General features: G+C 43.4%; 2 protein-coding genes across 2 annotated transcripts in view; both read right to left on the bottom strand.

Moving 5' to 3' along the window:
• Window positions 1–26,340: 26,340 nt before the first annotated feature.
• LOC122817067 (sorting nexin-21-like) lies at window positions 26,341–123,429 on the bottom strand. The gene is made up of 3 exons (XM_044090220.1): window positions 123,109–123,429; window positions 87,397–87,551; window positions 26,341–28,887 (listed from the first exon to the last, which is right to left on the bottom strand). The coding sequence occupies exons 1-3, from the start codon at window positions 123,383–123,385 to the stop codon at window positions 28,216–28,218; spliced, it is 1,104 nt and encodes a 367-aa protein (XP_043946155.1). The 5' UTR covers window positions 123,386–123,429; the 3' UTR covers window positions 26,341–28,215.
• Window positions 123,430–129,719: 6,290 nt separating this feature from the next.
• LOC122816268 (sorting nexin-21-like) overlaps window positions 129,720–144,179 on the bottom strand; it is a 48,912-nt gene continuing 34,452 nt past the window's right edge. Inside the window, exon 2 of the mRNA XM_044089005.1 lies at window positions 129,720–130,025. Within this exon, the coding sequence (XP_043944940.1) occupies window positions 129,720–130,025 (306 nt within the window). The remainder of the gene's footprint in view (window positions 130,026–144,179) is intronic.

The raw sequence follows: 144,179 nt of genomic DNA, 5'->3' as shown, positions 1-144,179 counted from the left end.
ACCACAGCTTAGCTGGGGGAGGAGGAATGCTCTAGGAAAAAGATGGTGTGGCAATCAAACCCTGCAGGACTGCCGAAGCAAAGCCTGCTCTGGATCTGGAGTATAGAGGGAGATTGTAGTGTTTGGAGAATGTATGCACGGAGCTCCATGTAGCAGCTTCTAGAATGTCTTTAGTAGGCACACCTCTTAAGAATGCTGTAGAGGTGGCTGTAGCTCTGGTGGAATGTGGTCTGACATTGGCTGGAACAGTCTTTCCATGAAAGGAATAGCAGAATCTGATGCAATGTCCAATCCATTTTGAAATAGTCTGTTTTGAAATTGCTTTTCCTTGGACTGCAGGGGCGTAAGCTACAAAAGGTTGTTCAGACTTCCTACTGGCCTTGGTTCTGTCCAGGTAGTATCGACGTTGTCTGTGAATGTCCAAGGTATGCAACAGTCTTTCCCCCTTATTCTCAGGATTGGGGAAGAAAGCAGGCAGATGAATGGCTTGATTTAAAGAAACCCTAGATACCACCTTTGGCATAAAAGTAGGGTTGGTCCTTAATGAAACCCTGTCTCTGTGAAAAATAATGAAGGGTGGTATTGCCATTAGGGTCTGTAGCTCCGAAACCCTTCTTGCTGAGGTAATTGCCAACAGGAAAGCTGTCTTCCATGAGAGAAATTGCAAGTCAACTGAAGCTGCTGGCTCAAATGGAGGTAGAGTCAGTTTTTCTAGGACAAAATTGAGGTCCCAGGCTGGCACTGGGGCCTTTCTTGGTGGCTTAATGTTCTTGATTCCCCTGAGGAATTGCCTTAGTAAAAGGTGTGAAAAAACAGGAGGATCAGTGTTGTATCTAGCTGAAATGGCAGATGCATGTATCTTTATGGAAGAATATGAGAGGCCATTCTTTAACATATCTGCCAAATATTCCAAGATGAGTGGGATGTTCAACAATGATGCATCATGTCCCTTGCTGGTATTCCAATTCCTGAATCTTTTCCACTTTGCTAAGTAAACCTTTCTGGTGGATGGTCTTCGAGCCTCTGTTAGTATCCGCTGAACTTCTTTGGAGAGAGATAGGCTGAAGTTATTTATGGGATCTCCCAGGCTGTAAGCTGCAGTGTCTGAAGATTTGGATGCACTGTTTCGAAATTGTGTTGTCAAAAGTAGAGGCCATTGGGGAAGGGCCCACCGCCTGATGTGACATATGCTCCATAGTAGTGGGTACCAGTGTTGTCTTGGCCAGTCCGGAGCTATTATGATTCCCTTGGGTCTCTCTGCTTTGATCTTTAGTAATACTGAGGTCATCAGTGGCAGAGGTGGGAACGCATAGATTGTTAGGGAGCTCCAGTTGAATGAGAGGGCATCTATTTTCCAAGCTTTTGGATGGTATGTCCTTGTGCAGAATTTTGGTAGAAGATGGTTGAGGTGAGAGGCAAATAGGTCCACTTCTGGCTTGCCCCATGTCGAAGTGAGTTGTCTGAAGGCCTTCGGATGTAACCTCCACTCGTGTGGATCTGTGAAATTCCTGCTTAGGCTGTCCGCCAACACATCGTCTTTTCCTGGAACAAACTGGGATTGTAACTGGATGTTTAGGCTCAGTGATTTCTCCCAAAGCTGCATGGTCAGTCTGCAAAGGGGGTAAGAGTGGGTGCCCCCCTGCTTGTTTATGTACCACATCACAGTGGTGTTGTCTGTCCGTATCATTAAATGGCCTTGCTGGAGTTGGTGTTGAAAGGCCTCGATGGCATGCATTACTGCCAGCATTTCCTTTTGGTTTATATGCAGATGTGTTTGTGCGCCCCCCATCCAAGGTCTGAGGCGTCTGTAGTCATGGTCTGTGTTATCTGTGTTTTTTTTTAATGACATACCTGTGTTTGGCTCACCGAGGCCCACCATAGGAATTCTTTTTGTAGGCATGGAATGATTGGTATGATTGTCTCCAAGTTGTTGCTGTGTTGAGACCAAATGCTTTTTAGGTACCATTGAAGCTTTCTCATGTGTAGTCTTGCTAATGGAACCAGGAGAATGCAGGATGCCATGTAACCCAGGGCCTGTAGGAATCTCCTTGCAGTCATCTGGGTGAGTTTTGCTAAACCTTTGAAGTAATGAGTTAACTTCTCTTGCTTGTCTTCTGTCAAGTAAGCCATCTGAGAGGCTGTGTCTAGTTTGGCTCCTAAGAAGATTATTTGCTGGGATGGCTGCAGTCTTGACTTTTGGAAGTTGACTGTGTATCCCAGAGCTTGAAGTAATCGTATGACATAATCCAGGTTTTTGTCAACATCAATTTGTCGTCCGCTTGTATGAGGCAGTCGTCCAGGTATGGGTAAATTTGTATACCCTGGAGCCTGCAATGAGCAATTACTGAAGCCAGGCATTTTGTAAATACTCTGGGCGCAGTAGATAAGCCAAATGGCAATGCTGAGAATTGATAATGCTCTGGCCCTGCAAGAAATCTGAGGTATCTTTTGCAGCTGTGTCTGATAGGGACATGCAGGTATGCCTCCTTGAGGTCCAGAGTAATCAGCCACGACCCCTTGCCCAGCATGGGAAGGAGTTGCTACAGAGTCAGCATTTTGAACTTTGGTACTATGAGAAAGGTGTTTAATGCGGACAAGTCCAGTATTGGTCTCCACTGAGATTCTTTTCTTGGAACAAGGAACAGTCTTGAGTAAAACCCCTAGTCTTGTTCTTGTTGTGGAACTCTTTCTATTGCTTTCATTCGAGTCAGCAGAGTGATTTGCTTGATAGCCTCTGCCCTCTGATTTTGTGGTAGGTTTGGCATGCCTTGTTTTCTTGGTAAGGTATGAAAATGAAACCTGTACCCTCGGTCTATAATGTCCAAAATCCATTTGTCTTTTGTCAGTCTGTGCCAGTTTCAAACAGAGATAATTTCCCGCCCAAGGGAGCTTCTAGTTGTTCCCTGGTAGGCGGTAGTAGAGGAAAGTCATTGAGATTGTGGTTGTGGGGCAGGTGAAACCCCTGCGTCACTTCTTTGGTTTCCTGGCTGCCATTGTCGTCCCCTGTAAGGGCCTCTGTATTGGCCTCTTCCTCGGCCACGTCTGTTCTTACCCCTTTGAAACTTTTCTGGATTAGGAAAGGACCAGTTTTTTGAAGGCCAATTCCTACTGAATCTGGGGGGTTGAACCTGAAGGAAATCCTTCACAGTCTGAACTGATTTTGCTTTTTCTTCGATGGTCTTTAACGCATCCTTGGCATTAGCACCAAAAAGCTTGTTCTTTTCCAAAGGTGCATCCAGAAGTTTTGCTTTTACTTGATCTGGTAGAGGTTGATCTTTTAACCAAGCATGTCTACGAATGACTGCCCCTGTCATAGCTGCCCCACATGAAGCTTCCAGTGCATCATATCCACACTGCAGGAAGTGATTGCTTACTTGCTGAGTGTTATGTACAGCTTCCTACAAAGTCTTCCTGTCTAAAGGATCAGGAGTGGCTAATGTTTTTTGTAAATCTTCTAACAAATAATCCTGATATTGTAACATATGTAAAAGGCAATTTAAAGCTCTCATAGACAAGGTAGTGGATGTGTAAACCTTTTTGCCCCATCTCTCTAATGACCTAGCTTCCCTGTTGGGAGGGCAAGGGTTTTTTTGAGGTGGAGGCTGAAACTCCTTTAGGCCCCTGTGAAATAGTTTCCAAATCAGCAGTATGGGCCCTGAATAAATGGGAATGAGTTTCTGGGACCCTGTAATACCTGTCTGGCTTGGCTGGAGCAGGAGGAAGAGAATCAGGGGTAGCACTAGAATCAGCATATAAATCATCCAGAACATCAAGTACAGGAGGAATAGCTAAGGGCCTGTACTGAGGCTTCTTAAGGAAAGTCCTAAGGCGTTTCCTAGAATCAGAATATTCCTGACCTTGCCACTTGAAATGTTCCCTCATGGTGTGTAGAACTTCCCCAAAAGAAATATCCTCAGGAGGGGAGGCAGAGGGGATGGAATCCTCTGCATCCGAGTCCTCATAGGTCTGGAAGAGCTCTTCCTGGCTTGAGTGGACAGAGCCCTCAGAATCTTCATCTGAAGGAGTAGGGTCAGAGGGTTCAACCAGAGGCCTTTTATCAGGAGGAGGCTGGGATCCTCTCTCAGGATGGGCCTGTGAACCTCTGATCATGGAAATCAAATCAGCAGCCATGGACATAATTTGTGTCTCTGGAGTTGGCTGAGGTAAGGATTTAGAAGTAATATGCTTTGTTTTGCTGGCTGCCTTAGCCCTAGTGTATGCCTTAATAGACATGGCCATAGGGGGCCTGGCAGCTCCACGTGCAGGAGTGACCTTGGCTACAGCAATGGACTCGGGCATTTCCTCGGTTTCAGTATCCGGAGGAAAATCTATAACTGGCGTCGGAGTAATGTCTGGAATCGGAGTAGTCGGTAATGCGGTGTCTTCGGTTCGGAGCGGTGGAGAGACCATCTCAGAGGGAACCGGAGCACTCGTGCTAGGTTTTGGCGTGGAGTCGGTGGTATAGACGCGGGCCGAGGATGTCGGTCCCGGTCTTTTCGCTTTTTGGGAGTTTGCAATGTCGGAAGATCCGACGGCATGGTGTAAGCAAAAATATCGCCGAAAAAATCTTCAGCGAACTCCGCCCGGCATCTGAGTGTGCGCTTGTTGAAGCGAGCACAGGCTACACAGGCCGAGACGTCGTGGTCTCGGCCCAGGCAAGGGAGGCGGTAAGAGTGGAAATCCTTGAGGTATTTGTTTACCACAAGAAATACAACTGTTTCGGCTGAGGCAAGAAAAGGTCCCCAACGGGGTACTTAGCTTTTTGATGACTTCGGTATCGTAGAATACAGGAGCTGACTGACTGGCACTTGCGAACTGCTTCGGGCACCGTGCGGCAAGAAAGACTGAAGAAAATGGCGTCGGCTGATGCTTATGTACTCCAGCCGCTCTGACGTCAGCCGACGTCGGACCCAGACTTCGGAATCCGGCCGACCAAGGGCTGCCTGAGGCAGGACAACCCACATGTTATGACTGCAGTTGCATTCTTGAAGGACATCTGCATCGAAGTCGGCAGTAATCTGGACCTCCCCTTCTGGGTTCTGGTAGGTCCTCTTTCAAATTTAAATTACTCCAACGTTTCTACGGCTTCTAACACAGCTACTTTCTTTGGCAATGCAGAAAGCATCCACGGTAGTAGTGATAACAGTACTATTATTGAAAATGAGACGGCTAATGCTGAGGGGGGAGCCACAAACATTATACCAAATTTACAAGACTGGCTCAACACCCCAGATTTCTTTAGCAGCAGTGAATCAGCTTAGCAGAGCACCGCTAAATAATGACAACGGCACTGTGAATAAGCTAAAATATTTTGATTTGAGCCTTTTGAAATACAGGAAACCAACTTGAGGTTGCTTATTTTCAAGAATGCTTGCAAAGACACCACATCCCCAAGGGCTTGAGACAGTAGCAATACCCTAGTGAAAGACTCAGCATTTCACTGTGATTTATTGGGATTATTTGACAAGCAGGGGTTAGGAGTTTTTGGAAACCCTTATTAAACATTATACAGCACAGACGGACAATCTAAGAAATTATTTGAACAAAATGGAGGTTGATATCAAGTCTAACATTAACTTTCCTCAATATAAATTTGAATTTAACCGCATTTTGTGCGGCATAGACAGTACGATTCAGAAATAGAGGGAAGCAAAAATTAAACTCGAGAGGGAACGGAAAGAATATTTAAATGGTACAGCTTATCCACCTGCCCCACCTTCTCAAACCTGGCGTAATACAGAATCTATAAGAGCCACTGAACACAATAACTTTACAAGTGAAAACCCTGAGAGTTTCCAAATACAGAAAAATGAAGCAGATGATGAAAATGGAGGGACAGCAAACTGGAATGGCCGGTTGAGAGAACAGGAAGTAAATTCTAACCCCAATCAATCAACACAGAATCAGGGTTTTCACAATGGCCAGGGCTAGCAACAAACTCGAGCACAGGGAACAAAAAGGAATCGATTGAAAAAACAACCTCGGAGATGGAGATAACAGCACTGGAAGGTTCGGCAGCCTACATGAATGAAGGTGGAGGGTTGCCATTCATACAAACAAAGAAGGTGACTTCAAAATTTATAATTTCACTGCTAAACCTGCAAGACCTGAATTAATAGTAGAGGTTTTAGCACATGGGCTCTCTTTTGTACCTATAAAAAGGGCAGACATTTCTAGGAAACTAATCTATTTAAAAGTATATTTGCAGAAACTGAACTTGCACCTTTTAATGGGTAGTAACTCATTAACAAGTGAACCTAGATTTTCTGGTTTATTCAACCCCCACTGCATGCAACTTTGGGCATCTTTGAGAAGCTCTGTGAAATGGATTTTAGAAATGTATTATCTAGATCAGTTAAACAATATGATGCCAATTTGCAATATTCTCAAATGCAAGATCTTACTGAATTAAAATTGCTTAATATATGGGTCATACGACCCGATAAAGGTGGGAGTTTGATTTTCATGGAAGAAGGTGACTATAATTCCAGGAAATCTTCCATGTTAGATAGTGAAGCTTATGAAAGAGTTACTATTAATGAATTGAATAGGGCACATCTGAAAATTAAGAATATTATCAACGACATGTTCTTAGAGGGTAGAATCAACCTTGACACATGTAATTACTTATCAATGGCTGCCCCTTTAACACCCGTAATATTTGGAATCCCAAAATCCACAAGGATTTGGGAAAAAAAACCCCACTCAGACTCATTGCGGATGGCAGGAACAGCATCACATATGCTTGTGCCAAAATGGTAGATGGGATGTTAAAGAAACACCTGGTTACTGAATCCCAGATATGTAAGGATTCCTGAGGCTTCCTACAAGCATTAAATGAGGTAGAATACAACTTCCTGACAATAGATATCAAAGATCTATATATCGCTATCCCACAATCTTTGAGCATTAGCTGGGTCTTGTTGGACAAAGATGTCGATGGTAATGAACTGAATCTAATACAAGATTTGTTAGAATTAATTTTGGAAAATAATTTATTTTTATTCAACAAGAACTACTATTTACAGAAGAGCGAAGTTGCTATGGGGTCACCATATGGGGGCAGCTTCGCAAACAGTGTCATGGCTTTTTGGGAAAAGAAATTTGCTCCCCAACATCACTTAAGAACAATGTGAGATGGTACACACGATATCTAGATGATAGTTTTTTGTTAATAAAAGGGGAACTAGAGATACTAAATAAATTGTTAGAGGAAATGTCCAATATGACATCCATACCTCTCAACTGTACAGATTTTCGCAGAATGTCCAGATTTTGGCTCATATTTTTGGTCTGTTCATCAAAATGTTTTTCTGACAAATTACTAGGATTATCTGAGGATTGAAATCACTAAATAATGACATGCATTTGAGTTTCAGACTTCAAATCCTTCAAAAACGTATGAACAAATCCTGTTACTCTAGCAACTTTCTAAACTTATAAGAGTAATATTTAATATGTCCTTATTTTTGGGCCTTTGTCCCCCCATTTTGTCAGTCTTTGTCCAGATTTCTTACACAGAGGTTGAGAGGTATGATGACATCATTTTTGCAATTTACTTTTCATTTTGACAAGCAAGAGATGGCCTACTTAGATGTGAAGCTGAATAAAGATAACATTAATAGTAGGTATATAGCCCGAATTTATAGAAAACCTACATATGCCAACGATTTTTTTCATTTTACCAGCAACCACCCTATATACCAAAAGAGGGCTGTGGTGAAGGGGCAGCTCGTAAGAGCTGCCAGAATGAATTCACTTAACCAGGATTTTGACAGTGAATGTCAAACACTGAGGAATATGTTTATTAAGCGGGGGTACCCACCCAACTTCTTGGATGACATCTTAATGGAAGTAGAGAGGAAGAGGATGACAGGATACTTCAAACCTATTTTGAATAGGAATATTTTTGAAATTAACATTGATCTGGACAGCAGCATAATAAACTTAAACCCAAGGTTGAAGAATGAATTTAATGTTAGCTTTATAACTGCTTTCTCCAAGGATGCAAGTGCTTTAAGAAGCATTTTAAACAAAAATTGGGCTCTAATTAATGAAGACGTTAACCCTTAAGTCTAAACTAATGGCTAAACCTAAAATAACATATGAAGAGAGCCCAATATAAAATCTATCCTGGAAAGGAATTTAAAACCCTACATACCCAATAAAGGCATGAAAAAATGTGGTAGATGCCCCTACTGTAAATTCATCCTGACAACAACCTTTACCATCTTGAACAGTAAACTTTAGAAAGTAGATATGATCGTAATACTAAGGGGGTAGTCTACCTAGCGCAGTGCCAATCATGCATTTGTTTTTATGTAAGGAAAACAGAAAGACACTTCAAAGAATATAGGAGAATCAATACAGTATAAACAAAGTAGCACAAATGCCCTGGCTAGGCGCATTTTAGATGAACCTAACTATCAGTTTAAATATTTGATCATTGAGCAGGTGGTATCCAATATTAGGGGGGGGGGGGGTCCGTGGACTTAGAAATTAGAAGAACATGAGCTCTATGGCAACTAAGACTCAATGCACATTCATATCCCGGACTAAATGACTACTGCTCCCTGAAATGGATCTTAAAATTGAAATCATTACGGAGATATATAGAATACAGAATAAAATATATGTATACTAATAAACACCATTATATATATTTATATATTTTTATACTTTTGTATTCTTGTAAAATATATTAGTTTACTATATATTGGTGTTTTAATGACAAAATCACATGGTACTATTTTATAAGGTGGGTCTGTGATGTAATTTACTGAAAATTGTATTTAAGTGTTCACCTTGCATACCTTTTATTGTCTGATGAAGTTCATTTAATATATGTGAACAAAAGTGCTCACATTAAAAGGTTTTATTTACTTATTACCTACAGTTTATTGAATTTATTGATTGCTACAAGGTATCTTGCACTCCTGAAAAGGATTAGTTTGGACAGAAAACTGATCCTTATGAAACACTAAGTATGGAAGTTTACAAGAGAGCACCTGTAACTCCAAAATTCATCTAGCGGAGGTGGCAGTGGCTAAAAATTTTTTCCAACACAAAACTGTAATATCTGCAAAAGCCACAGGTTCAAAGGGAGGTTGAGTTAGGGCCTGGAGCATAATAGTAATATCCCATGGAGGCTCTGGATCCCTGATTGGGAGAGCAGTAGAAAGGTTACCAGAGGAATAGACTTTGAAATTTATAAAGAAGCCACAGAAGTATCATTTTGTCTAGTATGACAATTGGAAATTGCTGCCATCTGAACTTTGATGGTGGAATAGTAGCTAGGTCCTTTTTGAAAAAGTAGGTAATTCCAAGACTTATGGTATAGGGGCAGAGAAAGGGTCCAAACCCTTGTCCACCAACCAAAATGAAAACTTTTTCCTATTTTCTGTTGTAGTTCTTCTTTGTAGAAGGTTTCTGGGTGGCTGCTATTATAACATTATTGGGAAGCCTGGCATCTCTAGCTATAGTAAAACTTGGAGGAACCAGCTGGTTAGTTTCATGGTAGACTGATCCAGAAGAACCATTCTGGACAGGTGAGAAAGAAGGTATTGCTATTGATTCAACATCAATGGTGGATGTACTAGAAGAGGCCACAGATTATTGTGGCCTTGCACAGTCTAGCTTTCGGAATAAACTTGTTCGTGAGAGATAACACAGGAAAAGCATACAGGAGTCTGGGGGGCCAGTTGTGGACTACAGCATCCTTTGGTAATCGACACAGTGGAAAGTTCAGGTTGGATGCAAATAGATTGCAGCAAGGTTGGCCCCAGTCAGATTGAGGACCACTCGTGAGGAGTTAGAATAGTCCTGCTTAACACTGGAACAGCCCAAAATGTGTGTTGCCATCAGAAATATAACCGCAGGGCATTTATTATACCTGATAAACTAGCCAAATTCAATACACTTGACAAATCCATTTGTTGGAGATGTTCTTTAAACTGTAAAGCTGATTGGTCTCATATTTTTTGACTGTATTATTAAATAATTCTGGGAAGGAATTGCTATTTTTCTCTAAGCTATAGTCACAGACACCTTTATTTTAACCAAATCTTTAGTCCTCTTAAATGTTAATGATACTATTGGCATGAATAAAAAAGATCTATACCTACTTTGGTCCATACTAGCTGTGGCAAGGAAATGTAGAACTACAAAGTGGAAGTCTTCACAAGAACCTACTCTGGAAGAATTCTAGAGATTGATGGGAGAAACAGCAACATTAGAAATCAAGGTGAAGGAACCGAGAATTTCACCTAAAACATGGACAAACAATCCTTGGGAAAAAGATTTAACTCTTATTGAGACATTAAAAATGAACCTTAAATAATGTGTAACTTTATTAATTGAATATTATAATTTTTTGTTACTAATTTCACATATTTTATTAATTTTCCCCCTCCTTGATTCAGGTCAATTGTACATAGTTTATATAAAGGTTTATAATACTTGTTTATTGATGATTGTATTGTTAAACATAATATTATTTGGAAAATAAAAAATTATTTGAAGAAAAAAAAAGAAAACTGTGTGTAGACATTGACCACTGCCAAACCCTCATGGCTTCTCAACACAGGGGATAAGAACCGGTTCCTCCTGGTTTGTTAATTTACCACACTACAACCATATTGTCTGATTGTATAGTTAAGCACATGCTTGGGAAGGGCATCCTGAAAAGCCTGCAATGTTAGGATGACTGCCCCGATTTCCAAGACAACGATGTGAAGATTGACATCAGACTCTGACCATGTCATGTGCCTTGGATCATGCAACCCCCCCAAAAGGGAGGCATCCATGGCCACTACTGCCATCAATGTGACTGGGTGAAAGGGAAGCCCTTGCATTATTGATGGTGAAGAAATCTACCATGTGATGTGCTATCTGCAAATGTGCATGAGACAAATTCTAGCATGCAAAGGATGAAACTTTTGAGACAACTAATTTGTAAAAGTACACTGAAGAATGTGCATGTGGCATAGAGCCACTGGGACCATTAATATGGCAGCTGCTGAGCCCTAGCAGACATAGCATCAATTGTGCAAGGGGGGTAGGGGGCATGATGTAGCAACTGTGAGGCCATTAGTTGTGGAAGAATGACAATTTGAAAAGGAAGACTGAGGCGGCATCCAATAAATTCTACCTGTTGTGTTGAAAGTAACACACTTGGAAAAATTTCACGGATATGCCTAGATCCAGTAAGCATTACAGAAGGGTCCAGGTGATGAACTAGAAGATCCCTAGATGTAGCAGTAAGGAACCAATCATCTAAGTAAGGGAAAACTTGGATCCCCAGCATATGCAAGTGGTGTAGTAAGACTGAATGGCAGGACTCTGAACTGGAAATGGACTCCCAACCAGAAATGGAGTAATCTCCTGGATTGTTCCTCCATCTTCACATGATAGTAGGCATCCTGGAGATGTATCAAGCACCTCCAGCTGTCCTTCCTCAGAAGATGTAGTATGGACTGTATTGTGACCATCTGGAATTTTGTTTTATAAATTGGATGAGATTACCTAAGTCCAAGATTGGTCTTGGATCCCTTGTTTTCTTTGGAACTAAAAAGAGCCTTTAGTAGATTCTGGATTCTAGTTGGCCTCTGGGGGCCAGTAGAATGATTTTTCCTAGCAGCTTGGAAATTTCCAGTGCTGCTAGCTCTGCTGACTGATTGGAATGTCAGGAATCATCTTTTTCTTTATAGGAGGTCATGAAAAGGGAATAGAATAGCCTCTGAAAATTATGTTTTGCACCCACTTGTCTCTTAATTTTAGCCAGGCTTCGGGGTGTAGAGAAGCATCCTCAGGCTGTCTCCAAACTGCATCAGTCAGGCAAACCTTCAAGGATACAGATAGGGCCTCTCAGTAAAGGTACTGTGAAAACACAGTGTGCGGCCCACCTCTGCCTCTTTGGCAACATCCATTAGCATTACCTCCACCTTTGCCATGTGGGGGCCTATCGCCAGGATGATCCTGATAAAAGCTCTGCGACTTGTGAAACCGTATCTTTTTTCCTGCACTCTGGAGTAGGACCGCGGAGGGGTAAAAAAATGAATGCCTACTGCAGTGAGTCTTACCATCCTGTTCACTCCTGGTCAAGCTTTTAACTTGGGGCCCAAAAAGTGTGGCGCCATAAGGGGCACTAATGACGTATGTCAAAGCCCTCCCCAAAATCACAAAGATTCATCCAGGCCTGACTGCAAGATCTGTGCCTGCTGCTCTGGCTAGCCATCAGCTGCATTAAAAATGACATGCACGGCTACACTTGAGATTGACTGCAGAGTTGATGGCTGGGAGTCCACAATAGACATCCACTGGCAAAACTCCAGAAACAGTTTTGGAAATGTCTTTGGTCAAGTCCCTCTGAAATCTGATAACATGAGCAAGGTAGTTCAATGACCAGAGTGTGAAGGCCGCTAACGAATATATCCATTTCCCAAATCTGTCTAATGCCATAGACTCACTGTTAGAGGGATGGACAAAGGAACTCTCATCAGATAATTCCTTCTTTGTGGCTGCTGGTACAAGCATGGCATCCACCGGAGTACCTTTAATCCAATGCCTTCTGCCCTTGTCAACTTGTAAAGTTCTGTTGGAATGGGCTCCACTATGTTAGGGTCCTTCCAAACCCTTTGTACCATAAGCAAAAACAGTGGATCAATGGGTGGTACCACTCAAGACCAAGTTCAGCCAGAACCAAAGGCTTCAAGAAATACTGATTCATCAGGAGAGGGACCCTCACTGGACCAATTTGCTCTCTATTTCATAAGTTGTAGAATCTCACCGAAGGTGACATCTTTTGAGGAAACTTAACACTCACCTTCATCCAAATCTGTAACTTCCATGACAGACTAAGGGGAAGAGTCTATGTGCTTTCACTTGCAAGTCTGTTTCTTGTGAACGGATTCTGTTGGGGAGAGAAAAGGTTCAGAATCACAGTGAGATATGACATAGCAATTGGTCCCAGAAGCCTGTGCTGCAACTGTCAGTCTGGCAGAATGTGTGAAAAATGGAGTCACAGGATCCAGTTGGGGTTTGGGTAGAACAGAGTGCTGAGAAACTGTGTTCTGTTTGGTTAAGACCAAAACCCTTTCTACTACCTCAAAAGTAGAAGCTGAAATACGAGCACAGGATCCCCCCCAGATCTGAGGAAATGAGAGAAACCCAGACTCCTTGGCATCCCCACCCAGAGGAAGATCGCTGAAGCAACCTGTATAGTGCCAAGGCTCCCAACGGAAAAGAATACTCAAAAACCTCTGTCAACCCCCCCCCCCAAGAATGGCACCAATACTGCAGCTCTGAGTCCCTTCCCAACCTGAAGGCACTGGAGTCGAGAGGGATAGTGAGGCTGTCAGTGAAGTTTAAGGAACTGCCAGTAACCAAAGGAGGCAATTCGGAATGAGATGGATCCATTCCTCTCAACCTCACAGCAAAAATAAATCTGGACAAAGCCCCAAAAATAGGGACAAATTTTGAATATTGCTCTTATAAACTTAGAATATTGTTAGAACACAAGATCTTGTGTTACCATACATTTTCTGAAGGATATAAAGTCTGAAACTCAAATGACAGTCATTTAGTAAAATTCAGTCCTCACTGGATTTGCCTCAAACCCAGAAAAACCACAAATTTTATGAACAGACCAAAAATATGAGGTGAAAATCTGGATAGTTTAGAGAGAGGTTGGATCCAGAACTGTTGGGAGTCCCAGAATGGACCACAACAAGTGAAATGACTGGAGGGGCAGGATAGCCAATGTACTGACAAAACTCCCAACCTGAATCTGCATCCTTAAACTTTATCATCCTGTTGATGATGTACTTCAAGCTCAGAGATTATCTAATAAACAAAGCCACTAAAGGTGGTCTTAATTTTTTTCTCCTATAAGATTGGGGAAGACAGCCGGGACAGAGAAGCTGTCAATTCTGATCTCCTAGCCGATTTTGGTGCAGGTCTAACTGGAACAGATGGATCCAAGGAACTTTAGAAACAGACTTGTCTTGGTCCTTTTCTTTAAGTTTAGGCTTTGCTTTATCTTTGTCTGAAGCCGTGTCCAAAGATCAAGCCCAGTCTTGTTTCTTAGCAGGGGAAGAAAACAGGAGGGTCTAGAAGAAGTATTCCCTGTCTTTGGAGGGAGAAGTCCCTTCATCACCAATCTGTCTTGACAAGCTCGTAAAAGCTCTAGCATGAAAGGATGCATATGAAATGCACTGTGTAGCCAAATGGGCAGCGCCCAGGCAATAAACACCAAGTGTAAGGATCCTGAGGGGGCAATTATTACTCACATTCTGAACATCTAATTCAGCCACGATGAAACCTGTAGTCTAGACAGAAAAACATCAGCCAAAAATATTACCATGCATTATCAAAAATTACAATATTAAAACATCTTAAAGCTCTATAAAGCAATAATACAATTTAAGTAAGCTATAGCAAACACTAGTCAAAAAGAACATGCTAAGCTAAGAATAACTATTAACATACCACTAAGCTATGACTGTAAGACTAACACTAAAACTGGAGGAAGACAAGTCTCCTAGTAGAGGAGGGGGTAAAGTATTCAACTATTTAAGTACACAACTACAAGAATATCCAACTATGTAAGTAACTAGTTTTTGAAATTTCAAAAGTCTAACATAAATGATATGAACCCTTGAGAACATGTCTGGATACTTCAGGTAGCAAACGAGATCTGAAGCATTGGAGTACAGTGCAGACAATTATGGGAAGGGAAGAAGTCAGTGCCCTGGAACCAAGGAAGCTTAAAATTTGGTGCCGAAGTTGATCCAATAAGATCAGGCATTCCCATATGTCGAATTGGATAAAAAAAACAGACAAACACTGGATCTACTGTTATGGCAAGTTTACATAAACAACCATACGATGTTCATCATATTGATCACTGCTGCATTAGCCTTTGCCATATGGTTAGATTACCCTAGCTTCTAACATTTGGGAGGATGAACAGGAAGGGTCCCGGAGCCCCTAGAGAATGGCCCATGCAAAACCTGATCTAAGCTTAGAGAAGGAATCCAGCTTGTAATGCTCTGTAAACTTATGTGCAGAGGACTAAAGTGCTGCTTCTAAAATGCTTCTAGCATCCAACCCTTTACAAAAAGCCACAGATGAAGCCAAGGCCATGGTAGAGTGAGCCTTGACCCTGCCTGGAATAGTTCTGATGCGTCAATAATGACAAAATGTAACCGCCTGTGACAAACATTTGGAAATGGTCCATTTAGAGACAGGTTTGTCCCTTCTTATATTCACAAGAAATGAACTGATCTGAAAGATTTAATTCTGTCAAGACAGTACCAGAGTTGGCTGTGGACATTAAGGTATGGAGTAAACTTTGTCCCTCATTTTTGGGAAGTGGAAAATGAAAATGAGTCCACTTGCTATAAGAGCTTGCAACTCAGATAATCTTCTTGCAGAGGTCAGAACAATCAGTAAAACAGCATTCCATATTGAGAACCTCAAGTCAGCCTGATGAATGGGTTCAGATGAAGCAACTGTTAAGTTTCTCTAGCCCAAACTTAAGATTCCAATGATCTCCTATGTAAGCCCCTTTCAGCAGAATGCATTGAAAGAGGGGCTCCATGGGCAGAAGTGCTGAAATGGCTGACAAATGAACCCTGATGGAGGTGTAAGAAAGGTCTTAGGATAGTAACTTGCACAAATATTGTAAAACAAGAGAAACACTCACACTGAAAGCATGCTGATTATGCTGTTGGCACCAACTAGAAAACCTTTTTCCATTTGCTAACACAAGATTTACTAGTAGCAGGTCTTCTTTCCTCCATTAATACCTGCTATAGTTCCTCAGTAAGCAGGTGCATAAAAGGTACTTAAAAAAACCCATCATCCAGGTAGCCATTTGAAGATAACTGCTACACCCCCACCCACTCCAAACATCCCTGTTCTTGTTTGACTAGATCCATTCTGTGAGGAAGCTTGTGTTTTTTTCCCCTGGCCATTTCCAAAAGAGGGGAGAACTGCAGCTACCCAAGTCAGAAGGGAGTCACTACAACTATCCTTGTGGATTCCTTCTGAATCTTCAGTGGTCCCTGCACATCAGTGGGAAAGGTGGAAATGCATACAAGAACATTCATCTCCAAGGAAACAGGCATCTGTCTTCCATGCCTTCTTGCATGGAGGCCTGGAGCAGAAGTTTGACACCTGGCTGTTTTCAGAGGAGGCAAAGAGGTCTACTTGAACTCCCCACAGTAAGATCAAATCTTGTAAGACCCCCTGGTTTATATTTGTGAGGGTCTGTCTTTGTCTTGCGCAATTTGTCTGCCACACAATTCTGTTCTGACAGGATGTAGCAGCATACCTCTCAACCTCTCAGTGCAAGAAATGTGGACAAAGCTAAAAAGAATGGGGGAACAATGGTCCAAAAATAGGGACAGATTTTAAATATTGTTTTTATAAACTTAGAAAGTTGCTAGAAGGGCACATTTTGCCTGATTATATATTTTTTGAAGGATATGAAGTCTGAAACACAAATGCCTGTCATTACTTACTATTTAATGACCTCACTCCTCAGTGGTTTGACAGAAAATCACAATTTGAGGAACAGACTAAAAATAAGACACAAAAATCTGGACAGCTGAAAGATATAGGTTGCAGGAAGCCTATAGACTGAGATTTTACTGTAAAGCTATACCTCAAGCTAACGTAGCTAGTCTGTAAAAGGGACAAGACCAGCTTCACCCTTGCTTGTTAATGTACTACATAGCGTCATTGTCTGTAAAAACTTGAAGAGGTCCAAGGGACCTAAGATGATTCAGAGTTGTGTGTCTTGATTAGAACAAGTGTCTTATGTTTCTGTGCTTCCATCTGTACTATATGTCTCAACCACCTTGCACTTTTACCCCTCTTGCCACTGTTCTCCAAGGAAAGTCTGAAGTGCGTGTGATAACAGACTGTTTTGCAGTAGGGAGGGAGAATGGGGAGACCTGGATTTACGGATATTTGCCCTCTCAAAAAAGTGACTTCTCTGACAAATCCCAAAACTGGGATTTCAAAAGATAATTGGTGATGGTGCTGGTACCCGAGAGGCTTCAGATACCATTGTATCTTTCTCAGTGTGGAGTCTTGCCAGGGACATCATAAAAAACATGGATGCCACGAAACCTAAAATCCTGATGTACTCCTTTGCAAAGCTGATGGGAAAACCCTAGAAATAGATTTAGATTTAGTTTTAGTTACAGATCTACTTTTCCTGTGGAGGTTCTTTTGAAAGGAGATGTCTAGCAGACAACCCAGGAACACAATACTATGCGATGGACTTTTCAATGCTCTCTTGGAATCCCAGCATGTGTAAGAGATCTATCACCTAAATGAGAGATTCCCGACACTTTGAAAAAGACTGCAAAGATAAGCACGTTGTCTAAATATGGACAAAAAATGTGAAAAGCCTGCAACCTGTGATAAGCTACAACCAACTGCAGGTAAACACTTTGTGAACACTCTTGGTGCAGTGGATAGTCCAAACAGTAAGGCAGAGAACTGACGGTGTGTTCAAGATGCAAAACCTTAAGCAACACCTGAAATCTGGATGAACAGGGATGTGCTGAGCATCTTTTAAGTCTAGTTACTAGAAATCTTAAATAAAGAAGAGGAGGCAACAAATTTGTGAACTGACAGCATTCTGAACTTGGGCACCATCATAAATGGTTTTAAGAAGGAAAGATCTAGAAGTGGTCGGGCATTTTCTATCTTTGGCACCAAAAACATCCTAGAATAAAAACCTTTTTCAAACTGGGAGGGGAAAACTTCTCTATTATTCCTTTTGACAACATACATTGAAGGACTGGGGAAACAGAGAAGTCTGGTCTATTTGATGAAGAGTTACTCCTTTAAAAGGAGGAATTTCTTCTCACTGACATTTGTAACCTTGATGAATCATTTTCAGAATCCAGTTATCTGAAATTATTTGTTGCCTCGGAGAAAAATGAAGATTCAGACTTTTTTAAAAGGCAGCGTCACGATGGGAGGGGAGACTAGATCCTTTAAATAGTCAGTCTGATTTTTCTCTCAAAAACAAACTGCAGACAAAACATTCCTCATACTTCCACAATTAGAATAAACTAACATATGCGCCTGACGATTCATAACTCTGAAAATCAAAATTGCAGAAGCATACACTTTTTCCCATACTTAATTATTTTCTCAGGCTTGTCAGAAAGTGAAGGATTGAAAGCAATTAAATGTTTGGTAGCAATACAATTAACTAAAGCTATACATGCTGGATCAGGCTTGGGATGAGTGCATAAAAACGTAAAAGACTGAGGAACTTTACACAATCTTCCGTTTTACAGGCAGTAGGCCATTAGGAAAACTGCAGGCAATGACACATCCTCAAACATTGAAAGCACAGGAGGGCTGGGGTAAGGTTCTAGAAATTCCATTAACAACAACCCATAGTATTTTCGAGGGACAGAAAAACCTTAGTGTTCTCCCACTGAAAACAGCACATTCTGAAAACAGTCTGAGAAAGAAATCCTGAGAAGGAAAATCAGGTGCTGTGCTTTCCTCTGAATCAGAAATGGGACAAGAAAACTCTGCATCTGTCTCTTCCTGTCCAGATTCAGGATCTTTAATCCCTTCAGGAAAAGAGACATCCTTTTACCAGAAACCATCTTATATGAAGGATCAATTGCCTGAATTAGACCACGAGTCAAATGTAATAAATTACTCATGTCCAGGGAAATTTGAGCAGAAGCAGATTAGTTTTTCCTTTTCTTTTTGACAGAAACAATGGGGCTAACAGGGTTCTTAATGGCGAAAGCAACAGCTTCCCCAGTGATGGGCACATCATTCTGACTAAACAGGAAGACTTTCCTGCTCCCCCTTCCAGGGCCAACAAGAGCGACTTTGTTGTCCACAAAAGGAACTCCAACAGCTGCAGAGGACAAGGCTAAAACGTTGCTCATAGTGCAGTACGTGCTACACCAGAAGATGTGGTGTAAACAATGAGCGGTTTAAAGGAAACAGCTTTGGACACAGAAGAGTCAGCCACCTGCAGCTGAGACAAGTGCTAGCCAGTTCTGGTGGCAAATGCGGTTTCTTTTTGTGGCTGGAAGGACGGACCATGAGACTGGTAGTTTTGTTCCATGGTCATGCTGAAAAGGGTACCCACTTCCCTTGAAAAACATGCACCACAAGCCAGTACAAATTTTAAGTTGTAAAGTCACTTTTCTCCCCGATACAAAAGCATTTTAGTACAATATGCCTGCCTCAAAGAGTAAAATAAAGACACACTTTCCATAGAAAAATAGTTTTAAATGTTTACATTTTTAAACTGACAAGAAAATGTGCACTCCTGCTTAAAAGGGCAGTTAAGCCTTGCGACAGTCTGTTAAAACACAAATTCCAAGAACAATAACTTCCCTAACCAGAAAAGTTCATTTACACAACAAAATTTTAAATCTGGAAGGTTTATCCCAAAGAGAACTTATCTGTCCAGCAATGGAACATCACAAGACAACCATTGATCCTCGAAAGTCCACACAGAAACACTATTTGGCATCAGGAAAGCTCTGAAGGGCTTGGTGCACAAACCTGTCCTTTTAGGCAGCTTAGCTTGAGCTGCCTAATGGTTTGAGGGTGTGGAAGGTGCCCTGAAACTTTGTAAGTTGGCTAGTTACACTCTTGGCAAGATATAACCCATATAGCCACAGCTACTGCAGCAGTGATTAATATGATAGACATCTATACTGCTGCAGTAGCTGTGGCTACTGCAGCAGTGATGAACATGATAGACATCTATACTGATCAGGGTGGAAGGATAGCTGTGAATTAATTACAGCAGCAAAGTGAAATACATTACCGTGACCACTATTTCTTCATGTACCCAAGTCTCTGTTGTAAGAATTTTTTTGACAAATTTCTTAACTTGTACATTAATATCCAAGTAGGATAAAGTGATAGCAGTGAAAAGCCTTGCCATGCACAGAAGGATGAAATGACAACAAAATAACATCACAATGCACAAGCCAGAGTGAATGGTGCCCAAACCAGTGTGTGTGACAATCAAGACTACTGACGCACAAACTACTCAAAAAAAAAAAAAAAGAAAAAAAAGTAGTCCCTGAATGTGCAGTAGCACACCAGAAAGTCCTTTTAATGTCTATGTGCAATGACTTGTTCTCAATTACATATTTAACAGTGCCACAGCAAGTACACATTTCAAACAAATGTCAAAGAAAGCATGGTGAAGAAAGAATACCAGGCAGCAATTTTCAGGCTGGTACTGCACAAGCTTAAAAATAACATCAGATACACAGACAGCCTGGAGGACACTATCTGAAAATCTACGGTGTAAACCAATGGGAAAAAGTTAAAATGTAAATACTTTGTAAAAGCAGTTATAGAGGCTAAATCAACAAGAAATGTAATAGCTTTTGCAAGAGTGCGCAGAAAGAACCGAGTGGGATCCAGTTCAGAACACTACTTGTTTTGTGAATTGGGGCAAGTACACCATTTATATATACAGACAATTCATTGTAGTCAATCAGCTTGGATACTTTTTAGAGGTGGGAGGTAACAGGAGGACACAAGAACTGGTAAAATTACACCCAGTTAATAAAAGTGGACTGAATCAGGAGCCTTGAAGCTCTGGGGTTTATCACTAATCACCCTAGCTTATTGTCAGTATGCACAAGTCAAAGATTTCTAATCAATATAAATTTGGAACTGAATAAAACTAACCAAGCTGACCTAAACAAGTGGTAAACCCAGATACCCTTAAAGCGGATGACAAAAGAACTGACAAGATAGATTACTTTACCTGTCACGGCTTGTGTTATCTAAAGAGAAGTGACTAAATCATGTCACAGGAAATAGAGCCAGTCAAAAAGTCAAACAGAAGGCAAAAAAGGCAGCATACTACTGTGCTACTTGGCCAGTCCTCTCCAGAATATGCACCTCTGCCTCTCAGCTCAAAGGATACAAGTTATAAGACTGGATTCTAAGCACTGTTTGGGGAGTTTATATTATGTTCCACCCTATGGCTGCATGGAAAAAAATAAAGAATTCTCCTTATCTTTTGATGTATAGCCTTTTCATTACCTAAAAATGTTCCGACACATTAATATTAACCCAGTTAACAAGTTAACAAATGAAATAAATACTACAATGCATGAAAAGCAGGATGACCCACATCAACAAGGTACAGTACAATGGTAAAATACAATACTGAACTGTAAAACCAGGCATTCCATCCCAAGAAGCAAAGACTGGGTGTTTGTCCCAAAGGAAGATAGGATGAATTAGTGTGTCAGGTCTGTTGCGCTGGAAATCTATCATGATACAGAGATTAAAAATGCAGTATGATCCTGTAGGTTACAAAATTGCCCTTTAAAAGGAGAATCTCACCTCCTTGAAAATACAGCTCAAGTCAAAAACTCTGCTAGTACAAACACAAGCAACAAAACAAAGTAAACAGATAGATGACAACACGGGGACTTGTGTAGCAATAAAATGAAAAAAATGAAGGTCATGAAAACAAAGACAGGAAATTCCAGCACCTACGTATAGGATGACAGGATGCACATCCCTTGATAAAGACATGTTAGGCATGAAGAGTCTGGATGGCACACTAGGCAAGTATCCTGAAAGTGCCAACAATAGTTGTGCCTATGACTGATGGATTTGGCTCCACAAAAGAATTCCCAAGGGATCAGATCTTTCTAACCACCTTCAGCTTTTAAATTGTGGCTGACTTTTTCCAAAGTACCATCCAACATGCCCTGCAGGTGGAACCCAGCCCTGTGGTACAGAAGAATAAAGCCTTGACTACGCCTCATGTGACTAGAGCTCAAAGAGAGGTAGAGGACAGGGAAGATGGGAATGAGCAGCCAATGAAAAAAGACAAAAGGAAAAACTGTTGCAAAACACGAAGATGTCAAACAGGAACAAAAGGATGAGCCACTCCACAGTAAAAAATGCACCTATTCAGGCCAAACTCAATAAAAACAATTCTGGACTTTATTGAAGAAAATAAAACAAATAAGCACTTTCATCCTGACCATTTCAGAACTTCATCAGATCTGATGAAGTTCTGAAGTGGTCAGGATGAAAGCGCTTATCATTTGTGTTATTTTCTTCAATAAAGTCCAGAATTGGTTTTATTGAATTTGGCCCGAATAGGTGCATTTTTATTGTGGAGTGGCTCATCCTAATGAGCAGCCAATGCCAACTCACCCAACATTAGGGGAGGGGAAGGTGGCTAGCACTGTTGACCTATACTGGTGAAGTAGGTCAATATCAAGATGCAGCCACAGGAGGCATGCTGTCATATACCACCACAGGGAGTTTCTCTTGAGGCTATGCAGAGACATGCAAGTAGTGCCTCTCTAGATAGATGGACATGCTACAGAGACTGGCTGCCATGAAGAAAAGTGCACAGGCAGGCAGACTCTCACCTTAAACATAATGATGGCCTGCCTCCACATTCAACTTTTGCTTTAACAGAGAATGGCTACATAATCTATCCCTCTCGACTCATGGAATGAATGGATTTCAGGATTATTGCCAACAGCACTAGAATGAACAGACTGGCTCTTGTCTTTTGGGAATAATTGGAACACTATAGTGCGGGGGAAGGGACTTTATGATCATCTCGCTTTGGCTGGGGAAAACATGTCTTAGAGGCAACTGCGAGACATATACTAAAGTCGAAACTTCTGAAAACAGGAGCCAGTGCTGGTGGTGAGGAGGGCCAGAGCCTTAACCTTGGTCCAGAAAATCCAAGCTTGATTCGGGACTCCCGAGCTTGAAGAAGTGGCACAAATAGCTCACTGACCCACTATTCCACTTGTGTGCTGACCTACATGACTAGTGCAGTCAAGGGCAGACCTTCAGCCTGTCAGAAATAAAGTAATCTACCAGACCTGTATGACAAACAAATAACAGTTCTTATAAGGCACAAGGTTATGTGTACAGAAGCATGCACTCACAGGCAGAAGGTGGTGTGGGTCCCTGCAGTGGCACGGATAGCTCACTGACCCACTCAAGGTGTGATCAGGGCAGAAAAAAGCCCACATTTGCCAGCACAGGCATAAGCAACCCTCATGGCTGTTTGCAGGACAGCTCTTCTGGATGATTCTCATTCTAGTATTATACTAGGGTAATTCTCTAGTATGAGGGAACAAAATAGGCACAGACGTATTGTGGGAGGCTTGACTGTCAACAGGCACACTGGCAAAAAATACCCAGAGAAAAAAATAAAACAAACTTACCACTGTCAGGCTAGAACAGGTCATAAACGTACAGAGCAGAACAGCTGACTGCTGTCTTAGCAACTACATCTACAGAAGAAATGAGAAACATGATAGACAAAAGCACATATGGTAAAAATTTACAGACATGCATGCACACACACACACACACACACACACACACACACACACACACACACACACACACACACACACACACACACACACACACACACACACACACACACACACACACACACACACACACACGATACAACACTCGTTTTCAACATTCCAGCAAAAATGTTGGTTAACAAAATGAAAACCAGAAAGGGTTGTCATCACTGTGAGCAGTACTACTTGTAAGAAACGCAGTGAAGGAAAAACAAGTCAATGGTGTCCCCAATGTTCCTCTCAGCTTCATAGGACAAAACCTCTACAGAAATCCATAAATAATTCGGCAAAAAGGCACAAAAATATGGACAATTTTAACTACTGCTCTTATAAACTTAGAAAGTTAATAGAATAACATGTTTTGTATTAGCATGAATCTTCTAAAGGGTATTCATTTTGAAACTTAAATGTCATTATTTTCTAACTTCAATCATCAATGATTTGCCAGAAAAACAAAAACTATGAGGAACAGACCAAACATACAAGGCAAAAGTCCGCATAACAACACACATGCATATTAAACCCAATGCTAAGGGGACTTTCTAACTTAGCCGCACTTTAAATGTGTTCTACTGGTGGACTGTACTAAATACTTTTAAGGATGTGCATAACATACCCACAAAAGGAGGGTAATCACTTGTATATGTATGCCAGAAGAGCAACTTTCTTTCAGTCCGGTTACATTTGGGGGAATATGCAAAAATATTTACATCTGTCCTACCCAAAGGTCAGGAATGTGTGCCATTTTTTTTTTCACCACTGCAAGCAATCTCCCTTGCTAAAGATAACAATATGGAAAGCCAAGCCACTCTAAATGTCCCTTTTTGTGGTTAATTACCTGCACACTAATACTTGCCAACTGTGAAAAGACTTATTGTGCAGACGGCATTCTTCTACTAAGTAAACAAATTGCTATTAGCATTTCCATCTGTAAGACAGACAAACTGATTTAGCACTGAACAGCTGCTACAACACTGTAAAACAGTAGATATTTTCCAGAATACATTACAATTTGTGTTTTAAGTGATTTTAAGCAAACCATCCGTCACAAAAAGCAGTTGTGTTAAAATATGCAACCAATGTTAGACATACAAAAAGCAGCATTTCAAAGAAAAGAGTAAGGTCCTATAGCTGCATAATTCCAAATCTCAAGGCACAGGGATGAAATTAATCCACAACTAGCAATCTTTAATCTGGCAATATTTTACTTCACTGGCTCACCAGATGCGCAGTAGCAAGCACTGCCCAAACCCCACCCGTGGTGTTTGACGTCACGGTTAAGCATTGAATATTCAAGCAGACTGTCTGCAACAGTAATAAATAATTCTTATGCATTGTAATTACACTGTCAGAACCACGTTGTTCAGTTCTGATGCCATGTTAAATTGTTGGGAAGAATACTGTGAATTATATTTTGTTCATTTCAATACACAATATTCATCTAATACTCATGCCTGATAAAAGTATTGCAAGAGTAAAAAAGTACATGTTCGCAGGAAACATTTTTCTGTTGTTAATATTATAAAATATAATACAAAACAAATCCAAAAGCAAACTGAGCAATGAGGCACGGATGGAGAAATAATTATTGAAGAAATGTATCTTTAATATGACCATCACCATCAAACAAATATCCACACAAGAGAAATCCAACAAGATTCGATTTCCGAAAACAATAGCCGAAAAACACGTTTACACCTTTTTACTGTCCAGAATGGTAATTCTCCTTGCCAGACTCACTGTCCAGCCGGTTCCTTTTTCTTTCCATTTCCAGATCTGAATCTTCATTGTCAGAGTCCCTCTCCAACCAGTCCCTTTTTCCAGCAGGTCTCACAGCTGACTTCACCAATGCCATCAGCAGGACCTTTTGGATGATCAGCTTCTGGAATTCTGATATGTGATACATTAAGTTCACAAATAAATTATCAAAGTCATTGCTGTATCTGCTCCTCCTCCACATAAACTTGTCCAAGTAACTGGGCACCATATGTGGCTGGGTGCCATTCATGGCCCTAAGGTAATGCTTGCAGTTGGCCCACACGGCCTCCATGGCATTAGTGTGGGCACCGGTCATCAGATTCACAAAATTTTGCGAATGATTTACTGACAGGTGCCTGTAATGCATACCAGGGTATGCCTTCTATTCCCTGGTATGCAGCCCACTCATCAGAAATACTAATACTCCCTAGCAACACGTTACTGCATTATTGGCAGTAAGGTGCCAGCATCACTACTGTCTACAAATGTAAAGTAACCCATTTTTTGTAAACAGCCGAAGATGCCAACACCCACCTGTTCAGTTCGGCCAGATTTCTGCCCCAGTTGTACTTGGTACATACCAACAGGCACGCCTCTATTTGGACTTCCTTTCCAGGACCTCCCGAACCATGGGGTCCTGGAGAAGTTTCCATGAGCAGACATCACGTAAAAACTGATACCAGTCCACATAGATTTCCCTGTGACACCTAGGTGGTCAACAGCTGTCAAAGGTAACCTCCAACGCCAGCAGTAGACTATTTTCAGTAGGGTTGGCAGAGGCAAATGACTTTTCTCAAAAAAGGTTCCTGCCAGCATCCCTCTTCTACACCTACACTTTTTGGCTCTACACCTCCAAACAAAGGTAAATTTCCACACCTGTGACAGGTTCTCTCCTTTGGCAGGACACTAAAGCACTGCAAGAAGGCAATCACATTCCGCGTTGAAGAGGTGATTTCCTGCATGAACCTTTCATTGTATTTGGACATTTTGGACAGATTCTCCCAGACAGCAGTAGACTAGCAGAACACCCACAATAGTTTGGTGAGTCTTGGAAAGTAGGACAACTAGAGTGATAGCTTGCCATTTTTATACAACAACGTACTGTTTTGAAGTGTGAGGTGAAATATGAGGTGATAAATGAACTGAACTGAAAATTCTGCAACTTAAACGTCTTTGAATTGAACTGAAAATTCTGCAACTTAAACGTCTTTTGAATGATTTGGACTTGACTTAAACATGTTATTATGTTTCTAAACAACTGCAATTGCGAGGTGATCATGCCACTTTACATGTTTTTTAAATGCATGTTTTTTAATGCCTGGGGATTGTGAGGTGGTAAAACGTGTTTTCTTTGTATTTATAGAAAGGTGGCATTGTGAGGTGATTATGGCTTTTACTCTGTATCTGGAGTTAGATTAATGGGTTGTGTTTGTAAAACAGTGGCATTGTAAAGGGTTTTGGGTTTAACATTATATTGCTTTTCCGTAGTCATAGCATAGGTTAACACATGCATTGTATGCATGCTGTCGCTGGCTAATATGAATGGCATGTCAGTCATGCCTCATTTCATATGCAGGTCTGCTCATCAATCATCCGCACCACGCCCACTCCTGCGCGAAACTCCGGGTGAGCCAGTGAAGTAAAATATCGCCTTTAATCTTTGGTACAGTCACTCTTTGGTAAAGTTACTCAGGGATATTGCTGGTTAGGTGAGTAACCAGGTTCTGATTACAGTCCACTATTTCACTTGTGTGCTGACCTACATGACTAGTACAGTCAAGGGCAGACCTTCAGCCTGCCAGAAATAATAAAGTAATCTGCCAGATTTATAAGAACTTATTTATCATACAAGGCACAAGGTTAAAACAGGATGATGTACTTTGACCAACATACTTTCAATGGGTTTGTTGCCTACTTTATGAATTTGTGATTCAAAACCATTAGCCGTCAGTGGCATCTGCTAGTTCATTAGAAACCAAGGATGCTGTTGGTTTTAGGCATATATAAACACTGCAGACACAGCAACTTTTAGTTAAAATGATAAATCTCCGATATAAAAAAAAATCTTCAATTTTTAAATTAAAACTAATACTAGCTCCCTTACAGGAAACACTTTTCTGCTCCATTTTTTAATAAAAGCCCAACTATATCCCTTACAGAAGTCCTTCTGAAATGCACATTACTGTATTTAAAAGTGGGTGAAAATAGGATAACTGCCATGATTCCAAATGTGAATTTTTTGAAGAATGCCGTTCAAATAAGCTGTGAGCGTTATCATCTCATTCTGCCACAGATAAGTTCTAATTTATGTAATGCAGAATGCCCAAAAGCACCAAAACTCAATAAAGAGACATGGCAGATTAGATCTACACATGGGCTTACTGGTGTTAATTACTATTTTTTAAGGAACTGCTTAAGCAGCACAGTTGCAGTTTGAAATGTACTCATGCTCAGGGTAATGTTGGTGACTTACCATGAGTAGAATGTGATTCAGCCAGAAACCAAAGAAAAACATTTCATCTATGAATATGTGAACGGTACTATTAAGCATCTTAAATTAGGACAGCAAGATATACTGCACAATAATACTTTTTTTTTTTTCTTACACACTAGGAAAGTACATTAAGCAGCTCAGAAATGGCTCTTAGCTCACAAACAAAACAAACATGTCTGACTTCCTCATTTAAACAGTATTTGTAAACTGCAGTAATACAGAGAGAGATGGCAAATTAACAACTTTGGAATACCCCTAACCCCAGGCTGTGGCACATTACAATTTTTTCAAGCCTTCTGCTGAACATGCTCCGCAGTCCTTTCCCAAAAAGAGGACGTCAAATGACCCACAGGGAATCAAACCCCTGCTGTTTTCAAACCAAAAGTGATAGACTACAGTAAAAAGAACTATAAATGGGATTCTGCATCAGTTACATTACTTTTAAATGGAGCGTATGTTGAGAAGTGTGTATGTGCAATTAAACAAATTGTCACCAGCCCCGAATCCCACTTCATACAATAAATAATTTGATATCAATCGTGCTTCTGTTAGACGCAATGCTCATACAAACTGTTCCTTTATTAGCAGCTCCTTCAAGCTAGGCAAGTTGGAGATCTCCAAACCATTATCCTGTAGTTGCTGCAGCCAGGCCTCAGACTGGCGCTTGTCCTTAGTTATCTTCCAACAAAGTCTAATATTTGACTGCAACAAGGGCCCCAAAAAGGGATGCTGGTCATGTTTTTCCAGTAGCTGTAAAGCCCGTTCACAGTACTCTTGGGCCTCTTTAAGTCTGTCTAGTTCTTGACTACACACAGTCAAAGCAGCAAGCGTCACAATCTGATGGTCTAAGTCACGGCCACCCAGCTTGTCCTGTAGATGGAAGGCATTAGACCAATTACCCATGGCCTCCTTATAATGGCCCGACCTCAGCAACTCCTGTCCTGTCGTCAGATCTGGTAAGTAAAAAAATTGCAGGAATACAGGTGAACAGCGGATTTCAGGGACAGAGTACAGATGTGACAGATACTGTTCAAATGCCCTGCTGCGTCCAGCAATAGTGTCAGAAGCAAAGTTCTTGTGCAGCTTTTTTCTTGGGAAAGTGATGTCTGCCATATGTGATTTGAAGAGCTTCCTCAGCAGTCTGTTCAGTTTTTCAAAGTCTGAATACCGTCGTGTGATGCTGCCTGGGTTTCTATCAAACCGCCCAGACTTTATCAGGTGGACAGTGTACAGCTGGAATAAAATTAAATGAAACAATATTAAACAATTTTCAACATGGTTGACCTACTACATTTAAAACGTTATTAATAAAACCAAACGGGAAAAGTGCTAAAGTCCCAGTTGTCAAAATTGCTTCATTTATGGCATGCCTACACACAATGAATACAGCTGTTAGCCATAAAAGGACAGTCTAAAACTTTGAAGTTATCAAAAACAATTGTAAACATGTAACAGCATAACTGTAATTCTACACAGTACACCAAGAGAAACAAATGTAGAAAAAGGCACGAAGAGGCAACTTATTCCACCGCATGAAGTTTAATCAACAGAGACAAGTAAAGTGAAGCGCTTTTTGTCCAGTTCGATGATCGGACTTCTTCAGACAAAATTCAAAACTAAAACAAGAAATGTACTCGCCATAACGTTCGATGTATGTAGTCCATCTCGCCTCACATTCTTACCCGTGGGTTCGGAGCTGAATGTTGGCTCCGACTCTGCCATACTTTAGCTCGAAGTCTTTCTATTGGCTGGGCTAAGATGGTATCCCATGCTGCACTGCTCTCTATCCCCAGATCTAGTTTGCTGCGAGCACCAGCAGTCACTCCCCATGCATAACACCACCTAAGGAAGGAAGAACAAACCAAGAATGAAGGGAACTCTGAAATCAGGCCTAACCTTCAGGGGAAGGTGGTGGGGGGGGGGGGGGTAAGTAAGAATGTGAGGCGAGATGGACTACATACATCGAACGTTATGGTGAGTACATAACTTCTTGATGTTATGTAGTCCAATCTCACCTACATTCTTACCCGTGGGACAGTGTCCCCAGCACCTAAATCCTGGGAGGCTCAGTGGAAAATACTCCTGAGCACTGTGGAACCAAAGGAAGACCTGCCTCTAGATACCACACCTAACTTGCAATGAGTAACAAAGGTGTGAGGAGATGCCCAAGTAGCCGCAGCACAAATATCATCCATAGACAATCTGGCCTGAAAAGCTGTAGATGTAGATACAGACCAGGTAGAGTGAGCCTTCACTCGGAACGGTAAATCTCTTCCCCCTGAAGTATAAATGAAAGAAATACAACTGGAAATCCACCTGGACAACGTGACTTTGGAAACAGGAGACCCAATTCTGTTTTCCGAAAATGAAACAACTAATCAGATTTTCTGAGGTCCTACATTCTGTGCAAATAAAATCGTAATTGTCTGTGCACAACCAACTGATGAAATTTGAATTCTGCCTTGTTTGAGAACTCAGGAAAAAACTCTGGTAATTCAATGGATTGGTTAAGGTTACTAACCGACACTACTTTGGGAAGAAAGGAAGGATTCGGTCGGAGAGAAACACTGTCCTTATGAAAAATCAAATAAGGTGGTTTGATTGATAAAGCTTGAAGCTCCGAAACACGTCTGGCTGACATAATGGCTACCAAAAAGACAGTCTTCCAAGTTAAGAATTTTAAATCACAAGTGGCTGCAGGCTCAAAGGGGGGGTGAAGTAAGACCCTGTAGAACAAAGTTCAAGTCCCAAGGCATAACAGGTTCAGAGACAGGAGGACAAAGCAATAAAGTGCCCTTCAGGAAAGCCTTACAGAGTCTATTGCCATTAGACTAGGTTTGTCTGCGACATGAAAGGTAGAAATCGCCGCCAACTGGACTTTAATGGTTGCGGCAGCTGATCCTTGGTTGAAAAGCAAAGAAAGAAACTCCAATACTGACGAGACTGGAGCGGTGTAATCTGGGCATGTGCCCAGATGGAAAATCTCTTCCATTTGCTGTAATAAATCTTCCTGGTCGAAGGCTTATGAGGAAGATAGAATATGAACCACCTCCAGCGAAAAATGGTGAAGCCTAACTAATGACGGAAGTGGAGTAGTCAAGCTGTCAACCGGAGGGTCCGAAGAGAAGGATGGAGCTGCCCTTACATGCGAGTCAGTAAGTCTGGTTACGGGTCCAGAATCCAAGGAGTGTCCATGAGATAGGAATGGAGAAAGGGAAACCAAATTTGACGAGGCCAGTGTGGAGCAATCAGAATCATTTTGCTTCCCAAGGATTGCGCTTTCTGAATAACCTTTGACAGCAAAGGAACTGGAGGGAAGGCATATAGTAGACCGGAGGGCCAATCGTGGACTAGAGTGTCCCTAGGTGACACCCCCTGAGGGGGGATAAGGGTGAAGTAGCTGCTGCATTTGGCATTGAGGAGGCTGGCAAAAAGGTTGCAGCAAGGCTGACCACACCTGCGGAAAATCTGCTCCGCAACTTGACAGTACAGGGACCACTCGTGAGGCATCAGAATAGCTCTGCTTAGCCTGTCTGCGATCATGTTGGACTTCCCCAGAATGTGCATTGCTACCAGAAAACGTTGGGAAGACATTGCCCACTGCCACACTCGCATGGCCTCTCTGCAAAGGGGGGTACGACTTGGTTCTTCCCAGTTTGTTCAGATACCATACCACCGACATATTGTCTGAGTGGATTGCACTAGTCCCAAGAGGAAGAAAGCTCTGAAGTGCTTGCAATGCTAGTAACACTGCTCTCATCTCCAGGACACGGATATGCAGATGCATCTCGTGCTCTTGCCACGTGCCTTGGACTGTCCTGCCTAGATAATGCCCCCCCCCCAATCTGGGATGCATCCGTGGTCACCGTGGCAACTGGAGGCGAAGGAACAAAGGGCTTTCCCGCACTGAGGTTATCGGTATGAAGCCACCAACTGAGATCCTGTTTGCACCTGTCTGTGAGTAGAATAGGGTGAGAAAGTGGAAGACTGAGACCACTGGGCGAAGAGAAGCCACTGAAGGAGCCTCATATGTAACCTTGCCAGGGGGACCAACAATCGTAGCAGCCATCGTCCCCAACAATTGGAGAACCAATCTTGCCTTCACTCTTCTCAGAGGGAGCAAGGCATAAACCTGTTGTTGGACTCAGATTCTTTCCTGTGGTAGAAACACCCGCATGAGGACGGTGTCTAATTCGGCGCCTATAAATGTGACATGCTGCGAGGACAAGGCAGATTTTTCCCAGTTCAAGGTGATGCCCAACTGTTGACATAGGTTGATAGTAGCTTCTCTGGTCTGAAGTAGCAGATGCCTGGTGGTGGCAGTAAGGAGCCAGTCATCCAGGTATGGAAACACTTGGAATCCCTGACATCTCAAGTGAGCAGTCACCACTGCCATGCATTTGGTAAACACCCTGAGGGCTGTGTTGAGACCAAAGGGCAGGGCTCGAAACTGAAAGTGTCTGGCTCCCAGCCGGAAGCATAGGTGACTTCTGGATGCCCTGTCCATCTTTATGTAGTAGTAAGCATCCTTGAGGTTGATGGAGCACATCCACACTTCTTTTCCCAACAATGGGAGAATAGACTGCAACGTGACCATTCGGAACTTGGCCTTTTGCACATGGGTGTTCAATTGGCTGAGATCCAAAATGGGTCTCAGGTCCCCTGTCCTTTTCGGCACCAAAAAGAATCTGGAGTAAGTCCCTAATCCGATCTGTTCTGAGGGGACATGTTGGATGGCTCCTTTTTCTAGCAGCTTTGAAACTTCTGAAGCTGCAGAATCCATTTGACTGGGTGGAACATCCAGGATTTTCTTGATTGGAGGGGGAGTTGACGAGAAGGGAATGACATATCCTCCGGAAATTCGTAGAACCCATTGGTCCTGAGTTATATCTTGCCAGGCCTCCGGGTATAGTGAGATTCGACCCCCGACTGGCTCCGGAAACGCACAGTCGGCCCTCCCATCAGGAGCGGCAGTAGGGAGAACCACGAAAGGAATCGCGGTCTCCCGAGTTGCGAGAGCCTCCTCTGCCCCTAGGGCGGCATCTACCTGAATAACCACCCCTTCCCCTGCCCCTGAAGGGGGGCTCACCTTGTGCATCGGGAAAAAACCTCAGATTTCTTGAACCACATCTTTCCACCCCTCTGGGCTTTGGGATAAGGCCTAGAGTGAAGGGAAAAACTGACTCCTACGGCAGACAGTTTTTCCCTCTTGCTCACACCTAGTGAGAGTGTCTTTCACCTTGGTTCCGAACAAAGAGGAACCATCAAACGGGGCGTTTGTGAATGTAGACTTGAAGGCCTCCGCGAAATGACAAAAGGCGCATCTAGGCATGTCTCCTAAGAGCGACTCCTGAACTTGCTGCCCTACTCGCTCCCTCTGCTGCATGAGAGATCAGCCTCATGGAGGAGTTTGCAATAGAATTGAGGGTAGACGTCTGAGCGTTGACCTTCTGAGCCACCGCCTCAGAAACGTTACCCGTTAGAGTATCTCCAAGATCCTTTAGGAGATCTCTCTGGAGCCACGTAAAGTGTGATCAGCAATTCAGTGACTGCAAAGTAAAGGCCGCTGAAGAAAACGTATGCTTCTCATACCGGTCCATAGTCCTAGACACCTTGTTAGGGGGATGGACGGTGGAAGAAGTCTCAGCCAATTCCTTCTTGGTGGCCACTGCCACCACCATGGCATCCACAGGGACTCCCTTGGATAGAAATTCCTTAGGAGGAGCAGACAAACATTTATTGGGTCTCCTGGGGACTGGTTCCACAGAGTCAGGGGTTTCCCACACCCTTCGACAAACCAGATCCAGAAGCTCGAAGGGTGGAGACACCCAGGAGGTGGAGGGCTAAGCACCAAAGGCCTTCAGGAACGCAGACTCCTCTTCGGAGGGGGTTTGGATGGCCATTCACCTCTTTGTTTCAAAATCTCTAGGATGTCAGAGAAAGAAACATCCTCAGAGGATGACTTAGGGGACCCCCTCAAATTCCTAGAGGTCGGTGTCTGACGTGAAAGACTCATCTTGGGAATCTATGTGCTTCCTCTTGCACGTTCTCTTTCTGGGGGGCTCCTCAGGCAAAAACTCTGAGGGGCCCTCAGAAATATGGGGACCACTCATGGGGGTACCCAGAGGCCTTGGGGCTCCGCTGTCAAGAGCTACAGGGTGATCAGAGACCTGAACCAGTGCTGTAGGAGACAGAGTGACCGAACAGTACAGTTGTGTACACTTACCATAAATGTGTCTTCACTGTTGCAGTCATCACTGTAGGGTTCTTCCTGCTGGCAGGCAGCCCTTGGTCGGCCAGAATCCCAAAGTCTGGGTCCGGTGTCTGCTGTGTACTCACCCTCCCTGACGTCAGAGCGCCAGGGGTACAAAGCTCCCAGCCGACACCATGTTCTCCAGTTTTTCTTGCCCCAGATGTCAAGTGCCCAAAAGTGAAGGCTAAAAGTAAAACAAAAATGTAACATACAACAAACCCCATACCCTGTAGCAAATACACCTCAGAAGAAGGGTGAAGTAGGGAATCATATCAATAAAAGTATAAGAGGGGACAGGAGGGTGGGTAACCCAAACTGCAACAGTGAAGACACTCTAACATCTACATTTATGGTAAGTGTACACAACTGTACTATGTTCATCGTGTTTCGCTGTTGCAGTCATCACTGTAGGGTTGAATCCCAAAGCTGAGATAAAGGGTGGTGGTTATTGAGTAGAAGGGGAGGGTAGAAGGCCTTGCAAGACTGCAGAAGCAAAGCCTGCCCTAGACTTAGAATAAAGAGGGAGATTATAGTGCTTAGAGAGAAAGTATGCACTGAACTCCAAGTTGCAGCTTCCAACATATCTTTGGTAGGTACTCCCCTGAGAAAGGCAGCTGAAGTAGCAGCAGCTCTGGTAGAGTGAGTCCTAATTTTTCCTGGGATTTGCTTTCCATGATGCGAGTAACAAAATCTGATTCCATGAGCAGTCCATTTAGAAATGGTCTGTTTTGAAATAGCTTTGCCTTGGGAATTTGCTGCATAAGAAACAAACAGTTGTTCTGTTTTCCTGATATCCTTGGTTCTGTCCAAGTAAAAGCGAAGCTACCTGTGCACGTCCAAAGAATGCAAGATCCTCTCCCCCTTATTTTGTGGATTAGGGAAAAAAGTTGGCAGGTGAACAGTTTGGTTCAAAGCCACTTTAGAAACCACTTTAGGCATGAAAGTAGGGTTTGCCCTCAAAGAAACCCTGTCTTGATGAAAAATAATGTAAGGTTCCGCAGCCATGAGCGCTTGCAACTCCGAGACTCTCCTGGCTGAAGTTAAAGCCAGTAGGATAACAGTCTTCCATGATAAATACTTTATATCTGATATGGCAGCAGGCTCAAAAGGAGGCATTGTAAGTTTTTCCAGGACATAATTGAGGTCCCAGGCAGGAATGGGTGGTGTCCCAGGGGGCCTTAAATTCTTTGCTCCTCTGAGATATTGTTTCAGAAGTGGATGTGAAAAAATTGGAGGGTCTGTATTATAATGTGCAGAGATAGCGGAGGCATGTATTTTTATGGAGGAAAAAGATAAACCCTTATGCAACATATCTGTTATGTAATGTAGAATCAATGGAATATTTGGATGTGAGGATCTGATTCTTGAGCATGCATCCAGGTGCAAAATCTCTTCCATTTACCTTCATAAGATTTCCTAGTGCTATAAGATTTCCTAGTGCTAGGCCTTCTGGCTTAAGATAACATCCATTACATGTTTGGAAAGGGTAGGATTAATCAGAGGCCCTGAATACGCCAGGCTGAGAGTTTTGATATGAGAGTGCAGGACCTGGTCCTGATGTTGAGACAAAAGATTTGGAATCTGAGGTAGAATCCAAGGAGGTTCCTGGGATAGAGTTATCAGTGTTGAGTACCAAAATTGTCGAGGCCAATTCGGGGCTAGTAAGATCAGCTTTGGTTTGTCCTGTTTTATTTTTAATAACACCCTTGGTAGAAGAGGTAAATGGTGGAAAGGCATACCCAGAGAGGTTCCTCCAACTGAATGAGAGAGCATCCACTTTCCATGCTAGCTTGTGATATGTCCTTGTGCAAAAAGTCTAACTGGTAGTTGTGGGGAGATGCAAATAGATCTATGTCCGGGCTGCCCCAGGCTTCTGTAATCATCTTGAATATTTGGGTGTCTAGCATCCACTCGTGTGGGTTTGACAGGTTCCTACTCGGGCTGTCTGCCAGGGTGTTTTGTTTCCCTGGCAGGAATTGAGCTTGTAGGTCCACTTTGCAAGCTAGTGCTGTGTTCCATAGAGTCATGGCTAATCTGCAAAGGGGGTAGGTGTGTGAACCCCCTTGTTTGTTTATGTACCACATTACTGTGGTGTTGTCTGTCCGTATCAGTAGCTGCCCTGGCTGTAAAAGATCCCTGAAAGCCAAGAAGGCATTCTGCACAGCTAACATCTCTTTTAAATTGATATGTAGATGCTTCTGATCCTCTGTCCAAAAACCTTGCAGGCCTTTCTCTTGCAAGTGGGCTCCCCGTGCATAATCAGAGGCGTCCGTGGTTATCGCTTGGTAGGCTGGAGGTAGACTGAAGGCTTTCCCTTTATGAAGACACGCCATGGCCCACCAATGGAATTCCTTTTGCAGGCAAGGCAAGACAGCAATCACGGTTTCCAGACTGTGACAATGCTGGGACCATACACTTTTTAGGTACCATTGTATCTTCCTCATATGCAGTCTTGCATATGGTACGAGTAGGATGCAGGAAGCCATGTAACCCAAAGCCTGCAGGAATTTCCTTGCAGTTAGCCGAGACATCAACGCCAGGCTTTTGAAAGTTGAAGCCAGCTGTAGTTGTTTTTCTGATGTCAGGAATGCCATCTGGGTTATTGTGTTTAAAAGAGCACCCAGGAAAGTTATCTGTTGAGTGGGTGTCAAATTTGACTTTTTTACGTTCAGTGAATCCCAGGTACTTGAGTAGATTCTGAACAAATTCCAGGTGCTGGAGTAAAATGTCCTTGCTGTCTGCTTGAATAAGGCAGTCGTCCAGATAAGGGTAAATTTGAATTCCCTTTAGTCTGCAGTAAGCTACTACTGGTGCCAGGCACTTAGTAAAGACCCTGGGCGCAGTAGACAAGCCAAAGGGCAGCGCAGAGAATTGGTAATGTTTTGAGCCTGCCTTGAACCTGAGGTATCTTCTGCACTCCTGTCTGATAGGAATGTGTAGGTAAGCCTCCTTTAAATCCAATGTCACCATCCATGCATTTTTGCTCAACATTGGCAGGAGCTGCTGCAGAGTAAGTATCTTGAACTTTGGTATATCCAGGAAAGTACTTAAGACTGACAGATCCAGGATGGGTCTCCACTTTCTGGGAACTAGAAAGAGTCTTGAATAAAAGCCTTGTCCCGTCTCTGAATTTGGAACCAGTTCTATGGCCCTCATAGCCATGATGGACCTCACCTGTTTTAATGCCTCTGCCCATTGATATTTTGGTAGGCCTGGCCATCCGTTTGGTTTTGGTAAGGTGTGAAAGTGGAATTTGTAACCTCTTAAAACTACATCCAGAACCCACTTGTCCTGGGTTATGCAAGTCCAATTTCGGTGAAAAAGAGAAAGTTTTCCTCCCAGAGGAGCTTCCAGGAGAGAGGTTCCTGGAGCCATGCAGGGGGAGTCATTGACACAGTTTCCTGTTAGGTTGAGACCTATCTTCTCCACCCCTGGGGGGTGGAAGCACTCCACTGTCTAGGTCTATAAGAGGTCTGTGCTTGGGCCCTCCCTCTGGGGCGCCTATATCTACCCCTCTGAGGCCTGTCCAAGCTGGGAAAGGACCAATTTTTAGCTGGCCGATTTCTGCTAAATCTAGGAGGCTAAACTTGTAAGAAATCCTTAACAGTTTGCGTGGATTTTGCCTTATCCTCCCATTTTCTTTATAACCTCTTCAGCCTTAGACCCAAACAAAACATTATGTTGAACAGGAGCATCCAGTAACTTTGCTTTCACTTGATCAGGAAAATTTTGTTCCTTTAACCAAGCATGCCTTCTAATGACCATGCCAGTGGCAGCTGCCCTGCAAGAGGCCTCCAAAGCATCAAAACCAGTGTAAGGTACGTTTTCCCACCTGCTCAGTAGCATGCATCAAATCATGCAATTCCTTATTGTCTGCACATGCAGAAATGGTACTCATTTTTTGTTTTCATAACAGACAAAAGGTATTGCTGATATTTCAACATATGAAATTGACAATTTAAAGCCCTAATAGATAAAGTAGCAGAAGTGTACACTTTTTTGCCCCATCTCTCCAAAGCTCTAGAATCCTTATCTGATGGAATAGGGTTCTTAGCAGTGGCCGCCTTAACACCCGTAGGACCCTGAGAAATGGTTTCTGGATCAGCAGTAGGATTTTTATAAAGAAACTGGTGGGAATCAGGGACTCTGTAATATCTATCAGGCTTAGCAGAGGCCAGAGGAAAGGAGTCAGGAGTTAAATTAGACTCAGAAAAGACATCATCCACAATATCCAAAATAGGAGGAATAGCCAGTGGTCTGTGTTGGGGAAGAAGGAAATCCCTAAGCCTTCTCTTAGATTCAGAGAACTCCTGCCCTTCCCAGTGAAAATGTTCCCTCATGTCATGTAAAGTTTCCCCAAAAGAATAATCCTCAGGAGGAGAAGCTGAAGGAATGGATTCCTCAGCATCAGAATCCTCATAAGGGGGGAAAAGTATAATCCTGTTCAGAAGAAGACACTGAAGAGATAGATGCCTGATCAGAGGATTCATAATCCAATTCTTGTCTTGGCCTTTTGTCAGGAGGGGGATGTGAACCCCTAATCATAGTTAACAAGTCCTCCGCCATTTTAAGCATTTGTTTTTGAGATTTCGGTCCTGGATCAGAGGAGGCCTGGGCTTAAGTCTTTGTTTTAGAAGGAGTCTTTGCCTTTGTCTTTACCTGAAGCTGCGCAGGCCTGAAAACCCCCTCGGAAGCCGGTACCTGCACAGCGGCTCCGGACCCATCCGAGGGAGCATTATCCGAAGGTCCTGCACCTGAAGTATTCGAAGGCCTAGTTGGCTCCTCGTGGGAGTCCGTTTCAGCAAGCAGTTCTGTAATGGCCGACAAGGGCTGCGAAAGCGCCTCACTGACGACGGCCGAACCAGCAGCTGGCTCTGATTGTAAACGGTAGTCTGATTTGGACCTCTGAGACCTATCCTTATCCTTGCGCCTTTTGTGAACTCCAGTAGTCGGAAGCGTGTCCGATGACATGTTAGAATGAAATCGCCTCCCAAAGTAATGAAAGGCAAAATCGTATCTGCGTTTAATAGTACGTTGATTAAATCTAGCACAAAACTGACAACTAGCTACATCGTGGTCAGGGCCTAGACAAGGAATACAGTAAGAGTGAAAATCCTTATGAGGTATTTGCTTCCCACATGAAATACAATTATTATTAACTTTTTCTGACATCGGTCTGGAGCAAGAAAAAAAAAAAAGTTTCCCCAATGGGGTACTTAGCTTTGAAAAGAATATCTTCGGTATGAAGCACCAAAAATAACAGGAGTCAGCCGACCACATTTGCGAACTGCTTCCACCGCGCGGCAAGAAAGACTGGAGAACATGGCGTCGGCTGGGAGCTTTGTACCCCTGGCGCTCTGACATCAGGGAGGGCGAGTACACAGCCGATGCCGGACCCAGACTTTGGGATTCTGGCCGACCGAGGGCTGCCTGCTGGCAGGAAGAACCCTACAGTGATGACTGCAACAGTGAAACACGATGAACATCGTATGATGCCGCCTACAACCTGGCCAGTGCGCTCCACATGCCTAGAAAGCTGGCCCTCCCGGGTCCGAAGATAGACCAGCCTCCGAAGCAGAGACAGGAGTCAGGCTTCCCCGCGCAGAAGCAGAGAGAGGGAGACTAGGAGCCGAGAGATGTCCCGAAGACTCTCTGTTTTAATAGTTTTTAATAGAATATGTTATGCACATAGAATATAATTTACTTTGTGCTGTTATTAACTTGCTATAACTGGAAACACAAGTTTTAACATGGTTAAACTAGCAGCCTTACTGTAGTACATTTAATGAATTTTAACAAGTGACTCTTGAAACTAATGAATTGGCAGGAATTGGTTAATTAATGTTGGTGTAATTAACTGTTTGTATTTAAAAGTTATGTTTTAGTTTTGAATTTTGTCTGAAGAAGTCCGGTCATAGAACCGGACAAAAAGCACTTCACTTTGTCTGTGCTGATTAAACTTCGTGCGGTGGAATAAGTTAGCTCTTAGTGCCTTTTTCTATGGTTGTTTCTCTTGGTGTTCTGTGTGGAATTGTGTTTGGATGGCCACTGGAGGTATACTTGACTCATCTGCAGATTTGTTGTTTCAACCTTTGGAGACATGCTCGACGAACTTACAAGACACAGGAAATTTGACAGCCTTATTACAAGTCATGAACGAGAGACTGGACAACTTAGCAGGGAGAGTGGACGTTCTCAGCTGGGAGCAGAAGTGCTACAACCTACTTGTTCAGCAGGTGTATCAAACAATATTTCCAGTGCTGTGAATGAGAGACATCACAATACTCCAGCTGAACCTGAAGTTGGGTCTAACATGTCAGCTTTAAGTACTCCATCAGGACTTATTGGGGTTCCGAATATTTCCTGCTGGATAAAAGAAGTACCTAGCCTTACTCAAACTATCAATGAGGCACCACAGGGACAACTGGTTGGAGAAAATCCAGCACCAACATCATTAACCATGAAACTGACTGATTTGGACATTAAACTAATGAAAATTAAACTCGAACTAGAAATGAACTATTTCAATGAATGCACAAAAGAAGGAATTGTACCCAAGGGGCTCCGCTCTTGGCAATATCCTAACGGCCTTGAAGTGGGGACAATGTTTCATAGTGAACTGGTTCAGTTGTTTAACAAGCGTGGCTTGGAACTGGTTGCTTTAATGTCAAAACACTATCAGCTGATCATAGTTGACTTGGCGACTGAAACAGCAAAACTGGATGAAGAAGTGCAGAAACATAGGGATTTTATGAGGTATCGGTATGATTATAAATGTATATTTAGTTCCACTGACCAACAAATGAACCGAAATGTGGCTACAAAAATTAATTACTACAAAAAAGGAGTTGCTCATCCCAAACCCCCTTTGGTATACAGTAAGAACCCTATTGACTAGCAGTCTAACCTTGTAACCAAATCAGGATTCCCGTTTGAGGACGAGTATAAATGAAATGATGTCATCCGCACAACAAACGGTTGATTACAATACAGAAGCAAGGGAGGACTTCACGGGAAACAGAGTAAATGAAAGAAGGACCAGTAAACATACCAATGGTAAGGATATACATGTTCAAGATAACGAATATGATTTTTTTTTTTTCCCCAACAGAAACAAGGTCAGAATCACCGGTGACATTAGAACACCAGGACAGCTTACAGGAATGTTTCGAACAATGCAACGAAGAGGAAGAGGTAACGCAAGTATCTATGGAGACTTAACGAACAATATGGTACTTGTAAGATTTTATCTAATGCTAGTGGTGACTAAGATCTATAATTATACAAACTACAAAGTGAATCCTATACTTACTGAGTTGTTTGCTAAGGGTTTCACCTTCCTACCTGACCCCCGTTTCAATTTGCCTGACACATTGTTAGATGTACTCTGTACAGTCCACAAGCTTATTTTCAAACCTAATATATGTCCAGCACTTGCTAACATCTTACCTTCATACACCCCTCTCTCAGACCCCAAGATCTGCCCTCCAAAACCTAATCTCCGTGTATAAACCAAATTGCCCTGCTGGGCAGCTACTTCTATCCTTTACCTTAGCAAAAGAATGGAACTCTCTCCCTCCATCTCTAAGAATCTCTGAAAACTTTGAACTCTTCAAAATCCAACTCCATTCTCACCTCTCTCATAATTGGAAGTGCAGTTGCACTCTACCTACCCAACTTATCACACCCAAAGTCCCATTCTTTCCCTTACTTACCAGGGATCTATCCCCCAATAACTATTCTCAGATCACTATCTAATATTTCTAACCTATGAACAAATTCTACCCTCCACAACTGTTCTCAACCTACAAACACGTAAATATGTAAGATACACTGTATATATGTTGCAGTTCAACTGTTCTTACTTGCCATTTTACACCCACAAGGTGTTTACTGCACCTTTTAGCAACTATGTATTGAATTTTGTTGACTTTGAACTATGTTGCTTTTACTTTGTACTATGTATTCTGAATTATGTAGTTTATACTTTGTACTATGGAGCTTTTCTCCCCGGGCTTCCACTGAAAACGGGTTCTTTGAGCCCAGTAGACCTCCCCAGTCACCAAATTGGACATCAATAAATTTAAAGAGGTTTATACGAAAATTAAACCTAGCATTAATAATGGGTAATAATCAAATTGAACGTGATGCTTCAAGAGTTGCTAGCACTTTTACTCCTCCTAGTCATACCTTACTTGCACAGTGTACGAGAACTTATGTGAGTTTGAACTTAGGAAACTTAGTAAACAAGTAGTGAATAGGGAGAACTGTAATGTCAGTAAAGTAGAAATGGAAGCTTAAAAAGACCCAAGAACACTCCCTATAAGAGTACTAAAACCGGACAAGGGAGGAGGATTGGTAGTAATTGAGGTAACAGATTACAAGGACAGGATGAGGAGTGTTAAATAAATAGTGACATCTATAGTAAAGTAAGCTTGAATTAAATTAATGTGGCCTACAGGAACATTAGGTCATTCTTAAATGATTTGTTGGGATTAATTGATGTACAAAACTTAAACTACTTAATCTTGGCCCCTAGGATCCCTTCCCTGTCTGGTGTCCCTAAAATCCACAAGAGTATCTGCGATCCACCTATGAGGGCATTAGTGGATGGTGCTAGGTCGTCTATTAATTATTCCTCTGCAAAATTTGTGGACAATATGCAGAGATTCCTGGGCTTTTCTAGCAGACATGAACAAGATTCATTTTAATAAATACTTTAACTTTTTGACCATTGATGTAACAGAGCTATACTTTTCAATTCCACATGACAGAGGAACTGAATGGATAGTGGACAGAATGCGATACGACAAAATCTCCAGATTTGGAAATTAGAGTCATAGAGGAACCGTTGAACATCATATTGTCTAACAACTTCGTTATGTTTGATAATGAATTTTTTTTTTTTTTTTTTTTTACTGCAAGCTGGCATAGCAATGGGCTGACCTTGTGGAGCCAGCTGTGCTAACTTGATGGCACAGCGGGAAGCCCAGTATGTGTTTGGAACGGGAAACTTGTGTCTTCCTTTTGTTATTACACAAGGCTCTTGGACGACATCTTTATTTTAGTAAAAGGGGATGAAATAAAAGCCTATGATGTTTCATATTTGAACAATACTACCAACTTTCTGAAATTTACAAGTTCGTTCAATGAGGAACAAATTCCTTATCTAGATGTGCACATATTTAAAGAAACCATAAAGGAGAGATATTCTACAAGAATATTTCGTAAGGAGATGTACTCTAATTCATTGCTGCACTTTACCAGCTCTCATCCCTTCCATCAAAAGAAATCAGTAGTGAAGGGTCAGCTGGTACGTGCAGCAAGAATGACATCAGAAGATAATACCTTTATTGAGGAATGTACAGTATTGAAGTGTGTTTTTGAAAAGAGGGTACCCCGAAAAGTTAATTAAGGAACTAACTGATGAAGTCCAACATAAAAGAATGGTAGGAATGTACAAACCAATTTTAGGGAACCTTGTGAATGAGGAAGAAGTAAATGAACCATGTATAAGTGGAATTTATACCAGTAACATTACCCAGGTTACAGTTAAGATTAGAGATACACATCTGACTAGCTTTACAACACCTTTCAGTATGGATGTCAACAGTATTAAGGACATCTTAAAACAATACTGGAGGTTACTTACTACTGATAACGAAATAGGTAAGTGGGTGAAAAAAACAGGGATAATTTATAAATGAGGTAGAAATTTAAAAGCCCTTTTGGAAGCACCGAGAGTTGTTTCAGTAAGAACACCTGGGATGTATGTGAAGCCTGTAATGTATGTAGATACATGGCTTCTGGGTCTACGTTTGAAATCAATAATAAAACGTATAAAGTGAATGGGAGGTTTAATTACAATTCCAAATCAATTTTATACCTTGCACAGTGCCAGGTGTGTCCAGTCTATTATATTGGGAAAACCGATAGAAAATTAAAAAGTAAGAGTATGAACACATAAATAGCATTAATAGAGGAAAGGATGAGAACGCACTGGCAAGACACTACAACAACCACCCAGGCCATACACTTACTTTCAGGGTAATTGACCAGGTTTATACCTAGCATAACAGAGGGGGTCTTTTTCACTACTTTTAGAAAGACAGAAGGTCCTTTGGCAGTTGCATTTAGACGCAGGTAGAACACCAGGGTTGAATGAGGTAACCTCTATAGCATGTACTAAAATCTTCAGAGATGACTGAATAAGCATTAGAACACAAAACGTTTATTTGCACAATACATTTTATTTATTTATATGTATAATTATTAACCTTTGTATAGCTGAACATAGAAATGCATATTTTAAGAAGTTGTTTAACATAGAAAGTGTATGACACTAATAGGAATTATAATTATTTTATTTATGATAGCAACTATCTACACATTTTAACATTGAATACAGTTTTAATAGAATATGTTATGCACATAGAATATAATTTACTTTTTGCTGTTTATTAACTTGTTACAACTGGAAACAAGTTTTAGTATGGCTAAACTAGCAGCCCTATTGTAGTACATTTAATGAATTTTAACACGCAACTCTTTAGAATGAAACTAATGAATTGGTAGGGATTGGTTAATTAATGTTGGTGCAATTAACAGTTTGTATTTAAAAGTTATGTTTTAGTTTTGAATTTTGTCTGAAGAAGTCCAGTCATCGAACCGGATGAAAAGTGCTTCACTTTACTTGGCTCTGTTGATTAAACTTCATGCTGTGGATTGCCTCTTAGTGCCTTTTCTACATTTTAAAACTGTAATTCTAGCAGGTTTACCAAGTTTGTATAGTACTGTAGATGTAAAAAACACTAAGAGGCAAGCACATTTACAACAAAATCGTAATAGTGGATGACTGGGTATTAAAAAAAATTGACCTCTTAGGAAATTTGAAATTTATGTCAGTTAATTGCTGCTGTTATCACACACAGTACACGGACTTCAAATGCTATAGCAGTGGTAATTGTACAGTTTAATTCACCTGTTAAGCTTGTTCTCATTACCCAATGCCCACTTAAAAACAGACTCATGGAGAAATGTGCCAGAATACAGTTACTTTAACAGTAACCACTACAACTGTAATACCATTAGTGATGTTTACAGGTGTAGAGACATTACCTATTTCACTTTTGTAATAATCTCATCTTTTCACCCAAAATTTTAACTTAATTCATACAGATTAGCATCAAAAGTATCCAATTTTAATGTGTTTTAGTTGCTAGCTTTCTATCGTGAGTTCTTCAACATGCATTTTAGTTGCTAGCTTTCTAAAGGGAGTTCTTTAACATGTGCTTTAGTTGCTAGTTTTGTATCGGGAGTTTGAAGTTACATGCACTTATCTAATTCAAATCTGCTTTAGCTGCTACCTTTATGAGTTAGAACAATATAAACATTATATTTTATTGAGCCAACTTATTCGACTTTGAGTTGCACCAATTTAACAGTTGCTCAAAATACAGGTAGACCAAGTACTGCAAAAAGCTGCAGTTCTATTTCAAAGAGCTTGCAGTAAATGATTTTGGTAACACTCGTGATGTCAACATGCACATCTTTTTTCTAAATAACTACTCAACTTAATGTACAAATGTAACAAAATGGCTGTCATAATGCTTTTTTTACTAGCTGCTTGGAGACTAGTTGCAAGAATACTCATTCATTGGGTATAGTCTACCATAGGTCCTGCCTAGTCTGTTTCACAGTCAAGTTAAAAAAAAAAAAAAAAAAAAAAAATATATCCAGAACTTGAAATGGCTTTTGGGAGGTCAGGGTGGAACAAAGAGGGAATATATGTCAGTCAATTCAAAAATGGGAAGCTAACATAAGAACTACAACAAAGCAAGCCCAATAACATTCCTTTCACCAATACTGATGCACAACAGTATTTCTACTGTAATATTTTTGGTCATTTGTTAGTGGGAAATCCTACTAGGCACATGCCTGTTTTCAGGGGTGATCCACCAGCACTGCTTGTTTAGGAGATTTGCTCAAGCATCCCGCAGTAGGCAAATGTAGACTGAGGGATTAATATCCAGGACTTTCATTAGCAGCTCATAATCCTCAGCAATAAACTGTCAGACGGACAGCCAGCATCAGTATCTGTCCTTCACTTTTTTTAACAGAGCATTACATATCGTACATATGCAGTCTTACTGACAAACACTTGAAACAAAAACAGTCTACATTTTACTGCATCTGTTCACATTACATGCTGCATATACTTGCAAAACCCAATAACCAAATTTAATTTAAAATTACATTCAAGAACACAAAATTAAATTACTTTGGAGCCATGCTATAATTTCACATGGAATTGCTGGCCTCTAGTAACAGAGATAAGATACCAAACCAGTCCCGAAATCCCTATTTTTATGGTTATTTGCAACAGTCTTTCACAGCATAAGCCCCAAAACAGGTAATGAAAGAGCTAAATTGACGACAGTAAATGTGAAGTAGCCAATGAAGACAAAGGAAAGAAAATCCAACCCTCAACCCTCCACCCTCAGACACATCATCCAACTGGAAGCTTTACCGTAAAGACTGCCCTCAAGTTCCACCTCACTGGCTCTTCAAACCACAATACAAGAAAATAGTCACAAACAGCACATCCATTAAAAAAGAACGGACTGCATCCTGTGGACAGAAGGCAGGCAGATGAAACACCTTTTTAAAGATCTGCCATTTTACTATGCCAAAACAGCTCATTCTGCCAGAAGACAGATATTACCACGGAACCTCCTCATAAATAACAGCCACCAATTCATCCATACATGGTATTAAGCAGAGTAGGGAAAACAGACTTCTCTAAACCCAGCAAAATTCTCCAGCTCATATCATGGGAGCCTCAGGCCAGCAGTACAAAATAATCTACTTCACATCTTCCATCTGCACTTGGGCTTCTTCCCACATCCTCAGTTAAGTGGAACAAAATCTCACCTTTATATCTTCAGTCTGTACTTGGGCTTCCTTCCAAAGAGCAATGCCAGGTACACCTCCCGTGGGAGGTGCACAGAAAAGGCATCCTCACCATGTGCTCAAACCACCTGATTTGTTTCTTTTCAACTAGGAGGAATAGCAAGCCCCCAGATTGCTGAACTCCTCACAAATCACTGAAACAGTTAAGCAACCCTGCTAAAAAGCCTCATACTTACTTCTTTCCTGCACTCTCAGTTATGTGGTTACTACCCAAAGTTCATAAACATAACAATGGGGATTGGTAAACTGGCCGCTTTGACCTATGACTGAGCTCACTCTTCTCCAGAATCAGCTAAATATCTACAACACTTCCACCTCCACAAACCTAGTAAATGAACAGCTTCATCCTATGACTGAGTTCACGCTTCTCCAGAATCAGCTACACCACCTGCAGTGCTGCCACCAATATACTGAAAGCTTCTTTCTACTACTGATCGCTCATTCTATTAGTCAGTTAATGGTGCCTGAAGTACCACCACCATTACATCTGTTCACTGGTCAGTCTCCCAATGCTTTTGACACTTACTATTGAACAAGACTACAAGATACTTAATCTTTCAGCTGAGATTGCTGACCTCCTCTCACCTGAAAACTGTAGTCAATTATTTTCTTTTCTTGGCCACTACCTTGAAGCAGCAGATTTTCAGACAGTCCTCTTACTGCTCAGCAGTAAACTGCTCATGTACATGTCAAGCATCACATTTACTTAATGACAAGACAGCATCTACAAACAAAGATGCAACCCTCATCTCCAGAATGGATACTTCACAAACCTTGGTTACACCTTGAAGCTGCCCCTGAACATTACTAACAGGCGGAGAAATGAGGAAACATTGATAGTGTCCTACACCCACCATGAATACACCTAGATTAACAATGAGAATGCAGGCACAACACACAGTCAAAGACTGGAACAAATGGCAAGCAAAAGCAGCCTTGGGATGTAGTAGTGTTGTGCAGGCTCCCACAAGGCTTTCCAGGGCATTGTACTCTTACCACATGTACACCGTGTCCTCTCCATGCACACAAAATGCATGTAAGCTGCCCTAGCTAACATCTATGCATCCTCTTACATTTATACATGAACAAAGAGTTGAGCCACTCTTTCATGGCCAGTATGGAGTTTATTGCTCCTTTGAACCAGAGGCTCAACCATCAGACAAAGACTCTTTTCTGGCAACCTGCCAAGGCCTTTCTCAGGGAGGCTGACTGGCATGTTCTTTCAACTATACTATATGCCCAGTTTTGAAAATGGAGACTTATTATCTCAGTCAATACAATGGAATAGTCCCTCACCTTGAACACAATAATGAAAATGCCCATTAACAACAACAAGAATATCTAATGCCTTCAATATTTCAACATAAAAATTATCCAGTCCCACAGCCCTGCTAATAAGGGATTGCTCAAGTGCCACAGCAACAACATGAAGTACAGAGAGGGACCCCATCCCACCACTTGTTTCTGAAAGTGCACCCTAAAAGAAAGGTGAATCCACCAGCTTCAAAGCTTCCTAAGAGTTCCTTCCAACATCAAAGCATCTGTCCTCTGTCAAGATTACTCTCTCTCTTCCCCCACCTTCGCTGAGAAGAGTCTAGGCAATATCCTGCCCCCTTCCAAGGCTAGTAGATGGTACGGCAAAATATATGTAGCCATCCAAAAGCTATTCTCTCTATGGTCTCAAACTGCTTCCACATCAAGAGTCCTCATTCTGAGGACTGCCACAGCTCCTGCCTTCACGATCTTTTAGTACATCCTGGTTACATCTAGTGGCAGACTTGCTAGCACTGCAAGGAAAAATCTTTAATGTGGCAGCTTCCCCAACAACCAAGGACCACCTTCTGATCACAGTTCTTTGATGCACCCTGTCGCTCGCCAGGTCAGGATAAAACAAGCAAGCATCCTGGGTTCTTGTTCAAGCAGCTTTATTGTATGCACACACATCATAAATGAGGTTAAGTAGCTTTAACTTAAACAAATTAGCCATCATGCACATGGATGTCAACATTCTAGCTGCACCTTCAAAATGGCACAAGCTACCACATGCTTGGTATTTATATGCATGCACAGAGCTTGGAAATGTTTCTTAAAGGTACAACACATCTGCTATTCTACACCCCCTCAACTACTGAGGTGTTAAACAGGGTCCACTCCAACTTCACATTCCCAACTCCTGTCCTACTATATGGGAGAAATACTTTTGTCTTTGGGATGAATTCAACTACTCCCCTCCAGTCATTTAGTAAGCATTCTGGGAATATCCACAAACAAGTTTCCTAGGTTTGTCTAGCTGCTGCCCAGCCAATGGCCAAATCCACTAAATGGTAATCAACCAATTGCTCAGTCTCTCGCCTACTCCAAACATTCAGAACATACATCCTTGCATCTAATAATACTAACACAAAGCTGAACATATGGCCCAGGGTGCTCTGGCACCAGGTATTTATTAGAGAGACATTTCACAGATATTGATCCTGGGAAGAAGGCAGACTCCAAAATGAGAAGTATGGTTACAGAATCCAAGATATATGCAAAAGAAAGATAAATTACATCTTGTAGGTCCTTTTAAATCTCCCACAGAAAATCAGATTTTTTTCCCCTACAACAGCATCACAGTTCACATCCGGACAGACATTTTTACTGCAAGAATCTAGTCCAGCCTAATATGTAGTATTTCAAATTTCACTGCATCTGATCTCTACCTTTCTCATACTATGATCATTACAGGAAAGCCATTCAGAAAGATAAGCTAGAAATTTACTAGCCATTTATTTACTTAACATCTGATTACGAGGTAAAAACAAAAGTCTGGCTGGACAGAAGCCCATTTTCAGCAGAGGTCTGGGGACAAAAGTTCCAAATTACTATAAAATATTTTAAGAAAAAGAAGTTATGTTCTTACCTTAACGTTCCATCTGTGTTGTTGATCTTCATCCATTACTGATGAGTAATGGTTCTGTCCTCAGAACGGAGTTGGCCGTTATAACAAGCTCGCACCAGTCAAAAAACTAAGCTTACCCATAGTGCCCCTCTAATCACCTCAGATCAAGTTTTCCCCATAAGAAAAAAAGGATAGAAAGAAGAGGCTTTATCTGAGCAAATTCCCTATCATAAGGTAGGACCAAATCAGAACCTCCAGGAGTCTTTCGAAGGGGATTGGCAGGAGGGATGTAATGAATGAAGATAAACAACACAGATGGAACGTTATGGCAAGAACATAACTTCTTTATCTAATGTTAATATTCATTCATTCCTTACTGATGGGACAGAGTCCCTAGCTACTTTATTTCCTGGGAGGCCCTATGGAAAGATATGCCTGACCACCAACTGAACCAAGGGAGGTTCTCCCCTGGAGACCAAATCCAATTTGTAATGAGTGATAAAGGTATGAGGGGTAGCCTGTGTTACTGCTGCACAAATGTCATCCATGGAAGCTCTTGCATGGAAGGCAACAGATGTCGCAATCGACCTGGTTGTATGCAGTTTGACTTTATTTGGTAGACGTTTGTTTTACTGGTAGGTAAAACAAATGTAATCTCTCAACCATTTAGAAGTTTGTTTGACTGGTAGGTAAAACAAATGCAATCTCTCAACCATTTAGAAAGAGTCACTTTGGAAACAGATTTTCCCCATTTCGGTCCCGAGAAGGATACGAATAATTGGTCAGATTTTCGTAGTGATTTAGTCTTGTCCAAGAAAAATCACAATTGTCTATGCACATAAAGTAAATTCAGGGATTATTCTCCTTTGTTAGGAAAATTTGGAAAAAAGACTGGCAGATCAATTGTTTGATTAATGGTCAAATCTGAAATAACTTTGAGTAAGAAGGTGGGATTAGTTCAGTGATGTTCTGTCTTTGTGGAAAACCATGTAAGGATGTTTTAAGCACAAGGCCTGTAATTCAGATATTTGCCTAAAGTAATAGCTACCAAGAATAAAGTCTTCCAGGATAAAAATTTTATATTGCAAGTGGCAGCAGGTTCGAAAGGGGGACGAGTCAAGGAGTATAGAACTAGTGTTAAATTCCAAGGTTTAATTGGATCTGAAGGGTGGTCTAATGTGGGCGACACCTTTCAAAAAGGTTTTACAAAGACTGAGAAATCAAGGACAAGTCCTGGAAACCATTGTGGAAGTTAGAGACAGCAGCCAGGTGAACTCGAATAGTTGAAGCTGCTGCTCCTGAATGAAGGAGATTCGATAAATAGTCCAGTACCAAATCAAGTGGAGCTGAAAATGGGTCTATTCCCTTCTCACGAGACCAAATTATGAATCTTTTCCACTAGCTAAGGTAAAGTTTCCTGGTGGATGGTTTATGAGAAGACAGAAGAATGTTACATACGGAAAGGACAGGTTATTTTGCCTAGCAATTATTGGAAGTGGAGGAACCAAGCTGTCAGCTTGATATGTTTGGATGCATCAATCCTTGCGGGTGCAACAGCAATTCCAGAGTTGGATCCAGAATCCATGGTTGGTGTACTAGGCGAGGCCAAGGGAAAGGAAACCAAACTTGTCAGGGCCAATAGGGTGCTATGAGGATTACTTTGCTTCTCAACCGAAGGGCTTTCTTTAGAAATTGCAGGATCAGAGGAAGTGTAGAGAAAGTGTAAAGAAGTCCCGTGGGCCAATAGTGTACCAGAGCGCTCCTCAGGGACTCCCCCTGCAGGGGAATTAAGGCAAAGGAGCTGCTGCATTTGTGGTTTGCGGGGGATGTGAAAAGATCTCAGCAAGGCTGGCCCCAGCTACTGAAGATCTTCATTGCTATGACAGGATTGAGAGACCATTCGTGAGGCAGAACGCATCTGCTCAGTTTGTCTGCAATCATGTTGGAATCCGTGGGAATGTGTGTTGCTATCAGAAAGCAGTTGGAAGATATCGCCCATTGCCAAATTCTCATGGCTTCCCGACACAATGAGTAGGACCTGGATCCCCCCCTCCACCGTTTGTTGATATACCAGACTACGAACATGTTGTCCGACTGAACAGCAGTTGTCCCTGATGGGAGGGCAGACTGGAATGCTTGCAACGCTAGAAGCACTGCCCTCAGTTCTAGAACACTGATATGCAGCTTGGTCTCCACGAGGGACCAAGTGCCTTGGACCGTCTTTCCCTGGAAGTGCCCCCCCCCAATCAGGGAAGTGTCCATGGTCACTATGTCCACGGGGGGGCACTCCATAGGTCTTTTCCTGGCTTCATCCACCAAAATAAGTCTCTTTTGCATCGATCCGTTATGAGAATCTGATAAGACACAGGATGAGTTAAAGGTGATCACTGTGTTAGTAAGAGCCACTGTAGGAGTCTGATATGTAGTCTTGCTAGGGGAACTATTGTAATCTATGCTGCCATTGATCCTAGTAGTTAAAGTACTGCCACAGCTGAAACTTTGCTCAGAGAGTATCACCTGGAGACGAGACCGTAGTCTTTCTAACCTGTGAAATGGAAGGGAGACTAGGCAAGACTGTGTCTCGAACATTGCCCCTATAAATTCCAGATTTTGAGTAAGTCAACTTGCATTTTTCTACATTTACTGAGATCCCTAAGGAGTTCACTAGCTCTACAGTGTAATGTAAGGCTGTAACCAGTAGACACTTGGTTGGGGAGGTAATGAGCCCATCGTCTAAGTACGGAAACACTCTGAATCCTTGCAGTCTCAAGTTAGCTGTTACTACTGCCACACACTTGGTGAACACTCTGGGGGCCATAGAGAGATCAAAGGGCAGAGCTTGGAATTGCTAGTGACTGGCTCCTAGCCAGAAGCGAAGGAATCTTATGGAGAGTTTGTCCAATTTTGTGTGATAAATCTCGTTTATCGAGCACATCCAATCGCCTTTCTCCAGAAACAGAAGGATAGACTGAACCATGACCATCTGGAATTTTGTCTGTCTGACAAAATTTGTTTAGGATCCGAGGTCCAAGATTGATCTCCAGTCCCCTGTCTTTTTTGGCACTAAAAAGAACCGCCAGTAAAACCTAGATTCGATCTGGTCTGGTGGGACTGTTTGGATGACACTTTTTTTGAAGCAGCTTTTGAATTTCTGGTGCTACTATGTCCCTCTGACTGGGTGGAACGTCTGGGATTCACCTTTGCAGCTTCGGGTAAAGGTCGAAGAGGATGTGATAACCTCTGGTAATCATCATCTGCACCAAAGAATCTGTGGTTATGGATTGCCAGGAAAGGTGGTGCAGAGAAAACTATCCCCTGACTGCTTCCAGAGGTAAGCAATCGGGCCGCTCTTCAAGAGCGCTGAAAGGGCTGTCCAGAGGAAAAAAAAATAAATCTCTGGATCCCCGATTACATGGACCCCCCTCCCTCTCTCTGCCTCTGTGGGAAAGTCTTCCAGATGAGTTTCCCCCTCTGCCCTGCAGGGGGGGGGGGTAAACTCACCACATGCGTCATGGAAAGGGCCCTGTGACTTCTTGTACCACATCTTTCCACTCGTTTGATTCCTAGGGAAAGATCTTTTTTTGGGGGGGGGGGCACACGGCGTCTTGCCGTCTTTTCACACCTTGCCAATGTGTCTTTCACTTTTTGGTCAAAAAGAGAAGCTTTCACAGAAGTGTTGAGAATGGAAGACTTAAGAGAATCTGCAAACTCACATAGGTGTATCCAAGCATGACGTGTCATGACAACGCCTGCACCCGCTGCTCTAGCTGCCCCTTTGGTAGTAGGAGAGATTAACCACATAGACAAGTTAGATATAGATGCCAGGTTGGCAAGAAGTGAGGCAACTTTGTCATGTACCTCGTCAGAAACTGCTCCTCCTAAGTTTCCTGAGAGTTCCGAAATTAGATCTCTCTGGAGCCTGGTAAAGTGTGCCAAGTAATTAAAGGACCGGATGGCAAAGGTCGATGAAGAAAACACTCACTTCCCTAACCTGTCAATCCCAAGACTCCCTGTTCGGGGGATGGACAGTATGGCTCTCCTCGGCGAGCTCTCTTAGTGGCTGCCGCCTCCACCACCATAGTGTCTACTGGTAGGCCTTTGGACCAATGTGGACTGTACTCCGGTGGAGAAAGAATTCTGTCTGGTCTCCAGGGGATAGGTTCAACAGTATCAGGATTCTTCCAAGCATGCTGCACAATGAGCTGCACCATGTCATCTGCAGGCGGGGTCACCCAAGAAGTACAGGGACGAGCACGGAAAGCCTGCAAGAATAGACTCCTCAGAGGAAGGGTTGGTGGGCTTCCAGTCTCCCTGCTGCTTTAAAATTTCTAGTATGCTTCCAGATGAGACATCCTCAGGAGGCAACTGTGGGGACTCTTCCCATTTATAGTCTGTATCTTCAGTAAGGGATTCCTCTGGGGAATCAACGTGCTTCCTCTTACACGACATCTTACTCGGTACCTCCTCAGTGGGGGCATCTGAGGACGACTCAGAAGAGTGGGTACCTTATGGAAGGTTATCTTGAGGTTCTCGTGTTCGAGGTCCTAGAGTAGTGGACTGTGTCAGCTGTAGTCTGGAGGATAAGTAAATGTGGGTCTCCGGCGCAGAAGGGACCAGCTGTGAGCCTGCAGAGGCAAGTACCCTCTCCATCACCTGGAAAGCGGACTCACCGGAAGAGGAGTGGGAGCCTGGAGCCAAGGACAACCTCGGTACAGGGGTCATACCCCACTCCGAAGAGCCTATCCCCAGGGAAGGAGCCACAGGACGACTTGGTGCTGCCAAAACAACCGGAAATGTAGTAGACAGCGCCGTAGAAAAAACAGGCACCATACTAGGGGTCATGATGTCGACATCCCAGTCATTATTCCAAGGTTGGCTCAGCTAAGAGTGAGTCAAAGTTCATAGAGTAGGCTTCGGAGCCATGGTAAGGTCTACCAATGGAACCAAATAAGCCGGTACCAGGGTAGGCATCAGTGTCTAGGGCTCAGATACCTCCAAGGAGGTCAAAGGCAGAATATATGTCAAGGTCTGTGGAAAAAATTCCTCGGCTCCGGGTAGGAGGGAGGATTTGGGAGGAGTTGGAAATCCTCTGGCTGCCAATAGCTGATCCACGTATCTCACTACACAGAATTCCAAAAGGCTCCTGGAGGAGCGTGTTGACATCCCTGATGGAGAATCTGGGCGTTCTAAAAAGGGGCTGTACTGCTGTCCAAAGAAAGGATCTGCCACTGGAGAATATCGGGTCTGAGGCAATACCTCACCATTCGGCATGTTGGTCAAAGGACCAGCAAGATGTATGGCGGGGTGGGACAGTCACCGGAGTTGGAAAAGCTATTTTTGGTGTCAAAAGGGGTATCTGTACTGTTGCCATGGGAGAATAAGTTCTGGATGGTTCCGTACTCGCAAGAGGTGCCATGAGGGGAGATTGCAGCATTGGTGCAGAGAACAGTACCATAGTTAAAGGCTGAAGCATTGGTGCAGACAGTGGCGCAGTAGTTGCTGGTTGAGATCTTGATATAGAGGACAGCACTGCAGAAGGGGATGGAGGCCCCGGTGCTGAGATTTCTGGTGTCAAATTTAGAAATTTTTTTCTTCGGTTCAGAAGATTTAACCGATTTTGGAGATGAAGGAACTGAAGTGCTCTTTTTTAGGAGGGGTTGAGCCCTCTGTCTCAGAAACAGCCTCTGAGAAAGGAGTTTTTAGAAAACGCTTAAGAATCAGTGTATTTTCTCTTTCCATTAAGGTACTGTCAAGGCAATAAACACAAGATAAATGACTGTCATTGTTGTTCCTTTTTTAATCAGCCATCATCAAATATACAGTGAGCACCTGCCTGCAGTATACACAAAAACAAAATTACACACTATCACAATCAGAGAAAAGATTTTTTTTTTTGCCAAGAAATACTCAACGGGTAAAGGAAAGGGGAGGAAGAGAGGGGTTACCAACAATAGCATTAAGAATTACCTCAGAGGTAAGGGAAACCCGTACCAGCAATGGTACAAAAAAATACCACAAACTTGGTAAAGTAAAAAACAGACTTCAGAGGATAAGCAAACTTTAAACGACTAGCAAAGAAGAGGTTTTACAAGTAACTAACAAAGGAATTTTTAGAAGTAGAAATGACTTTGCTTGAGAGCTGGTTTGACATGTCTTGATGGTCTACACCCCAAATGAGATCGGAGGTAAGAGAGAGAGGGGGGCACTATGGGTAAGCTTAGCTTGAGAGTTTTCTGGCTGGTAACTGCTGACTCTGTTCCGAGGACAGAACCAATACCCATCAGTAAAAGAATGAAGATTAACATAATCAGATCAATAATTTGACAATTTCAAAAATAAAACAAAAACATCTGTAGTTTAAACAACAAATTACACATAATAAAATGCCTCTCTAATGAATACCTGGTGCCAGAGCACCCTGGGCCAAATGTTTTAATAGCTACGAGACTGGTGGTTTTCACTTCTGTTGACCTTTTCTCTTCCAACCAGCTGCTCCTCTTTTACTAATATATATATATATATATAGAAACTGAACATATCCACTTTTAAAAACGGGAAATTTGAATTAGTGGAGTCTTCATCAGGCACCATACAAGGTTAGGTACTGAACTCTAGGTGAGGCTGTTCCCTTTGAGGCAGCTAGTAAAAAGATTAACTCCCACAACAGAAGACAAAGTTTGATCTACTTCCCCAGTCTTCCTTCCCACACAACTGCATCAAAAGGAGGAAGTGACGCAACTTTGGGGAAGGCTGGTCCATTACCAACTGGAAGTGAATCTGGCCTGATGCAAGTGTGGGGTTATAATCAGAGGATGCATGGAAAAAGGGGGTGGTTTTGTGCAAAGAGTGAACTGTGGAGCCAGGAGTGACATTACTGGCAAGACAGTAATTGAGGAATATAGTGAATGAGGGGAAGGATATTATAAATAAAGTAACAGTATGTGAGAATTAAGTGAACAGTCTAATAAGCTACTCTCTTCAGTTTCAGGCTTTTATGCGTTAGGGCAGTAAAGGACATGAAAACAATTAGTGTTAGTAAAAGTGTAAACATAAGAAAAGAATAGAAGTATTGATATGAGTAGATGAATAACACTATTTCAGTCTAGTAAAGTGTGTACAGGAGAAGGAAGCATGAGGTCTGAGAGGGAAGAAGTGAGTAATGGGCGTGGCGAAGGGAGTAATTAAGATAATTCAGAAGCTTTCATCTTTAGGTAAACCTTAACTTAGGAATAGGATAGCAGAAGGATGAAACCTAAATTAGATTCATGGCGAGGGAGATAAGTGCAGCACGGTTACTGCTCTATGCTCTCCATCACAAACCAAACATTAAGTAGTGCTTAAATTAAATAAAGCATGCTCTCAGTCTAGTTAAAGTGCAAGAATCAGAAGGATAGGAACTACCTTACATTGTCACTGCAGGGAAATCCCTTGAGATTTGACCTTGTTTGTAAAGTACCTGCACTCTCTGCATAAGAGAATGGGAGTGGCTGGAGAAAAATCACAGTGCAGCTTCAGCTTTTAAGATACAGGCTGTGAGAGACAGTGGGGGCATGTAGTGCATGTAAGCAGATCACAGTGCGATGGCTATTGCAATTAGTGTAATAAAAGACACTGAGAGGTAAGGGTGCTTCTATCTGAGAGGACAGTACACAGGAAAAAAAAAGGTCATGAGACAGGGGAAAGAGATTGTGGCCATTTGATAAGGAAAAGTAGTGAGTTATATCATATGTGTGTGGAGTTAAAACACCCTGAAGTTAACTTAATTTTAAAATGGAGCCCTCAATTTTTTTTTAATTTGTTTACTAGGGCAGCACAGTGCCACATCAGTTTGTGGTGTTGCTTAACGAGGCTTGGCTCTCCAGTTCTAGTCTATTGACGTGCCTTTTCTGCAAAGAATATATGCCCTCCCTGCATCAGAAAAAGGTTTAAATATGTCTGGTTTCCGCCAACTTCACAAAAACGTGTCAGGTCCCACAAGGGTACCACAGAATACTAAAGAATTAACTTTTGCTAAGTGCTTTTGTAACCCTTCTTATTTCTTTTCTTATTTCTACTGCCTAGGAATGTCAAAAAACTAAATAAAGCTACTACCATAACGTTCCACGTCATTTGTTTAGCTGCCCTTTCCTCTTTCTGTTTGCTCGGTTTGGAGATGGTCCCCCCTGACCTCAGCTCACTTACTATAGCTCAAGAGCTATTTACTGGCTCGAGGCTAACCCTTATCCCAGAATGCCCAGTGTCAGCTACCCAGATCTGGTTTGTGATAGTGCTCACTAGACATATAAAGTAACCTAAACCTGATTTACCAAAATAACAGATCAGAGTAAATGGTCATAAAATTACCTGGCATGTGAACCAAGAAAAAGGAAATCAGCCAGTGAAACCATAGTGACCTCTTCTCAATCCTCCAGGAGGGGGGAATGCAAGGAGGAAGGCGAGATGAAGGACAACTAACATGGAACGTTATGGTAGGTACATAACTTCTTTATGTTAAGTTGCCCCATCTCGCCTTCGTTCTTGCTGTTTGGGACAGTTGGATCAGAGGGAGGAGTTTACTTGTCAATGCTAGTTGGCACCGACAAACTTGGTTGCTCAAGCCCAGGTGTCGGTCCAAAGGATGGAGCAGACTGCTTGACAGACAGAGGATTTCACTAGCTGTGAACCTTTAACCGGGGAATCCTGTGGTTTCAATAATCCTCGAAGGATTAATTTGTTTTTGCGCTCCTGTAGGACCCTTGGACTAAATGCATGACAGAGCAGGAGTCCTGCAGGTGCACAGCCCCTAAACAATAAACACAGCTGTGTGCCCATCTGTCAGAGGTATTTTCTGACAGCAGGAGTCACACTTTTTGAATCCAGAAACTTTGGCCTCTTTAGACGTGTTACACTACTAAAAGTAAGAAAGTGTCTTTTTTTTTTTTTTTTTTTTACAGTTAAGAAACAGAAAGGAGAGCCTCTAATTTAAACTGCTGTCCTAAGGGGGGGGGGGCTCTAATTTAAACGAGTTCAGGGGAAACAGAAGGCCTGCGAGTTATGGAGCGACGGCCTGCGAGTTATGGAGCGACGGCCAACAAAGCTACAACACACAAGAAAGAAGATAGGGATAAAGTACTATATCTACACAAAAACCTGATAAATTTTTAAGAATAAACAATTATAATAATAGAAAAAAACTATACTAAGCCAGTAACGAAGCAACCTCGCAGCTGAAGCGGCAAACGAGATCTGGGTAGCTGATGCTGGGCATTCCGGGATAAGGGTTAGCCTCGAACCAGTAAACAGCTCTATAGTAGAGCTATAGAAATAGGCAGAGTCAGAGCAGAGGATCGGCTCCGAACCCAAAACAGCAAGAATGAAGGCGAGATGGGACAACTTAACATCTCATCTTCAATGAATCTCCAAGACAAAATTCCAGTTAAAGTCATTAAATAGACATTCAATAACATTACAAACAAGAAGCAAAACTGCAACAGATATTAAAATGTTCACAAAATGATTTAATAAGTGGTCTGAAATTGTACAGAAAAAGAAATGTAATACTATAGCAATAACCCACGCCTGGGTGTGGGTAATGCGGGATTTAACCACGGTTGGCGTGGTTTGGTCCCGAGGGACCAAACAAAGACAACCGTGGTTAAATCAGATACCCACCCAGAAGTGGGTTATTGCTATTATACAATGACATTTAAGAAAATAAATAATTACTTTTCTTAAATAATGGCATTGTATAATGCCTCTTTGCTGCCCTTCCGCAGCTGTCTGGTATTCCGCGGCAGTTCTGATGTACTGCGCATGCCTACACAGTACATCAGAGCTGTGGGCAAAAGCAAGAGAAGAGAAGATCTCCGTTGCTTTTTACTGTTTCGCTATTTTAAATGGGTTTAACATAGCGAGACAGCTTTAAAATAAGCAACGGAGATCTCCATAATTAGAAGTTATGTACCTACCATAACGTTCCATGTTAGTTGTCTTCATCTCGCCTTCTTCTTGCTGGATGGGTTCGGAGCCGGTCCTCGGCTCCCTGCTTTAGCTCGAGAACTCCTTTTACCAGCTCGAGGCAACCCTATATCCCATGATGCAAGGCGGAACTACCTCAGATCTCGTTTGGCAGCTAACTAACCCTGCTAAAGACTTATCCTAATATAATTAGGAACCATGGTTCCTAAAAGAAGTCCTCATAACAATGCTCCAGAGGAAGCAATCTAATAGGAACTCTCCAAGATCTGTCCAGGCCAGGGGGAAGGAGGGTGGGGCGCAAGAAGAAGGCGAGGTGAAGACAACTAACATGGAACGTTATGGTAGGTACATAACTTCTAAATGTTAAGTTGTCAATCTATTCTTGCTGGATGGGACGGCCCCTAGCACCTGTATCCCGGGTGGCTCAATGGAACAGACTCTTGAGAACAGTGGAACCAAAACTGGCCCTATCTCTGGAGGCCAAATCCAACTTGTAATGAGACACAAAAGTATGAGTGGCCCAAGTAGCTGCTGCACAAATAGTGTCAATGGGAAGTCTATCCTGAAAGGCTACAGAAGTGGATAGACTCCTGGTCGAATGAGCTTTTGGCTTAGAAGATAGTTGTTTGCCTTAGAGAGTACACATAGGAAATGGTGGAAGTCAACCATCTAGATAAGGTCACTTTAGATACTGGAAGACCCAACCTGCTTCCTGCATAGGAGACAAACAATTGGTCTGATTTTCTAAGTTGTTTAGTCCTATGTAGTACCTGAGCTGACGATGAACATCCAAAAATGCAGCTTCTGTTCAGCTCTGTCAGAATAGTTAGGAAAGAAAACTGGTAGATCAATAGATTGGTTAATATTGGCTTGAGATACAACCTTGGGAAGAAAGGAAGGGTTAGTCCTGAAACCCTATCCTTATGAAACACCAGATAAGGTGAACGAATACAGAGGGCCTGAATCTCAGAAACTCTTCTTGCAGAAGTAACAGCCAGCAAAATATAGTTTTCCATGTCAACAACTTTAAAGAACACAGCAGACGGTTCGAAAGGAGGTAGAATTAGGGATGCCAACATTAAGTTCAGATCCCATTATGGAGGAGGATGTTTCACAGGCGGTTTTAGGAGAAAACTCCTCTCAAAAAGGCTTTGCATAACCTATGAGACATGATGTTATTGTCCTGCAAGCCAACATGAAATTTGGAAATAGCAGCCATTTGTACTTTGACTGTAGATGATGACGATCCTGAATGAAAAACCTCCGCCAGGAAATCCAAAACAGAATGTATAGGAGCGGTGAAGGGATCAATATTTCTGAGAAAACGCCACTTGCTAGCAAAAACAGTTCTAGTGGACGACTTTAAAGAAGACACTAAAATGTCTCTGACTGAGTCAGAAATCATTGGTAGCCTGGCTAGAGAAGGAAGTGGAGCAACCAAGCAGTGAGGTTGAGAGAATGAATGGCTCGGTGCTGCTGACCCGACTGGTGGTTCAAAAGATCCGAACTGGGTCCAGATGCCAGGGCTGCACCAGAAGGTGACGATGTAGAGACGGAAACCAAATTTGTCGAGGCCAATATGGAGCAATGAGGATCAATTTGGCTCTCAAACGGTGGCTTTCTGAATGACTTGTGGAATCAATGGAAAGGGAGGAAAAGCATAAAGAAGTCCCGAGGCCAATCCTGGGTTAGAGAGTCTCTCAAGGGTTGGCCTGGAAGAGAAATAGTGTGAAGTAATCTGGGCACTTGCTGTTTTGAGGGGTAGCAAAAGATTGCCCCACTTCAGAAAAATCTGATCCACTACAGACTGATTGAGAGACCACTCGTGAGGCATCAGAATAGATCTGCTTAGCCTGTCCGCCAATAGGTTGGACCTGCCGGGATGTGCGTTGCTATCAGAAACCGCTGAGAAGAGATCGCCCATTGCCAAAGTCTGAGAGCTTCGACATAAGGGATAGGACCTGGTTCCGCCCTGTTTGTTGATGTACCAGACCACGGACATGTTGTCCGTCTGTACTGCAATAGTCCCTGTGGGAAGAAAGTCGTCGAGGGCTTGCAACGTTAAAAGCACTGCTCTCATCTCCAGGACATTTATGTGCAGGTGGTATTCTATGGGTTTCCGTGGACCATCCTGCCCTGATAATGCCCCCACCCGATCAGAGGCATCCGTGGTGACTGTGGCAACTGGAGGAGGAACAAATGGTCGGCCCTGCTGAAGAAGAGGGAAGATACCCACCATCGTAGATGAGCCCTGCAAGACTGTGTCACTAAGATCTCGTGTCTCATGGGCAGATGGCGACCACTGCGTGAACAACATCCACTGCAGGAGGCTAGTGGAAGAAGAACAATGGCTGCAGCCATTAGGCCTAGAACCTTCAAGACAAACCTGGCTTTGACCTTGTTGCTTTGTAACAGAAGCTGAACAAATTTCTGGATGTCCAGAATCCTTTGATTTGTTAGTCTGGCTAACATTTTGATTTAACTCTGCCTATAAAGGTGATAGATTGGCAAGGCAGCAGAGGATTTTTCAAATTCACGAAATTCCTAGACTCTTGCAAAGCTGTAAGGTGTAATCTCTGGACCGAAGAAGCTGATCCCTGGAGGTGGCGGAGAGGAGCCAGTCGTCCAAATAAGGAAACACTTGGAATCCCGGCGTCTCAGGTGAGCTGTGACCACCGCCATGCATTTGGTGAACACTCTGGGGGCTGAAGTGAGGCCAAAGGGCAGTGCTCTGAATTGGTAATGACTGGCTCCCAGCCGGAGAAACCTTCTGGAGCCTGTGAATCTTTATGTGATAGTCGCATCCTGAAGGTCTATCGAGCACATCCAGTTGTCCTTGCCCAGAAAGGGCAGAATGGATTGCAGCGTGACCATCGGAATCTTGCCTTTTGACAGACTTGTTTAGTCTGCTTAGGTCTAGTATTGGTCTCCAATCTCCGTCCTTGGGGACCAAAAGAATCTTGAGTAGAAGCCGTATCCTACTTGGTCTGCGGCACTGTTTGGATGGCTCTTTTTCCCAGGAGTTTTAAAACTTCCTGTTTTGCCAAATCCCTTTGACCGGGTGAGATGTCTGGAAGGGATTGTAGGAAACCTTCTTTGTAACCCTCGGATATAATCGACTGTACCCACTTCTCTTGTGATAGGGATTGCCAGGCTACTGGGTACAGCGAAATCTCCCCGACTGTCTCCAAGGGTGGACAGTCGGGCAACCTCAGGGATGCTGAAAGGGCTTCTCAGGAAGAGGCTCCCTGTTGCCCTGGTTCTGAGGACCCCCTGCCTCTAGGGCGTCTATTGTTACCCCTCTGCCTCTAGGGGTAAACTGACCACGTGTGTCCGTGTAGCTCCTTGGGCTCATCTTCCCCCTTCTGACCCTTGGGATATGGTCTAGAAGGTGGAAAACTGGACTCCAACGGCAGAAAGAGTTTTACCGTCTTGTTCACATCTGGTCAAAGTATCCTTCACCTGAGGTCGAACAAAGCCGAACCGTCAAAGGGGTGTTGGTGAAGGGCTTTAAAGGTCCGCAAAATTACACAGCCGCATCCAGGCTTGGCGTCTAAGAGCAACACCTGGTTCCATCGGCTGCATAAGATATGAGATGGAGGAGTTAGATAATTCAGGATAGCTAGCTGAGAGGCAATCTTTCCTGAGCCCCAGCAGCTGAAGGATCCTGGACTACTTCCCCAGTTCCTTGAGAATATCTCGCTGAAGCCTGGTGAAGTGACAAAGGTAATTCAGCATTGCAAAGGTCGCTGAAGAAAACATCCGCTTTCCATACCTGTCCATGGTCCTAGAATCCTTATTAGGAGGATGGACAGGTACTGAAGGATCCGCCAGTTCCTTCTTAGTGGCCGCCACCACCATAGCATCCACAGAGACACCTTTGGACAGGAACTGTTTGTCCGGATAATTTGGATGGTCTCCTGGGGACAGGTTCCACAGAATCTGGAGCCCGAGCCACTACCTGCATGAGTGGGTCGAAGGAGACACAGGTGGAGGGTCGGGATCCAAAAGCCTCCAGGTATACCGACTCATCCTCGGAGGGGTCAATGGAGGGCCAATTCCCCTCTGTTTGAGGAGCTCAAGGATGTCTGAAAATGAGACATCCTCAGAGGGGACCGGGGAACCCTCCGACTCATCTAAGTCGGTATCAGATGTAGTAGACTCAGGGAGTCTGTGTGTTTCCTCTTGTCCTCTTCCGAGGGGTTCACCTGGGTCAGGAGAAACCTCGGAAGAGGTGGAAATTCCCTGTGGGGAAACCTGGGGCGATGTGTCCCTGGGCCTGAGAGCAAGAGGCTGGCAAGTGGTTTCTGCAGGCACTGGTGAGGGAGGAGCTAGAGGGATAGACCTGACCAGGCTCAGAGGCCAGGACACTCCTCATCACCTCAAAGGCTCCTCTCCCGAGACCTGAACACACCCCCGAAACAGGAATGGTCGGCTCCAAGGAGAAAGAAGGCTCCGAGGCAGATGTCGGCCGAAGCTTACAGAGGGAGACAAGGGTCCGATGCCACTAGCCCCTCGGAGCAGACAGTGGAAACCCGACCCATCGGATCCCTCCAAGGAAAGTCTCAAGGAGGAGATCGGAGCAGAGGATGACGGAAACAGTCGCTGTCCCAAGAACTCTGGTGTGGAGTCGAGGAGGAATCTCAAGAATTGGGGCTGTAAGTCTGTTGAGACGGGCTATGGAGCATTTGGGCCAGTGCCTGAGACTTCAACAGCCTGCTTACCACCCTCTCCAAATCGTGGTCAGACAGCCTGGAGATGGGACAACAACATCTCATCTTCAATGAATCTCCAAGACAAAATTCCAGTTAAAGTCATTAAATAGACATTCAATAACATTACAAACAAGCAAAACTGCAACAGATATTAAAATGTTCACAAAATGATTTAATAAGTGGTCTGAAATTGTACAGAAAAAGAAATGTAATACTATATTAACCACGGTTGGCGTGGTTTGGTCGAGGACCAAACAAAGACAACCGTGGTTAGAAAATAAATAATTACTTTAGCTGTCTGGTAGTTCTGATTACATCAGAGCTGTGGGCAAAAGCAACGGAGAGCAAAGATCTCCGTTGCTTTTCGGGCTATTTTAAATGGGTTTAACTAAAATAAGCAACGGAGATCTCCATAATTAGAAGTTATGTACCTACCATAACGTTCCATGTTAGTTGTCTTCATCTCGCCTTCTTCTTGCTGGATGGGTTCGAGCTCGAGAACTCCTTTTACCAGCTCGAGGCAACCCTATATCCCATGATGCAAGGCGGAACTACCTCAGATCTCGTTTGGCAGCTAACTAACCCTGCTAAAGACTTATCCTAATATAATTAGGAACCCTAAAAAGAAGTCCTCATAACAATGCTCCAGAGGAAGCAATCTAATAGGAACTCTCCAAGATCTGTCAGGCCAGGGGAAGGGTGGGGGCGAGATGAAGACAACTAACATGGAGCGTTATGGTGGGTACATAACTTCTAAATGTTAAGTTGTCAATCTACTTCATTCTGCTGGATGGGACCGGCCCCTAGCACCTGTATCGGGGCTGGCTCAGTGGAACAGACTCTTGAGAACAGTGGAACCAAAACTGGCCCTATCTCTGGAGGCCAAATCCAACTTGTAATGAGACACAAAAGTATGAGGCGTGGCCCAAGTAGCTGCTGCACAAATAGTGTCAATGGGAAGTCTATCCTGAAAGGCTACAGAAGTGGATAGACTCCTGGTGAATGAGCTTTTGGCTTAGAAGATAGTTGTTTGCCTTAGAGAGTACACATAGGAAATGGTGGAAGTCAACCATCTAGATAAGGTCACTTTAGATACTGGAAGACCCAACCTGCTTCCTGCATAGGAGACAAACAATTGGTCTGATTTTCTAAGTTGTTTAGTCCTATGTAAGTAGTACCTGAGCTGACGATGAACATCCAAAAAATGCAGCTTCTGTTCAGCTCTGTCAGAATAGTTAGGAAAGAAAACTGGTAGATCAATAGATTGGTTAATATTGGCTTGAGATACAACCTTGGGAAGAAAGGTTAGTCCTGAGCGAAACCTATCCTTATGAAACACCAGATAAGGTGAGCGAATACAGAGGGCCTGAATCTCAGAAACTCTTCTTGCAGAAGTAACAGCCAGCAAAATATAGTTTTCCATGTCAACAACTTTAAAGAACACGTAGACGGTTCGAAAGGAGGTAGAATTAGGGATGCCAACATTAAGTTCAGATCCCATTGCGGAGGAGGATGTTTCACAGGCGGTTTTAGGAGAAAAACTCCTCTCAAAAGGCTTTGCATAACCTATGAGACATGATGTTATTGTCCTGCAAGCCAACATGAAATTTTGGAAATAGCAGCCATTTGTACTTTGACTGTAGATGATGACGATCCTGAATGAAAAGGAAATCCAAAACAGAATGTATAGGGCGGTGAAGGATCAATATTTCTGGCGTTTGCCCAAAGAAACGTCGCCACTTGCTAGCATAAACAGTTCTAGTGGGCGACTTTAAAGAAGACACTAAAATGTCTCGACTGAGTCAGAAATCATTGGTAGCCTGGCTAGAGAAGGAGCAACCAAGCAGTGAGGTTGAGAGAATGAATGGCCGGTGCTGCTGACCCGACTGGTGGATCAAAGATCCGGAACTGGGTCCAGATGCCAGGGCTGCACCAGAAGGTGACGATGTAGAGGCGGAAACCAAATTTATCGAGGCCAATATGGAGCAATGAGGATCAATTTGGCTCTCAAAGCGGTGGCTTTCTGAATGACTTGTGGAATCAATGGAAAGGGAGGAAAAGCATAAAGAGGCCAATCCTGGGTTAGAGAGTCTCTCAAGGGTTGGCCTGGAAGAGGAAATAGTGTGAAGTAATCTGGGCACTTGCTGTTTTGAGGGTAGCAAAAAGATCGCAACAAGGGTGCCCACTTCAGAAAAATCTGATCCACTACAGACTGATTGAGAGACCACTCGTGAGGCATCAGAATAGATCTGCTTAGCCTGTCATAATAGGTTGGACCTGCTGCTATCAGAAACAGATCGCCCATTGCCAAAGTCTGAGAGCTTCTCGACATAAGGGATAGGACCTGGTTCCGCCCTGTTTGTTGATGTACCAGACCACGGACATGTTGTCCGTCTGTACTGCAATAGTCCCTGTGGGAAGAAAGTCTTGCAGCGTTAAAAGCACTGCTCTCATCTCCAGGACATTTATGTGCAGGTGGTATTCTATGGGTTGCCCGTCCGTGGACCATCCTGCCCTGATAATGCCCCCACCCGATCAGAGAGGCATCCGTGGTGACTGTGGCAACTGGAGGAAACAAATGGTCGACCCTGCTGAAGAAGAGGGAAGATACCCACCATCGTAGATGAGCCCTGCAAGACTGTGTCACTAAGATCTAGGTGTCTCATGGGCAGATCGTGGAACAACATCCACTGCAGGAGGCGATGTGGAAGCGAGCTAGTGGAAGAAGAACAATGGCTGCAGCCATTAGGCCTAGAACCTTCAAGACAAACCTGGCTTTGACCTTGTTGCTTTGTAACAGAAGCTGAACAAATTTCTGGATGTCCAGAATCCTTAGATTTGTTAGTCTGGCTAACATTTTATTTAACTCTGCCTATAAAGGTGATAGATTGGCAAGGCAGCAGAGATTTTTCAAATTCACGAAATTCCTAGACTCTTGCAAAGCTGTAAGGTGTAATCTCTGGACGAAGAAGCTGATCCCTGGAGGTGGCGGAAGAGCCAGTCGTCCAAATAAGGAAACACTTGGAATCGACGTCTCAGGTGAGCTGTGACCACCGCCATGCATTTGGTGAACACTCTGGGGGCTGAAGTGAGGCCAAAGGGCAGTGCTCTGAATTGGTAATGACTGGCTCCCAGCCAGCGGAGAAACCTTCTGGGCGTCTGTGAATCTTTATGTGATAATCGCATCCTGAAGGTCTATCGCACATCCAGTTGTCCTTGCCCAGAAAGGGCAGAATGGATTGCAGCGTGACCATCCGAATCTTGCCTTTTGACAGACTTGTTTAGTCTGCTTAGGTCTAGTATTGGTCTCAATCTCCCGTCCTTTTGGGGACCAAAAGAATCTTGAGTAGAAGCCGTATCCTACTTGGTCTGCGGCACTGTTTGGATGGCTCTTTTCCCAGGAGTTTTAAAACTTCCTGTTTGCCAAATCCTTTGACCGGGTGAGATGTCTGGAAGGGATTGTGGAAACCTTCGAAGGGGATTTTGTAACCCTCGGATATAATCGACTGTACCCACTTCTCTTGTGATAGGGATTGCCAGGCTACTGGGTACAGCGAAATCCTTCCCCCGACTGTCTCCAAGGGTGGACAGTCGGGCAACACCTCAGGGATGCTGAAAGGGCTTCTCAGGATGAGCCTCCCTGTTGCCCTGGTTCTGAGGACCCCCCACTGCCTCTAGGGCGGCCTCTATTGTTACCCCTCTGCCTCTGGGGTAAACTGACCCGCGTGTGTCCGTGTAGCTCCTTGGGCTTTACGGAACCACATCTTCCCCTTCTGACCCTTGGGATATGGTCTAGAAGGGTGGAAAACTGGACTCCAACGGCAGAAGAGTTTTACCGTCTTGTTCACATCTGGTCAAAGTATCCTTCACCTGAGGTCCGAACAAAGCCGAACCGTCAAAGGGTGTTGGTGAAGGACGCCTTAAAGGGGTCCATAAAATTACACAGCCGCATCCAGGCTTGGCGTCTAAGAGCAACACCTGTGCCTGCGCCCTGCTCGTTCCATCGGCTGCATAAGATATGAGCCGCATGGAGGAGTTAGATATCAATTCAGGATAGCTAGCTGAGAGGCAATCTTTCCTGAGCCCCAGCAGCTGAAGGATCCTGGACTACTTCCCCAGTTCCTTGAGAATATCTCTGAAGCCTGGTGAAGTGACAAAGGTAATTCAGCGCGCATTGCAAAGGTCGCTGAAGAAAACATCCGCTTTCCATACCTGTCCATGGTCCTAGAATCCTTATTAGGAGGATGGACAGGTACTGAAGGATCCGCCAGTTCCTTCTTAGTGGCCGCCACCACCATAGCATCCACAGAGACACCTTTGGACAGGAACTGTTTGTCCGAAGGGGCCGTGATGAATTTGGATGGTCTCCTGGGGACAGGTTCCACAGAATCTGGAGCCGAGCCACTACCTGCATGAGTGGGTCGAAGGCGGAGACACCCAGGAGGTGGAGGGTCGGGATCCAAAAGCCTCCAGGTATACCGACTCATCCTCGGAGGGGTCAATGGAGGCCAATTCCCCTCTGTTTGAGGAGCTCAAGGATGTCTGAAAATGAGACATCCTCAGAGGGGACCGTGGGAACCCTCCGACTCATCTAAGTCGGTATCAGATGTAGACTCAGGGAGTCTGTGTGTTTCCTCTTACCGTCCTCTTCCGAGGGGGTTCACCTGCAGGGTCAGGAGAAACCTCGGAAGAGGAGGAAATTCCCAGTGGGGAAACCTGGGGCGATGGATCCCTGGGCCTGAGAGCAAGAGGCTGGCAAGAGGCTTCTGCAGGCACTGATGAGGGAGGAGCTAGAGGGATAGACCGTTGACCAGGCTCAGAGGCCAGGACACTCCTCATCACCCCAAGGCTCCCCTCCCGGGAGACCTGAACACACCGCTCCGAAGAAACAGGAATGGTCGGCTCAAGGAGAAAGAAGGCTCCGAGGCAGATGTCGGGCCGAGCTTACCAAAGCAGCTCCGAGAGGGAGGCGGGTCGGACAAGGGTCGATGCCACTAGCCCCTCGGAGCAGACAGTGGAAACCCGGCGGATCCCTCCAAGGAAAGTCTCAAGGAGGAGATCGGAGCAGAGGATGACGGAGCCGAAGGATGTATCGGCTCGGCATCAAACAATCGCTGTCCCAAGAAGCTCCGCCCGAACTCTGGTGTGGAGTCGGAGGAGGAATCTCAAGAATTGGGGCTGTAGCCAAGTCTGTTGAGACGGGCTATGGAGCATTTGGGCCAGTGCCTGAGACTTCAACAGCCTGCTTACCACCCTCTCCAAATCGTGGTCAGACAGCCTGGAAGATCTCGAAGATCGGCTCCGATGGCTCCGCTCCGACAAAAGAGGAGACCCGGGCCGGCTCGAAGGGGTCCGGGATCTCTTGGGCCGGAGCCATCGGAGCCGAAGTCCCTTGAACCCCAGATGGAGCCGAGGATCTCGGCTCCGATGCTGATAAAGTGTCGGCTCCAGCGGGCCGACAAGGCAACAGTAGTCAGGGTAGCCGGCCGGCACCGAACCCACTACTCTGGCAGAAGAAGCATCGGTTCCAGCGGGCCGATATCGGCTCCGACGGGCGGAGCCACCGGAGGCTTAGACACTGTAGCCTGAGCCTCGGTGGCTTAAGAGGTTTTCCTGCCCCTTGCTTAGGAGGAGAACCTTCAGGTTTCAACAAACCTCGGAGGATCAGTTTGTTCCTCCTTTCCTGCAGGACTCGCTGGCTAAAGGCATGACACAAGCACAGGAGTCCTGCAGGTGCAAAGGCCCCAGGCAATACACACAAGAAGTGTGACCGTCTGTCAGGGACATTTTCTGACAGCACTGGTCACACTTCTTGAAGCCTGAGACCTTGCCTTCCTTAGACATCCTAACAGGATATACACACACAGTCCCCACAAACACACAACTTAATCCCTACACAGACACACAGGAAGGGAATGGGGAACTAGGCCTGACTAAAACTTTCACTGAAAAACTATATTAAAAGTTTAAAAAGGAAGGGAATAGGGTGGGCTGTACTAAATACAGGCTAACCTGACACTGAAGGAAATTAAACCCTAACTAACTTTTTCTTATGTAACAAGAAAAACTTACCTCAGCTGGCAAAGGAGACCTCTTTCGCTAAGCGGCAAACGAGATCTGGGGTAGTTCCGCCTTGCATCATGGGATATAGGGTTGCCTCGAGCTGGTAAAAGGAGTTCTCGAGCTAAAGCTAGTGCGGCAGGATCGGCTCCGAACCCATCCAGCAAGAATGAAGGCGAGATTGACAACTTAACATCTTATTTTAAAGCTGTCTCGCTATGTTAAACCCATTTAACATAGCGAGACAGGTTTAAAAAAAAAAAAAAGCAACGGAGATCGCAAGATCTCCATTGCTTTTTACACACTGTGTCGCTATGTTAAAGGAGTTTAACATAGCGAGACAGCTTTAAAAAAAGCAACGGAGATTTGCGTTGCTTTTTTTTAAACCTGTGTCGCTATGTTAAACTCTTTTAACATAGCGAGACAGTGTTTTATACCAACGGAAAAAGTCCGGGCGACCGGACCTTTTTCCGTTAGTATATTGAGGGATTTACAACGGGCACGCTGGTTGAGCTGGCCAATCAGCGTGCACGTTTTAGAGGAAGAATTGTATAATAAGATACGATCCATTTCTACACAGAATTTATGCCTATAAAGTAAGCACTAGTCAACATCAAATCTATGATGGCAATGAAATGAACATCTGGACAGCAGGAATATGGATTAAGTAGCCAAGGAATAGAATGGTATATTAGGCCACTCACTAGATGAAATAAAAATATTAAGATAACAGGAGTAAGGCTTTTCTACTAAGGAAATAAGATGGTGCATTACACATAGAGCAAGTGTTGGTATACTCTGCTTAGTGAGTAAAAATACACAACATACTAAAAGTACTGGATAGGAGTGAAAGGTTACGTGAAGTACAGCTGCACATCTACCTTCTGAGTAGATGTGTAGTTATTTGGATATGAAACAAAGTTGGACTTAAATTTCTGTTGGAGCACATTCCAACATGAACTAGATGTGTTTAAGTTAGGGAAGGACAATTAGGTTTGTAAGTAATTTTTGGGCCAATCACAGCAGAGTAGAAAAATAAGGAGGTAGTTACTCCAGCAAAGAAAGTTCCTTAAGTGACAGACGAGCCAGGCAATCCTGATGTAATGATTAATCAAACCTGTTCAGAAGGGAGAAAGTGGACTACCCTGGAGATTGGAAGCATTCAAAAAAAGATAGCAGGAGATGAGACCTGGACGTGACAACTTCAGCTTTGTATGTTAGAACACTTTAGCTCTGTACAGTCCCACCTACTAATTGTGATGTTGGGTTTTGTAACGGACTTTTTTTTTATATGAATACTGAATTTGAGCTAGTTATTAAAGGAAAGAAAATCAAATTTGGTTGAGTTTACTACCTCAATGGTAAGACATGAATAGAAGTGATAATTACTGACATACAAAAGTTAGGTACATTAGTGCAGATGGTTGTTTATTTTTGCTTTAGCAGTGTTGAGAAGATCCATACTGTTCAGCCATGAAAAGCGAATGGAAGAATTTTTGTAAGAGAGGACAGACTATATCGGAATCCGATAAATTATCAAGGCAGAGTTGTCAACACACTTAATTTGGTATTATCAATCATGTCAGACATCCCATTTAAAAGTATAGTAAAAAGAAAAAGTGGGACAGAGCTTGAGGGATATGGGTACTACTTGAGCATTGTGTAGGTGTAGTGCTGTTCCATTTTATAATCTCAGTCCTGTCTTTGAGATTACTACAGATCCAGCTGATAGTACTGTCTTTAAGACGGACATTTATGTGGTTAATAAAAGAGTCTACTGTGAGAGAAAGAGTGAGGCTGTCAAATACTTCTTATCCAGAAGGATTGTACAGACATTTTCCTGGGCAGAGTACAACACAGATTTATCAATTAAGTCAAGTAGTACAACACTACTTCCATGGGTGCTTCTAAATCAGTGATATCAATAAGGTAGCTAATTATAATGGAGGAGACAAGTCAAAAGTTGCTTATTGTCACTTCCATAACTTTTGAAGCGGAGATGCAACAGGATACTGCCACAGTGGCAGAAAGGGAAATGTTGTAAGAAATTCTGTTGGGAGCCTGTGTTAGCAGAAAAAAAGCCAGGTTTATGTAGTTGTTTACTATGTCTGAGGTGTAAGAGTCAGATGTAGTGGTCATAGTGGGAACATACACTTATCAAAGGAGATGAGTTTTTATATGTATTCTAAAAAATATGAGAAACATTTTCTGCGGTTGAGGTGCCACCTCATTGTGGGAACTTGGGATAGATTATAACTTAACAGGATGCACAAGTTGTTAAACTAAATTTTTAGACCGTTTGTAAGAGCACATATTGTAACTGCTGCTGAGCAAGATAGCAATTTCTCCTACCAAAAATGGCATGTTTTACAACATATGAAATTTATTACAGTCAGTGGGGTTACAGGGTCTTTTTGTTACTTTTATGACTTCTGAAGTACACTGAGGGAATAAGGAACATATCTGTTTCTTAAAAAATGGTGCAAAACTTTGTATTATAAGATACGAAGTATACCTTAAATAGGATGTAGCTACACCCAGGGACACTATGAGAACAGACCTGTTAAATTTAACGCATTATTTAGAAAGACTTTTAAAGTTAGAAAATTACAGGACAAAATTAAACTTCAGTATTTTGTGAACCTTAGTAAGGTACCACATGGTAAAGGTAGAAAGATGGCAAACGATATAATCAAGTGGCGTATTTGCAAGCAAATATATAAACCCCCCTTGCCTTTGTTTTCCTCCTGTGTTGGCCTGCTGCCACCAAATCAGATTTTATTTTTTTTTACACACAGTCTTACTCTTCAAATTCTTTCCTCCATTTCTTCAACATACCCTAAATGGCCAAGAATATAGAGGAAATAACTGATTTCATGTGTGTGCCTATGATATATTTTACTTTATTCAGGCCATTGTTGGCTCAAAAGGTTGAGGAAGACATCAAAAAAGATTAAAGAAAGAAATTCAGACTTCTTTTTTGCTTTCAAGGAAGAAAAAAGTTGTATTCAATGCTTAAGTCTCAAAGATGACAAAAAAGAAGTTCCATTAAACCGAGAAGACAAATGCTTTCAAGGATACACAAATCCTGCCTGGGTATAGTGCCTTCCTCCTTAAACCCCTCCCCTTGAAAAAAGTCAGCTCCAGTGTTAGAATGGGATGAAAGTGAAAGAACAAATATCACAATAATTTCAGCTTGTTGATGTCAGTTGTAAATAAAAACGATGCCTCCTTACCCCTACCCCCTAATGTCAGCCATCTATGTAAAGTCTGAGGTTTGATGGTAAGGAAAGTGAAAAAAAATGATCATGGTAATATATTCCAATGTAATAAACAAGCTTCTTGAACCTAGACGGTATACTGCACCAAGACAAGCTTTAGCAACTTTCTTTGCACACTTCCAAGACAAGACCTTGAAGAAAGATAAAGAAATAGGAACAAATTGTTCCCATTCCTGACCTAACCAAAAATCAGTGACATTTAAAAATCCATAAAATGGTTAAAAACAGTGGAGGGACAGAACTCCTAACCTACTTTGCCTTCATCCTCATCATCTCAAGGTATCATCTTTTAGAACAAGGAAAAAAAGGGTCAGCAGTATGCTATCCAAAATACTCCCCCACTTAACTCACTGTTACAGATTCAGGGGAAGAGAACCAGAGAACTGCAATGAAGTGTCATCATGGCATGGGTCAGGGTTCCAATGAGATGCTATCTGCTGCATATAGAGAATTCATCCACTTTTGGCATCTTCCCCTTCCAGTGATGGTAACGGGGATGTTTATATTCATTAAAACAAAGCTACCAGGAAGAAGCGGACACCTGAAAGTACAGTTTTGTACCTACCATAAATGTAGATGTTAGAGTGCTAATACAGCTGCAGTAATCACAGATGGGTTCTCTGCCGTCAGGCGGGTCCTCGGTAGGCCGAATTCCAAAGTTTAGGTCCGGCATCGGTTGTTGTCGCTTTCTTTCCTGACGTCAGTGCGACAGGGGTATACAAGACACAGCCAACGCCATTTTCTTCAGTCTTTCTTACCCCAGATGTCAGGTGCCCCCAGAAGGAAGGCAATACATAAATTATATATAATCATGCAATGCAATATAATCAAAAATCAGTAGTTGTAAGCAAATACACCATAGAAGGATAACCCAATCAGGTTGTATGAGGAGGGGTTAGCCACTAGGCCTTTACCAAGAGGGGAAGGAGGGAGGGAAACCTGTACTGCAGCTGTATTAGCACTCTGACATCTACATTTATGGTAGGTACAAAACTGTACTATGTTCATCGTGCATAGAGCTGCAGTAATCACAGATGGGTAGAGTCCCAAAGCTACGCACAGGGTGGTAGGCACTAGGTGGAACTGGGATGAGCCAGAATGCCCTGCAACACAGCAGTGGCAAAGCCTGCTCTAGTTTTGGAATATAAAGGCAGGTGGTAGTGTTTTGTGAAGGTATGCACAGAACTCCAAGTGGCTGCCTCCAAAATATCTTTGGTAGGAACTCCTCTGAGGAAGGCTGTAGAGGTAGCTGCGGCCCTGGTGGAGTGGGATCTAATGCCTGTAGGAACAGATTTTCCATGATAGGAGTAACAAAACCGTATGCAGTGGCCTATCCATTTTGAAATTGTCTGTTTGGTAACTGGCTTCCCTTGAGCTCCTACACAGCATAGGACACAAAAAGTTGTTCTGATTTCCTGAAAGGCTTTGTTCTGTCCAAATAATAACGTAGCTGTCTATGGATGTCTAGGGAGTGTAGCAGCCTTTCCCCTTTGTTTTGAGGATTGGGGTAAAAGGTAGGTAAGTGTATGCCTTGATTTAAAGCTACCCTGGATACCACTTTAGGCATAAATGACGGGTTGGTTCAAAGGGAAACCCTGTCCTGATGGAAGATGAGAAAGGGCTGCACAGCCATGAGGGCTTGTAGTTCCGAAACCCTACGAGCTGAGGTAATGGCCAGAAGGAAAGCTGTTTTCCAGGACAAATATTGCAAATCTGTTGAGGCAGCTGGTTCAAAGGGAGGCAATGTTAATTTTTCTAGAATGCAATTAAGATCCCAGGCTGGCACTGGTCGTTTCCTTGGTGGTCTTATATTCTTAACCCCTCTGAGGAACTGTCTTAAGAGTGGGTGAGAGAATAAGGGTGGATCCGTGTTGAATTCTGCAGAAATGGCTGTGGCATGGATTTTTATGGAGGAAAATGAAAGTCCACTGTTCAGCAGCTCAGCTAGATACTGTAATACCGGAGGCAAATTCAGTTTTCTAGGGTCCTGGCCTTTTTTCTCATTCCAAGAGCAAAACCGTTTCCATTTTGCAGAGTAAGCCTTTCTAGTAGATGGCCTTCTGGCCTCCAAAATGACATCCTGCACCTCTTTGGGGAGTAGGGTCTGTTGTAGTGTTAAGGAATTTTTCATGCAGCGAGATTGAGTGTTTTCAGCTGACTGTGAAGAGGTTTGTAGCAGTGCTGAGTCAGCAGAAGAGGCATTAGAGGTAGGGGCCAGGGAGGAGTATGTGTTAGGCTCCTCAGGAGTGGGTACCAGTGTTGTCTTGGCCAGTCTGGAGCAATCAGTATCATCTTCGGTCAGTCTGCTCTTGCTTTCAAGAGCACCTTGGGCAGAAGAGGCAGAGGTGGGAAAGCGTAAACTGTCCATGCTGTCCAACTGAATGAAAGGGCGTCCACTCTCCAGGCCTTTGGATGAAAGGTCCTTGAACAAAACTTTTCCAATTGATGATTCCTGTGGGAGGCGAAGAGATCTGTCTGGCCTCCCCCACGCTTGGATTATCTTTGTAAACACTTGAGGATGCAACTTCCATTCGTGTGGATCTGTCATATTTCTGCTTAGATTGTCTGCCAGCGTGTTTTCCAAACCTGGCAAGTACTGTGCTTGAAGTTCGATTTGTCATTCCAGAGCCAAGTTCCAAGGTGTCATGGCTAGTCTGCACAGGGGGTATGAATGTGCTCCTCCTTGTTTGTTTATGTATCACATTACTGTGGTGTTGTCTGTTCTTATCAATAATTGTCCTGGATGCAGGAGGTCCTTGAATGCTGTAATTGCATTTATCACTGCTAGCATTTCTTTTTGATTGATGTGAAGGTGCTTTTCCTTTTGGGACCATTTGCCCTGAATGCACCTGTCTGTCATGTGCACCCCCAGGCGTAATCTGAGGCGTCTGTTGTGATGACTTGATTTGCTTGAGGCTTGCAGAATGGGAGACCTGTGTTTGTTTGACATGCTTGGGCCCACCATAGAAATTCCTTTTGCAAACATGGAATTATTGGTATTATTGTTTCCAAACTGTGGCTGTGTTGAGACCATAGGTTTTTTAGGTACCACTGAAGTTTCCTCATATGCAACTTTGCACATGGGATTAAAAGAATGAAAGATGCCATGAAGCCCAGAGCCTGCAGGATTTTCCTTGCAGTAAGCCTGGTACAATTTGCTAGTATTTTGAAGTACTGAGTTAGTTGCCCCTGTTTTTCTGGCGTAAGATAAGCCATCTGGGTGTTTGTGTCCAAGTTGGCACCCAGGAAAGTTATTTTCTGAGATGGTGTTAGCCTGGATTTCTCTTTGTTGATTGTGTATCCCAGAGAATTCAGTAACCGTGTTGCATAAGCCAGATGTTCCAGAAGTATGTGCTTGCTGTCTGCTTGGATAAGGCAGTCGTCCAAATAAGGGTAAATTTGTATCCCTTGAAGTCTGCAGTAGGCAATTACTGATGCCAGGCATTTCGTGAATACTCTGGGCGCAGTAGATAAGCCAAAGGGCAATGCAGAGAATTGATAGTGGATTGAACCTGCAAGAAATCTGAGGTATCTTCTGCAGCTTTGTCTGATTGGGACATGCAGGTATGCCTCCTTGAGGTCCAGTGTTACCAGCCAAAACTCCTTGCCCAGCATGGGAAGAAGCTGCTGTAATGTGAACATCTTGAATTTTGGTACGAGTAAGAATGTGTTTAGGATGGATAAGTCCAAAATGGGTCTCCAGTCTGTTCCTTTCCTTGGTACCAGAAATAGCCTGGAATAAAAACCTTGACCTTGTTCGTGAGTAGGTACCTCTTGAATAGCTTTCATGTATATGAGCTTTGAAATTTGTAGTTGTGCCTCTGCCCTTTTGTGTGGCAGGTTTGGCATGCCTCTCATTTTTGGAAGAGTGTGAAAGCGAAATCTGTAGCCTCTGTTTATAATGTCCAGGATCCATTTGTCTGTTGTGACAATATGCCAATTTCTTGTAAATAATGCCAGCTTTCCTCCCAAGGGTGCTGCCAGCTGAGACCTGCTTGGCATGGAAAGGAGGAAGTCATTGGGTCTGTTTCCTGTATTGTTGTGCACTGTCTTCGCCACCTCTTGGTGCTGGAGTTTGCCATTGCCTGCCTCTATATGATCCTTGTGATTGTCCTCTGCCCCTTGTGCGCCTGTATCTACCTCTTTGGGGCTTGCCCGTGGCTGGAAAGGACCAGTTTTTAGAAGGCCAATTTCTGCTAAAAAGTGTTGGTTGAACCTGTAGAAAAGCTTTGACAGTTTGCATAGATTTGGCTTTTTCTTCCATTTTCCGTAGCATCTCCTCAGCATTAGTACCAAATAGCACATCCTTTTGTAAAGGAGCATCTAGTAGTTTAGCTTTCACATGATCAGGCAAGCTTTGTTCCCTAAGCCATGCATGTCTACAAATGACTGATCCTGTAACAGCAGCTCTACTCAAGGCCTCTAGGGCATCATAGCCACATTGTAAGGTGTGTTTACCCACTTGTTCTGCACTATGCATCATATCCTGCAACTCCTTCAAATCTGGTTGTTCAGGTTGAGACATTTTATTTCTTAATTGTGATAACAGAAACTGCTGATATTTAAGCATATGAAACTGACAATTTAAGGCCCTCATGGCTAGGGTGGCTGAGGTATATACCTTTTTTTCCCCACCTTTCTAAGGATCTTGACTCTCTTTCGGAAGGTAGTGGATTCTTAGCAGTAGAGGCCTTCATTCCCTTGGGGCCTTGAGAAATGGTTTCAGGGTCAGCATTATGGCTTTTGTAAAGAAACTGGCGAGAGTTAGGAACTCTGTAGTACCTATCAGGCTTGACTGGGGCAGGAGGCAGGGAATCCTGATTAAGGCAAGCCTCCGAATAAACATCATCAAGTATGTCCAAGACAGGAGGTATCGCCAGAGGTCTGTGTTGATGTAACAAAAGAAATTCCCCAAGTCTTTTCTTGGAATCAGAAAAGTCTTGGCCTTCCCAATGGAAGTGTTCCCTCAAGGTGTGCAAGGTTTCCCCAAAAGAAAAATCCTCAGGAGGAGATACAGAAGGAATGGACTGCTCTGCATCAGAATCTTCAAAAGGGGAGTAAGAGTGTTCCTCTACATCAGAATGATCAGAAAAAATGGAACCCTGATCAGAAGAGGGAGAATCTTCCTCCACTCTGGGTCTCTTGTCTGGAGGGGGTTGGAAACCCCTGATAAGATTAATTAAATCCTCAGCCATTTTAAGCATCTGCTTTTTAGGCATGGGGCCTGGAGATGGGCCCTGTGCAACAGGCCTCTTGGGATGCCTGGCTGATTTGGACTTAGTAAAGGCCTTAATGGAAAAGGAAGATGAGGGTCTAAAGACACCATGGGTGGAAGTGGAGCTGTCCACATTAGGAGGCTCAACGCTCACAGTGGCTTTGGTGGTTGTAGTCTGGGTACGGGCCGAGGTACCTGCGGTCTCGGTTACAGAAGACACCGCCAAAGAAGTGTCGTCGGTAGTCAGGGACTGCATAGGCGTCTCGCTGAGAACCGGACCACGTGTAGCCGGTTTTGGCGTGGTGTCGGTGGGGACCGCGGACCTCGCGTGTCAGTCCTTGTCCTTGCGTTTTTTGGACAAAATGGTAGTCGGAGTCTCCGACGACATTTTATAATCAAAGGCTTTACCAAAAAAGTGTTGGGCGAACTCCGCCCGACACTTTAGTGAGTTTATTGAAAGTAGCGCAAAAGCGACAGCCCGAGACGTCGTGGTCTGGGCCTAAACAAGGTATGCAGAGGGAATGGAAATCCTTATGCGGTATTTGCTTCCCACAAGAAATACAATTGTTAACTTTTTCTGACATCGGTCTGAGGCAAGAAAAGTTTCCCTAACGGGGTACTTAGCTTTAATGAAGACTTCGGTTTCCAATTTTTCGTAAATTCAGGAGCTGGCCGACCGGCACTTGCGAACTGCTTCTGCTTCGGGCACCATGCGGCAAAAAAGACTGAAAACGGCGTCGGCTGTGTCTTATATACCCCTGTCGCACGGACGTCAGGAAAGAAAGCAACAACCGACGCTGGACCTAGACTTTGGAATTCGGCCGACCGAGGACCCGCCTGACGGCAGAGAACCCATCTGTGATTACTGCAGCTGTATGCACGATGAACATCTAACCCAACACATTCTTTGTAATCAAATATTTGAGGAAATGTAGGCTGCAAAAGTGACAATAATAACACAAGTGGTACAATCTTTACCTCTTTTCAAAGGACTGGCCCAGAAACATTTAGGCATCTCTACAGTGATGTATTTCAATTCCTTTTGCTGTGTGGGAAGCTTGTCTCATTTGATAAGTTGCCTGCACTAACTTTGGGGACTCCCTTTTTGCGCAGTTCTGTGACCTGCTTTTGTGACCCCAGCTAGAGATCAAACAGGATCTGCATTTGTTTTAAACTTTCAGAGGCTGTCTCCTTTTCAACTAAGTTTCTCCACAGATATCTCACATATCCATTTTTTAAGACTTGACAGATAAGCAATAAAACTTTTTGGAAAATTATTTGCAATGCTTTTTTTCAGTAAAATAATGGCAACAGTTCTTCCTGCCTAGTAGCTTTATTATAACTTTAAAAAAGTTCATGGGTCAGATTCAATAAAGCTTACACTAAGTGTATACGATATGCATTACAAAAGAACATTCTTACCACATTGTTCGAGCTTTCTAGTCACTCAAAGATGTAGTCTACACTTTGTAGTAACCTTTAGGAACCAGTCAATATTTAAAGCTGCAAGAATATCAGTAGGAAAAAAAAAAAAGTCATGTTCTTACCACAACGTTCCATGCGAGTTGTCCATCTCGCTATTCATGCCATCAAATGGGTTCCGACTCAGCAGTTTTCACAAGCTTGAGGTCTCCAGCTAGCTCGAGGCTAATTCCCTATCCCATGATACACTAGTGCTCCAACTCGGATCTTGTTTGCCTCTAAGAGTAGACTGCTACTAAACTATATACATCTGTGGAACAATCAACTGAAAAAGGTAAAGTCAAAAAGGTGTCCAAAAAGAATAAAGCCTAAATTCCCTAGAAGTCACAGGCTGGGGGTTGGAGGAAATGATGCGAGATGGACAACTCGCATGGAACGTTATGGTAAGAACATAATTTTGTTATGTGAAGTTGTCCTATTTCGTATTCATTCTTACTGATGGGACAGCATTCCTAGCACCATTATTCCTCGGTGGCTCACAGGAGTACATTCTTCAGCACAGTGGACCCAAAGGATGCCCTGCCCCTGTAGGCCATATCCACTTTGTAAGGAGTAATAAAAGTATGTGGAGTTGCCCAAGTTGCTGCTGCACAAACGGTATCTATAGGCACTCTGGCACGAAAGGCTGAAGTGGCAATTGCTCTAGTTGAATGAGCTTTTATTTTACCTGGAAGTTCTTTATTCAGTGAATTGTAAGTAAGGGAAATACAGCCTGATAGCCATCTAGACAGAGTGTTTTTTGCTACCAGTGTACTTTTTTTTTAACATCTGAAAAAAAGACACAAAAAGTTGATCCTTTGTTCCATCTAAACAGAAACGTAACTGTCTGTGCACATCAAGTTGGTGTAGCATGTATTCTGCCTTATTGCCATACTTGGGGAAAAAAAATACTGGTAACTCAATATTCTGATTTAAGTTAGACTCTGAACACACCTTTGGTAGGAAAGACTGATTAGTATGTAGAGAAACCCTACCATTATGAAACATTACATATGGAGGTTTGATTGACAATGCTTGTAGTTCTGATACCCTTCTGGCTGAGATGATGGCCACTAAGAAGATGGATTTCCAAGTTAAAAATTTCAGAGGACATGCCGACGCTGGCTCAAAAGGTGGAAGAATTATTCTTGATGAGACAAAATTGAGATTCCATGATGGTAGTGGAGATTTTATTGGTGACCTTGAGATAAGTGCCCTTTAGAAATGCTTTACACAATCTATATAGGACATGATGTTTTGTCTATTTTCACCTACATGAAAATTTGAAAATTGCTGCTAAATGCACTCCAATAGTAGCAGTTGCTGCACCTTCTTCACTTTGTTAGGAATTCTGGGATAGAAGAAAGAGATGTGAAAGAAAGGGGTCAATCTTAATTCTGTAGAGCCCAAAGAGAATCTTTTCCATTTGCCAAGATGCAATTTTCTCGTAGAGATTTTATGGGAAGATATCAAAATGTGTTGAGTGAGAGATGAAAGATTTTGTAACCTGGATATGTTTGGAACTGGAGCAGCCAAGCTGTCAACTGGAGGGGATTTGAGAGAGGGGTGAAGGAACTCCTGAAGAATGTATCAAAAGATCTGGTACTGGGTCCAGGATACAAGATTCCTCTTGAAGATAAGGTTGTAGGAAGGAAAACCAAATTTGATGAGGCCAGTAAGGGGCTATCAGGATTAAGGTCCTTCCCAACAATTTGGCTTTCTGAATGACTTTGGGTATTAACAGAAAGGGAGGAAAAGCATAAAGGAGACCCGGGGCCAATCGTGGACGAGTGCATCCCTCAGGGGCTTCCCGGAGGGGGAATCAGGGTGAAATAAATCACTGCATTTTGTGTTTGTGGACGTGGCGAAAAGGTCGCAGCAAGGCTGGCCCCATCTGCGGAAAATGCTCTCCGCTACCTCTTGTTTGAGGGACCACTCGTGTGGCATCAGTATAGGTTTGCGGAGTTTGTCCGTAATCATGCTGGATTTCCCCAGGATGTGCGTTATTAGAAAGCATTGGGAGGACATCGCCCACTGCCATCCTCTTATGGCCTCTCGACATAGGGGATAAGATCTGGTTCATCCTTGTTTGTTTATGTACCATACCAATGACATATTGTCAGTCTGAATTGCAATTGTTCCTACAGGTAGGTAGGACTTGGAATGCCTGCAACGCTAGAAGCACCGCTCTAATCTCCAGAACATTGATGTGCAAATGAATCTTGTGTTTCTTCCACATGCCTTGGGCTGTTCTTCCCAGATAACCCCCCCTACCCACCCTATCTGGGAAGCATCCGTGATCACTGTGGCTAGGGGAGCTTGAGGAATAAATGGTTCCCTATCGTTACTTGGTCTGACTGAAACCACCAAAATAGATCCCTTTTGCAAGTCGGTGTCAAGAGTTATTTTATGGGGCAGTGGGAGCATTTGCATCGACTATTGGGCAAAACGAAGCCACTGGAAGATCCTCATATGCATGCGCGCCATAGGAACTATTGTGATGCAAGCTGCCATTGTACCCAGAACCTTCAGAACCTTTCTGGTTTCAGCTTTTGTTTTGTGCAAGAGATTTAGCACCTGTTTTTGAAGGACCTGAATCCTTTCTTCTGGAAGTTTTCAATCATTGTATTTATGTTTAGCTCTGCAATAAAAACGGTATGTTGAGATGCCAATACGGCAGATTTTTCGTAATTGACTAATTCTTAACTCTGCAAATAGGTGTAACGTCATGTTCCTTGCTCGAAGTAGTAGCTGTTTGGTGGTGGCTGTTAGGAGCCAGTTGTCAAAGTACGGAAACACACTGAATCCTAGCAGTCTCAGGTGAGCCGTGACTACTGCCATGCAATTGAACACACTGGGGGGTTGTAGTGAGGCCAAAGGGCAGAGCTCGAAACTGATACTGACTGGCTCCCACCTGAAAGCGCAAGTGCCTCCTGGATGGCCTAACCATTTTTATGTGGTAGTATGCATCCTGAAGGTCTACAGAGCACATCCAATGGTCTTGCCCTAGAAAGGGAAGTATTGATGCAATGTGACCATCCAGAACTCTGTCTTCTTCACTGACTTCTTTAGTCTGCTGAGATCCAGTATTGGTCTCCAGTCCCGTTTTCTTTGGAACTAAAAAGAACCTCGAGTAAGTTCTGGATCCTACTTGGTCTGCGGGGACTGACTGGATGGCTCTTTTATGTAGCAACTTCTGAAGTTCTATGGTTGCTTGATCCCTTTGATTGGGTGGAACATCTGGAATCCTTTTGTTTGGGAGAGGTGGGATTGAAAAGGGCATCGAGTAACCGCTGGATAGGATTCTTTGCACCCATGAGTCTTTTGTAATTTTTAGCCAGGCGACTGGGTACAAATAAGCGTCCCCCGACTGGCCTCCTCTCAGGAGCGCTGAAAGGGTTTTCCAGAAATAGGATTCCTAGTCACCCTGGTTCTGCGGACCCCCTCTTACACGTGGGCGGCGTCTTCTGTTATTTCTTCCTCCTTTGCCCCTGAAGGAGGATTCACCACGTGTGTCAGGAAAAACTCTCTGGGATTTCCAGAACCACATCTTTCCCCCCTTTTGACCTTTGGGAAAGGGTCTGGAAAGTGTAGAAAAATGTACTCCGACAGCAGAGTGTCTTTCCCTCTTGTTTACACCTGGTTAAGGTTTCTTTTACCTTCGGTCCAAAAAGGGACGAACCATCAATGGGGTGTTTATAAAGAAGGACTTGAAGGGTTCCGTGAAATTACAGAGGGGAATCCAGAAATGTCTCCTAAGGGAGATTCCAGAAGTTGCTGACCTACTCACTCTATCAGCTGCATAAGAGATAAGCCTCATGGACGAGTTCACTAGGGAGTTAAGGGTGGAGGGCTGGGATGATACTTTCTCTGATATCCCCTCAGCTACTGAACGCTGGAGTGCATCTCCTAGCTCGCTACTGAACGCTGGAGTGCATCTCCTAGCTCTTTAATGAGATCTCTCTGTAATCTAGTAAAATGGGTTCAGTAATTCAGGGACCAGAGTGTGAAGGCCAGTGATGAAAACATGCACTTTCCATATCTGTCCATCGTCCGCAAATCCTTACTTGGTGGATGAACAGATGGAGGTTTCAGATGACTCCTTTTTAGTGGCCGCTGCCACCACCATAGCATCCAATGGGACACCTTCTGTTAGAAAACTTTTGTCTTGTGGACTGGTTATAAACTTATTCAGCCTCCTAGGGACTGGCTCTACTGTGTCTGGAGCTCGTCGAAAGGCAGAGACACCCAAGAAGTGAAAGGTAGAGAACTAAAAGCTTTCAGGTACACAGACTCCTCATCAGTTGGGTTAATGGACTTCCAGCTGCCTCTCTGCTTTAGGATCTCTAGGATGTCTGCAAAGAAGACATCCTCAGAGGGTGACAGTGGGGACCCTTCTGATTCGAGGTCCGTGTTCGATGCAAGCGACTCCTGTGGGGAGTCTAAATGCTTCCTCTTGCAAGTTTTCTTTGAGGAGCCTCTTCAGAAGGGTATTCTGGCGAGATCTCAGAAGACAAGGGACTGCCCACTGGGGCTTCCTGAAGCTCTGGGTCTCTACACGTTTTTGGAGTCTATTCTGCCGAGGAGGACACCAGTATTTTAAGGGATGGAATGGGTGCAGCAGATGGTGAGGCTGTCTCGGAGGACAGAGCTCTTCTCATAGTCTCAAAGGCTCCACTCCCATGGGCCGAGGAACCGATAGACACTCCCGGTACCAGAGGAGCAGTTTCCGAAGCCAAGGTAGGGGCCGAGCTCACACAAGCCGAGGCTCTGAGAGGAAGAGTCTGATCCGACAAAATATTGGCTCCACTCAACCCTCCGGACCCAATTGGCGAGTGTCAGCCCCTAAACTCCACGGACAACACCAAAGTAGTCAGAGCCAAAGAACCTGGGGTAGGTCTCTGCTCCAACAAACCCTTCACTATTGGCTCCACACATTCTGGCTCGGAGACCACTGGTTGGGTCGGAGGAGGAATCAGAGAGGGGAAAGACCCAGTGGGTTCTGAAGCCCCAAGTGTCGGTTCGGATAACAATTTTGCTAGCACCGGTGTCTTTAGTAGTCTCTGCACAACACGATCCACATCCAAATCAGAAAGACTTCTTGAGGACCTAGTCGAGGGGGCTGGAGAAGCTGAAACCTGAAGAATAGGTGATCGCAAGGTTGGAGATACCAGTTCCAGTGCAGGGGACCGGCTCCTTACTTGTAAAATCATCAGTTCCGAAGGCAGTGGAGCCAAGGTTGAAATTTTTGCAGAGTGAACTTTAGAAAGAGACAATCTCCCTGCCTTTTTAGATGGCTCCAACTCTGATGAAGTAGATGATCTTTTAGAGGATTTTTCAGAAGTAGGTGACTTACTTTTTTGTACTTCTTGACCTTGTTCAAGGGCTTCAGTGAATAAGGACTTAATGAGCCCTCTTACAATCAGTTTTTCCTCTCCTGCAGGACTCAAGCTAAAAAAGAATGACATACAGCACAAGAGTCCTGCAAATGAATTGCTCCCAAGCAATATACACATTCCGTGTGACCATCAGTTAATGACATTTTTTGCCCACACTTGGGACACTTCTTAAATCCAGAAGGTTTTGAGTCTTTCGACTGTTTTGACATTTTTAAAGGAAGTCTGTCTTAAATCCAGAAGGTTTTGCAAGGAAAGAATTGGCTTGACCCTCTCCAATTTAAACGAGGTTACAGCAGAACAAATATCTAGAATAGTAATTACTAGAATCGAAGGGAAAAAAATACACAATAATCAGACTACCACAATTACAATAAGGTTAACTGCTAACAACTAACTGATGAACAGAAATGCTAACTACCTATACAAACTCTACTACAAAATTAAACACTACACATTATATAAAGTTAACTATCAAGATACTCTAACAAAGAACTAGTATTACCAATATTAATTCTGAAGAAAGGGGATAGGGTAACAGGCCCAACAACTAGTATTAGCAATATTAATTCTGAAGAAAGGGGATAGGGTAAGAACAGGCCCAACAACCAAGGACCTAAGGATTATATTTTAACAAAACGAACAGTAAACAGCACACTATAATGAGGATAAGACCTCCAAACTATTTTTTTAAAGAAACTATGCAAATTTAACTGTAAAATACTTTGAAAAGTCTGCTCTTAGCCTGAGCTAACATTGAAGATGCTCAATCTGTTTCCACGGCAAACAAGATCGGAGTTGGAGCACTAGTGCATCATAGGATAGGGAATTAGCCTCAAGCTAGCCGGAGACCTTGTGCTTGTGAAAACGGCAGAGTCGGAGCAGAGGATTGGCTCCGAACCAGTCAGTAAGAATGAATGAATGTGAGACAGGATAACTTCACATCTAAAATTAAGAAGAAAGTGCGAGCTATGTTTGTGTTGTCTGTTCACTCAGTATGACGTACACTTTGTGTAGACATTACTGAATCCTGAGGCATAAAGTTATCACTGTTGTGTGCTGATCCCAAGCAAAATAAGTACCAAAAATGAAAATCTTCAACGGCAGTTTGGCTACTAAAAGCATAATTATTAATCAACTTTGAAAAGAAGGCATACTTTCCTGATGAAATACATCCTTTGAAGCAGTTCTGATGATTGTAAACTAACAGTAGCAACAAGGAAGAACCTGAAGGACAAAAATTAATGCAACTGCAAACAGAACAAAGCACTTATGTTAACATGGTGCATACTGATGTTACTTATGTGGAAGCCTGGTGACACTAAATGTTAATACCTACATTGGTTCAAACCCAGCATTAGCCTTCACAGGAGAAAAGGACAGCTATGGATAAAACAGTCAAACCAACAAGGCTCTGTTGGGAGAATAAAGCACAAATGGTATGATTTATACTCCTAGAGTGACTCACACCAAAAGAAAAAACAATTGCTAAAATCAAATTCTCTCTCTTCCATTCCCTAAAGCATTGCTATGCACAGTTGATCTACTTACCACATATCTTGAAGAACCCTCTTGTACCACACTGGCTTGAGTTGCTTCAAAACAGAGCTTCTCTTGTACTATTCTAATTCTGCTTTTCTTCCAGGACTCCTGTAACTGTCGAGTCAGAAGATTGCATGAAGATATCCCCCCTTGGAAGCTGCATGCTGGAAACAGATACAAAAGCAGGAACATACATACAAAAGTAAAAAGAAATTAAAGGACCTGGAAAAGAAAGTTGTAAACTTTACAGTGCTAACCAACCTCCGCCTGTCAAAAAAGCCCATCAATGACCAACTAGTGTGGATATTTTATCATAAGCTGGGTAAGGATAGTATTTAATAGGAAAAGAGCACATGGCTGCCAGTTATTCAAGGTGTCAATTCAGTCAGCCATCAAACTGATGTTTCCTGCATACCAGCTTTAGATCCTCACTAGATTCAGTTGAAGAAAATGCAACCAACCAATAAAGTACAGGCCCCAGTGTCACCCCTGAAAAAAGTAAACTATATTTAGTAGGCTGCATGCAGTTAATGAAAGACCAAAGTTAAATATACAGCCACACATTTTCTATATTTTGCTGGGTTACAAGCAAGCACTGGCTCCAGTTTGTGGAACCTCCACCCTTCATCACAATCACTACATTAAGAAAGGTCAATCAGCTTAATATTACCAGCAACAAAGAGGTCTCTCCTAGAAAGGACATCCTGTCATGGCAACACCAAGCCTTCAGTGATGTATACCCATCTGAAAAGTCCCTCAGAGAGATAGTCAAGATGTACAGCACCATACCTGTCAACACATTAACCACGCTCTGCAGAATGAGCCAATTATAGTTCTACAAAGCTATAGTAATCATGCAATCCAGACATATAATGTAACACAGGGATTCCTTTGATTCCATAAAAGTTGACATACTGTTCTGCTTCCTCTAAGCAACATACTTTCTAATGCAAATATAACAATCATCTTATTTTATACAACATATATAGTCTATATTAAAGTAATGTACTTACCACAACAATAGATCTATGTCCGATTTTCATCTGGTTCAACACATGGATTGTCTGATCTGATCAGATCAGACCTTGGCACAGATTCTGAAGCTTCTTGGATCCAGGGCTCTGATTCTTCCACTAACCATTATTCCCTCCACGCCACCTTAGTATCTTAGATAGTTTGCCCCACTAAAGTAATTCATAGCAATTACATTCAAGACTAAACCTAGCATACAGGTAAAAAGAGTAGGATTGGAAGGCAGTCAGCTAGGACTGCTCACAGACACGGTGCACAAGAAAATTATCCAGTGAACAGAAGCCCATTTTGAGGTTGAACAGAACAAAATCAGACAACATGATCTATCGTTATGGTAAGTACATAACTTTTGTATCCAATGTTGTCTATTTTCGTCCTATTAGGTTCATAGGTTCACAGGTGTGTACTAGGCTGATGGCCCTGGGGCCTTTAACCATAGGATTACCCTGGCATTGTGCCACCCGACCTTAGTTCCCAGTGCCTCTGTCAAATAGAGCCACTGGAGTTAACCCCGGGGTGAATTTTCTATTTCCCATCCACTCATTAAGATTTCTCTTGAAGATGGGTCAGCGAGGTGCTCTGCTTGACATGTATGGGAAGTTTATTCCATAGCATGGGCAGTCCCTGGGTTATGAACCTGTCCCTCCAGTACGTTCTGTTGATTGTGGTAATGAGAGCGAGGTCGCTAGAGAGTGTGTGATACAGAGGGATTGGTGTTTCTTTAGATGTAGCATTTCTAACAGAGCTGGGTCAGACATGGCTTTGTAAGTCAAGCAGAGATCACCTCTAAGTACGCGAAATGAGACAGAGAACAGATGGAGTTTTTTTTAGTCTGTCCATATAGGACAAGTGTTTAAGGCCTAGGATCCTCTTTCTGAGTTACTTTTGTGGCTTCTCCAGTTGTTGCAGGTGTTCTAGTGAGGTACATGGCAAATGGGGCATTGTACTCTATGACTGATCTAATGAGGGAAGAGCAGAGGGAAACTATGACCTCTTTCTTCCTGGATACAAAACCCTTAGTAATGAGAAGTGCACCATAGAAGGACTTTCTGACCACAGTGGCAATGTGGTGGCCAAAAGAGAGATTGCTGTCAACCTGTGTTCCCAGATCTCTTATAATGCCTTCTTTGTTCAGTGGACTACCATCAATGTGGTAATTCATGGGAATCAGGTTTTTCCCAAAGGGGATGATGACACATTGTTTGGCATTAGCTTAAGGCTATGGTTCTGACACCAATCGTTGGTCTCAGTGAGGCCATTCTGTAGTACGTCAACATCACCCGGGGAGTTAATAATAGCTCCCAACTTGCAACTGTCTGTGAACTTTGTCAACCAGAGTCCCTTCTTGTTGGCCTGGACTTCAGAGAAGTAGATACCAAATAGGAGAGGACCCAGGACTGACCCTGTGGGACTCCACTTGTGACTAGTCAGCAGTCTGACTTGGAGTCGGCTACTTTCACACTTTGGGTTCTGTGAGCCAGTTTGCAACCCACCTAGTGATATAGGGATTGATGCCTAGCTTAGTGAGTTTTTCTATGATTCCTGAGTGGGGAATGGTATCAAAGGCCTTGGCCAGATCAAGGTAGGCTGTATGAACCACCCTGCCTTCATCCACAGCTGTGGTGACTGACTCAAAGAAGTCGACCAATTTGAGCAGGCATGATCTACCCTTCAGAAAACCAAACTGTGTGGGGATCCAGACTTTGGAGATACCTATATCCTTGTTTATTAGGTCCATCATGATGCGCTCTATAGCTTTGCAAATCAATCAGACTAGTCAGGCTTATGGGGCTATAGTTCCCAGGGTCTGTAGTCGCTCCTCCTTTGTGGAGAGGTAGGACAGTAGCAGTGCACCATTCAGTAGGGACAAAGCCTAAGGTGAGGCCATGCTTGAACAGGGCACACAGGTGAGGTGCCAGTTCACTCTGTAGTTCATGTAGAACACAGCCAGGGATACGGTCAGGTCCCATAGAACATGTATTCATGGCCTTGGACAGTGCGGCATTAACCTGTGCAGCAGTAATACTGGGTGCCTGGCAATCTACTGGTATTGCGATTGGTCCTTTGGGGGGGGAGGGGTAAAGTTGGCACTGAATCTGTCCGCCAGTATTTTGGCAACACCTGTTGGCTCGATATAGGAGGTACCATTGTGCAGTACCTCAGAGCAAATCTGGGTATTGCCATCGAGATTCTTTACATAACTATAGAAGGCCTTGTGGTTGCCTTTATTACCTGCTGCAATTCTGTTTTTATAGCTAGCTTTAGAGGATTTGAGGAGGGATTTCAACTTTTTGTTGAGGCTGATAAGGGAGATTTTCCAGTCTTGGGACGTCACCTTATTCTGCATCAATTTCCTACTTCTGTTGTAGAGTTTGTTTATGGCAGGGGACCACCAGATTGGCTTTTTTTTTTTTTTTTTTTTTTTTTGAGGACAGCGTCTTGGTTCTATTTGCTATGATGAGATCCATGCATTTGTGTACGTGTTCGTACAGTGCACTGGTGTATAATCCGGCGGTCATGCAATTATTCTCCATTTGCATGGATGCTGTGAAGCTAGCCATATCTGTTTTTAGCAGCCCAAAGTTAACTTTGGAGAGGTTTTCATGGTGGTTACCTTTGCAGGGGGTGGGGTGGGGGGGTGGAAGGGATGTGGATTTCCAAGGTGATTAGTCTGTGGTCAGATCTAACCAGGGAGGAGCCGACTATTGGTGGAGAGCAATGGTCATCCATGTTAGTAATGACCAGGTTAAGGATGTTGCAACCTCCATAGTGGGGGTAAGAACGAGCTGGTCCAGGGCATTGGAATTAATGAACTCCAGGAAATGTTGGGCAAGTGTATTGGTACACGAGTAGTTTTCTCAGTTAATGGAGGGGTAGTTGAAGTCGCTTAGTATGAGTGTTAGGTTGGACCCTAATATTCTCCAGGATGCTTAGGAACGTGGAGTGAGTCTTGGGACATGGTTGGGGACCTAGAGCAGGCTACGACCTGGATCGTTGTCTTACCCAATATTAGCTGCACCTGAAGTATCTCTGACACGTTATGCTGGGCTATCAGTCTAGAGGTGTGAGTATCCTTTATGAATATGGAAACACCACTGCCTTTGGAGCTTTGGTCAAAGTTCTAGGGCCAAAAAGTGTGGAAAGAGTTCTAACCTGGTAGTGTAGGGATAATTTCTGCTGCCTTGAACCAGGTCTCTGTTACAGCACAAATGTCGATGTTCTCCATTTTAGAGGGCTTCTGAGTGCATTTTGAGACTTGGACTTCTAGCATTGAGCAGCATGACCCTCAGATTGCATTTGTTTGTAGCTGTTATGGTGGTAATAAGGCCTTTGGAACACCACCTAAAAAAGGCACTAGAGAGCCTCGGACAGTATCCGAAAGCCCAGGGGTGACAGATGCACGCCATCTCTGGCAAAGCATAGAGATCTGTCAATCATGTCATCCCAGGCAGACAGATACTGGATTCCCTTAGAATGACACCAGAAACTTCACCAGTTGTTGAAATCATTTTCTGCTTGTACTGTGGAATAACTCTGGGTGATGGTAGGATGCTGCTCAAGACTTGGGTCATACCCGCCTGGGCTACATAATCCGAGAGCTCCTCCATGTCTCTCTTCATGTAGTCCAGGGAGGTACATCTCAGGTCTTTCACACCCACATGTACAATGACTGAGCCATATTTGTACCGGTTGTTGAGGGACCCGAGTGCGTGCGTTATGTGGCGGATCCTGGCACCTGACAGGCAGCTGACTGTTACTTTCTCCTTATTCAACCTAGCGAGTGGGACATCGTATGCCTCACTATCGATTCACCTAGGACTAGTGCGTTCAACACACAAAATAAATTCTCAAGCTGTTTCACCTGGGTGGTAATCAAGGAAAGACATTCCTGAGGGCAGTGGAACCAGAGAAGTGTGAGATCTGGACTGTACATCTAATTAATAATGAGATACGAACGTGTGAACTTTAGACAAAGTTGTTGCAGCACAAAATCATCACTATGGAGTCTACTCAAAGGCTGTTGATGTGGCTATTGCCCTTGTGGAGTGAGCTTTGGATTTAGACTGTAGGGACAAGGCCTTTTTACTGTACACAAAAATACAGTCCGATAACCACCTGGAAAGAGTAACATTAGCAACTACTTTGCCTAATTTCAGTTTTGAGAAAGCAACAAAATTGATCATACTTTCTGGACTGCTCGGTCCTATGAAGATAGGACCCACGTTGGCGTGAACATCCAGCATATGTAAAATATATTCGCCTTTGAGAATTTGGGGGAAAAAGGCTGGCAGATTTATTAACAGATTTAAAATTATGCAGCACAAAATCATCAATACGGAGTCTACTCAAAGGCTGTTGATGTGGCTGTTGCTCTTATGGAGTGAGCTTTGGATTTAGACTGTACGGACAAGGCCTTTTTACTGTACACAAAAATACAGTCAGATAACCATCTGGAAAGAGTAAGATTAGCAACTACTTTGCCCAATTTCAGTTTTGAGAAAGCAACAAAATTGATCATACTTTCTGGACTGCTCGGTCCTATGAAGATAGGACCCAAGTTGGCATGAACATCCAGCATATGTAAAATATATTCGCCTTTGAGAATTTGGGGGAAAAAGCTGTCAGATTTATTAACAGATTTAAAATTATTCTGCGATGCCACCTTAGGAAGGAAGGGTGCTTTATTTCAACAAAACTATTTTTATGGAATACCAGACTGGTAAGGTTTCTAGGAAAGTGCCTGCAGCTCTGAAATATTTCTGGTTGAAGTAACTGATAACAGAAAACTTCTTTTCCAAGACAGGAACTTCAAATCAACAGATGCTGCTGATTCAAAAGGGAGTGGAGTTCATACCTGTAGCAGGATAGTAATATGTCAGGGAGGTAATGGATCCCAGATAGGTGGCCGTATAAGAAAAGTTCCTTTCAAAATGGGTTGACAGACTCTTAAAAAGCTATAGAACTGTCATTCTGCCCTATGTGGAAATTTGAGATTGCGACAATTTAGTCTTTGATAGTGGAACTACAGCTACTGTGAAAAAGTTCAGACAAGAATTCTAATATGGAAGGAATGGGAGCAGAAAAAGGGTCTAAACCTTTTGACATAGCCCAAATGGGAAATCTTTTCCATTTGTTATGGCAGTTGATCTTAGTGGACTGTTTATAGACCAAAACAAAGGGCTCTGAATTGATAACCGGCCCCCAGATGGAAATGGAAGAATGGCCTCTAACACTTTCTTCACATGATGGTATGCATCCTGGAATCTTAACGAGCACATATAAATTGTCTTTCCTCAATAAGTAGCAAAAAGGAATTGTGACCATCCATAATTTTGTCCGTTTTACAAACTGATTTACATTACTTGCATCCAACATGAGTCTGAGGTCTCATGTTTTCTTGGGTACTAAAAAGAACCCTAAATAGTCTCCCGACTTTAACTGGTCTTTTGAAGACCAGCTGGACAGCTTTGAAACTTCTCTTAGTGAGCTCCCATTGACTAGGTGGAACATACTAGAGGAAGAAAAAAGGCAATTGAACACCCTATGGAAATTCTGTTTTGGACCCAGGAATCGGTTATATTTTGTCTTCCTTGCACATGCACAGATAAGCACCCCCCCCCCCCCCCGACTGCCCTCAGAAATGCAGCAGTTGGGCAACCCTTCAGCAACACTGATGGGGTTTCTTGGTAAAGGGACTGGAAAAGCCCTGGTTGTGCAGACCGCCTATGTCTGTAGGGAGCTGTACACTGTAGTTACGGCCTTCTCTGCCAGAAGGTCCATCCCCAGGGCTGTTGTGATAAAAACTCAGTCTTGTGGAACCACATGTCCTTCCCAGCCACTTGATTCCTAAAAAAGTTTCTCAGTGGTGTGGAGAAATAGATTGCAACTGCAGAGAGTTTTATCATCTTGCTGACTCCTGGTTAGTGTGCCTTTTACTATGGGTTGAAAGAGAATGGAGCCATCATAGGGGCACTGTCAAAGGAATTCATAAAGTTTTCAACAAAATCACAAAGACACATGCAGGCATGCTGATGCCAGTGCCTGCCACCCTAGCCATGCCATCAGCTGCATTAGAAAGCAGTTGCCTGGCTACACTGGAAGTTGACTGGATGATGGAAAGCTGCGAGTCCATGGTCTTCTGAACATCCTCAAGCATATTACCCAAGACAGAGGCTTGGAGAGCTCCTTGGTCAAGTCTCTCTGGAATACAGTAATACAAGCCAAATTATTCAGCATTCCGAGTAAAAAAGTTGCTGAAACATAAGCCTGTTTCCCAACTGGTCCATAGCCCTATAGTCCCTGTTAGGGGGATGGACCAAGGAATTTTCCTCTGATTGCTCTTTTTAATGGCTGCTGCTACCACCATACCATCTACTGGTGGACCCTTTCCTCCAATGTTTGCTTTCTTTTGGTGTTGCCAATATCCTGTCACATCTTTTGGGGATTGGTTCCACCATGTCAGAGTCCTTCCATGCCTGCTGAGCTACGAGGTCAATAAGGAAGTCAACAGGTGGTACTACCCAGGACAATACTGAGCCAGAACCAGAAGGCTTCCAGGAACATTGACTCGTGTTTTCTGTGGACCATTCTCCTGTTCCACCAATTCAAAAATCTCAAAGGTGACATCTACCAAAGGAAGCCTTCACCTTCATCCAAGTCCTTGTCTTCAATGAAGGACTCTGGAGTTGAGAGTGTGCTTCCTCTTGCACATCCATTTCTTATGAAATGGCTTCAGTTGAAGATCAGAAGGGCCCGAATCAAACTGGAAGCGAATGTAGAATGCAGCCTTGGAAGCCAGTGGGACCAACGGTCCATCTAACACAGTGATGGGAAGTAGCAGCAAAATCCTGTCAGGGTTTGGATAGTACCGAGGTGGGTGGAAGTGCCTCTTCCCTCAGCAAAGATAAAACTCTCTCAACAGCCTTGAAGGACGAAGTTGCCATTAGGTCCATAGGCTTTTTATCTGAAGATACAAAAGATACCGTGGTGCTGATGTGTCTCTACCTCCAAAGCTGATCTCTGACCTGAGCTATTGGGTGCCAACACCCTCCCCCCGAGGGAGGGACAGTTCCAACAATTTTGATGCTGGAGCTAAAGGAAATGGGTTGACACAAATGCTTCCAGAGGCAAAGTAAATCAGACTATTGGCACAGACAAAGCCACCCCAGGGTACGTTGGATCCAACTAGTCACGACTGAAGTGTGGACTGGGACTGAACAGAGGGAGAGGGATAGTCGGGCCAAGACTCGGACCTTTCCAGGGGACAGCACTGAGAACCCAAGCTGGATTTGCACTCAAGGATATTCCTCATCATCCTGTTGTCATCTTGTTCGGTTAGGCTTCTAAATGACCAGGCAGGAGAAGCCACTGAAAATGGTCTTGAATGCCTCAACTCCCAAAGTACTGGAGAATGTAACCTCAAACTCAATGGATCCAGACAGAAACAGAACAGAGGAAGAGAGGGACAGACCCAAGAAACTGTCAGTTCTGACCTTCCAGGATTTTTTCAGATCAGGCCCAGTCAGTCATCACCATCAGATCCAGGGAATGCTTCCTTGATATTCATTTTGTCTGACTCAGTCTTGTCTTCTTCCTTCTCTCTATATTTCTTTTTCTTTGTCCCTTCCTTTTGTCTTGTCTTTGGGTCTGCTCTTACCTTGTTTACTTGCTGCAGAAGTAGCAGAAGAGGCAGAAGCAGCAGAAATTGAAGATGCTGTCTGTGGAGGATGAAGGCCCTTAACTACGAGCTTCTCTCCCCTAATCTTGGAGTGCCCTGGAACTAAAGGAGGCACAAGCCTGACACTGGGTATCAAAGTGAGCAGTGCCCACACACACACACACACACACACACACAGTATGGGGATCCTGAGGAGGGAGCTTGTGTCCATCGAACACTTAAGTCAGGTCAGATAGCCAAGGATTTTAAGAATTATGACTAGCCAGAAAAAAGGCAAAAATTCACTATAAATACATACTATTAAAAACACACCCCAAGCCAGGTATTGCTCTCAAAATTTACTAGAAAACACACAACTAACAATTATACAAACTACTATCTTCCCAACTGCACAAGCCCTAGAAAAAAAAGTAATCCTATAAAATGCACACAATAAACACACCAAGTCTAAAGCTTAAATTAGAGAGAGAAAACTCTTAGTAGACATGGGAGAAAAAGGAAGACATAATGCAAAGAATATACCGCTGTAAAGAGCTCTAGTAGAAAACGGCAGAAGTCTTCAGGCAGTAAATGAGATCTGAGGTACTAAAGCAGAGTGGAGGGAATTACGGATAGAGGAGGAGTTAGAACCCTGGATCTGAGAAGTTTCAAAATCTGTGTGGAGGGAATTACGGATAGAGGAGGAGTTAGAACCCTGGATCTGAGAAGTTTCAAAATCTGTGCAGAGGTCAGATTCAAATAGATCCGACAACACATGTTGTATCGGACGAAAACAAACAAATTTTTATCATGATGATTTAATCTACCCTTCTAGTAATGTACAAGTCTACCTAGAAGCTCAGCCAGAACTTTGGACTGAAATTATCTACCCACATGATAAATTATACTATGTCTATAACTGTATGTAAAGTGTACACAAGTTAAACTGTATAACTGAATGTAAAGTGTACACACAACTGTAAAGTGTCTGCATTTTGTATGGAGCTTTTCTCCTGGGCCTCCACTGAACATGGATTCAATAGTTATATTGCAATGTGCAGTCAAAGTACAGCCATTTCAAAAAGTTTCATGTGCTGTGTGCATTTATTCGCAGAAAGCCACCATTTGAAAGTGTTTCTTACACTGTACAGAGTTATTAATTTTGCGAAATACAGCCATTTTGAAAGGTTCTCGCGCTGTATACATTTTATTTGCAAAGTGCGTTCATCTCTAAATGTTTCTTTCTCTGAGCTTTTTCCACTGTGTACAGTTTAGTCACAAAAAAAGAAGTTATGTACTCACCATAACATTCCATGTGAGTTGTTCATCTCGCCATTCTTACAGATGTCGGCCTTCTACAAAGCTCGAGGTCTTCAGACAGCTCGAGGCCAAGTCCATATCCCATGATGCACCTTGAGTTACTGCAGATATTGTTTGCTGCCTCTAACACCATATGCCATTCTGTCACTTTAGGCAAAAACCATAGGAAGACAAAGCAACCATGATAAAAAAATAGTATCTCGGTCCTCGAAAAAAAACTGGAGGGGGTAGGAGGGTGGGAAGTAAGAATGAACAAGATGAACAACTCGCATGGAACATTATGGCGAGTACATAACTTCTTTATGTGAAGTTGTTCTAGCTCGCCATTCTTTCTTACAGATGGGTAGCATCCCAAGCACCATCTTTCTTGGGTGGCTCATGGGAGTATGTATTTCAGGACAGTAGAATCAAAGGAGGCCCTGTCCTTGGAGGCCCTATCGACTTTGTAATGAGTGATAAGAGTATGAGGCTTTGACCAAGTGACTGCTGCACAAGTATTGCCTACAGGTAGCCTAGATGAAAACGCAGAAGACGTGGACACAGCTCTGGTAGAATGAGCCTTAATTTTGTGTTGCAAAGGTAAATTGGCAGCCGAGTAAGTGAAAGTGATGCAATCAGATAACCATTTAGATAGGGCTGTTTTTGCTACAGGCATACCTTTCCTAGAATCTGAAAAGGAAACGAAAAGTTGTTCTGATCTTCTGAATTCTTTGGTTCTATCCAGGTAAAATCTGAGCGGTCTGTGAATATCAAGCTTGTGCAGCATATACTCTAAATTGTTGGTGTGTTTAGGGAAAAACACTGGTAAATCTATAATTTGGTTAAGGTTAGCTTCAGTACAAACTTTAGGCAAGAATGAAGGATTTGTTCGCAGTGAAACTAACCAAATATGTGGGTTTTATGGACAAGGCATGTAGTTCTGACACTCTTCGGGCAGATGTGATGGCTACTACAAAGATAGTCTTCCAAGATAAAAATTTCAAATCACATGAAGAAGCTAGCTCAAAAATTGGGAGAATAATGCACAAGAGCATTAAATTTAGGTTCCAGGGGGTTATAAGGGGATTTAACTGGTGGTCCAAGGTGGAAAGCCCCTTTGAGAAAGGCTCTGGATAGCTTGTGTGACATGTTAAATCCTTCAGTACCTAGATGAAAATTAGAGATGGCGGCAAGCTGTACACGAACTCCTTTGTTGAAAAGCATAGTCAAAAATTCTAATATAGAGAAAATAGAGGCTTGGTAAGGGTCAATGTTATTCTGAGAAGCCCATATAGAAACACTCTTCCATTTGCTAAGGTACAACTTCCTAGTAGAGGATTTATGAGAAGATATTAAAATATGTTGCATTTCATTTGAGAGGTTATGGAACCTGGCTATACTGGGAACTGGAGCAGCCAAGCTGTCAATTTTAGGGACTGAAGGAAGAGAGATGAAGAGCCACCGATGAATGCGTCAGAAGGTCCGGAACTGGGTCCAAAATCCAACACTCTTCCAACAGATGAGGTCGAAGAAAGGGGAACCAAATCAGATGAGGCCAATGTGGGGCTATTAGAATGATGGTCCTTCCCAAGGCTTTTGCTTTCTATAATACTTTGGGTATCAGGGGAATTGGTGGGAATGCATAGAGGAGACTCTGAGGCCATTCGTGTATTCTCCTGGAAGGGGAAATCACGGCAAAGTAGCTTCTGCATTTTGTGTTCATGGGGGATACAAAAAGATCGCAGGAAGGCTGGTCCCATCTGTAGAATATTCTTTCCGCTATTTCTTGAGGGACCACTCGTGAGGCAACAAAATTGCCCTGCTCAGTTTGTCTGCAATCACGTTAGATTTCTCCGGGATGTGCGTTGCTATCAGAAAGCGCTGGGTGGATGTAGCCCACTGCCATACTATTAGGGTCTCTCAACAAAGAGGACAGGACCTGGTTCCTCCTTGTTTGTTCAAGTACCAGACCACCAACATACTGTTTGTCTGAATCGCAATTGTCCCCAAAGGGAGAGAGTCTCCTAAAAGTACTGCAATGCCAAGAGTACCACTCATCTCCAGGACACTGACATGCAGATGTGTCTCTTGTTCGGTCCATGTGACCCGATCAGGGAAGCGTCCGTGGTCACTGTGGCTGATGGCGAGGGTAGGATAAAAGGACGACCTATAGTTACTTGAAGAGAAGTCAACCACGACCGAAGATCTTTTTTACAAGTGTTTGTTAGAATAATGAGATGAGACATTAAGACCACTGCGTGAAGAGCAGCCATTGTAGAATCCGCATGTGCATACGACCCAACGGAATTGCTATTATTGCAGCTGCCATCATCCCCAACAACTTTAGCACTTCTGAGGCTGGCAGCTTATCTCTGGGCATGACATTCTAAATTTGCTGACGAAGTACCGATGTCCTTTCTGAAGGAAGTTTTAAAGTGGTGGTGGTGGTGGTGTCCAATTCTGCACCGATAAAAACGATATGTTGCAATGGAGACCAGGCAGATTTTTCTGAGTTTATGGTAATGCCCCGTTGATTGCAAAGAGTAAGTGTGGTGTCCTTGGCTTGTATTAGCTGATGCCTGGTGGTGGCGGTGAGGAGCCAATCGTCTAAGTACAGAAACACCTGGAATCCCAAACACCTCAGGTGAGCCGTGACCACTGCCATACATTTGGTGAACACTCTGAGGGCTGTAGTGAGACCAAAGGGCAGGGCTCGAAACTGGTAATGATTGGCTTCCAGCTGGAAGCGCAGATGATCCCTGGATGGTCTGGCCATTTTTATGTGGTAGTACGCATCCTGGAGATCTATCGAGCACATCCAGTTATCTTTCCCTAAGAAGGGAATGAAGCATGACCATCCGGAACAACTTCTTGACAGATCTGTTTAGTCTGCTGAGGTCAAAAATAGGTCTTCAGTGCCCTGTCTTTATTGAAACTAAAAAGAATGTTGAGTAAGTTCCAGATCCTACCTGGTCTGCTGGGACTGGTTGGATGACTCTTTCTTAGCAACGTTTGGGCCTCTACTAGTGCTTGTTCCCTGTAACTGGGTGGAACATCTACTTTGTACCCAGTTGTCGTTTGTTATTTTGAGCCAGGTGTCTGGATACAAAGATAAAGCGACCCCGACTGCCTCCAGAGTAGGACAGTCGTGCCTCCTTTCAGAAGCACTGGTAGGGCTTCCCAAAGAAAGTACAGTTGTGTACACTTACCATAAATGTAGATGCTTGAGTGTATTCACTGCTGCAGTCATCACATTCGGGTTATCTGCCTGCAGGTAGCCCTTAGCCGGCCTGAATACCAGAGTCTTGTATTCCTGCGTCAGATGCGGTCTCTTCTTCCATGACGTCAGGGCTATAAAACATGCAACAGATGCCATTACATCAGTTTTTCTTGCCCCAGATGTCAGGTGCCCCCACCAAGGGAAGCAATTATATTGTATGGTACACCTCCAACAAAAAGCAAATACACCAGAAAGGTTAAATACACCAAACAAAAAGAAAGGTAGAGCCAAGAAAATTCAAGTGGCTGGAGGGAGGGTAACCAGGACTGCAACAGTGAATACACTCGGAACATCTACATTTATGATAAGTGTACACAGCTGTACTACATTCTTCGTGTTTCACTGTTGCAGTCATCACATTTGGGTTGCTTCCCAAAGCCAAGGAAGGAAGGAGGAAGTTAGAGAGCATTAGGGCCAGCTATTAAGCCCTGCAAGACTGCAGTGGCAAACCCAGCTATGGATTTAGAAAAAATAGGCATGTGGTAAATGCCTGGTAAAGGTATGTAGAGAGCTCCAGGTAGCAGCTTCTCGGATGTTCCTGTAGGGACTCCTCTGAGAAAGGCTGTAGAGGTAGCTGCAGCCTTGGTGGAATGAGATCTTATCCCCCTGTGGGGTAGGTTTTCCATGGTGCTTATAGCAGAAATGAATGCAATGCACTATCCATTTAGAAATGGTTTGCTTTGAAATGGCCTTCCCCTATGCCCTTGCAGCAAAGCCAACTACCAGCTGTTCAGATTTTCTGAGAGGCTTAGTCCTGCCCAAATAAAATCTAAGTTGTCTGTGCACGTCCAAAAAGTGCAGTATTCGTTCTGCTTTGTTTTGTGGATTTGGGAAAAAGGTAGGCAAACGAATGGACTGATTTAGGGCCACACTAGACACCATCTTGTGCATAAAGGAAGGATTGGTCCTGAGGGGAACCCTGTCTGCATGGAAGATAATGAAGGGCTCTACTGCCATGAGGGCCTGCAATTAAGACACTTTTCTTGCTGAAGTGATGGCTAGAAGGAAGGCTGTTTTCCAAGAAAGGAATTTCATCTCTAGTTGCAGCTGGCTCAAAAGGAGGGACAGTGAGATTTTCTAATACAAAGTTAAGGTCCCAGGCTGGAGTAGGGGCTCTTCTGGTGGGTCTTAAACTTTTGGCCCCTCTGAGGAATTGCTTTAGCAGGGGATGAGAGAAGAGGGGTGGTTCAGTATTATAATGTGCTGAAATGGCAGAGGCATGAATTTTAATTGACGAGAACGATAGGCCCTTATGGAGCATTTCTGTTAAGTACTGAAGTATACGAGGTAAGCTAGGCACCGTTGTGCCCATCCCCCAAGTCTGGCTCCAGGAACAGTATCTTTTCCACTTTTCAGCATAGGATTTTCTAGTACTAGGCCTCCTTGCCTCCAGAATGACATCTAGCACCTGCTTAATGAGGGATGCTATTGGAGAACTCAGGGAATTAGCCAGGCTGCAAGGTTCAGGGATTGAAGCAGAGGGTGTAGAATCTGGCCCGCCTGCTGGGACAGCAGGGAAGGGGTCTGAGGCAAGTGCCAGGGTTCCAGCAGTGTCATACTGTGCAAGAGGGGGTACCAGTGCTGGCGTGGCCAGTCTAGTGCAATCAGTATTATCCTTGGCTTGTCCTGTTTGATCTTTAGCAGAACCTTCGAGAGGAAAGGCATAAACAGAGAAGCTTTCCCAGGTAAAGAATAGGGAATCCACTTTCCAAGCTTGACTGTGGGAAGTCCTTGTGCAGAATTTGTCCAGTTGGTAGTTCTGAGGGGAGGCAAACAGGTCCATCTCTGGAGTCCCCCCATTTATTCAAGAAGCTGAATATTTTTAGTTCGTTTCCGTTCGTATGGGTCCATAAGATTTCTGCTTTGGTTGTCTGCCAGTGAATTTAGCTTGCCTGGCAGGAATTGAACTTGTAGGTGCACTTGTAGCTCAAGGCTGTGTTCCACAGAGCCATGGCTAGTCTGCAGACAGGGTATGAGTGGGTTCCCCCCTGCTTATGTACCACATAAATGTGTTGTCTGTCTTTACCAATAATTGTCCTGGAAGAATGTGGTCTTTGAAGGCTGTCAGGGAATTCTGTACAGCTAACAGTTTTTTTTTGGTTGATATGCAGGTGCATCTGTCTCGGGTTCCATTTGCCCAGAATGCACTTCCCTGCCAAGTGAGCCCCCCATGCATAGTCTGAGGAGTCTGTTAGGTTTTGGGCGGCATGGGGTAGAGTGAAAGGGAACCCCTTGTTGTGGTAGCAGGCCTCTGCATACCACAGGAACTCTGTCTTTATACAAGGAATGATAGGAATCATTGATTCCAGGTCCTGAGTATGTTGACACCATAGGCTTTTTAAGATACCATTGTAGTTTCCTCATATGCAGTCTTGCATATGGAATTAGTAGAATGCAGGAGGCCATGACCCCATGGCTTGCAGAATTTTCCCTGCAGATAGCTGAGTCTTTGGGGCCAGTAGTTTGAAGCAAGCTATCAAATACGCTCGTTTCTCTGGAGTGAGGAAAGCCATCTGGGAAGTTGTGTTCAAGTTTGCTCCCAGGAATACAATCTATTGGCAGGGTACTAGGTGATATTTCTTTTTGTTTATGGTGTACCCCAGTGAGGTTAGAAGATTCTTTACGAAAGCCAGATGTTTTAATAGCAAGTCCTGGCTTTCTGCCTGAATCAGACAATCGTCCAAGTATAGGTATATAAAATATTTCTCTGCCTGCAAAATGCAATGGCTGGAGCTAGACACTTTGTGAATACCCTGGGCACAGTAGCTAAGCCAAAGTGAAGTGCAGAGAACAGATAAGGCATGGAGCCTACCCTGAAGCATAGGTATTTCCAGCAAGATTCCCTTATTGGAATGTGCAGGTAAGCTTCTTTTAAGTATAAGGTTGCCAACTAGGCATCTTTGCCTAGCATAAGAAGCAGCTGTTGAAGTGTTAGCATTTCGAATTTTGGGATTACCAAAAAAGTGTTTAGAATAGAGAGGTCCAGGATAGGATGCCAGGAGCTGTCTTTTCTGGATACCAGGAAAAGTTTTGAATAAAAACCTTGTCCCCTTTCTACTGCTGGGACAGGTTTAATAGAAGAGCGAATCTGCTGTAGAACCTCTGCCCACTGATGTGGGGGTAGGTCTGGCCAACTGTTTGGGGTTGGTAGGGTTTGGAAGTGGAATCTGTATCCTTGGGAAACTATTTTCAAAACCCATTTGTCCTGGGCAATGAGTTTCCAATTTTTTGCATGCAGGGTGAGCTTTCCCCCTAAGGGAGCAGGCAGTTGAGCATGGCTTGGAAGACTTAAGGTTAAGTCATTGTGCCATTTTTACATAGGGGGGGGGGTGTCTTACTACTCCCCGCTTTGGATGTGGGAGGTCCTCACTGCTTAAGCCTATGCATAGCCTGAGACTGTAACCTAGGTGGTCTGCTGTCCCTGGGTTTGGACTGAAGGCCTGGCAGGGGCTGGAAAAGACCAATTTCTTGAAAGCCAATGCTTACTAAATGTAGGAGGCTATACTTGCAGGAAATTTTTAACAGTTTGCATAGATTTAGCTTTTTCCTCCATCTTTTTAAGAAAGACTTCTACTTTGTTGCCAAATAGGCAGTCTTTGTTTAAGGGAGCATCCAGCAATTTAGCTTTAATATGATCTGGCAAGTTTTGCTCCTTAAGTCAAGCATGCCTTCTAAGTACAGACCCAGTGACAGCAGCCCTGCAAGATGCTTCTAAAGAGTGAAAACCACATTGCAAAGTATGTTTACCAACTTGTTCTGCAGAATGCATTAAATCATGTAATTCTTTGTGTTCAGCACAGTCAGGAATCAACATAATTTTCTGTTTAAGTAGTCTCAAAATATGTTGCTGGTACTAACATATGAAACTGGCAATTTAAAACCCTAATGGCCAAAGCAGCAGAAGTATATACCTTATTACCCCATCTGTCCAAGGCTCTAGAATCTATCAGAAGGGGTAGTGTTTTTGGCAGCAGTAGCCGTAATGCCCTTTGGTCCTTGGGAAATGGTCTCTGGATTCACAGTAGGATTCTTGAAGAGGAACTTGAGAGTCGGCTACTCTACCCGTCAGGTTTTCTGGGAGCTGGAGGTAGTGTGTGTGGGGAAAGGCTAGATTCCAAGAAAGCATCATCTACAATGTCCAGAACAGGAGGGATAGCTAAAGGCCTGTGTTGAGGGAGGAGTAAGAAATCCCTAAGCCTCTTTTTGGAGTCAGAGTAATCCTGGCTTTCCCAGCGGAAATGCTCCCTAAGTGTGTGCAATGTTTCACCAAAAGAAACATTTTCTGGAGGGGAAGCAGAGGGAATGGAATCCTCTGCATCAGAATCCTCATAAGTAGATAAGGGCAAATCCTGGTAATCAGAAGAAACAGAAATATCAGATTCCTGATCAGAAGAATCGGAAGGAAAATCAGTTCTAGGTCTCTTAGAAGGGGAAGGCTGGCTTCCCCTAATTAAAGTAATAAGGTCTTCAGCCATTCTAAGCATTTGTTTTTTAGGCATATGGGCCTGAGCATGCGGTTTGGACGTCAGTTTTCTACGTGTGGGTCGAGTTTTAGGCCTGGATGAAGATGGCATCAGTTTAAAATGAAAGTCTGTAGGCCTAAATACACCCTCAGAAGCCGGTGCCTGCACAGCGGCTTTGGACCCATCCAAGGTAGAGACATTTGCAGGTTCCATAGTCTAAGAAGCATCTCTCGGCATACTGGAGTCTGAATGGGTCTCAGTAGAGGCCTGCAAATCTGAGGTAGCAGGTATCAGGGGCTGCAAAAGCGCCTCACTGAGTACCGGCGACTAGCTTAACGGAAGTGTCATCGGCAGTTTTGGACCTATGCGGTCGGTCTTTATCCTTGCATTTTTTCGGAATATCTGTAGTTGGATGGCTTACCAAAGCCATTTCTGGATAGTTGTATGGAGTACAAAAATAATTTGCTGCAAAAACAGCCCGATGATGAATAATTTGGGGGTTAAACAAGGCACAAAATTGACAGCGAGGGACGTCGTGGTCTGGGCCTAAGCAAGGAATGCCGTACAAATGAAAATCTTTAGGAGGTATTTGCTTTCCACAGGTAGAACAATTGTTAACTTTTACTGACATCTGCTTTTTTGAAGACTTCGGTTCTGAAACTCGAAAACGAAAATTTCAAGGGTCGGCCGACCAGCACTTGCTTCGCATGGCAAAAAAAGACAGATGTAATGGCGTCGGCTGCATGTTTTATACCACTGACGACCTGACACCATGGAAGAAGAGACAGCATCTGATGCAGGAATCCAAGTATTCAGGCCGGCTGAGGGCTACCTGCAGGCAGATAACCCAAATGTGATGACTGCAACAGTGAAACACGAAGAACATCTGGGTCTCATTCACCCTGGTTTTGCGGACCCCCCCCCCTCTGCCGCGAGGGCGGCATCTTCCATTACTGCCCTCCTCTGCCTCCGGAGGGGGGGGGGGGTTCACCAAGTGTGTCAAGAAAGGCTCCTTGTGCTTTTCAAAACCACATCTTTCCTCCCTTTTGACCCTTGGGGTAGGATCTAGTAGGAGTGGAAAAACAGACTCCAACAGCAGACAGAGTCTTTCCTTCCTGCTCACACCTGGTCAAAGTTTCCTTAACTTTGGACCCAAAAAGAGATGAGCCATCAAAAGGGGTGTTAACAAAAGATGACTTAAAGGGCTCCGCCAAGGAACAAGAGTGTCACCTGAGAGCAATTCCTGTACCAATGCCCTACTCATTCCATCAGCTGCATATGAGATCAGACGCATAGACAAGTTCACTATGAAATTAAGGGTAACATGTTGGGAACAACCTTGCCTGAAGCTCCTTCAGCTACCGTACCCTGAAGAGCATCTCCAAGCTCTTTTAGGAGGTCTCTTTGCAGTCTTGTGACATGTGTAAGGTAGTTCAGTGAACGCATGGCAAAAGTCACTGAACTATACATGTGCTTCCCATACCTATCCATGATCCTAGAGTCTCTGTTAGGAGGATGGATAGAGGAAGAAGTTTATGACATCTTTTTGGTGGCTGCCGCCACCACCATGGCATCAACAGGCACGCCTTAGTGAGAAATATTTTATCATGAGGGGCAGAAATAAATTTATTGGGCCTCCTAGGGACAGGCACCATGGTGTCCGGGGACTCGCACGCCCTTCGTGAGACCAGCTCCATAAGCTCAAAGGGCTTGGGAGTCTCTGCTTAAGGATTTCCAATAGAGGTGGACCATGGGGACCCTTCAGATTCATCTACGTCAGTGTCTATGAGACACTCCTGTGGGGAGTCTAGATGCTTCCTCTTGCAAATTTTCTTCCTGGGAACCTCATCAGTGGGAACTTCTGGTGAGGTCTCCGAAGAGCAGGGGCCACCTAGTGGGGCTTCCTGAGGCTCAGTCTCTACGCTTCAATGGGATCTGTGAGACAGAAGTGGACACAGGTGCTTTTGGGAAAGAGGTAGCTAGTCCTGAAGTTGTGGATGTCCTGGGGGACATTACTCTCCTCATGGCCTCAAAAGCACCTCTGCTCTGGTGAGAAGGAACCGCTGGATGATTCCCTCGGCACTGGAACAGTGGGCTCCGATCCAGAGGTAGGAGCCAAACTCATCCGAGCCGAGGCCCCGAGAGGTAAAGTTGGAGCCAACAAGTCAGTCCGACTATACTCCCCAGACCCGACCGGCGAATGACGGCTCCTAGATTCCTCGATGGTCACAGAGGAAGTCTGAGTAAATGGAACCGATGGCACTGGAGCAGGTGTCTGCTCCGAAGGCTCCACAATCATCAGGTCCAACTCCTCTGGCTCCGACAGACTGGTATGGCTCAGAGGAGGAAAAAGAGAAAATGGAGGAACAGTTTTTGGTTCCGAAACCACTTGGATCAGAACAGATAAAAATTTTACAAACGCCGGTGCCTGTAACAACTTATGCACCACACAATCCACATCCAAATCGGAAAGGCTCATCAAGGACCAAGATGAATGGATAGAGGGTGGTACCGACTGGAGGATTGGGGACTTCAATACTGTGGAGACCGGTTGCAGGACTGGGGATTGGCTCCAAAAAGACAAGAAGCTTGGCTCCAAAGGCTGTGGAGTTGACGAAGGTTTTTTTGATTCTGTAGAGTCCGATGATGAAGCCTTAGAGGATTTGGGAGACTGACTAGTTTTATTATGGTCACCCAAAGCTTCTTGAAAGGAAGATTTTAACAGTCCTCTGTCAATTAACTTTCTTTTTCTTTCATGAAGTACACGGCTACTAAAGGAATGGCAGATGGAGCAACTCTCTTGCAAGTACAAAGCACCCAAACAATAAACACAATTTACATGAACATCAGTCACAGACATCTTTTGTCCACATGTTGGACATTTTTTTAAACCCATACTTGGGTTGTTTCTCCTTAGCCTGATCAGCCATGAAAAGTACTTAAATGCACACAAGCAAACTGTATTATCAAAGAATACAGACGCACAGACAGACACACACACATTTAACAATTTGAAACAACACTATAATATTCAAATAGTGAGAAGCCCTTAAAAAAAAAACAAAAAAAACAAACAAAAAAAAAACAAATAGCTTATATTTAACTATATAGAGCCCAACTATAAATGTATAAACACACACTAAAGCCTATAAATGTTGGTAACACACACTTCTAAGCTAATAAATCTATTCTAATGTATATATAAAAGGCACACCAAAGAAAGGGAAGGGAAGATACTAAAGGCCTATATAAACGACAGACAAAAGGACTAAAAGGAATTATCACAATTAAGCTAACACTAGTTAAAAAGCTATTAAAGGTTACAATATTATAAAGTTATAAAGATATAAAGTTGAAAAGAGAAATTTTCTAGAAAAATCTGTTATACTGGCCCGAGCTGTGAGGAAACCTCAGATCTGTTGCAGCAGCAAACTGGATCTGAGGTAACAAGGTGCATCATGAGATAGGGACTTGGTCTCGAGCTGTCTGAAGACCTTGAGCTTTGTAGATGGCTGACTCGGAGCGGAGGATCGGCTCCGAACCCATCTGCAAGAATGAACAGCGAGATAGAACAATTCACATCAGTTATTTTGAAGTATTTCTTACACTGATAAGGAGTGGTTTCACAAAGTACAAGGATTTTGGAGTAGTCTTGTGCTATGGAGACTTATCTGGGAAAGTGCAGTTATTTCAGAGTTTGTTGTGCTACTGGGCATAATTACAAGTGGTGGCATAAAAGTTCTGGCATATTACTTATAGGTGCATGTTCGTACAGGATTTCAAGCACCTTCACTACTGTGTGTTGATATGGCAGAGGCATTTTGCAGACCAAGTCCACTTGTGTTTGATCATAATATAGCAGAGAATTGGAGAGTATTCAAGCAGGAATGCGATATTTTCATACAAGCCGCTTTTTCTGACAAAGATGCAAGTACAAGGGCATTCATTTTGCTTAACTTAGTTGGATCAGAAGCTATTGAAAGATCATTCATTTGTGTATGTGGCAGAAGTATATGCAGGAGAGGGGGAAATAGTCATATTGTGGTACTGGCTGAATCCAGGGAGGACCCCCAGAGTGCTTAAAACGTAAATTTAGATAAATGTGCAATCCCCAGACAAATGTTACATTAGAGAGGAACCATTTTTATACAACACGTTTGTTGGCGTCTCTGCTGCGCTTGTGTGTAATAAAAGCTGCTTGAACAGAACCCACGGATGTTCATCTGTTTTATCCTGACCAGACAACTGACAATAAGTATTAAAGAAAAATAACTATAGTACAAAAATAAATATCTAGGCAGCTGATGCACATGCTTGTACACTATTTATATACAGTGGACAACAGTACGAGTACTAGATGATTAACACATGAAAAGAAAAGTACACTATACACAGAGGTGAGACTGGGTGATAGTGCAATTCCAGTCACTTCCATTATGTGCAGTGAGTATATATTAATTTTAGCATGCAATAAATAAATATAATTACTGTATGGAAAAAGGAAAAGAATGAGAGCATATTGAAACATCAAGAATTATGTCTGCATTAATATAAGAGTCTTACTGTAGTTGGATAAACACAGTTCATGAATCTGGAGGGCCTACAGAAGATGCTCCATAACCTTCAAACATATGCAAGTTCAGTGAACCAAACATACACTGCATGAGAAGTGTCACTTAGTAGTCTGTGGGACCCCTTAAATGTAATTTCAAGAAGTTCCTGTTAAGTCAGGAAGACTAGTGCCCACGATCTTTTCTGCTGTTATTCCTTGCAACTTCTTCCTTTCGGCCATTGTGCTGTTACCGATTCATACAGTGCAGTTGCTAGTGATGACTTTCTTGATGGTTCCTCTGTAGAAGCTATTTAGAGCACTCAAGAGAGCTTTGCTTTTCTAAACTTTCTTAGGAAGTGTAGTCACTGTTGGGCTTTTTTAAATAGCTGGCCTGTTTGTGCTTCAAGATCAATCCTCCGATATATGTACCCCAGGAACTTTGTAGTTCATACTCTCTCCACTTCTTCACCGTTGATCTTGAGGGGCAGGCGCATATCTGAACTTTTTCTGACATCAATAACTATTTCTTTTGTTCTACGGACATTCAGAGCCAAATTGTTGTTATTGCACAATTCAGTCAGGGAGCCCTTACACCCACTCTCACATCATTACCACTTTTGAGGCCAACCACCGTGGTGTCATCTGTAAATTTGAAGAGGTCGTTCTTACTAGCTTTTGCACAGCAGTATAGGTAAGGACTGTGAACAGTAGAAGACTCTGCACACAACCCCAGGATACTCTGGTGTGGACTAATACTCCTTGAAGAAGTATCGTTACCAGCTCAGGTCCTTTGTGGTCTTCCAGTCAGGAAATCTAGGATCCAGCTGAACAGCCCTTTATCCCAAGGTTGATTAGCTTTTCTATAAGTTGCATTGGAAACACCATACAGAATGCAGACCTGAAATCTATGAACAGCCTCGCATTGTTGTTCTCTTCAAGTTGCTTCAATGTGAGGAATTGCCACCAAAATGGCATCAGCGATTGATCTGTTTGCCTGGTACACAAACTGCAGCAGGTCAAAGGATTGAGATAGTACTGTAGTTAAATGCCTTTTAACGAGTCTTTTGAAGCATTTCATTACATCTGATGCAAGGGCCACTGGCCTGTAATCTATCTAATGGTCTATCTTTTCACTCTCTTTCTTCTTCCTGTACTTTTGTTTTGAAAGCTTCTTGGACTTCTGTATTCCACAGCCAGAGTTTCCTTCGCACATTATTCCAGCAACTGGCTCAAACCACAGAATTGTTCCAGTCTTCACAAATGCTGAGTCAAGACACTGCCACTTTTCTGATCTACCAGTTTCCTCTTTCCTGAGATGATAGAGCCAAGAATATTTTCTTGAACATGTGTGTGTGTGTGTGTGTGTGTGTGTGTGTGTGTGTGTGTACACGTATGTGTGTGTGTACACGTGTGTGTGTGTGTGTGTACACGTGTGTGTGTGTGTGTGTGTGTACACGTGTGTGTGTGTGTACACGTGTGTGTGTGTGTACACGTGTGTGTGTGTGTGTGTGTACACGTGTGTGTGTGTGTGTGTGTACACGTGTGTGTGTGTGTGTACACGTGTGTGTGTGTGTGTGTGTGTGTGTGTACACGTGTGTGTGTGTGTGTGTGTGTGTGTGTGTGTACACGTGTGTGTGTGTGTGTGTGTGTGTACACGTGTGTGTGTGTGTGTGTGTGTGTGTGTACACGTGTGTGTGTGTGTGTGTACACGTGTGTGTGTGTACACGTGTGTGTGTGTGTGTGTGTGTGTGTGTGTACATGTGTGTGTGTTTTCTGCACTCTTTTGGGCTCCCTGCAGTTGATTGGCTGCTCTCAGGACTTCACTTGGTTCAATGGGTCTGCCAAACCTGCTTTAACCTCCTCTGGATTAATTTCAGGCCCAAGGTCAGAGTCTGTGAGGAGATTGCAGCACCTGGCTTTTCATACCACTGCCAAGGAGTGTTCTTTTCTACTTCCCTTCCTTGTTCATAGGTAGGTACTAGGCTACTGGACCTAGGGCCTATATAAGCCTAGCCAGACAGTAACCTGGTGCACACTTGTTCCATCCTAAGGGAATGGCATGCAATGGCCACTACCAGTTCCCACTGGGAATGCCTCTGCCACCCCACCCCCCCAGTCCAAAACCCTAAGTGAATCCCTGGCTTCTGTAAAGTATCAAGCAAGATGACGCATCTGGATATGCACCACTCCCCTCCTAAGGCAGACAGACCCATACTCCTAGTCTGCTCCAGGCCCTTGTGCTGCTAACAGAACCCAGGTTGCCTGGCCCACAGACAGGGCTTCATGCTGATGCCAGAGCTTTCTCTGACCACTGCTTGCAGCTGACTGTGGCCAGCAGTTATTAACACTTGGGGCCGACCTTTTCACTATAGATTAATTTGCAACATCTGATTTGACCCCTACTCCCCTTCTTTACTAGGGGGACATCAGAGGTGGATGCTGACCACTTTTGGCAAGCCACATATAGGCCACTATTAATCCATTAACTAACAAAGTCTAGAACAGCCTCCTTCTCCTTATTCCAGCTGCACCAAACATGTGGACTACGACATCACTTCCACCCAGTTCAGGCTATTCTGGCTGTCCTGTTATCTAAACAAACACATTCTGCCTCACCTTATTGACTGGATCATGTAGCTGCTGCCCGAATGCCCTCTTTTCCACACCATCGCAACCCTGTGAGGACTGCTGTAGCATTTTTCTTTTTACATGACACACACTACAGTATTTGTTAAATATGTGCATCTGTTATGCCTTAAAGCACTGTACATCAGACTGGCTTACCTGACACATTTTAGTGTAGAATAAATTAGAACAGCCATAAAGAAACTGCAGCACCTGAAAGTGAAGTTGTATCCCATTTTACGGTGCTTGTTACAACATGCCAGTCCTAAATCTTCTCATTCAGAGCTCCAGCACAAATGCAGATTATTTCATTTGCAGTAAACTGCCCAACTAAAAACATAGTAAATAAGGTCGGTTTCTGGAAATGAAAGTGTAAGAGAAGAACAGTGACCTGAGGGTGGCTCAGTAGAGCACACTGCAGTACAGCCTCACTGTTCACAGCTTATTCAAATAATAATGTTCTCAGGTATGAGAAGTCCAAAAACAAACTGACTCGACAGTAGAATGACTTCAAGAAAAAACTGCAACCAAAAAAAAAAGGGAAAGAAACCGGTTCTTCCCCCAGTGCAAATCTGTATGTATAAGAAGTCAAAATACCCAGTCTGACAAACTCTGTTCCATACACGTAAAGACACAGGCCCCTAAAATTATCTTGCATTGTCTTTCAGCTGCTAAAGAGAGCTCTATAAACCTTCTTATAAATGACTTGCACATTTTCAACAGTGAAGTAATAAATGCTACAAAATGAACAATACTCAGGTAATAGAATACACAGCAAACAAGTCAAAATTCAATTTAAAGAAATAAAAAGATTTAGAAGATATTCTGAAGTGTCACAACTCCATGTACACATTTCCTAACACCGTGAAATTATGAGTCGGTAGTCTTCTGGCTCTACTTCACCCTTCAGTTTAAAGGAAAGCAACATTCAGAGATGATTCTATGCTTCCACCATCTATCAAAAGCACATTACAGTGCTGTATCTGAGAAATCATTTACCTTCAACTGCACAGAGTATTAATATATATGCTGCAACTGGTCACAGCTCACTTCACTATGGCGGTAACTGCTTACTGTAGGTTACAGTTACTTACAGTTAAGCCTACACTTGTACTCTTATTCACTTTTATTATGCTGGCACATAAAATGTTTCCACTCATAACCATAGGTTTCTTTATCAATGCATTTTCACTAGATATTCCCTCACCGTGCCCTAGACATGCAATGCCTGTGCTTGCAGATTCTGTCAAACATCCTGAAGCAGTAATTGCAACAACCCCTCCAAAACACATACACATCCATTCATGTAGATGAAATGATCCATAAACAGAGTGAAAGAGGTTACACTAAAAGCACAGTAAAGCAAAAAGATACAGCATGAAGTTTTTAGTACAGGGCTGGTTACATTAAATAACTCATCATCCAAATACAAATATCTGAATACAATGTAAATGCATCTTCTTTCAGTGCCTGAAGCTCTCTTCACTCCCACTTCAGCTCCTCCTCATCTTTCTGTTAACTACTCATCTTTAACCACTACTGTTACAGTCCACCTCAGTGCAAGTAAACATTCTCCATCTACGAATGCTCATTCACTTTTGACATCACAGGTTCACAGATTGTAATAGCAATCTTGCAGTGTATTCATATTGACTACTACTACAACAAACGCATTTTCCAAAACCCATGTAGGAATCAAGTTTGTGCCTAAAACATCAATCAAGTATCCGCAAGTACAAATAATTGGAACCTTTTTCCATACAAGAGGAAAACGTGTTGTGTACTTACTCATTTTCTCCAATGTTAAGTTTCCTGATGTAGTGTTAAACTCCATCTGTGACGTTGTAATCACAGACAATGCCTTAAAGATCAGACAGCTGTCATGCCTTAAAGAATCCTAATGACAGCCTTAAAGAAGTTTCAGATTATTTCATATTTTTCATTCTTACGACTTTTCTGGTTACAAATCTCTCAATATTTTCAAGCTGTTATTTGGATACTTTTGTGCAGCCTACAGTATACAGTGCAGCACTCAATAGCAGGTCAAATTAAAATTACTTCTCTAGACCAACTAGACAAACCCTTTAGTATCAAATGAGCTACAAAGTATGTCTGACTACAGTAAATACACAGGTTAACACTTAATGTTTAGTTTGTCACCAACTACAGTCTTAGTGTTGCTGGTTTTAAGAGGAGACCATCTGTTCTATAAAAAGAAGTTACGTCTTGCCGTAACGTTCCATCTGTGTTGTTGATCTTTGTTCATTCATTACTGATGGGTTATCGGTTCCATCCTCGGAACTGAGCCGGCCACTATCAAGCTTGCGTTAGCCAAAAATTCTCGAGCCAAGGTCCTACCCAGAATGCTCTGCTCCCTGTTACCTCAGATCGAGTTTGCAAGTTGATAGATAAAAGTAGAGGCTACCTCTGGTCATAACAGACCTACAAGACAGGGAGTATATGAGATAAACCAAGAACCTCCGGATGGGGGGGCAGAGGGTGGGAAGTAATGAACGAAGATAAACAACACAGATGGATCATAATGGTAATGGTAATTACTTCTTTATCGGATATTGTTTACCTTCGTTCATTCCTTACTGATGGGTCAGAGTCCCCAGCAACCTGTATTCCTGGGTGGCCCTCATAGGACATTCCTGAGCACCATGGAGCCAAAGGAAGCTCTACCTCTGGAGGCCACGTCCTATTTGTAATGAAGAATAAAGGTATGAGGCTTGGCCCAAGTCGCAGCTGAGCAAATATCATTGAAGGAAGGAACCCTTAGCATGGAAAGCTGCTGAAGTTGCCATAGATCTTGCAGAATGTGCTTTAACTCCATGAGGCAAGGTGAGATTGTATAACCTAGATCTATAACAAAAACAATTTCTCAACCATGAAGCCAATGTAACTTTTGATACAGGATGACCCAGTCTATGTCCAGAAAAAGCCAGAAACAGTTGGTCTGATTAACGAGTAGATTTTGTTCTGTCCAGATAAAATCGTAATTGGCTATGAACATCCAAGGAGTGCATGCAATACTCTCCCTTGTTAGAATGGTTAGGAAAGAGCACTGGAAGGTCAAAATACTGAGTGATACTCTACCACTTTTGGTAAAAAGGCAGAATTAATTCTCAGTGATATCCTATCCTTATGGAAGATAAGTAGGTTTGATGCATAAGGCCTGGAGTTCTGACAATCACCTGGCCAATGTGACTGCAATCAAAACAAAATGTTTTCCAAGAGAGAGATTTTACATCACATGAAGACGCAGGTTCAAAGGCGGGAGCTGATACAGCTTGCAGAACCAAAGCCAAATCCCAAGGTTGTACGGGTTCTCTAAAGGGAGGTTTTAGGTGGATAACCCCTTTCAAGAAAGTCTTACAGAGTCTGTGTGACATAAGCGAAGAATCTTGAACACCAATATGAAAATTTGAGATGTCCGCTAAAGGTACACGGATAGTAGAAGCAGACACCCCAGATTGGAAAAGGTGTGATAAGTAATCCAATACCACAGAGACAGGAGCAAGAGGTTTAATTGTTTATCTTAAATGGAAAAGATTCTCTCTATGGTCAGCAAATAGATTAGTCTGGTGAACGATTTATCAGATGCAATAAGAATATTGTGCACAGAGGACAAAAGGTTTTCATGCCTGGCAATCACTGGACGTTTAGAAACCAAGCTGTCCATTTCAGGGTTGTTAGATTGGGGTGAATCAGACCCTGAAGGGAGACCAACGCTGGGGATGGATTGAGGATCCACGGTTGATCTAGCAGGTGAGGCCAGAGGAAGGGAAACCAGAGGCCAATATGGAGCAAGGAGGATCACTTTGCTCTTCAACTGTCGTGCTTTCTTTAGAAATTGGGAGATCAGGTGGAGAGGAGGATAAGCATAAAGAAGACCCAAGGGCCAAACGTGGACTAGAGCATCCCTTGGGAACTGTCCCCGAGGCAGGAAGGATCAGGGCAAGTAGTTGCTGCACTTGTAGTTGGTTGGGGAGGCAAATAGATCTCTGCAAGACTGGCCCTAGCAGTTGAAGATTTTTGCCATTATCAGAGGATTGAGGGACCACTCGTGATGCTGTAGAATGCATCTGCTCAATTTGTCCACTATCACGTTGGAGCTCCTGGAAAAGTGTGTTGCCAATCAGAAAGCGGTTGTGAGCCATCGCACACTGCATATTCGAGGCCTCTCGGCATAACGGGTAAGATCTGGTGCCCCCTTTTTTGTTGATGTACCACACCCCTGACATGTCTGACTGGATCGCAATAGTCCCTGACAGAAGGATGGAGTGAAATGCTTGCAATGCCAGAAGCTCCACCCTCAGTTCCAGGACACTGAAATGCAAAAGGGCCTTGCTTGATGAGGGTTGAAAGGGCAACACCATTGTTGGGGATTTCGAGACGTCCACCAGAGTAAATCTTGCTCGCATCTCCGAGTTACACTTATCTGAAAAGACAAAGGATGTTGTAGAGGGTTACCACTGAGTGAGAAGCAGCCATTGAAGGAGCCTCATGTGGAATCTGGCTAGAGGAACAATGGTAATCGAGGCTGCCATTGACCCCAATAGCTGAAGTATAGACCGAGCTGGGGATTTGTGGTGACAGAGCAGCGGTTGAACTTGTTGTCTTACTCTATGAAGTCTGTGTTCTGGAAGGTATGCTGTGCAATTTCTCGTGTCCAACAGTACCCCCACAAATTTCAAAGGCTGAGTTGGGATTGTGTTGGATTTCTCCCAGTTTACAGTGATTCCCAGGCTTCGAGTGGTTAAGAGAGTATACTGCAAGGCTTCTTCCAGTAGACACTTGGTGGGGGCGGTGAGGAGCCAGTCGGCTAGATATGGAAACGCCTGGAATCCTTGAAGTCGCAAGTGAGCAATAACCACTGCCATGCATTTTGTGAACACTATGGGGCTGTAGAGAGACCAAAGGGCAGGGCTCAAAACTGGTAGTGACTGGCTCCTATACAGAAGCGGAGGTATCTTCTTGAGCATTTGTCCATTTTATGTGGTAATATGCATCTTGAAGATCTACAGAGCACATCAAATAGTCTTCTTCCAGAAAAGGAAGGCTAGACTGAGCCGTGACCATCCGGAATCTCTGTTTTTACAAATTTGTTCAGTGTACTGAGATCCAGAATTGGTCTCCAGTCCCCTGTCTTTTTTGGCACTAAAAAGAACCTAGAGTAAAAAATGGATCCCATCTGGTCTGGGGGAACCGTGTGCATGCCACACTTGGATTTCGTGTGCTGCTGTTTCCCTTTGGGTGGAACGTCGGGTAATACTTTTGATGAGACTGGGCAAGGATGGAAGGGGATGCGATAGCCTCTGGATACAATCTGTTGTACCAAAGAGTCTGTTATCTTTTGCCAGGCAGCAGGGTACAAGGAGAAACAACCCCCGACAGCTTCCAGAAGTGAGCAGTCGGGCAACGCTTCAGGAGCGCTGATGGGGCTGGCCAGAGAAAGAACCTCTGGAATCCCGGTTTCGCGGACCCCCTCTGCCCTGAAAGGGGAGTCTTCCATGGGAGTTTCCCCCTCTGCCTCTACGGGAGAACTCGGCACATGCATCCCAAAAAGAACCCTGTGATTTCTTGAATCAGATCTTTCCCCTCCTCTGATTTCTGGAGTAGAAATCGCTGAGGAGTGGAATGTCTGACACCAACTGCAGACAGGGTCTTGCCATCTTGTTCGCACCTTGCCAGCATATCCTTGACTTTAGGGCCAAACAAAGAAGCAGCCTCTATGGGGGCATTCATGAAGGAAGCCTTATAGTCCACAAAATTACAAAGGCGCATCCAAGCATGTCGTCTGGCGACTATACCTGTGCCTGCCACTCTAGCCACCCCTTCTGCTGCATGAGAAATGGGACGCATGGAAGAGTTGGAAATGGACTCTAGGGTGGCTGAGAAGCCACATCACGGACTTAGTCAGAAACAGCTCCTGCCAAGATTTCAGACAGCTGGTTGACAAGATCTCGCTGAAGCCTGGTAAAACGTGCCAAATAATTCAAAGACCTTATGGCGATGATGCAAACACACGCTTCCCTAATCTGGCAATTGCCTGGGACTCCTTGTTGGGCGGATTGACAGTTTGGCTCGCTTATGCCAAATACTTCTTAGTAGCAGCTGCCACCACCATATCATCCTACTGCCAAAACCATAGCATCTACTGGAAGACCTCGTGACCAATGGGGGTGCTCAGCTGGGGGCGATAATATTTTATCTGGTCTCTTAGGTATCGCTTCCATGCGAACTGCACGAGGAGCTGGACAAGCTCATCAGCAGGCAGGATTGACCCAGGAGGTAGGGGGCTAGGCACGAAAAGCCTGCAGTAATAAGGATTCCTTAGAGGAAGGATAAGAGTGCTTCCAGTCACCCCTCTGTCCAAGGATCTCAAGGATGTCACCAAAGGACACCTCAGAGGGCGACCGTTGAGACCCTTTCCTGTCATCAAAATCCATATCTTCAGTCAATGACTCCTCAGTGGAGTCCATGTGCTTCCTCTTACACAATGCTTAGCGGGGTACTTCCTCAGTGGGAGGTTCTGGGCAAGACTGCAAAGAGGGGGTTTCTTGAAGAGGAGAAACCTGAGGTTCTTATAACCCAGTGTCCGGCAGTTGAAGCTTGTGGCAGTTGCGGCATGGGGGGAGGGGGGGCTCTGAAAATGAGCTTTGCCAGCGGAGGCAAGCACCCTCTCCATGGCCTAGAAGGCTGGCCCGCCCAACAAGGGATGGGAGCCCGGAACAGAGCATGACAACCTCGGAACCGGGGTCACACCACGCCCCGACAAGCCCACCCCCAGACCAGGAGTCTCAAGAGGACAGTGAACCGTAAGAGAGAGAATCCCTGCAAGGTGCCATAGAAAAAAATTGGAGTGGAGCTAGGAATGCCCTCCCCAATGGCACAGCCACTGGCCTGAGAACAGCCCAGTGTACTGAAGGCCACAAGGACGACTCTGGTTCCAAAGCGAGATCCACTACTGGAGTTGGAGGGAGGGAAGCTGCTGTCGGAGTAATAGACTTCAAGACTTGAGTGGAAGTTGAAGGAGGAGTATACGTTGGGGTTTTGTTCACCTGAATGAGGGAACCTGGACCGATGGTTGAGAGGGACCTCTGGCCACAAGCAACTGGTCAACAAGCCGCAACACATCCTGTTCAGAAAGACTCTTGGTTGACCTCATGGAGAAAGCTGACGGTGATTCTGGCCTTTCTAAGAAAGGACTATACGGACTGCTAGCAAAAGGATCCAGTGAAGGGGAATATTTGGTCCTTGCTAATTCAATAGATGCAGCTCCGAGTTGAGGAAGTCTGCACCGAAGAAAACGGTGTGGAAAAAGTTTGTACCGAAGATGTCAGCGCCATAGTAGTTGGAGGTGTCTGCACCATAAAGGCAAAGGTCTGCCCCCCGAAGGGTACGGTGCTGAGAAGGACTGCACTGAAGCACATGTCGGTGCCAAAAATGTCTGCGCCATGGAGTACAGACGAGTCATGCTTGGAGCTGAAGGTTGAGACTGTACCAACGGTGCCGAAGGGGAATGAACCTGTATTGACTGTGCCATTAGGGGTTGTGACAGAACTGTCGGAACCACAGTTGTCTGCACTGGGAACTCCAGTGCCGGTATCGATAAAGGAGACATGGCTGAAGTCAGAACAATTTGGGGCGGTGCAGAGCCTGGAGCAGACAGGGTCACAGGGGGCAGCGTTGGAGTAGTAATCAATTTCACCTTCTTGTGAGTCAACTCCTTACAATCTCCAGAGGGAGAAGGGAGCAACTTCGATGAAGAGGAAGAATGCCTCTTGTGGGGTTTAGCAGGAGGGTGTGAGCCCTCAGACCAGAAATAGCCTCAGAGAAAGGAGACCTTTCAAAATTAACTTCTTCTTCTTCTTCTTCCTCTCGTTGAGGGCCCTGGTAGAGAAATTTTTACAAATCCCACACGAAGGACCCACAGTCAAGTGGGAGACATTAAGACAGTAGAGACAAAAGTCATGGCCATCAGAAAGAAGTAACTAACGGCCGCAATCCTGGCACTGTTTGAAATAGACGTTACTTTTCTTATCAGACATAACTGGTGTGGAGAAGCACAGTACCAAAAGGAAGAATAAGAGCTACCCAACAAAAGGGTAAAAAGAGAAAAAGAAGGATTACCAACGATGGTAATGGAGAATTACCACAAGGTAAGAAAGAGGATAATAAAGGGAAAAGACTAAAGGGAGAGAAGTCTAAAGTGTGTGATAGGGTAGGAAAATATTAGAATAAACTTTTGAGAAAAATGTAGAGTAATAACAGTACATAAACTTTCAAAAAATTAGACAGCTGAGAGAGTGGCTTGACAGCTGTACAGCAACGCGGCAAACGAGATCTGAGGTAACAGGGAGCAGAGCATTCTGGGTAGGACCTTGGCTCGAGGGTTTTTGGCTGACACGAGCTTGATATTGGCTGGCTCGGTTTAGAGGATGGAACCAATAACCCATCAGTAAGGAATGAACGAAGATTAACACCAGATTTAAAATGTATATACTGTATGCTAAACTTGTCAACATTAAAAGATAGATTACTGTAACCACACTGGGTGTGCACTTTCTCTAAACTATCTTGCGTTACTTCAGTCAATGATGCTAACATTTTCCATCTCTTTTCACTTCCATGTTTTGTCATATTTTAGATCAGCAAATTAAAACCAGAAGAGAACAGAGCCCCAAGACCAAAAGACACCCTTGTAGTACAGTGATGGTCAACTCCAGTTGCCCCCCCCTCCCCCCAAACACACATACTGAGATCTATTGTTTAGCCACTGATCTGGAGACCATTTTTAATCTGCTGGAGTTCTGGTTTGTAAATAGAAGGTCTTAACGAGATCGAAATTGGCAGTAAGTACAGCTGTCACTTCCTCAAAAAAAGCCACTAAGTTCAGAGGGCATAATGTTCCCTCAACAAAATATACTGGTCCACATAAACAAGCAATAATGCCTGAAAGGGTGTGTGTTAATGTGCAATTAATGCTCACCCAAGGGTGTAATGAGGCCCAACACCACAGGTGGAGGGCCTCTACACTCCTGGCAGGGCCTTAATTACATATTAACACACACCCTGTCAAGCATTATTATGCTTAGACAAAGAGCTCGCTGCAAAACTGTTGTGTTTTAATGTTTTACTTGCTTATTTATTCTTTTAAGTACTATTATTTTTTATATGCATTTTTAATGTGTCTAACATACTACAGCAAGTTTGAAAACAGTAATGGTGTTGAAGGAAGCATTTAACTCCAAATATATATAAAAAATAAGCAAGTGAAACACAATTTTACATATAGCCTACACTCTCCCTCACCCTTTCTCGATCTCTCTCAGTCTCCCAGCTGCATTCATACACACATTCACAGGCTCATGCTTTCTCACCCTTTCTCGATCTCTCTGTCTCCAGCTGCTTTCACACACACACACACACACACACACACACACACCCTTTCTCGATCTCTCTCACAGGCAGTCTAGTCTGCTGACCACACAGACACACATTCAGTCTCACCCTCTCTCGATCTCTCACACAGGCAGTCTACTCTGCTGACACACATTCAGTCTCACCCTTTCTCGATCTCGCACACAGACACGGAGACACGATTTCTCTCTCTTAACTACATATATGCATACACTAACACACTTCATTTTCTTTTTTTTCCCCTTTATTTTACACTCGCTAAACAGCAAAAGTGCTGCTTAGCAAGTGTAAAATAACGGCTCACTCACTCGCACTGACTTACACACACACAGTGACACAAATACACACAGCGACACAAATATACACAGTGACACAAATATACACAGTGACAAATACACAGTGACAAATACACAGTGACAAATACACAGTGACACGTACCTTTTTGTCTTTTTTTTTATATTTTACAATCGCTAAACAGCAAAAACGCTGCTTAGCAAGCATAAAATAATGATGGCCATTCCGCTTCCTCAGTCTGAGCTCCACAACGGCTTGATAAGCAGCCGGGAAGACGCAGACTCGTTCTTCTCAGTAGGCATTACTTGTACATTAATACCCTACTGGAGAACATTGTCTAAAACAAAAATAATTTAACTACTTTTTATTAAACTATTCAGGTAATGGTTTCTTTTACCTGGGAATGCTGTACTTTCAAGTGATGCTCAACCACTGCCTGCATAATTTTTTTCACTGTTAAGTATGGATAAATGTCTATCTAAACAAATACATATCCTGAGATGCACTGTAACCCCAAAAGTTTGGTTTTATCAGTGTGAGCAGCATTGCATAGTCAGACGACCATCTGAAACACTGCTCTATAAAGTTTTACAACTTTTAGAAACTTATCAGAAAAATCACACCACCTACCTTTGGTTTATCAAGAACTCTCAAAACATAAGTCTGCAATTCTACTGGTGTTACTAAATCTTCTTAAGATTACATACATCACTGAATCAAAAGCGTTTCACCTATGAGATACAACCTACCTCACATCCTTCCTACTATCTTACAGCAAGAGGCAATGACCATGTTGGCTGCCTAGCACATCTCATTAAAAATATAGGTAGGAATTGTCCCCAGAGTTCATTCGAATAGCCAAGGGCGACATTGACAAAATGTCAGTAGTACTACTACAAGGTTTTTGTAGGATACCAGACCCTGAATGAATTACATTTAACGTTAAGACTAAACTAGTAATGAATAAAAATAAAAACTAACCAACCAATGAAATAAAATAAGTTTAGCCAGGTAATGAAACAATTTAGTGAATAGCGATTTAAACATAGTATTTTGTCTACTTTTGTTAAGCGGAATCATCCTGAATTACCTTCATTACGGGGCTCATTCAGACTTTCGTCATCATAATCATCTTCATGTTCAACGAATACCATGTCTTCCTCTTCAGGACACATTTCTTCAATATTTGAATAAAGTGGATCACTCCCAAAACTCAATTTTCCACTCAAGTGAGTAGACAGGCCTTCCATGTCATCAACCAATTCTGAGATTTCAGGAAATTCTTCAGTCTTTTCCTGCTGCGTCCCTTCTTCATTTCCCTCTTTCACAATTGTACGCCGGATCCGGTGTAAGATCTTGGAGGCCATGCTATTAGCCAGGTCCTGTCATAAAACAAAGCTCAATATGGTAAATAATAGCAACTAAAGAGCATTTTCTCGATGGTGAATGCATTACGTTTATATAAAAAAGTGCAGATATATTAAAGTACAAGTTCTTAAGTATGGCTGTGTCAATTTTAAATACATTTAATAGCTACATAAAGAATGTTTTGCAAAGTAGAGCACAGTACTTGTTTCCCAGTTCAGTTCCCAGCTGGAGAGGCTTTTGTGAGGAGACAGCCTGCGTCCTTTGTGTCTGCATGTGTATTATTCTAGTCCACATCCCAAAGACTAGCAGGTAGGTGAATTAATGATCCCACAAAACTACTTAGGGGGGGGGGGGGGTTGTGTATGTGGAAGCAAAAACGTCTCGTCTGTGTTATGCTGAAAGAAAGCTGAAAAAGGCACTGGCTCCCGTGACCATAACAAGCATAAATGGATATCATAAAATGAGTGAATGACTGTTGAAGTGCTACTCTAACCTTGAATTTACTTTAAAAACTTGCACCAGTTCTGGAAAATAAGGATATTTTATTTGACATTGCCAAGGTACAGACGAAGACAGACATTAATCCAAATCTGCATCATACAGGAAGGTGGTGTGCTGAAGTTTTAAATGTATTTTACTGCAACAGTTTCAAGGGAGATGATGCCATGACCTGCCTTCTATGGCATCTAACAGGATCCAGTGTGTGCAGGAATTTTTTTTAGATTGTCAAAATTATCAAAACCATATCAAAATGAGAAGACTTTTCTCAGAAAGGCTGTATCAACCAACTCAGAGGATGACAACTTGAGGGATAACCACTCCTCTCCCTAGGATGACCATTTGGGGTGACTGCTGAATTTCTGTCAGTCTCTCCAAATTCTTGTTTTTGGGGAAAAAAAAATTTTTCCAAAATAAAAATCTGTTCCATTTTTCTGCGTACACTTTCCTTGTACTAGGTCTTCTGGCTTCCATAATCACATTCAACACTTGTTGAGGAAGTTGAGACCTGCTATGTTTCAAAACAGAATATGCCAGGCTGTTAGATGAAGAGAGTGAAGCTTGACTGAGTAGATGACCGTCCCTCTGAGACAATAGGTGTGGAATCAAAGGTAAAGGCCATGGAGGCTTCCTTACCAGACTCCTCAGTAATGGGTACCAGTGTTGCCGAGGCCAATCTGGAGCTATTAAAATCATCCTTGGCTTGTCTTGTCTGACCTTTAGGAGTACCTTTGGAAGAAGAGGCAGAGGTGGAAAGGCATACACATGAAGATTTTTCCAACTGAAAGAAAGAGCATCCACCTTCAAGCTGTGTGATGAAACCTTTCGTGCAAAACTTTGGCAGCTGGTGGTTTAGTGGAGAAGCGAACAGATCTATGTCTGGAGTTCCCCATGACACTGTCAATGTCCAAAATACATGAAGATCCAGTTTCCACTCGTGGGGATCCATGATTTGCCTGCTTAACACATCTGCTAAGGAGTTCTGTGCTCGGCAGAAACCTTGCCTGAAGAGTTAGTTGCAAGCTGAGCGCAGTCTCCATAAAATCATTGCTTGCCTGCATAGAGGGTAGAATGTGTTCCCCCTTGTTTGTTGATGTACCACATGACAGTTGTGTTGTCTGTTAGAATCAACACCTGCCCTGGAAGAAGTAACTCCTTGAAAGCCATTAATGCAAACTGGACTGCTAACATCTCCTTCATGTTGATATGTAGATGCTGAAGTCTGGCAGGCCACTTGTCTTGTACCCACTTTCCATTCAGATGAGCTCCCCAAGCTATGTCTGAGGCATCTGTCGTTAGAATCTGACTCGCCTCTGGCCGGGTCACAGAGAATCCTTGTTTAGGTGACATTCCTGAGCCCACCACAAAAATTCCTTTTGAATGCAAGGTATTATTTGAATGACAGTGTCCAAATCCTGGCAGTGCTGTGTCCATACATTTTTGAGATACCATTGCAGCTTCCTCATATGCAGGTTGGCATTGGGAAGCACCAGAATACAAGATGCCATGAACCCTAAGGCTTGAAGGACTGTCCTTGCAGTCAGCCGGACTGAAGAGATAGTTGATGGAAGTAAGGGAAAGATTCTTTTGTTTGTCCGGGGTTAAAAAGGCCATCTGGGTTGCTGTATTCAGTCTCACACCCAGAAAGCACATGTCTTGAGAGGGTACTAGACTGGACTTTATTTCGTTCACAGAATACCCCAGGCATCTTAGCACTGCTATCACATATTCCAAATGCTGTAAAAGGTCTTCCTTTTCTTGAGCCAGAATCAGGCAGTCGTCCAAGTAAGGATAGATTTGTATTCCTTTTAGCCTGAAGTAAGCTATCACTGGAGCCAGAACCTTTGTGAATACTCTGGGTGCAGTAGATAAGTAAAAGGGCAATGGAGAGAACTGATAATGGGAATTCCCAGCTCGAAAGCGCAGATGCTTCCTGCAACTTAGTCTGATAGGTACATGAAGGTAAGCCTCCTTGAGATCTAAAGTTACCATCCAGTGATCTTTGCCCAGCAGAGGTAAAAGCTGTTGTAACGTCAACATTTGAACTTGGGAATGTCCAGATAAGTGTTGAGGATAGATAAATCCAAAATTGGTCTCCACGTGTTCTTCTTTGGTACTAGGAACAGGCGAGAATAAAATCCTAGGCCTCTTTCTGGCACAGGAACCCGGCTGAATGGCCCCTATTTGGAGTAACAGAGAATTTGCTTTGTGAGCCTCTTTTCTTTGTAGCGGAGGAATGTCTGGCATGCCTTTGAAAGGAGGCAAAGGTATGGAAATAAAACCTGTAACCGTGGTGAATGATATCAATACCCATCTGTCTTGGGTAATTAAACTCCAATTTTCTTTGAAAAGTGCCAGCCTTCCTCCCAAAGGTGCTGCCAGGCGAAGCACTGGCAGCTGAAAAGGCAGGTCATTGGGTCTGTTCTGAAAGGACTGACCCCTGCCCTCACCAGAAGACTGAGCAGGTGAACTCCCGTTCTAGGCCTAAAGAACCTTGAGCTCTGCCCTACCACGTCTAGACCTACCCTAGACTGGGAATCATAAGCAGGATATGTCCACCCCTTAGTAGGCCAATTTCTACTAAACTTGGAGGCTGAACCTGCAAAAATCTTTAACAGTCTGCATAGACTTAGCCTTGTCCTCCATTTTCTTTAAAACTGCTTCCACAGGTGAACCAAACACGTCAGACTGTAATGGAGCATCCAAAATCCTTGTCTTAACATGCTCAGCTAAATTCTGATCCCTCAGCCAGGCGTGCCTCACGAAGAACAGAACCAGTGGCAGCCACCCTCGAAGAGGCCTGCACAGCATCAAAACCACATTGCAAGGAATGCTTACCCACCTGTTCAGACACATGAACTAAATCCTGCAACTCTTTACACTCAATACCTTCCGCCAGAGCATCTACCTTAGACTTCAATTGTGAAAGGAGATAATTTTGATATTTTAACATGTGGAACTGGCAATTCAAAGCCCTCATGGCTAAAGTGGAAGAAGTATACACCTTCTTTCCCCATCTATCCAAAGCCCTTGCCTTTTTATCAGGAGGAACAGGATTTTTAACAACAGAAGCCTTAACACCTTTAGGCCCCTGAGAAACAGTTTCTGGGTCTGCCCTAGGACTTTTAAAAAGATACTTATGAGCTTCAGGCACCCTATAATACCTGTCTGGTTTAACTGGGGCAGGAGGCAAAGAATCAGGGTTCAGGGAAGCCTCTGCAAAACATCTTCCACCACATCCAGAACAGGAGGTATAGCTAAAGGCCTATGCTGGGGTAAAACAAAATTCCCTAAGCCTCTTCCTGGAATCAGAGAAATCTTGACCTTCCCATTTAAAATGCTCCCTCATGGAATGAAGAGTCTCTGAAAAAGAAAAATCCTCAGGAGGAGAAGCCGAAGGAGTAGAATCATCCACATCAGAATCAGGATAAGGAGGATACTCCTGCAAGTCTTCAGCCGAAGACTCAGAAGCCTCCGAACACTGCTCAAAACTCTCAAGCTCAGGTTCCACCCTAGGCCTCTTATCAGGAGGGGGCATAGAACCTCTAATCATAGTAATCAAATCTTCTGCCATTTTAAGCATATGTTTCTTAGGCAAAGATCCTGAAGAACTAGGAGAGGCCCCCACTGAAGCTAAACCTGGCCTGCCTCTCAAAGCCTTGGAAACAGAAGGGAGGGCCTAACCACCCTAGGAAGAGAGGGGAGAACAGCCACCTGAGAAGCCCCTTCAGCCTGGCCTACCTCCTGAGAGGACACATCTTGTAACAGTAAAGTCTCTCCCTGAGAATCCAAAGAAACTTCAGGCAGAACCACCGCTCCACTGAGCCTTCTAAAGAACCGGCGTCTGGGACTGGCGGTTCTTCCAACCTAAACTTTGCTGCTTTGTCCTTGCGCTTTTGATCGAGGCGCCGGAGTATCCGGCGGCATTTTATAATTACAACGCTTCCCAAAACTAACCTGGCACAGTCTAATCTTCTCTTTATAGTGCGTTTGTTAAATCTAGCACAAGGCGACATCCAACAACGGCGTGCTCAGGCCTAAACAAGGTATACACAAGGTATGGTAATCCCTATGAGGTATCAGTTTCCCACAAGAAATACAGTTATTCACTTTTTCTGACATCCGGTTAAATACTGAGGCAAGAAAAAACCAAAATATTCCCCAACGGGGTACTTAGCCAACTTTGATTCGGTCTGAAACTCCGACTTCAGAAAATTTCAGAATGCCAACCTGCACTCGCAAAACTGCTTCTGCATCGGACCATGCGGCAAAAAAGACTGAGGATATGACGCCGGTCATGCGCATTTGTACCCTGACGTCCTGACGTCAGACTAATGCGCCTTGACCGACGTCAGCCATATACTTTGGTATTCGGGCCGACTGGGACAGCGGACTACCTAGGACTGCAGCAATGTGGAATGAAGAACATCTCATGCTTTCTCACCCTTTCTCGATCTCTCTGTCTCCAGCTGCTTTCACACACACACACACACACACACACACACACACTCTCACCCTTTCTCGATCTCTCTCACAGGCAGTCTAGTCTGCTGACCACACAGACACACATTCAGTCTCACCCTTTCTCGATCTCGCACACAGACACGCAGACACGATTTCTCTCTCTCTTAACTACATATATGCATACACTAACACACTTCATTTTCTTTTTTTTCCCCTTTATTTTACACTCGCTAAACAGCAAAAGTGCTGCTTAGCAAGTGTAAAATAACGGCTCACTCACTCGCACTGACTTACACACACACAGTGACACAAATACACACAGCGACACAAATACACACAGCGACACAAATACACACAGTGACACAAATACACAGTGACAAATACACAGTGACAAATACACAGTGACAAATACACAGTGACAAATACACAGTGACACATACCTTTTTGTCTTTTTTTTTATATTTTACAATCGCTAAACAGCAAAAACGCTGCTTAGCAAGCATAAAATAATGACGGCCGTTCCGCTTCCTCAGTCTGAGCTCCACAACGGCTTGATAAGCAGCCGGGAAGACGCAGACTCGTTCTTCTCAGTAGGCATTACTTGTACATTAATACCCTACTGGAGAACATTGTCTAAAACAAAAATAATTTAACTACTTTTTATTAAACTATTCAGGTAATGGTTTCTTTTACCTGGGAATGCTGTACTTTCAAGTGATGCTCAACCACTGCCTGCATAATTTTTTTCACTGTTAAGTATGGATAAATGTCTATCTAAACAAATACATATCCTGAGATGCACTGTAACCCCAAAAGTTTGGTTTTATCAGTGTGAGCAGCATTGCATAGTCATCAGACGACCATCTGAAACACTGCTCTATAAAGTTTTACAACTTTTAGAAACTTATCAGAAAAATCACACCACTTACCTTTGGTTTATCAAGAACTCTCAAAACATGTCTGCAATTCTACTGGTGTTACTAAATCTTCTTAAGATTACATACATCACTGAATCAAAAGCGTTTCACCTATGAGATACAACCTACCTCACATCCTTCCTACTATCTTACAGCAAGAGGCAATGACCATGTTGGCTGCCTAGCACATCTCATTAAAAATATAGGTAGGAATTGTCCCCAGAGTTCATTCGAATAGCCAAGGGCGACTGACAAAATGTCAGTAGTACTACTACAAGGTTTTTGTAGGATACCAGACCCTGAATGAATTACATTTAACGTTAAGACTAAACTAGTAATGAATAAAAATAAAAACTAACCAACCAATGAAATAAAATAAGTTTAGCCAGGTAATGAAACAATTTAGTGAATAGCGATTTAAACATAGTATTTTGTCTACTTTTGTTAAGCTGAATCATCCTGAATTACCTTCATTACGGGGCTCATTCAGACTTTCGTCATCATAATCATCTTCATGTTCAACGAATACCATGTCTTCCTCTTCAGGACACATTTCTTCAATATTTGAATAAAGTGGATCACTCCCAAAACTCAATTTTCCACTCAAGTGAGTAGACAGGCCTTCCATGTCATCAACCAATTCTGAGATTTCAGGAAATTCTTCAGTCTTTTCCTGCTGCGTCCCTTCTTCATTTCCCTCTTTCACAATTGTACGCCGGATCCGGTGTAAGATCTTGGAGGCCATGCTATTAGCCAGGTCCTGTCATAAAACAAAGCTCAATATGGTAAATAATAGCAACTAAAGAGCATTTTCTCGATGGTGAATGCATTACGTTTATATAAAAAAGTGCAGATATATTAAAAGTACAAGTTCTTAAGTATGGCTGTGTCAATTTTAAATACATTTAATAGCTACATAAAGAATGTTTAGCAAAGTAGAGCACAGTACTTAGTTTCCCAGTTCAGTTCCCAGCTGGAGAGGCTTTTGTGAGGAGACAGCCTGCGTCCTTTGTGTCTGCATGTGTATTATTCTAGTCCACATCCCAAAGACTAGCAGGTAGGTGAATTAATGATCCCACAAAACTACTTATGGGGGGGGGGGTTTGTGTATGTGGAAGCAAAAACGTCTCGTCTGTGTTATGCTGAAAGAAAGCTGAAAAAGGCACTGGCTCCCGTGACCATAACAAGCATAAATGGATATCATAAAATGAGTGAATGACTGTTGAAAAGTGCTACTCTAACCTTGAATTTACTTTAAAAACTTGCACCAGTTCTGGAAAATAAGGATATTTTATTTGACATTGCCAAGGTACAGACGAAGACAGACATTAATCCAAATCTGCATCATACAGGAAGGTGGTGTGCTGAAGTTTTAAATGTATTTTACTGCAACAGTTTCAAGGGAGATGATGCCATGACCTGCCTTCTATGGCATCTAACAGGATCCAGTGTGTGCAGGAATTTTTTTTAGATTGTCAAAATTATCAAAACCATATCAAAATGAGAAGACTTTTCTGTGAAAGGCTGTATCAACCAACTCAGAGGATGACAACTTGAGGGATAACCACTCCTCTCCCTAGGATGACCATTTGGGGGGGGGGGGGGGGTGACTGCTGAATTTCTGTCAGTCTCAACCAAAACACAATGTTTGGATAAAATGGCTGACTAATAAGTAGTTACCACCACAACTGTTAGCTGAGATATACAAGTATCCCGTTTTTTTTTCGATTATTTAAACAGATTATTGTTTCTAACAATTAATATATAGCACTTTTATTGCCTGCTTTTTAGTCTGAGTGTATTTTATTGCTATTAACTAATCTGCACAAGTAACTGATTTGTTTGCAGTTAAAAGCATTCTGTATCTTTACAAATCTTTATTGGTTTAAAAACTTTCATTTGTGGCCTTCTCTAGTGCTTACTGTCTGTAGGCTATTGTTTTTGTCCCCCCCCCCCCCTTCCCAGTTGGTGTCTTGCTGTTATTCTTGGTGGCTTTGCAGTTGCCTGCCCCTACTGTAAATCTGATCTGTGACACTCCTCCCAGTCTAGTGTCATTAGCTCATTCTACCTAATACAGAGAGAACATTGGATAAGGCCTTCTGTTTCTCAGTTTTCCCTTCAAAAAAAAAAATGTTTTTTTTTTGCCTGAATCTCCTTGTGTTCGACTTGTGTCCGACTGTGCTTCTCAAACATTTTAGAAATATAGAGTATATTTCAGAGCATTTATTATAACTAATTGCCTTAATATTGCTACAACTCAAGTGCTCTGCACTTAATCTTGTTCATCATCAGGTTGCACTGCATCTGAAGTTTGTGTGTTTTAGCTGATTTTCTGTCTATATATATATATATATATATATATATATATATATATATATATATATATATATATATATATAGACTTCTCTGTTTCTTTAACTAAATAAGCTCTGCAAAGTTGTTTTATCGCATTCCTGCCTGTATTTCTGAGTTTTTTTGCACTTTTAAAGTTTGTTTTTGCTTAGTTTAACTGGTAGGCTACACACTAAAGTGCGCTAGCCGAATTAAAGCATTTACTGCGTTTCTGTACCTAATTTCTGCTACTTTGTAAAAAAAAAAAAAAAAAAAAAAAAATATATATATATATATATATATATATATATATATATATATATATATATATATATATCCTTGTTTCTTCCTGCCTTTACTGAACTAGAATAGTCCAGTCTTCAGGTATTGCTGATCTCTGGGCTGTGTCCTTATTTGGATAGGAGGAAGCTTCTTTGTTAACCAGTGAGAAAGGGGAGCTCTGAGCAGCCTATCTGTCCCTTGAGGAGTGGTTCCAGCCTAGTGACTTGTAGCTTATTGGCCGTTTTGGGCCATTTCCTATCTCTTTATAACCCCCTGCTTTAAAGCGTGCTTTTGCGCTTGTAATTTAAAGTTTGCCCTGTTTGTTGCATTTACCTGTTGAGGCTACACACTCAAGTGTGCTAGCCTGTGTTACATATTCATTGCATTTTCCTGCCGTTTGTTGCAAAAAAAAAATTATCCTCGTTTCCCATCTTTCCTGACCTAGAGTAGTCCAAATACAGGCTTTGCTGTATTCTGGACTTTTGGAAAGTTCCTGTGTTGCCCATTTCCTTTCTTGGATAAAGAGGCTTCTTTGTTCACCAGTGGCAGTGGGGAGCTTAGAGCAGCCTATCTATCCCTGGAGGAGAGTTCCCAGCACAAGAATCTGGTAGTCTATTGGCCGTTTTGGGCCAATTTCTAGCTCTTTCAAGTCCCCCTGTATAAAGGCCGCTTTGGCGTGGCTTTGCACAATTTTGCGCATAGCGCAGCATCGGGCAGCTCCGCTTAATTGGGTTTAAATAATTCTCGGCTCCACAAAGTCTGCTCTTCACTTTTTCCCTTAGAACTGATCTAGTTCTCATAATAAAACACCCTATTCCTACTCTAAAGCCTGGCACTTGCTCACTAAAGTAATTATAATAAGTCAGCACTAAAAAATTAAAAGCACTACACCCTCACAAACTCCCCTTGAGTACCTTGTTCCCCATTGGCCCTTTTTTTCAATTATAAAGGAATTCCCAATACTATTCTAGCATGTCCAAAGGTCAGTTGTCAATCTCCTCTCCGGTCCAGCTGGTGAATCTGGGAATCTTGAGGCAATGTTACAACTGCCTCATGTACACAGACAACCCTCTCCTCCTCCCAACAAATTCCAACACATGTGAGAGATGCAACCATATAGCCAAACTGGAGGCTAAGCTCTCAACTCAGTACTGGCGTAACCAGTCAGGAGGAGAAGGAAACCACACTCACTACAATTCCAGTCTCACATAGACCTACCACGACAGCAAACTAAACACAAACACACACGGAGGCTCTAAATACAAATCTGCCTAAGCAGCAGAGACCTCCAAAGCAGACACCCAAGCAACCGCTACCCCAAGACAAAACATGTGCAACACATAGCTCACAAAGCCAGTGTGCCAAACAGTCACAGCCCTTACGGCTAAACAACACACCTGATACACTTGTAATAGGGGACTATTGTCAGGCACACTGACGTCCCGCTCACCAGGCTGAACAAGAAGGTCACGGTGAGCTGCCTGTCAGGCGCTAGGATCCACCACATAACACAAGCACTCAGGTCACTCCAAGGAAAGTACAAATATGACTCAGTCATTGTCCATGCTGGTGTGAATGACCAGAGACGTACCTCCCTAGACTACATGAAGAGAGACATAGAGGAGCTCTCTGAGCATGTAGCCCAAGGCCAGTATGACCCTGACCTTGAGTAGCATCTTACCCTCACCAAGAATGATGCCACAATATGAAGACAAGATGATCAATTTCAACAATTGGCTTAAGTATTGGTGTCATTCAAAGGGGATCCAATGCCCGTCAGCCTGGGATGACATGCTTGACAAGCCACGATGCTTCCCTAGGGACGGCTTGCACCTGTCACCCCTGGGCTTTTGGATATTGGCAAAGGCTCTTGCCACCCCCACAGTGCCTTTTTTAGGCAAGGCTCAAAAGACAAACCCACCTCCATAGGAGGCTCAAAAGACAAACCCACCTCCATAGGTATCACAAGAGATAAGAAACTAAGAGTAATGCTACCCAACGCCAGAAGTCTAAACCTCAAGATGCACGCACACGAAACTCTTCTTAGCATGGAGAACATCGATATTTGTGCAGTAAGAGAAACCTGGTTCAAGGCTCCTGAGAGCACCCCAGCACTACCAGGTTATACCTCATACCATGCTTTTCGGCCCCAAAACTTGGATCAAACCACAAAAGGAGGGGGAGTATCAACATTCGTCAAAGATACCCACACCTTCAGGTTGGTGGCACAGCACGAAGCATCAGACACTATCCATGTACAACTAACAGTGGGTAGAAACTGCCTTCCAGTTTATAGCCTGCTACAGACCACCCTCCCAAACCCAGCAACCCCACTCGGCCTTCCTGAGAACACTGGAAAATATTAAGGTCTCTCCAAACACCATTATATTGGGCAACTTCAACTACCCAAACATAGACTGGGAGCATTACTCTAGCTCCAACACCCTAGCCCAAAGGTTCCAAGAATTTATAAACTCAAATGCTATGGAACAACTTGTTACCACTTCCACAAGAGGGGAAAACATACTGGACCTGATCATCACCAACATGGGGGCTCTATGCTCCAGACCAGAAGTGTATCCCTCACTGGTAAGATCAGACCATAAACTAATCTCACTGGATATTCACATCCCGACCCCACCCCCTGCCCAGAAAACCAGAGTGAAAAACTTCTCTAAAGCAAATTTCACACTCCTCAAAACCAAGGTGGAATCCTTCAAAGCCCCCGGGTCTTTGGAAAATACAGCCCAGACCGCAGAATCCTTTATAAACGCATTCTATGAACACCTTCAGGAATGCATGGATCATGCAATCCCAAATAAAACCAAGACCCAATCCTCCAAAGGCAAGCGTCCTGTCTGGTAGACCCCAGCCATAAACAAACTATACAACAGAAGGAGGAAGCTACTACATGATAGAGCAAGGGAAGACATCTCTGATCAGTATTAGCAAAAAACTACGGGCACTCATAAATTCGTCTAAGGCCAGCTTCAAGAGAAAAATTGCACAGGACACTAAGGATAATCACAAGGCTTTCTTTAGTTATGTTAGGAACCTGGGTGGGAATTCCCAGATATGCTCAGAATTAGTCCAGAATGACAAAAAATACAAAGAACCCACAGACATTACCAACATCCTAGCTGACAGGTTCAGCGCAAACTTCTTCCCCCCCTCCCCACCAAAAGGGCAAATATCTATCCCAGCAGAGTGCTGCCCCCCTGACATCTCAGATGCTCAGGTAAGAGCCGCCCTCTCCAAAGCAAAAAAACACAGCATCAATGGGACCAGACGGTGTCCCGGGCTGCGACCTACATGAACTCCAAGAAGAGCTAAACCCAAACATAAAACTACTGTTCAATCTCAGCCTTACTACAGGATATGTACCCAAACAGTGGTGTACAGCAACACTGGTCCCTCTCCACAAAGGTGGTGCCTCAACGGATCCTGGAAACCATCACCCCATAAGCCTTTTTCTATTAGTCAGTAATGCACACCCAGATTTTGTCTGGCAAGGGTCCACAAGATAGTGCCTCCTCAACCAGGGCCTCTAGCCTTTTAGGGCCTGGGGGCCCCAGTACCCTAGCAGCAGATGGCTCTTCCAAGAATGGCACAGATCCATGGTCAGATGACTTGAAGGGCTGCTTCCTGCTATTAGGCTGGATAGCCCCAGAACTGAATAAAGCAGTCCAGGGACGGATAGCAAAAGCATCCTGGAGTACTCCCCCTCAAGGCAACAGCATGGGGCCTCAACTCCCAGTTTTCAGGTACATGGGACTAGAACAAGCTCAAGCCCCTGCTAGCTGTGGTAAGCCCTTGCCCTGCTAGGATCAGAACGCTGTACAGAACAGACTTTCTAGGACAGCAAGGCCTAAGGTTAGACCACAAATAGTCCTCTGAACTAAATTCAGTAAGGTGAAATTCTGACAATCATTAGACTACAAGAATAACCTGACAGTATTAGATTCCCATCTGGTACAGGATTTGAGTATTAGCTGCCTCAAAGAGCTCTGAAAAAAATGACATGCAAGCACAGAAACTTTCATGGGCAAAAAGGACTGAAATCCAAACCTTACAAAACAAAAAAGAAATGGCAGAAATGGAGGATCAAACTGGAGTGATCAATATATTACATCACAGTGTACACAGTCCGTGTGTGCTTCCAACCCACAGCATGAAAACTTTGGAAAAAAATATGTTGAATAATAATTTGCAAAAAGGACTAATCAAACCACAGCACACATCATGACATTCCATTACAAAAACAGTCCGAGTTTCAACTGACACACATAAGTCAGAAGAAACGAAATGCAGACTTTTCACTTTCAACAGCAAGGACTGCACTCTGAACTCTGCAAGTACCAAAATTGGGGGAAATCAGTAGGTGAATGAGAAACACTACATAAACAAGACAAGCTGCAGCGTAATCACTGATGTACTTACATCCCACAACACTGAAAACTTCTGAAAAAAAATTCAGACTGGTGGAAAGGACAAACTTAAGAAGGAGAGAACCCATCAAAGAGGGTCTTTTGAAATCAGATCAAAATAAACTACATCTCAGACCATACACACACACACTAGCTGCATGATATCCTTACATTCACTGCTGCAGTATTCCTTACGAATGGGATTCCCTGCCTTGAAGCCCTCCATCCGGCCAGTCTACAAAAGTATACCGTTGCTTTAAGGTACGCTGAACGTTACCTGCACACTCCTTGTGGAAGGTAGAGCATAAAGGCGACGTTCAGGCGTACCATATTCGGAACTTCTTTGACGCCAGTCCAAACGCTGCTTGAACTGCTGGTCTGTTGCATGCATGCAGTTTTTTTTTTTTTTTTTTTTTTTTTAAACATTTTTCTGTTTGTTGGCTTTTCTGTGCTTACTCCAGTTTGCTGGAGTCCTCATAGGTGCAGATAAGTACCCAGTTGGGGTTTTGGTTATTCTGTTTTGAGCTGTTTGGCATTAATGTCATCCAGGCAGGGTAAATGTCAGTGTGGGAGACTGATTCCCCATAAAGACCACCACGATAAGTGTCTTTTTTGCCTTGGTGCTGCTCATGACCATACGTCTTGTTCAATTTGTCAGGCATGTGTACCCAAAACTCTTGTAGTAGGCTTTCTTCCCTTTCCTTGTACCTTGAGAACCAGCGACTTAAGATTCTTGCTGCAGATACCTGGGATGGAACTTCCTACCCAGAGTGTCAGCAGTCTGGGAAGAAGGTGCATAAGGTAAGACTGGAATCTTCTGCTGTCGAGCCTCTGCCAGGAGTTTCTCCTGAGGTCAGGCACCGGGAGGCCCACCAGTTTATTTTGTCAGATTCTTCTACCGCATCGGAGTTGGAGGCCAGTGAGGACCTGGTGAGCAGCATGTCCAAGGCTTTGCAGGCGTCCATTTTGGGCATTCAGAGGGAACCACGGTTGACCGTTTCCAAGGGGTCTTGTGGAGTTCCGTGGTTTCTCTTTAGGGAAGAGGTTCCTACTACAGTTGTGGAACACCATCCTGAGTCTGGTCATTCTCAGGTTTCTAGAACAGCTGCCCCTTAGAACAGAAAACTAACCACGTTTCTTCTGCTCCTAGAGATCCACAGATTGAGTGGCAGGCCTTTACTCAGGGTTTTTTTTAATGCTTTACTATCACTGCGGCCTCAAGGAGGTTCAGTTCCTGCTCCTCCTTGGTCCACCTCATCCCCTAAAAGGCCAAGAGAACTGCATTCTTCTGAGCAGGATTCTGAGGAGGATTCCCTTACTTATGGTACCCAGATTCCTTCTCCTTTAGATTACGGGTCTGAGAAGGAGGATTTCTCATACTCTAGATAGTTCTGGAGGAAATTTCCTTTGGGGACACCATCTCTAGGATGGTGAAGTTAAGTGGTGTATGCACAGGTTTCGGATATACATAAAAGGTACTATGAGTTACTGCAGATGGAATCTCCTAAACCTGCATCCATTCCTCATGCCTTGGTCACTTTACTGGATGTTTTTTCCACTGCTTCTAAAACGCCAGATTCCCTGCCCCCTGCTCCCCAAAAGTCTGATAGGCATCGGATGCCCGAGGATTGTTCCTTTTTGTTTAAATCTCCTGCTACTGACCCCTCTGTGGTGTCTGCAACCTCTGAAAAGCCATCTCAATTGCTTCCTTTGTCCAAGTTACTGCCTTCTGACAAGGACAGTAGGACCATGGATAGGCTGGGTAAGACGATTTATACTTCATCTACTCTAGCATTTAGGGGTATTAATTATCAGACCCATATCTCTAGGTATGTCTTTGCTCTTCTTTCTCAGGCTTGTCAGGTTCTTTCTGATCTTCTAGACTCAGAAGGTAAATCTTTTGCTCTTTCCCTGCCTGGGACTTCCTCTCAAGTAGCTCGTCATTCTATCAAATGTAGGTATGTGCAGCAGATGCCTCTTCAAGGGCTGCTGCTTCTGATTCAGGTCTGAGGAGACATTCATGGCTTCGGCTTCAACCTTTGCCTGATATTAAGGCTAAGTTGCTGGATGCCACTCTGGATAATAAGCTTGTTTGGTGAAGCGGCTGCTGCTTTACTCAAGTCTCTTCAGGACAAGGGGAAGGCTTTACTGTGCTTAAATTTCAGTGGAACTACTCTTCAAAGCTAGCCTTTGTTTGTAGGCAGTCTCGCCCTCCTTCCAAATGTAAAAAAGGTAGTAAACTGACTTCTCCTGCTAAGGCCACTCAGACTGTAAGGATACTTAAGCCTTCCCTTTTTGCCAAACCAGGTACTGTCGGACTATCCACCCACTCCCAGCCACATTCCTCATTCTCTTCTCCTTTCTTTTTCTCTTCCTATTTGGCTCAGTCTCACCCAGGATTCTTGGGTTCTGTCAATCATTCGTCAAGGGTACATCATGGTCTGGATTTCCCTCCCTCCTTTTTATGGGCATTCCTCAGCCTCCTCATGAACAGCTTTTTTTCCTCAGAGGTTCTTCGGGACCTCGTCTCAGGGTACTATTCAGGAAGTGCCGGTCTCTCAAAGGGAGAAAGGATTTTATTAAAGAATATTTCTAGTCCCAGAAAAGAAAGTACTTTGAGACCTATTCTAGACTTCTCCCATCTGAACACTTTTCTGAAGGTGCCTTTCCTTTCGGATATTGTCACTTCAGTCCCTTTTTCCTCTCTTGCTCCCTCAGGCCTTTCTGGTCTCTCTGGACCTCATGGATGCTTATCTCCATATTCCGGATCCATCCTTTTTTCAGGAGATTTTTGTCTCTCTGCTGCTTCCTGTCATTTTCAGTTCTGTGCGTTGCCCTTAGGCCTTTCTACTGCCCCAAGGTGTTCAACAAATGCCTAGCTCCTGTGATTGCCTTTTGCAGGCTTCAAGGGATCCAAATCTTTCCTTATTTGGATGACCTGCTGATTCAGGCGTCTTCTCCAGAGGTCCTTTTTGCAAAGTCTTCATTTTACCATTTCTCTTCTTCAGAGCCTGGGGTTCACAACAAAACTTCAAAAGTCTTCCCCGACTCCTCAGGATCATGTCTTTCTGGGTTGCAGGTTTCAAACAATGCCAATGCTGGCATCCCTGCCTCCTCCAAAGGCATTAACTCTCACTTCTGTCTTTCAAACTCTTCTTCCCCTGGCCTCCATTTCAGTCAGGGAGTTTGAGAGCTCTGGGGTTCATGGCTTCCACCATTCCAATGCTTCCTCTGGCCAAACTCCACATGAGGAAGTTCCAGTGGTTTCTGAAGTCGGTGTGGCTTCAGCATGCACATCCTCTAGACGGAGACACGGGAGAAGAGGAACAGGGAAGAACTTCTGTGGTGAGTTCAGCAGTTGTCTCCACATCCAGGGCTCCCCTTTCAGCTTCCACTTACCTCTCAGGATCTGTTCACAGAAGTTTCAGATGTGGGATGGGGAGCAACGTTGGACTCCCTGAGGGCTCAGGGAGTGTGTTTGCCTCGTCAGAGGAAGGAGCACATCAACATCAAGGAGAGGAGGGCTCTTATGCTGGCTCTTCAGGCCTTTCATCCTCTCCTCTGCAGGGCCTCTCAAGGTATTCACAGACAATACCACAGTCATGTGGTACATCAACACACGGGGGGGGGGGGGTACAATATCCTACCGTTTTTGCCAGCTGGCACTTCTGGTATGGGATCTGGCTATCCAATACTGTGAGACATCTCAGGCTGTTTACATTCCTTCAGATCGTAACGTTGTGGCAGAATCTGAGCAGGTTCTTCACTCAATCCCACAAATGGATGCTTCACAGGGATGTATTTCTGGACACTGTTCAGAAGGGAGGCAGAGATCTACTTGAATACCCCCACTGGTGAACAGACAACTTCCTCTGTTTTGTGCCAGTGTCGCAGGTCCTCTGGTATGGAAGGTGGACGCCCTCTCATTTTCTTTGAAGGGGATGTTTCTTTATGCATTCCCTCCCCTTCCTCTCATTCTGAGAGTCCTGTTCAAGATTCAACAGGATGCTCACAAAATCTTGTTGGTAACTCCCTTTTGGCTGTGACAGCACTGGTTCCCTCTACTTCTGCATACAGCAAGGGGCAATCACCACAAGTTACCTCACAGGGTGTATATTCTCTCACAAGATGAGGGGTCTCTCATCCATCCCCACCTGTCCATGCTTCAACTCACTGAGAGTGATAGGGTTTTGAATCCGCAGACACCTTTTTTCTGAGGACGTGCTGCAGGGTCCTGCAAGAGACCAAGGAAACCTACTACTAGGAAATCCTACTTATCTAAATGGAAGAGGTTTTCTATTTGTCTTTCTCATGACCTGGACCCAATTTCTGTGGATTTTCCTTTGGTTCTTTCTTATTTGTGTGAGTTGCTCAGTGCTGGTTTGGCCTATTATATTAAGGCCCACTCATCAGCTCTCTTTCCGCTTCTCTGCCTTTAACTCCACCGGTGCCCTCTAAATTTGAGGCTAAGCAATTTCTTAAAGGCATCCTTAATATTAGACCTCCCAGGAAGACTGTTCCTCCTCCCTGGGATCTTAATTTTGTTCTGGGAAAGTTGACACAGGCTCCTTTTGAGCCTGCTGTTTCAGCTTCCTTGCAACATTGTTCTTGGAAGACATTTCTTTTGTTAGCTCTTACTTCTGCCAGACGGGTGTCCAAGTTGCAAGCCCTTATGGCTTGTCCACCTTTCTTGATATTTCACCAAGACAGGGTTGTCCTTGCATACTAATCCTTCTTTCATGCCCAAAGTGGTTAATGAGTTGTCAGTCTATTACTTTGCCTTTTTTCCCCCCTCTCCTCAATCTAACAGTGAGAGGGTGCTGCATACTTTTGATGTGCATAGACAGCTCAGATTTTATTTGGGTAAAACTAAAGCCATCAGAAAGTCTGACCAGTTGTTTCCTTTCATCCTAGGTCTTTAGGTTTGGCTGTTTCAAGCAAGTTATTCCCACTTGGATTTCTAATTTCCTTTTGTTAGACTTTTCACGGTGAGAGCCTTTCTTCTTCTATAAAGGCTCATTCCACTAGAGCTGTGGCTTCTTCTGGTGCTTTCTTCAAAGGCTTAGACTCTAATTTTATTCTTGAAGCTGCTACCTAGACTTCTGTGCATACCTTTACCAAACATTACCAGTTGGATGGTATTTCCAGAGCTACAGCTGCCATTCTTCATGACTTCTAGGAGGGCTCTGCTGCTTCCTCCTCCCAGGTTTCTTCTTGAGCTTTTGCACTCTCCCATTTATAATGAATTCGACAGCTGTGAATCTAAAGACATAGTACAGTTGTGTAAAGTCTTACCATAACAGAAGATGTCCTTGCCTTCACCGCTGCAGTATTCACTCCTTCCCCCCACCCCCCTTTTCCCTTCCTGGCTGTGCAGATTCTACTTAATTTTCCTTGGAGTGCTGTTCCTACTGGGGCAATCTGTTCCGATAATGGTATGGCTCAAATGTCACCTTTATGCCCTACCTTACGCAAGGAGTGCACAGGTGACATTCAGCATACCTTAAAGCAATGGCAGACTTTTGTAAACTGGCCAGACTTGAGGGGTTCACAGCAGGGAATCCCATTTGTAAGGCATACTGCAGCAGAAGGCAAGGACATCTACCATTATGGTAAAATTTTACACAACAGTACTTTCTCACAGCAGAATCTGCAAGGTACATATATACAACATGATCAGTCAGGCACCATCTGCAAGACGAGAACATTTTCTGTAGCAATATTATTAACATATGGACTTCTACTCAACAAAGCAACCCAGCCAAAGATGACAACAGCTGTTCAAATCCCTGCATACTGAAGCAATGAGTTTGCTTAATGGAAGGATTAGCTTATCTAGTCTGCCCTTTAAATGCACTTAAAATTCTACGTTCTCAGTGCATCCCATGCAATTCTGAATTCCTCTATGGATTCCAGTTCCATCACCCATTCTGTTAGCCCATTCCAAAAGGGCCACAATCTTTTAAGAACTTTACAGAACTGGCAACCTGTAGATAGCACCCTGATTGGAGAACTAACATTTTACAGATAATGCCCTCTAAAAACATGAGTCCGCTACTTCACAGTGGCTTATCAAGCTGCTATGGAGCTTGGACTGAAAAAACGGCCACCATTATTTTACACTCTCTAAAGAGTGGTTTTGCTGTTTAGTGAGTAAAAGAAAAAAATGCAAATGAAAAAGTGCATGTGTGTGAGCGAGACAGCAAGAGAGAACGAGCAACAGCGCGAGTGAGAGTCTTGAGACAGTGCATAGCCGAGACAGAGCCTTGAGCCAGACAGACAGAGCGCGAGCCAGACAGACAGAGCGCGAGCCAGACAGAGCGCGAGCGTGAGAGAGAGGGAGAGCGTGAGAGAGCTTCAGGGCCATACTGGAAGAAAAAAAGGCCACACAACAATCACAATAATAACTAAAATTTTATAAAAAAAAATATATATATATATATATATATATATATATATATATATATATATATATATATATATATATATATATATTTTTTTTTTTTTTTTAAATACAAGGGGAGAAAGAATGAAGGGAATACCAACGATGCTAATAAGGGAATCCCTACAAGTGAGGTAAGGATATTAGAAAGAAAACTACCAACTATGGTAAGAAAAGTTTACAAAAAATGAACTTTGGTATAAGTGAACGGAAATGCAAGAAGAAAAAAAAAAAAAAAAAAAAAAAAAGAGGGAAAAAAATGTAATATACTGTGATCAGAACACCAAAACCCCTAGAGCTTAAGATAGCAATCCTGTCTGAACCTGAAGAATGGCAAATGAGATCTGAGGTATCGCAGTGGTAAGGAATATTATGGGTAAGGGAGGAGCTCGAGATTTGGATCCTAGAATCCATAGAAGATGGCAGAGTCGGATCAGAGGGTCAGATCCAAACCAATTTGTTGAGGAACGAATGAAAACTACATAATCAGATCTTGATTTAAACAGAAAAAGGAAGTTATGTACTCACCATAACATTCTATCATTGTTGCTCTTCATTTGTCTTCAACCTGTGGGTACTCTGATCCAAGACATATCCAACCTTGCTGCGTTCCAGCATCTGATCAGAGCTCCAAGCTCCTCCCCTACCCAAAATGCCCCAGTCTCCCTCCTCCTTTCAGATCGGGTTTGCTGCTATCTATAGCATCCCAACCTGACCCAAGAACTTACAACATAACAACAAGTCTCCAGAAACATGAAGAGGAGCACAAACGTATTTCAAGGTGGGGACTATACCCCTTCCAGCCAAACCACCACACAGCCCACATAAGGCAGAGGGGAAGGAGGGAGGGATGGTTGAAGACAAATGAAGAGCAACAATTCAGACGAAACGTTACAGTGAGTACATAACTTCTTTACCCGAAGTTGTTGTCTTCATTTGCTCTTCAACCTGTGGGACAGAGTCCTCAGCTACCATACACCTGGAAGGCCCTCATGGATGGATATTCTGGAGCACAGCAGAGCTAAAAGATGCCCTGTTCCTGGATATAATGTCCAACTTGTAGAGTGAAATGAAAGTATGTGAAGATGTCCAAGTGGACGCAGAGCAAATGTCATCCAATGAAACTCTGGACCAGAAGGCAGCTGAAGTAGTCATAGATCTAGTCAAATGCACCTTAATATGATCTGTCAGGGTTAAAACTCTAGCTGAATACACCAGACTAATACACTGAGAAATCCAGGAAGCAATGGTGACCTTCGATACAGGCTTCCCTATAAAGGGCTTAGAATAGGAAACAGGAGTTGGTCAGACTTACGGAAAGATTTAGTCCTATGAAGTAAAACCTAAGTCGATGAACATCCAACAAGTGCAATTTGTATTCTCCCTTACTCTGAAAATTAAGAAAGAAAACAGGAAGATTAATTACCTGATT

The sequence above is a fragment of the Protopterus annectens genome, chromosome 12.part0 (genome assembly GCF_019279795.1).
Source record: "Protopterus annectens isolate FY-2018-M chromosome 12.part0, PAN1.0, whole genome shotgun sequence".
Lineage (NCBI taxonomy): Eukaryota > Metazoa > Chordata > Ceratodontiformes > Protopteridae > Protopterus > Protopterus annectens.
Note: the sequence above shows the minus strand (reverse complement) of the source record. Positions and strands in the feature narration are given on the sequence as shown.

Coding starts and splice junctions, on each gene's coding strand:
- LOC122817067 (XM_044090220.1), bottom strand. CDS start 123,385: ATGGCCTCCAAGATCTTACACCGGATCCGGCGTACAATTGTGAAAGAG. Junction 87,552..123,108: donor GAATGAGCCCCGTAATGAAG/GTAATTCAGGAT, acceptor ATCTGTTTCCAG/CATGCAGCTTCCAAGGGGGG. Junction 28,888..87,396: donor AGGGTTCTTCAAGATATGTG/GTAAGTAGATCA, acceptor ATTTTATTCCAG/CTGTACACTGTCCACCTGAT.